A 144,179-nucleotide genomic window follows, 5' to 3' on the forward strand; every position below is an offset into this window, starting at 1 on the left:
GCAGAGGAATTTAACCTCTCTTATTTACTGCCCACCACCCCCGCCCTCGTCTATGTGAGGGGAGTTTTTACAATTGGCCTTTTTTCCCCACAGTGCGCAGACTGGCCCGAGACTGGAGTTCTCAGTTGGCAGGGGAACAGCCCCGCACACAAGAAAAGCCCTGCATTAACTCATTTAGAGGTGGGGCAGTGCCAGCCAGGGAGGGCACCGAGCTTCTAGAGGGGAGGCGGGCTGAGGATCTCCCAGGACTACCACGGGCCAAGATGGCATTCGGGAGCCCTGTGTGTCCCAGAGCAGTAACTGTAGGCTGGCTTCAGAGCTTCAGGACAGAAAGGGACCCTGGAGGTGACTATTTTGTCCCTTGTTTTACAGATGCGGAAGATAAAGCCCAAGGTGGGAGCACTGAGTCATAGAGGAATTGTCCCAGAGTGAGGTTGGGGGAACCAGGATAACTCAGCCTGGAAGGAAGGAAGGAAGGAAGGAAGGAAGGAAGGAAGGAAGGAAGAAGGAAGGGAGGGAGGAAGAAAGGAGGGAGGGAGGAAGGGAGGGAGGGAGGGAGGAAAGAAGGAGGGAAGGGAGGGAGGAAGTGAGGGAGGAAGGGAGGAAGGAAGAAAGGAGGGAGGGAGGAAGGAGGGAAGGAAGAAAGGAGGGAGGGAGGAAGGAGGGAGGGAGGGAAGGAGGGAGGAAAGAAGGAGGGAAGGGAGGAAGGGAGAAAGATAAGAAGGAGGGAAGGAAGGAGGGAGGGAGGAAGGAAGGAAGGAACAAAGGGAGGAAAGAAGGAAGGAAGGAAGTGAGGGAGGAAGGGAGGGAAGAAGGAAGGAAGACAGAAAATCAAAGTGCCCTGCCCATGAGGCCCGACCTTGGCTGTGAGCCCCTGGAGAGGCAGAGGGCAGGCTTCTCTCCCGCTAAATGCAGCCAGTGAAAGGGGTGAGTATCCTCTCCTCCTGTCACCTAAAGACGCCGGTCACTTCTGGTGGCAGAGGTCCACAGCCTGTCTGCTGCCGCCAGCCATTGTCAAATAGTCCGGGGGCTGGGGCAGGAAGCAAAACTGTGTGCATCCCTCCATCCCAAAGCTTGGCAGCTCAGGGACCCCCGAGCGGGGGGCCGGGTGGGCTCTGTGCCCTGGGAGGGGCCTCCTCCCGCACCCTCCGGGGCAGTACGGCCCCCATTTCCCAAATTAACTCTCCTTGTAGAGCCATGGCATTAAGCGCCCTAGTAAACATGCCCATATGTTACCAGAGAGAGAAAGCAATTAAGCCCAGATCAGCCACAAACTAGGTCAATTTATATTACAGAAACAAGCCCCGGGGTGGGTGGGGGGCACAAGGGGGCCGTGGGGCCAGGCAGGCCCACGTGTGAGCTCGGGGGCAGGTGGGGGCACACAGCAAGGGAATGAGGAAAGGCACTGACAGATGTACGAAAGGCACCTTCTTCATTTTGCCCGGAGGCGGCCCCGGGGACCCCCAACCAAGCTCAGGTTCAGGGATAAACTCCCTCCAGGACCGGATCGCACCCCCCCCCCCCCCCCCCGCCACTGAGGCTCACCCATGGCCGCCGGAGTCCCTGGGACCTAATAATACACGCAAATCAGAAGGCAGGCTGCAGGCCCTGGCCATGCAAGGAGAGGAAGAAAGCTGACACCTGGCCCAGCCTGTCCCCACTGGCCTTGCCCTAAAGCAGCAGGGTGTCCGGCCCCAGAGCCAGAGGCCCCCTGCCTGGGTGTGCCAGAAGCACCCTATATTGAGAGGATGAGCGCGCCAGGGGGAATGGCAGGCATGTGGCCCGTGGCAGGCATGTGGGGTGAGCTGTCACAGCGAGCCCAGCCCAGGAAGGCTGCCCGCTCCCCACACCCTCCTTCCTGGCCCCAGGCTCCGGAGCCAGCTCCCAAGCTCCCAGAGGATAACAAACCCTGCGACATGGAAAATCAGGCTGCGGAGGGAGCGGAGGCCACCAGGAAGACTGAAAAATTAAAACCCCGCCTAAGGAAGGTGGGCTGAACACTGACTCTGATTGAAGGGATCTAAAAGAGAATGTGTCCTCTTGTCTCTTTCACCAGGAAGCGGCCTGACAGCTCCCCGTTTCCAGGGTTACCCTGGACTCCTCCACAATCTCCACCACGACGTTCTCGGGGGGGGGGGGGGGCAGTCCCGTGGCTCAGGGGAAGTGACGGGCCAGTGATGGAGGAAGAACAGCCTGGGACTGTGTGATCGACTCTCGGCCTTGTCTTTCAAACCGGCAGAACGGGACTACGGCTAGCTTTCCTCCTGGGCAGGGTGCTCCTTGGCCACAAGAGAAGGTCCCCTCCCTCTAGTCCACGATGGGCGAGACTCTGTAAGGCCTGCCGCTCGCCCGGCAGCCCCTCACTGAGCCAGCCCTGGAGGGAGGAACCACAGGGGCCCTGGGGCCCCTTTCTGAGGGGGGAGAGTGTCTCGAACATTCCAGCCAGGCTGCGATGCCCCCTGGGGCCGCGAACTACACAGGAAAGGGAAAACGACCAGACACAGGATGGGAAAGGGGGGGGGGGGTTCTTGCGGTGGGGTGAGCATGTGGGAGCCAGGCACCTGAGGCTGTGTCTGGGAGAATGGGGCCCTGGGCTCCTCTCACAGTGCTCAGATAGGTAGGGGAAGGGGGAGGGGAGGGCAGGGCAGGAGAGGACAGCGTGTGCATGGAGCCTGACTGGCAGCATCTGGAGGCTCTAGACTGTTCCCCAGGGCCTACCAGGGCCACTCATGGCCTTAAGGTTTGAGTTCAGGGCTGCCCGCATGGCTCAGTCGACTTCGGCTCAGGTCGTGATCTCACAGTTTGTGGGTTCGAGCCCCGCATCAGGCTCTGCACTGACCGTTAGCTCAGAGCCTGGAGCCTGCTTCGGATTCTGTGTCTCCTTCGCTCTCTGCCCCTCCCCCGCTCACGCTTTGTCTCACTCTGTTTCTCAAAATTAAATAAATGTAAAAAAAAAAAAAATTTAAATAAAATAAAGTTTGAGTTTAAATCTGTGCCTAGTTGGACGAGAAGAAAGGGGGAGAAAACAGGCCCCTTGTCAGTGTCCCTGGGCTTCCTTCTAGGGTCAGACAGTGTATGAAGGAGAGGGCAGCTGCCTGTTCTGGGGGTCCCCAGAAAGGAGAAGACTGTGCCAGCGGCCAGGCACCTGCTCCTACAGGCATGACTCTCGGGGCACCTGATGCTGCACTGGGTCCGGGGCTCAGCCTACCTGGCCCGCAGCCTCAGGGCACAGGCAGGTCCTGGGCCCCTGGGTCACCAGGATCTTGCTCTGAACGTGGGGATCCTTGCCATGGAGAGACCAGAAATGCTCACGCCTCTTCTCCACCAGGCCCAGGAGCCGGGAAAGAACCCTGGGACCGGCGTCGATCCTGGGGACACAAGGACACACGGACACACGTGAGTTCTAGCTGTGCATTCGGTGCAAAGCATGGCAAAAAGGACGCACGGGTCCCAGCTCCCCCAGCTCTTCCTGGCAAGAGCGAGCTCTAACTCCCCTCTGCCCAGCACCTCTAAAGCACCAGGATTGACGTCACCAAGATTCACCCCACGATCTGACGCAAGCAGGTGAACTTCAGAAGGCAGGGCTCAAACAGACGTCTCTGATCAGGACGCGTCACATAACCGGACGTCAGAGGAGGAATGTCATCCCGGAGAGTCTCCAAATGGAAGAAAATCCAGAGAGGCTCAAAGACACATTGGCAGAGCGCCTCTTGCCCTTGACCCCTGCTCAGAAAGGCTGGTATAACCATCACAGATCCCAGAGAAAGCAGCACTCATTCTCTAGCAGGCGCGGGGGAGCAGAGCTCTTCTGCGGACACCGCCAGAGGAAGCCCCGGGCCCAGCAGCCCCCTGGGCGCACCCGACTCGGACACGGGGTGTCCCTGCAATCCTCCAACCCCACGAGGCTGAGCGCACTACCCACCCCCCCCCCCCCGCCGCCATTTCACAGCTGAGGGAACTGAGGCTCGGGGCCCGTTGAATTACTTGCACAAGGTGACCTGGCTTGCGGGCCGGTGGCCCCCTCCCCCATGTGACCGCCAGCCCCAGTCTCTCGCATTTGTCTGTGACCATCTGCGGTGCGCTCCCGCTGGCTTGCTGGGTGGAAGGGCACAGCCTTCCCGCTGGCTGCGGACGGGGCCTATTGTGCTGGGTGTCACCGGCAGGTGCGATGGGCGCACCTTCCCCAGCCCCTCCCGCAGCTGCCACCACCCTCTGGGGCCAGAACCCCGGCTGCTGGGATCCTGGGATCATTCGTGTGGCCGCTGCCCAAGGCCTCGCAGGTCTCCCCTCCCCTGTGCGGCAGCAGCTTAAAGCGCCTGGTTGTTAAAAAGGCGAAGATCTCCTAATAAGAGAGAGGGATCGCTTTATGATTCCTATTTAGACTTCTACATTATTCCCTCGGTCCTCATTCTCTGCCATCAGATTCCCCTCCTCCAGTTGGGAGGCTTATTTAACGAGTCAGATATGAGCAGGCGCTGATATAAAAATAGAGGCAGGCGGTGGGAGCTGGCACCGTGACTCACCGGGTGGCAGGCGGTGGCGCTGGGCAGACAGCTGCGGCCCTCCTCCCCTCCCCTCCTCCTCCTCCTCCTCCCCCTCGGCCCCATCCCTTTTCCCCCTTTCCCTTCTCCCCTTCCTCCCTTTCCTCCTTCCCCCCCACCTCGCCTTTCCCTATCTTGCTCCGCCCCCTCCCTCCCCCTCTCCCCTCTCCCCTCCCCAGTGCACAAAGCACCGTCCTCAGAGCAGACACTGGATAGAGCGGTGCTATTTGAGGCAGGTTCCCCCCAAGGCTCATTTACCATTTAAGATTCCTCTGCATTAGTGCCTGAGGAGGAAACGCCAAAATAGCACGAACTCTCGTTCTCCTGTGCTCTTTCCGGATTTTCTACGGAGAACATTCCAGTTCTAATGACCCTCTGTGCCAGCTCCAAGGTGGGGATAGACTGGGAGGAAGTGAAAAGGCTGCAGCCCAGGGGCACCCCACCTCAGGACCCAGGCCCCGCCCCCACCTCAGGACCCGGGCCCCGCCCCCACCTCAGGAGCCAGGCCCCACCCCCACCGCAGGACCCAGGCCCCGCCCCCACCTCAGGACCCAGGCCCCGCCCCCACCTCAGGACCCAGGCCCCGCCCCCACCCCAGGACCCAGGCCCCGCCCCCACCTCAGCACCCAGGCCCCGCCCCCACCTCAGGACCCAGGCGGCCCAGCCCTCACCTCAGCACCCAGGCCCCGCCCCCACCCCAGGACCCAGGCCCCGCCCCCACCTCAGGACCCGGGCCCCGCCCCCACCTCAGGAGCCGGGCCCCGCCCCCACCGCAGGACCCGGGCCCCGCCCCCACCTCGGGCCCCAGGCCCCGCCCCCACCTCAGGACCCAGGCCCCGCCCCCACCTCAGGACCCAGGCCCCGCCCCCACCTCAGGAGCCGGGCCCCGCCCCCACCTCAGGAGCCGGGCCCCGCCCCCACCTCAGGACCCAGGCCCCACCCCCACCTCAGGACCCAGGCCCCACCCCCACCTCAGGACCCAGGCCCCGCCCCACCTCAGGACCCGGGCCCCGCCCCCACCTCAGGACCCGGGCCCCGCCCCCACCCCAGGACCCAGGCCCCGCCCCCACCTCAGCACCCAGGATGTACCCCCATCTCAGGACCCAGGCCCCATCCCCAACTCAGGCCCCAGGATGTACCCGCATCTCAGGCCCCAGTCCCCGCCCCCACCTCAGGCCCCAGGCCCGCCCTGCCCTCCCCACCTGCCGCTCCTGCTCCGGGACCGCCAACTGCCTGGCTGCCGCACCAGCCACAGCGCACACTGGCTCCCGTGTTCCCATGACTGTGGGTGAATGTGGGTCAGGGGCCGGAGAGCCGTCACGGCGTCTGTCCCGCTGCCTCCGGTGATGCCCGGTTTTCTCTCTGTCTCTGCCTAAAACACGTCAGTGGCTTTCCACACTTAGATCAAGGAAAAACTGCATCCTCCGCAAGGGAGGGTCTGCTCAAGCTGGGGGCGCCTCCCGCTGCACCCTCACCCCGCACCGCCCTACACCCCAGCCTCGCCCGGCCCTCCTGGGGGCTGGGGGCTCCACCCTCCACCCCACCCTGGTCTTGAATGAGCTGCTCCTTTGCCCTTCGCCTGCTAACTTCTCTCGACCCTTCAGACGTACCTCCACCTGCACTTGCTCATTGAACCCTTCTGTGTGGCCCTTGGCTCGCTCTGTATTGTCACACGCCACACCTCTGTTTTGTCGCATGTGCCAGATTTACGGACTTACGTTGATTTGTGTTATGTAACTGACATGTCTCCCTTCACCCTGATACTCTAAGGCCCCTGAGGACTGAGCCCCTGAGTCCTTTGGCTCACCCTTTTATCCCCTAGCACCGTGCCTGGCACACAGGAAGTGCTCAATAAGTGTTTGTTGAATGAATCAGCACATTAATTGCTGACTGGTGGGTAGGCCCCTAAGCAGGCAATAGTCGAGGGACAGCGCTCTAGATCCTTTTGGAAAAGGAGCTAAGGAATGAGCAGGGGGCGCCTCGGTGGCTCAGTCAGTTAAGCGTCCGACTTCAGCTCAGGTCACCATCTCACAATTTGTGAGTTTGGGCCCCTCATGGGGCACCGTGGTTTCAGCTCGGAGCCTGCTTTAGATCCTCTGTCCCGCGCCGCACCCCCCCTCCCCTCTGCCCCTCCCCTGCTCACACTCTCTGTCTCAAAAATAAATAAAACCTTTTGTAAAAAGGCAAGATGCAATTATAAACAACAACAACAACAAAAGAATCAGGACTAGGTTGGGGATGTCTTGATTTCTCAGACTTATGAGGACAGCCCCCACGCCTGTGTCCTTGGACAACCAGGAAGTTGGGTGGAGGAAAAGGATACTTCCCTGGCAGTGGACCATGACCCTGTGTTCTCCCGTGGCCTGGGACAAATCTGTTTGCCTCACAGTGGCCACATTGCCCTTTGGAAAAAATAGAGACATTCGGCTCAGGGCTGGGATGAGGGTGTGGCAAACACAATGCCCCGGGGCTCAGGGACTTGAGGAAGAGCCCGCTCTGAGGACAGTGCTCCCCCTCATCCTGGCCCAGACCAGAGTGTCTTCCTCTGTGAAGTCCCTTGAATTCGAGAGGCCCTGAGACCCTGGCTTTCAGATTCCTGGCCTCCAGTGCCCGTGCGGTGCGGGAAGAAACACGGGGCTCCCCTGAGGTGGCAGACGCAGGCCGGCGGATTCAAGCCTCAGTGTCCCTGGTGGTCTGAGCGCACCTGACTCTACACCCACGCCCCCGCACCCCCACCCCGCCATCCCGCTCTCCACCCGTGTGCTCGGCACTACACTCTAGAGTCTAAAAAATTAGAGGCAAATCCAGGTTCCAGAGAAGCTTCCAGAGATAGATGTGAAGCATGTAAGGCATCCCTTTTAAGCATTTGGAACCCGGACTAGAATTCAGTGTCTGGGACCCCAGGGACTCTTTCCTCACTGCTGTCTGCCAAGTTCACCCAGGACTGCTCTGGAGCTCAGCAAGTTTAGCTCCTTTCAGCAGGTGCCGCCTTGGGCTCTTGCATGACACGGTGGCCCTGTGATCCACTGCCCAGCCCAAACCCCAAGGTTCCTCCATCTGTCTCAGGAGCCCAGCCTCTGGTCACCAGCCGGGTTGTGAATGGATCTGCCCAAACTTGTCCCTGCTGCCGAAAATACTATCCAGGGCTACTGGGCAATGGGGGCCTTTTCTCTTCTGTTTGTTTGTTTTGTTTTGTTTCTCATTTTCTTCCTGACTATATTTAATATTGACATAATATGCATTTCCTGAAGAAAAATAAAGTTGGAAGAAATATTGAGGCATAAAAAAGGCAGGGGAAAAAATCGCCCACCAACATCAACCTTGCAGAACCTGCTGCGATGACTTACCACTTTGACCTAGTTCCTTTGTCCCTGTCGCCCTTCATTCATTTTTGTTTTGTTTTGTTTCTCGTGGTTCAGCTGATCCCTGGTGACACATGGCACGTTCTCATAGGGGCTGCAAGGGCTCCAGGCACCTCTGCCTCCCAGCTGGTACCCTGTCATCCTGGGGAATAGTTCAGAGCCAGAGCACTTTTAGGTCCAAGGAAAAAATAACAGCCTTGAAATAAGGCAGCAGAACTTGAGGCAAAATTCCTGAAGCTTGTATATGAGGTTTGTGCTGTTTTTCAGAGGTGGCTAAAGCCAAGCCTGAGAAGTAAGAGACGTTGAGTTCTATTTTTAGAGAACATGGCAGGCTAAATTCTCAGAATCAACACTCCTGTTGAAAACAGCTTTAAAAAAAAAAAAAAAAGCCAGATAAAGTATTTAAAAAATCTTACAGGCCCTGAAGAGTTGACAAGATAGTAAAGAATTACTAGGGCCAAAATCCAAGGAAAGCCAGAAACGCAGCAATTCTAGGAACAGCTCTTTCCTGGAGAGGGTTTATCTTGATTACCTTGCACTTGGGGTTTAACAGCTTTGTAAAGCTTGGGGCCCCTAAGGGCTACACCACAGGGTGGGAGTGAAGGAGTCACCCAGAAGTAAACCCTACCCCGCGCTGACACTCAAGTCCCCGGAAGGTAAGTGGCCTTGACACTGAGCATGTGGTGGTAGTGGTGTGGGGTGCGGATTTCGGAGAAATTGTGAACACAGCTGAGCCCTCACGTGTGTCTGTAGTCCCAATCCGTATCGCCTGGGAGGACCAAAAGACCTCAGGCTGTGAATTTTACCATCATTGCAGATTACTAGTAGCCTAGGAGCTCTCTGGCAGAAGCAAATACAAATCGTTTCTGGAGAGAGTCACTTTTATTCTGTTTCCAAGTATTCTACAAGTAATTCTTTCAGGACGGTGAACATGGCGTTGTTAACAAGAAAACACATGGAAACAAGGTAGTATGGACAAGAATCAAAACAACGGATAACAGAAACAAACTCCAAGACTCCAGCTACTGGGATTATTAGGTACACGTTGTGAAAAACCAAAACCAAAAACAAAACGAAACAAAATTATGCGTGCTCCATCAAGGAAGTAGGAGAAAAGCTAACAAATATCCCCTGGGAACAGAAAATATAAAAACATGACCTCGTTGATTTGGAAAAGAACAAAGCAATTTCTAAAAATTTCTATCAGTGAGAAAGTTAATAACAGAGACTTGAAAGTGAACGAAGGAACTTCATGATAGATTAAGTAAGAGGAAGAATTAGTGGGTTGGAAGATCAGTTGGAGGAATTACCCAAAATGCCCTTTGGAAAAAATACAGACACTCAGCACAGGGCTGGGATGAGGGTATGGCAAACACAGTGCCCAGGGGGCAGGGACTTGAGGAAGAGCCCGCTCTGAGGACAGTGCTCACCCTCAATAATTAGAGCAAAATATATATAACATAAAATGTTTTATTTGAACCATCTGTCAGTGTACAGTTTGTGGCATGAAGTTCATTCACCTTATTGTGCAACCCCCACCACCATCCATCTCCAGAACTTTTTCATCTTCCCCAACTGAAACTTGGTGCCCATTAAACACTGACCCTCCCTTCCCTTGTCCCCCCAGTCTCTGGAAACCACCCTTTCACTTTCTTCCTCTGTGCATTTGACTACACTAGGTACATCATATAAGTGGAACCATACGGTATTTGTCTTCACGGGACTGTTTGATTTCACTTAGTGTAATGCTCTCAGAGTTCCTCCATGTTGTAGTATGTGTGAGAATTTCCTTCCCCTTTAAGGGTGAATAATATTCCATTGTCCGCATATACCATATTTTGTGTATCCAATCATCCATCAATGGACACTTGGGCTGCTTCTATCTCGCGACTCTTGTGAACCACGGCGCTATGAACGCGGTTGTGCAAATATGTCTTTGAGTCCCTGCTTGTATTGCTTTGGGGATGTGCCCAGAAATAGAAATCGCTGGATTCTATCTTTAATTTTTTTTTTTTAGGAATTGCCATAACGTTTTCCACAGAGGCTCCACCATTTTGCAGTACTACCAGCAATGATCAAGAGTTCCAGTTTCTCCACATTCTTACCAACACTCGTTATTCTGTTGTAGTTGGTTTTCTGTGTGTTTTTACTATAGCCATCCTAACAAGTATGATCATGCGCTTATCTTATTAGCCATTTACAGATCTTCTTTTGTGAAGTGTCTATTCAAACTATTTTGCCCATTTTATTGCATTTTTATCTGTTTGTTATTGAAGTGTAGGGGTTCTTTCTATAGCCTGGATATCACACCTTTGTCAAATATGTTTTGCAGACGTTTCCTCCCCGTATTAGGTTTGGCTATTCATTTTTTAAATGGTGTCCTTTGATGAACAGGCATTTAAATTTTGGGGAAGCCCAATTGATCAACTCTTCAGAACGAAAGGAGAGAAAAAATGGGACCGGAGCCAGTATTTGAAAAAAATAATGGTTGGTGGGGCGCCTGGGTGGCGCAGTCGGTTAAGCGTCCGACTTCAGCCAGGTCACGATCTCGCGGTCCGTGAGTTCGAGCCCCACATCAGGCTCTGGGCTGATGGCTCAGAGCCTGGAGCCTGTTTCCGATTCTGTGTCTCCCTCTCTCTCTGCCCCCTCCCCCATTCATGCTCTGTCTCTCTCTGTCCCAAAAATAAATAAACGTTGAAAAAAAAATTTAAAAAAAAATAAAAAAATAAAAAATAATGGTTGGTGACTTCCCACACCTGTTGAAAAGACACCAATCCACATATTCAAAAAGCTCATAAATTCTAAGGAAGTAAAAAAATAAATCCACAATTAGGTACATCATAGAGAAACTGCAGAATACCAAAGACAAGGAGAAATCTTAAAAAAAAACGAAGCAAAACAAAATAAAAATACTGAGAGGCAGGGAGAGGGAAATGCAAATTGCCTCAAAGAAACCCCAGGATGACTGTTGACTTCTCGACAGCAAAAATGGCACTCAGAAGATAGAGAAATGTCATTTTCAATATGCTGAAAGAAGTAACTGTCAACCAGGAATTCTGTATTCAGAAAAAAAAAAATCTTTCAAGAATGAGGGAGAAACAAACAAAAAGTGAGATATATTGCAACCAACAGAGTCTCATGAAAGACATTGTAAAGACTTTGTGCTTCGGGTAGAAAAAAACGATCCCACTTGGAAAGGATCCATAAAGAGGAAGAAATGGGCAAAGAAAATTATTAATATACAAGTAAATCTAAACTGACAATTATAATACTTTGAGGAAGTTAAAGCCATGACTGATGTATAACAAATGATAATGTCTGGGGGGTTATAGTTTTTTTTAATCTTTATTTATTTTTGAGAGAGACAGAGTGCAAGCAGGGGAGGAACAGAGAGAGAGGGAGACACAGATTCTGAAGCAGGCTCCAGGCTCCGAGCTGTCAGCACAGGGCTGGGTGTGGGGCTCGAACTCACAAAACACCGGGAGATCATGACCTGAGCGAAACTCTGACGCTTAATGGACTGAGCCACCCAGGCACGCCTGGGGGTTTAAAAAGATAGAATGAAAATACATGACAAGTCAGGAGGAAGGTAAATTGTTGGAATGACAGTCCTCAGAGGGTCTCATATTGTACCAGGAGGGAGAAGTGATTAATTTTAGACTTTGAACAGCCGAATCTAATGGAACAGAATAAAATGGTAGACTTAACCCAAATATGTCAGCAATTACATCAGATACCACATGGGTCAAGTGTTTCAATTAAAAGACAAATTTGTCAAGCTGGAAAAACTACGTAACCATATGCTGTTTATAAGAAATACCTATAAAACACCAGGTTTTATATATTGAAAATAAAAGAATAGAGTCGAGAGTTCCACGTTCAAGTCTTTGCTCTACCACATTTCCTAATTAATTTATTTATTTATTAATCTATTTATTTATTTATTGAGAGAACGAGAGAGCAGGGGAGAGGGGCAGAGGGAAAGAGAGAGAGAGAGAAAGAGAGAATCCCAAGAAGGCTCCATACTCACTGCAGAGCCCAACTTGGGGCTGGATCCCATGACCCTGGGATCAGGACCTGAGCTGAAATCAAGAGTCGGACACTCAATCAACTAAGCCACCCAGGCGCCCCTCCCTTTTCCTAATTTATAAACTTAGGCAAGTCACTCAATCTTGAAACCTCACCTTTATCATTTATGAAAGTGGAACCGTACTCTCTACTCTAGCTACCTTACAAACTCAAATGAGTTCATGCATTTGAAGGTGCTTCATATAGCATAAGACACAATATTAGCGTAAGAGCTGTAGGACCTATTATAATGAATTACTAATGTAGGGGCACCTGGTTGGCTCCCTCCATTAAGTGTCCGACTTCGACTCATGTAAGAATCTCCAGTTCATGAGTTCGGGCCCCGCGTCGGGCTCTGTGCCGACAGCTAGGAGCCTGGAGCCTGCTTCGGATTCTGTGTCTCCTTCTCTCCCTCCCCTTCCAATGGCTCTCACTCTGTTTTGCCCTCAAAAATAAACATTAGAAAATTTAAAAAAATTAATTATTGATGTTAATATAAATTAATTGTTATAGGGCCTCTTAGGTACCATAGTGGGTCAAATTGTTCCTCCCTATTTTGGGCTGAATTGTGTATCCTCACTCATTCATATGTTGAAGTCCTAACACATCCAGTACCTCTGAATGTGACTATATTTGGAGATGGTGTCTTTATTTTTATTTTTTTTTAATGTTTATTTTTGAGACAGAGAGAGAGAGAGAGAGAGAGAGAGAGAATGTGAGCGGAGGAGGGGCAGCAAGCGAGGGAAACACAGAATCCGAAGCAGCCTCCAGGCTCCGAGCGGTCAGCACAGAGCCCGAGGCGGGGCTCGAACCCATGAACCGTGAGATCATGACCTGAGCTGAAGTCAGACACTTAACGGACTGAGCCACCCAGGGGCCCCTGAAGATGGGGGTCTTTAAAGAGATAATTAAATTAAAACGAAGTCATTAGGGTGGACACTAAATCCAACATAACTGGTGTTCTCTAAGGAGGAAAGTTGGACCCAGACGTGGAAAGAGGGAAGATGAAATGAAGACACAGGGAGAAGACGGCCATCTACAAGCCAAGGAGAGAGAAACCAGTCCCCACCGCCACCTTGACCTCGAACTTGTAGCTTCCAGAACTGTGAAGAAGGCAATTCCTGTTGTTCCAAGTCACCTACTTCGTGGTAATTTGTTACAGCAGCCACAAGAGCCCAACATAGGTACCGTGAAGGAACTAAGTGAGGACACGGTGGGATGAGGATCTAAGGGTGTCACGGCTGTCCCTTGACCCATGCTATAATCTGCCGTTCCTGAGGCCAGCTGTGGTGACCAGCAACTCCGCACAACGATGAGGCTTAAGAAACTCCAATCGTTACCACATAAAAGGCAATCCTGATTCTATTGACACATATGAGAACCACCAATGTCCTCTTTGCACCTTCCTCGATCTTTTACTCGCTCACTAATCAGCCCCAGGACCTGTTGAACGTCAGGATAAGCCATTAAGAAACTGCTAATGGGGGAAGGGTCACTTGGAGGTCTCAGGGCTTATCATCGGCTTACGGTAATTACACAAAAGAACTATGACATCTCCATGGTGCTAAAATGGGTGCCTTCCAAAGGACGGTGCAGGGCAGGAAGGAAATGAGAGTGACAGAAGCGAGACGAAGAGGAGAAGGAGGCAGTCAGGTAGGCAGGCTGACCACACAAATGCCCACATGGCCGTGCCGGTCTGGTGACGTGAGCCCCTCCCCACCTCCCGCCCTCGGGGCTGAGGCACCCCCAGGTAAGGGGCCGTGCTACTCTGTGTCCCCAACACCACAGGCAGGACAACCTGCTTGAGCACCATGAGGGACGTGTATCCCCATAAGCACCATATTTGGAACCCATCGAGCCTTGTCGGAAAACAATGGGAGGGAAGCCGGCCTCATGGTGGCAAGTGACTGAACAGGCAACAAAACAGCCACTGTGTCCACAGCATCTGATGGCTCCCAGTGCGGCGTGTGCCGGCCTCCCTCACTGCCCGCAGAGCGGCTCCAACAGCCTTCGTGGTGATCAGAGTCAAGGCATAAGGTGCCTGGCGATCCTGGGGATCAGGGCCCCAAACGCGTAAGGATGGGACCATATCTTAGCCCTCTCTGTACCCCTTGCACATGGTACGTGGGCAATAAAATATTTTATTAACCTTTGGTGGGTTCTACCACATCTGGGGTGATGGGTCACGGGACAGATGCAGCTGGGAGGGACCCTGATATCCCCCGGTCTAATTCGAGCTTCCAAAGGTTTAAGTGATAGAGCCTAGCATGTGCCGTGGTACTGACTACTTTCAATTCTCCCTCTCAGCCTTAATCTTTTTTTTTTTTTAAGTTTATTTATTTATTTTGAGAGAGAGAGAGACAGAGACAGCGTGAATGGGGGAGGGGCAGGAAGAGAGGGAGACAGAGAATCCCAAGCAGGCTCCACACTGTGGACACTGATGGGGGGGCTCGAACCCACAAAACTGTGCCATCGTGACCTGAGCCGAAATCCAGGGTCAGACGCTTAACTGACCAAGCCTCCCAGGCGCCCTCATCCTTCATTTCAATCCTGACACACTCTCTCTGCCCATTTTCTTCCCTATTCCTTCCTTCTTCGACAGAACACTGGTAACATAGATTCAGCGAAAACAAATTGGTGGCAACTTACCAAGGTTTGTGAGAAGGAAATAAGATCCCCGATAAGCCTACTGCCAAGTCTAGGGAAACACACCAAAAGCAACGGGGGGTGGGGTGGGGGGTGGATTCTTTGCTGCTTTCAATTCTCTCACTGCTCCAGCAACGGATTCCCCGAGATGGCTTTTCGGTGGGGAATCAGATGTAACATTATTCACTCTAGCGCTAAGGGTACTGCCACCACACAGGGACTTCTCGACTGTTACTACTACAGACACTCATAGAGCTGCCGGAAATAGTTCTTTCTCCCCTCGCCCGGCACAGACATTTGTATACGCTCTAGATATATATTCTCAACAGACTCATTCTTTATTACACCACACCCACCACTCTCTTTCAGGACAAACATAGGTAATAGACCTGATAGGAAAGTACAGAACGCCAATAAAATGCCTGTTTTTTGTTTGTTTGTTTGTTTGTTTGTTAGAAGTGTCAGTAAAGGAAAGGTAATTTTTAGATTTGGCACATTCCCAGTGAAACCACGCAATTGATAGTTTTTGCACGTTTTGTCCATAGAAATGTCAGAGGCAATGCATGAGGAAACGTTACCAGATTATATCGAAAACTTCTGTGGATCCTAAATGATCATGAGCTATGTAATGATTATGATCACCGGGAAAATGTGTTGTTACCCCCTTACACACCTTACTGAAGTCTTAATTAAGTGATGTTGGGTTTTGGTTAAAAAACACTTAACATGAGCATCGGGATCTCTGCTGTCAGCACAGAGCCCACTTTGGACCCTCTGTCTCCCTCTCTCTCTGCCTGTCTCACTCGTGCTTGCTCTCTCTCTCTCTCAGAAACAAATCTTTTTTAAATTAAAAAAACAACAACATGAAAATTAGCTAACTCGTGTAATTCTGACATTTTTTTTTCCAGGCTGCTGGCTACATGATTATTCGGGCTGTGTGTGTGTTTTGTTTGATCATATATGCCTATGTATATTTACTGTTATCAGTAAAACCTAGATTCCTCTGAGAGACTAGGATGTAGCTCATTTTAAACATTTATCCACCCTTGGTGGGCAATAACACATAGCATCATATGCTTGTTTTATTAACGTTTTAAATTCTACCGAATTATTGGTTTTCTTGATCTCTGCGTTTGGCAGTCATTCCCACCTTAGAGGCCTCAAGGATTTCAGAACCTTTTCAAAAAGGAAAGGAGAGAATGAATAAACACATGGCTACGTGGCATATAACACTGCATATTGTTAATTCTACTTATAAGCCTATCTCCAAAAGAGTTTGTTACCTGCCTTGAGTCAAAATCGATTTTACTTAGGTACCACTGTCCTTGGTAATCTTGACTAGAAGACATTAAGGTAGTTCTGTTTTTGTTTTAAAGAAGACGGCTGTGCTGTCCCATAGAAATTCCTAGTCTGTTAGTATATTTCGTGCCTTCTGGAACATTGCGAGTGCTGGGAGGGAGGACGGTCGTCTTCCTTCTTCCCTGTTCATTCCTCTTCATACTCCTGCTCCACTGGCACCAGCGCCAGTGCCAGTCTCAGCTCCACTCCCCGCAGACCCCTCCTTGCTGGGCCGCCCTCCGTGCCCGGCCCAGCCCTGCACGCGCCGCCCTTTCTGGAAAGCGCATGTGTCCCTTACCCTCCTCCCACCTCTGGGCGGCGCTCCTCCCCAGCCCCCAGCCTGGAAGAGGCACTTCCGTCGCCTTGGCACGAAGCAAAGGACTTCCCAGTCGGGAAGAGAAGTGACCGCCTTCCCTTGCAGATGAAAGCTGGTTCATTAAATGCAGCGCACCACTTTTTCAGTTAGGTCTCCAGATGCAGTAGGGAAGGCCGATCCCTTAAGGTGGGACGGAAATGCGCTCTGAGGGGCGGCTCCCGGCGCCAGCACCGTGGACAGCGCCCGCCGCCGGCCGCTGGCCAGAGCCACCCCCGCCCGCCGGCGGCCACCCCAGAGCCTGCGGTGGGAGAGATGGCCTCACCACCGACCAGAGGGGCGGGCCTGCCAGTGTTTGGGAATGGATCTGATCCAGAGGGGGAGACCGCGAGCAAGGGAAGACTTAACTAAGGCGTCGCAAGGAGCGCGCTCATTCCGAGTATCGTGAAAAGTCACGCAGGAAGGTGGGGCCCCTCTTCCTCCCCTGCCCCCTGCGACTCCCCCCCGCCCCGGCAAATAAACACAACGAACAACTTTACGCAACAGACAGAATGGCTGAGTTTAATGCTTCAAGTTTTCCATTTCCTTCCACAGGGCTTTGTTTTAAAAATAACAAAATGAGGTAAATAAGTTAATGTATGTACACGTTATAAACATTGTGTCGGATTGCGGCCGCGGCAACTCAAGTTGTTAGAGACGAAGTTGCTGCGCGGTGACTCGAGGTCAGCCACCTGCAACCTGAGCAGATTTGTCGTCCTGAGGAGAATTCGCACGCTGTTGGTGGAATGGGGTCTAGAAGCATTTGCGGTGGACGATGGAGGGGCCAGCCTCGTCGTACTCCTGCTTGGTGATCCACATCTGCTGGAAGGTGGACAGCGAGGCCAGGATGGAGCCGCCGATCCACACCGAGTACTTGCGCTCAGGCGGGGCGATGATCTGTAAGACAGGGAGCGCGTCAGGCCGGCGAGGGCCGCACCCCGGGGCCCACCCGCGGGCAGGGGGCGCGGGCCGCCGCCAACCTTGATCTTCATGGTGCTGGGGGCCAGCGCCGTGATCTCCTTCTGCATGCGGTCAGCGATACCCGGGTACATGGTGGTGCCCCCCGACATGACGTTGTTGGCGTACAGGTCCTTCCTGATGTCGATGTCGCACTTCATGATGCTGTTGTAGGTGGTCTCGTGGATGCCCGCCGACTCCATGCCTGGGGGCCGCAGGGAGGAGCGTGAGCCGGCGGGTGCGAGCCGGGGTCCGGGCGGGGCCCCGGGGCTCCCGGGGAGGCCGGCGAGCGGGACTCACCGATGAAGGAGGGCTGGAAGAGCGTCTCCGGGCAACGGAAGCGCTCGTTACCGATGGTGATGACCTGTCCGTCGGGCAGCTCGTAGCTCTTCTCCAGGGAGGAGGAGGAGGCGGCCGTCGCCATCTCGTTCTCGAAGTCCAGGGCCACGTAGCACAGCTTCTCCTTGATGTCGCGCACGATCTCGCGCTCAGCTGTGGGGGGGCAGGGGCAGGAGAGGCGCCCTCAGCGCAGGGCCCCGCGGCCCGCGCGCCACCCCGCCCGCCCGGGGAGCCCGGAGCGCCGCGCACCTGTGGTCACGAAGGAGTAGCCGCGCTCAGTGAGGATCTTCATCAGGTAGTCGGTGAGGTCGCGGCCGGCCAAGTCCAGGCGCATGATGGCGTGCGGCAGGGCGTAGCCCTCATAGATGGGCACGTTGTGGGTGACGCCGTCGCCGGAGTCGAGCACGATGCCTGCGCGGGGGGCGGGGCGGGGCACACGGCGGCGGTGAGCGCGCGCCCCCGAGGCCGGGCGCGGGCGCGCGCGGCGGGCGGGAGCGGGGGAGCGGGGGAGCGGGGCGGCCCCGCGCGCACTCACCGGTGGTACGGCCGGAGGCGTAGAGGGACAGCACGGCCTGGATGGCCACGTACATGGCGGGCACGTTGAAGGTCTCAAACATGATCTGGGTCATCTTCTCGCGGTTGGCCTTGGGGTTGAGGGGGGCCTCGGTGAGCAGGGTGGGGTGCTCCTCGGGGGCCACGCGGAGCTCGTTGTAGAAGGTGTGGTGCCAGATCTTCTCCATGTCGTCCCAGTTGGTGATGATGCCGTGCTCAATGGGGTACTTCAGGGTCAGGATGCCTCTCTTGCTCTGCGCCTCGTCGCCCACGTAGGAATCTTTCTGACCCATACCCACCATGACGCCCTGCGGAGCGGAGACACCACGCCCACGTTACCGCGGCTCCCGCGACGGCGGCTGGCCTACGCGGGGGTGGGGGGTGGGGGTGGGGACCCCCTCCCGGCTCCCTCCGCGGACGGGCAGCCTGACCTGGTGGCGAGGGCGGCCCACGATGGAAGGGAACACGGCCCTAGGGGCGTCGTCGCCGGCGAAGCCGGCTTTCACCAGGCCGGAGCCATTGTCGCACACGAGGGCGGTGGTCTCGTCTTCGTCACACATGGTGTCTGGTTTCTGTAAAGGACAGGAAGGCCGTGGAGACGCACGACGCGACAGCGCAGGAGTCCCCGACGGCCCGAGCGCCCTCCCTTCCCGGGGACCGACGGACGTCCCCAGCCCCGAGCCGCGCGTCGCCGGCCAGGGGAGCGGCGGAGGGCACCCTGGCGGGCTTCGCTCCCCGGGCTCAGGGCCGCGCTGCGGAGAATCTCGGAGAAATTTCTCCACCCCGGGAACCCCGGCACAGTGTCCGCCGGGACACCTCTGCCTTCGCTGCAGGCTACCTGACGCAGGAGCCGGGCGCTGGCGCCCCAGGCCTCGGCGCCTCGGCGGCCTAGTCTGGGCGGTTGAGGCGGGCGATACCTGCTCGCCGGGCAAGCGCGGGGGCCGAAGGAGATGCCCGTGGGAAGGGCTTTGGTGCGCCGTGCCGAGAGGAGTGGCCCATTCCGGACCCCCACGACATTCCAACCTCAGAACAGAGGCACCGTTTCGCCTGATGGCGACCCCAGAGAATTGCGGCCTTTGCTGCTCCTGGGCTCCGGCCTTCCTCGGGAAGGCATTGCCCTTGGAACGACTAAAGCAAAACCTCTAATCCACCCGGCACATACGAAACGCCAGGTAAAGGAGCCCAAAGAGGCTGGGGATAAATTTGGAGATGTTTCCCAAAGCTGATGGCCTCGGGCCTCCTCTATAAAGCGCGTGTGGCTCTGAGGACCAAGCCACGGGGTGGGCGGGCAGAAAGCAGGCCTGGGGGCTGATCAGGTGAGTCGGTTGGGTTCTACCCCGGAGTTCTCCAGGCTCCCCTCGGTGGTGCCCTGTCACCTTGTCCCCCTGTCCTATTGTTCTCCTGTCCCCGGCCCCCTGCCCCACTCCCGCCCTACCTGGGCGGGTGGCTACACCTGCTGCTCTCCGACTCGGGCCCTGGTCGCCGCGGGAGGGAAGCGAGGCTTCTCTCGGCGCTGTCCGCTGCGGTGGCCGCTGGTCCTCGCGCTCAGGTTTTATATAGCCCGCGGGCGCTCCCCCCCGCGCCGCCCCGCAGGAATGTCGCTCCCCTTCTCGAGCCATATTTGGGTGTTGGGCACTGGAGCCCCGTCCCCCAGCCGGCTCGCGGCCTGGGTCCCCGCCCGGGTCCCCTGCGCTGACCAAAGAAGGAGCGGCCTGGCCCGAGCCCAGGTAACGCGGGCCGGGCCGTATATGGAGTGTCTCCCCGGCCGGTCGGCCCCTCCCGACCCGGCCCAGTTGCCCGCCCGAGGGGATGGGGTGGGGCGAGGGTCACCGCGAGCGCCAGTGGGTGCGCGTGTGCGCCTGCGCTCCCGGAGCTGCACCTGTCCGCAAGGCCTCCCCACCCTGTCCGCTCTGCTCGCACAGGGCGCTCCGGAGGGTGCCTCCCACATTTCATCCCTTCTTTGGGTTTACTCAGACCCTCAGAGCCCCACGTGCGGCTACAGGGAGGAGGGAGCCGTGTCCCAGTGGTGGGACAAGAGAGGATGGGAGAAGCGGTCCCAGGAAGGGAAGGAAGGCGACCCCCGCTCCCCGGTGAACTTCGCCTCTCCCTTCCCACCCCTGAGCTCCCCGATTCGGAGGGCTGACCCGCCCCCACCGCGGAGAGGGCCACCGGCGGCGGGAGGGCGCGCAGCTGTCGCGGGCCAGACAGCTGGCGGCGGGAGGAGAGGGCGGAGAGGCGGGGAGGAGGAGGAGGAGGGCTCCCGGGGACAGGCCGGGGCGGCGGCCCCGGCCGCGCCAGGCACGACGCCAGGGCAGCCGGAGCTGTTCCTCTCAGTGACACGCAGCGCACTCGGGTGTTCGTGAGGGGAGTGAATTTGGCGGTGCTGGTGGTGGGTGTTCTCTTCCTCCCGGACTGAACCCGCCCCAGGTTGGGTGGGCTGGGCTGAGGCCCCAAACCGCCACCTCCCTGGTGGGACTAAGAGTGTCCCTGTCCTGGGGCTGAAAGGCAGGGGTCACAACTCCCGACCCGGTGGTGGAACGGGCGAAGCGCCCTTACTAAATGAGACCTTGCTCGACCTTCCTCCCGGTAAAGAGGACAAGGACATTGCACTCTAGGATGGGTAGCGATTTTTCCTTCTGCAAAGGCTGAACAAACTCATCTTTCTATTTAGAGGGTGCAGCCTTGCCAAGGCCAGGCTGCTTCCCAGTCCACCTTGGAGCAACTCACCCTCTACCAGAGCCTGCTGAAGCGGTTCTATTTATACCACTGATACATGGGGATACGCCTTTCAGATTTTCTAGAAGGATTTGGATCTACTTATGGTAAGGTGGAGCGAGGGTCAGAAGAGGTTATCCAGTCGGTGCCGGACTCGCATTTTCGGCAGGGGTGGGGGTGGGGGAACAAGCGCAGTCCTAACCCTGCCATCGAAGGCAGAAGGAGAGACCGTTTTCTGTGATGAACTCAGTGCCATGCTTGGAGCGGGTACATCGGTGCTGTGGTGCCAGCGCGGATGGAATCATTCATTTTTCTGATGTGCTTAAGTGTTCCCAAAATAGTTGCAATTCGCATTTGGTCGTGGAGCTGGGCAAGGGGGACAGGTGTGGGTTCTCCGGAGGACGGATATAAAGGCACATGTAACCCTCCCCGGTAGCCCACATCATGGCAGCTCTTCCTAAACCATCAAAGTCCGTTAGAAAATGAAGTTTGTTTAGCAGGGGGCCTATGTCGTGAGTATAAAGAGTCAGCTGAAAGCTGCTGTAGTTTCTCTCACATGTAGCTTTTTCAGTTGTTGCAGAGAACGAGTGAGTAACAGACAGAGCTACGTGTCCTTTTTAATACCTTCTGTTCTGCTGTCCATGGGTAGTGAAGATGCTAGGAAGGAAACAAACAAAAAGACGCCCCCCCCAAAAAAAAATCCAAAAAAACCCTGCAAATGCACTGTATGCACAATTTTGAGGGGTAAAGCTTAAATTCTGGCCTGAAAATAGGAAGGATACCTAAGAATTTGTTGCTTTTTTAAAAAGGGGAACTGGGCTGCCACTATCTTCCAAACCTCTTGCTCAGTGTGGTTCCTCTCTCTCCCATAGCAAGCTTTTCTGAGCCCGGAGTCTATCGGTTTCAAAGACACGTGAAAAGCTATGAAGAAAACCCAAGGGAAGGAAACCTCGGGAGCTGGGGCCCGAAAACACAGGGCCGGACATCTGCTCTCCGCCCACGGTTGGGGCTGTTTATTTTTTTTTTTTTTTTTTTTTTTTCAACGTTTATTTATTTTTGGGACAGAGAGAGACAGAGCATGAACGGGGGAGGGGCAGAGAGAGAGGGAGACACAGAATTGGAAACAGGCTCCAGGCTCCAAGCCATCAGCCCAGAGCCTGACGCGGGGCTCGAACTCCCGGACCGCGAGATCGTGACCTGGCTGAAGTCGGACGCTTAACCGACTGCGCCACCCAGGCGCCCCGGTTGGGGCTGTTTAAATGGTCTCTTGACGGGTCACCACGGGGCCACCCAATCCCATCCTGGTCTTGTTGAGTTCTCATTGGCCTAGGGAATAGACCTAACCGGTGAGTGCAAAGGCCACCTCCATACATGTACGGTTTTGGGGAACACAGCAGTGCTCTGCTCGCGCCTAGTAAGCGGGTGGCTGCCCGCAGAGCCTTTTGAGAACTATCGCCAAGTAAAGCTCAGCCACGGAGGGAATGCTTGACAGAGAGCGTCGGCTTCTAAGTTTTCCCTGGCTCTTGACACTCTGACGGGGCCTTGGGCTGCCGCTCAGCTGTCTTCTCCACAGCCCTGTCCCCTCGGTTCCTCACTCATCTGTGAGCCACCTTGCTGGGTCTCAGCCTCCCACTGTTATTTCCTACTGATTCAAATACGAATTCATAGAATGCCTTATGTGCTTTCACGTGGCTCCCTCGGATGCTTGTAACTATTCTGAGGGAAATAAGACCCGTACTAGTCATGCCATTCAATGTTAAAACTCAGAATAAGGCTCGGTGAGTCAGACCACAGGGCCCCCGGGATCCCACCGCTGGGGCTTGGGCGACTCCCCCTCCCACCAGGAGCAGTTGGGGGTGGGACCCCTTTCTCCCTTCCTTCAATCCTCCCCAACACTTGGTTTCGTTCCGGAAATATAAAAGATCCTCAAGGGATCTTTTCCAACAGGAGCCAAGGACATCCAGAAATGAAGTCACGGCTTCCGCCCTGGCCACCTCTGAGGGCCGTCACCTCTCGTTCTGCCCCCACTACCTCCTAATATCTGGCATAAGAACCTGGTGAAAAATCTGCACTTGGCATTTCTGGGTATGCCCCTCACCCCTTCTGAATGGCTGTGTGGCCTTGGGCAGGTCATTTCAAGAAAGACTGTATTCTCAACTGAGGGTACTACCTACTCCTTAAGACCGACTTGGACAGAAGTGCCTGGGACAGAAGTGCTCAATAAATAGTACAATATCTTTCTTCTGAGTGTCTGGAGGAGGTGGGGTGGGGGGTGGTGAGGTGGGTAGGTGAGCAAAGGACATTCAAAATGATTACAACTGTTCACTAAACGTGTATAAGCATCATCACAAACTGAACAGGAAAAGTCATGCAATTTTAAAGGAACTTGGAGCACACAAAGATTTTTGTAGAAAGATTTATTCTATTATTTAAAATGGCAAAAACAAACAAACAAACAAACAAACAAGAAAAAGCCAACCCAAACCCAAACCATGAACTCAAATGTTAAGATCATTAAGAAGGGAGAACTGTTAAATAAACCATGGCATAGCCATGTGGTAAAGTGTCAGGCACTCATTAGAAAATTGTATCTTGAAAAATCATGCATTCTTAAAGGGGGGAAACTGTTTCTTGGGGGGTGTGAAAAAAACTTAGATATTACAATGATTTGTGGCCTCCAAAGGCATAGTACATTATGTGTGTGTGTGTGTGTGTGTGTGTGTGTGTGTGTGTGTGTGTCTATCTATCTATCTATCTATCTATCTGCAGTATTAAATTTTCATGGAGGGATGGGGGTGGAGTGATTAGGGCAAAAGTGTCTAAAAAGATCCCTTAGGGATGCCAATGGGAAAAAGGCTGGGAAACATTGGATTAAGGATATATGGAGATGCTCATAATATACATTGGGTTATAAAATATGGACAGTCCCAAATAGTCTAAGATACATTTCTTTTTTTTTTTTTTTTTACGTTTATTTAAGTCATCTCTACACCCAACATGGAGCGCGAACTCATGACGCCGAGATCCAGAGATGCACGCTCTTCCAACAGAGCCAGCCAGGTGCCTCTAAAATGCATTCTAAGCTGGTAACTGAAATGATTTCTGGCTGGTGGTATTACAGGGGTTTATGTTCTTCCACATACTTTAAAAAAAAAATAGGTTTTACATTTTCTACAGCTTTTCATAATTTTAGAATTACACAAAATTATTTTTTAAAGTTGCATTTTTGTATTTAATGAGTGGATTTTACATAGGAGTACGTAAAACTACTTTCTCTTCAGGCATTCTCCAATAAAAGGTCCAGGAATGAAAAGGTGGGACTACCTTTTTTTGTAGTTATCAGCCTCAAGATGTACAAGTGTGATGGATCACAAGAGATCAAGAAGGAGCCTGACGACATTATGACGTGGCTTTCCGTCTGTTCCCGCTACTAGAGAGAGCGATCCACCTGGAAGGGGAAATGTGCCGTGTGCCCTTCGCGCGGGCCTCGTGTGCTTGGTGGGTGACAGACTTCAGCATTTTGATTCAGACCCCGAAGTCAAAGAAAGAATCCAATTTCGAGGGCTTCTTCAAAAACAAAATCCCTGTGACAGAGGGTGTCCGTAGCCTTTTACTTCGCTAAGCGTTTCAGCAAGTCCCTTACGTGTATCTCAAGTTCTACCTTCATCCTTGACACATTCACAAAGTCTTAAAACAAAACATACCAGAGCACGAAGCTGGCTGCTATCAAAAACTGCGTTGCTTCATTTAATTGAGGCTGCAAACTGTGACTTTCAGAACAGCAAAGACAGGGGTGAAAAAAACCCCTTCCCAAGGCAGTAATGTTCTCTTTCCTTAGAAAACACGCTCACCTTTATAATGTGCCTTTATTACTCAATTTATACAAAAATCAGTAATTCTTTGATAAAGACTACACTGTGAAACAACTTTTTAAAATTTAGAAAAGTTACTTAAAACCTTAGACCTTAATTTTATTAATTTTAAAAAACCCAACCATTTTGGTGCCACGCTAAGAGATAGAGCTAGAAGAGTGAGGCTTCTCCTCCCTCAACATAAGACAACTATGCATTACACCGTGAGAGCGGCAATTTGACATCAGGCAATCAACGGGGCCAGGGTCACCGTCAGACTGGCTTTCCTGTCACATTAGGGATACTTAGATTTGTGGTAGCATGTGAAGGGGGCACAGTCTTATGTTCCCAGAGCACACGAGTATCTAAAAAGGATCATACAGGCAAGAACTGTTAATGTCTATGTAAAAGCAAAGCCTCGGCTTAGAACACAAGAGTTCAACCATTTCTTCCCTGCCGCCTGACAAGTTCTTCCTACCTTCCCTTAGCACCGCACCCTTCCATATACTCCTAACCGGGACCCTCATGCTGTCCCAGCACACAAGCTGCAAACAGAAAAAGACAAGACTGCTAGTGTCTTTCCTCTGGTTATTAACGTAACGAGCTCCATTAACCTGTTCCTGCCAACATGTTCAAAGGCTGGATTTGAAGCCTAGAGGGGAAGAGGGCAGGGGAAGAGAGGCACGATGGCCGCACTTTGTGAAACCAGGCACCGGACTCTTTACCATATTTAACTTCTGACCTTTTCAGCTGTTGGAGCAAGTTGTTTAGTGAGCATTCAACTGGGCCAGAATCTGAATATGCCAGCAACACCCTGTCCAACCTCTAGTCTTTATTTAAAGCTGAGAAAAACTGAGTAATGACACTAGTCAGAACAATGAAGCTCTGAGAGCCACTACTTTTCAGTAAATCAGATGCCGTGTTAAGAAAACCTATAACGGCTTCTAGCGTAACACATGCTCTATGTTAGCCAGACTGTGGCAAAGCAGGAATTCAGTGTAAATCACCTTGAAAATACAGCTTGAATCCCCATACTGAAAGGCCATAACTAACTTTAATACTACAAATTTACCATATGGTACTTGCAGGTAGGTTACCACTTAAGTGTTTTTACTCACCACTCTAATACTCTATTTACATGGAAATGTATAGTATTTTCCCAGTGAATTAAGCAGTTCTCAAACTCACAGGAATTATGCCCACTTGTTTTGTCTTTCGGTCCTACAGCAAGTCACCAAATCTGACATCTGTCTTACTGGACATTTCGCAGCAGCCCTAACCCAAACGGATACCAGACTCCCAATTCTCCTCAGTGCACAATCTCCAGAGCGACAGCAATCTCAGAGACAATCAGTGCAATCCTGTCACGTTCAGAGTTATAGGGACTGAGGCCTAGAAGTGCTTTGTGCAAACAAATAGCCACAACTAGAACGAGAACTCCAGAGCCCTTGATGGAATGAGAAGGGTAGCCAGCAGGGAAATAACAAGTGATGAATCGATGGCAAAAGGAGAAAAGATCTTGTAACTAAAAAACAAAAAACTACAGTCACACGGCTGTTTCCAAATAAAGTACCAAAAATTCAGTAATTCATGTTATAAAGCTGTACAAACTTTTCGATATTTAAGGTCTAAGATTTTTCTAAGGACGAGCCTGTACAAATTTTTAGCAGCAGCGACCATTTTCAGAAGAAGTTACACTTGTCCGCGGACATAGTATTCATAGTTTGCTTTCAAAACAAACGCAAAGTAGGGATTAGACTTGAGGCTCCCAAGCTGGTCTGCCTGTAGGAGGTCTTTCGCCTCTGGCAGGTATTCACTGAGCTGAACGCCTACAAACACAAACACAAACACAGAAAGTCCTTTTTTACTTTGATAAAACTCTCAAATGAATTAAGATGATTGATGATAACAGCATCTGTGCTTCTATTTAAAATATAATGTCACTCCACTATTGGGAAATACTCTGTTCCAAATTCCTTCCACGGTCAAACATACTTGCAGGTCTAACAACACGACACGCTTTACTCAGAAGAGGTTGCTTGAGTGTTTTTTTCCCCCTAGTGGTCAAAACAGCCAATCTAATTAAAGTCTTTAATAAGACCTGAAATATTTTCATTTTTCTCTACAGTTTAAGTCATTTATTTCTTCAACGTGGGAGTTTTTAACTAACAATCACCTGAGAACAAATATTTCAAACAATTATATATTCCAAAAATTATGTATTCAGGTATTTCAAATATCTTATAGTTACATATTCAAATATTTCGACAGTTATATATATTAAATATGTATCCAATTATATGTATAGGGAAATAATTCAGTAAATGCCATGTCATGAAAGCTAGCTACAGTCTCTCAAAATATATATTATAGTTAAAAGTGAGATAGGTAGAGAACCATTTCATTAGTCCTCTAAAAGCCAGAAAGCCAATGAGCACTGATGAGACAGAACTGCTGAAATCAAGATCTGTGTAGTTACAAAAAGGCATGTACAGTTTTCTCGCTTGATAAAGAAAACTGGAAAAAAAAAATTTTCATATAAGACAGTATTTTATAATCTGTTACATTAGCATAAGGGTCTCAAAAATCAAAGGCCCTCAAAGTGCCTAGCACCGTTTTTTGTACTTAATTGTAATATAATAAAAATCTGGTTAATGAATGTTACGAGGCTAAATTCAAAATATTTATACATCATTTATTATAATTAAAATACTTCCAGTAAAGACTTTTTATCTGTAAAACAGTATTAAACTTGTGAAAATACATTAGTTTCTAAAAGATCAATTCTCTAAAAAAATGTAACATCTTATTTGGCTTCTATTTTTATGAGGCACGCCCTCTGTTTAGAACTAACATTTGGTGGATTTCTTTTCGTTACAGCTGGGGCCAAAAACTCCGGCAGGTGGTATGAGGAAGGTGGCCTCGGGGACGTTGGTAAACTTAGAGCCAATGCCTCATCCAAAGGGGGCAGTGCTCATCAGATCCAGTTTACTGTTGCCAGATAAATATATCAGTTCAGTTTAGGCAAACAGTTTGATTCTTAAGAGAATTAAGAAAATAAGAATTTTGTGGGGCGCTTGGGTGGCTCAGTCGGTTGAGTGTCTGACTTCGGCTCAGGTCATGATCTCACAGCTCGTGAGTTCAAGCCCCACGTGAGGCTCTGTGCTGACAGCTCAGAGCCTGGAGGCGGCTTCGGATTCTGTGTCTCCCTCTCTCTCTCTGCCCCTCCCCCGCTCATGCTCTGTCTCTCTGTCAAAAAAAACAAACATTAAAAAAAATTTAAAAAAGAAAAGAAGACTTTTGTAAGAACTCTTCTCAACTATTAAATACTGGTGACTAATTAGAAAAAAATTTAAACTCCATATATAATGATACGTGCATTTTATTTTGTGTGGATAACGTACTTCAATAATATATAAAAACAAACTGAAAAGCTCTGTATGGGTAAGTTAAATATATCTGGAGGATGAATACATTTCCACAAGCTGAAGTAATTGTTGGCTGTCAGAGCTTACGAAATATGAGGCTATCTATAACTCTCTATCTTCAGGATCTGTCTTTAAAAATATTTACCATTGTATATAGTAACTATATTATTAAAAAGGTTCCAAAAATAAATGTCTTTGGCTTCTTGTTATATATAATACATATACCTTTAATTTGTACATGTATGTATGTAAATGTGTCTGAATGTACTATATATATATGTATTATATATATTTATATATACTTATATATATTTCTATAATATAATATTTCTACTTGTTTTTGTCCTTTGGTCACAGTGTAATAATTCTTCACAACTTTACGTTCCTGTTGTCCTTATGAGTAAGATCTAAGAATAACAAAAACAGCAAAGTCACCTTTAAAGAGCACCACTTGGGGTACCTGGGTGGCTCAGTCGGTTAAGCGTCCGACTTCGGCTCAAGTCATGATCTCGTGGTTTGTGGTTTCAAGCCCTGCGTCAAGCTCTGTGCTGTCAGCTCAGAGCCAGGAGCCTGCTTCGGATTCAGTGTCTCCCTCTCTCTCTGTCCCTCCCCTGCTCACGCTCTGTCTCTCTCAAAAATAAATAAACATTAAAAAAGAATTAAAACACAGGACTGCAGAATACAATCTATTGCAGAGGAGCTGGGGCTATGAGTCCTATGAATCTGCAAAATACTTCTAGGCATTCAAAGGACAAACGTCTATTGAGTGACTACAATGTATCAGAGACTGGATTTGGCATGTTTTCGTAGATTAAATAATGTACCTTGCATATGTATATATAGAAACCTTTCAAATGTGTGTAAATGTCAGTATGATGGATAGAAGTCCCGTCCACTTAGAAGGACTGCTGAATTTACAACTTTTTATCACTGTGTATTTTTTCCATTTGATATAAAAGAGAGTGTCCTTATATTTGAAAAGATTGGTGAACACTAAGTTAGCCTATTTTGCACATTGCCTGAATTTAGTAGCATACGTTTTGATATAATTCTATAATACGAGTCACATAGGTATAAAATGTGCAAAATTGCTCATCTCTACCTAACATTCTCCATATATTAAGCTCCCAGTAATATAAAAAATGGTAAAAGTAAAAATACAGCTGATCCCTGAACAACACGGGTTTGAACTGCAAGGGTCCACTTACATGCGATTTTTTTTTTTTTTTTTAAATACAGTACAGTACTATGCAAGTATTTTATCTTTATGATTTTCTTAAGAACATTTTCATTTCTCTATGCTTACTTTATGGTAAGAATACAGTATATAACACACATATAATATATGTGTTAACTGTGTTACTGGTAAGGCTTCTGGTCAATAGCAGACCATCAGCAGTTAGGTTTTTAGGGAGTCAAATGTTGTATGTAGATTTTCAACTGTGCTGGGGATCAGTGCCCATCATCGACACACTGTTCAAGGGTCAACTGCATCCTCTAATTCATATACCTCCCTAAGAACAGCATTTTGTCCATAAAAGCTTCTTTACTTAATTTGTGTCTCAATCAGCAAATGAATTTTGCTCACTGCTTTAGTATGGGAGTATGTGCAGAACACATTCCCTTCTTGTTTCTTTTTATTTTGTTCCTAAAATGAATTTTAGAGTATTAACATCCAAAATGGATTTGAAAAAGCATTTGTAATTTATTCTTAAGCATAGTATGGTCAGTTATATAACAAAAAGCTACATCTCATTTATCACATACATTTCTGGTGTCACAACCAACACTTGAATCTATTCCTTGTCCAATCAGCACGGAGACTTTGCCCACTAGAGTCCCCCAGGATCCATGTGGATGGAGACTTCACCTTGACACGTGCTCCCCCAATTGGAGAGGAAAGAAAAAAACCCTTCATTTTAATATTTGTGTATTTTTGAGAGAGAGCGCGTGAGCAGGGGAGGGGCAGGGAGAGAGGGAGACACAGAATCCAAAGCAGGCTCCAGGCTCCGAGCCGTCAGCACAGAGTCTGATGCGGGGCTTGAACTCATGAACTGTGAGATCATGACCTGAGGAGAGGTCGGACGCTTAACCGACTGAGCCACTCAGGCACCCGAACCCTTCCTTCATTTTAAACAAATCGAATTCTGAGTATGGTAGTGTTTAATCTTAAACTGCCCTCGCATTGACACCTTGGCAAATCCTATTCTCAGATTTCTAAAACTGAGGAGCGATACCAGAATTTCTAGTGTTAACAAACTACTTACCATCTTTTAAAAGTTTCTGTAAGATTTTCACAAATATACTGCCTTTAGATACTTCAATTGGATCATCCTTACCATCTGAACTGGACCAGCTAGAAAACAAAATTGCAATGGGAAGAAAATGAAATCGTGAACATATCTGAAATAAAGGACTTCTGTTTGCTACCACAGTCTTGTTCTAATGGTTGTGCTGGGGAGGGGTTGGGGGGTCAGGTGGAGAATCTTAAGTTTTTGTGATACTGTTTCAAGTTATTAAAATAAGGGAGCTTTAAATGTTGAACACACTTAGAGTCTTTATAGTAGATACAAGATGTTACACTCAAGTAGCTATCTACCTATGTGATGTCAAAACCAAGTAGTGAGGTATCTGTTCCCAAAAAACGCTATAAATATATAACAAATCTAGTAAGGACTCCAAAGTATGATCTTCGGAGCACAATAGTTACGGTATATTGTAACAGATTCTGCTTTTCATAAAAGTAAAAGGGTAACTGGTGTCTAATACAATGTAAGTTTTATCTAGATGAGATTATCTACTGCTGAAATACACACACAGAACCACTACTCTGTATCATCAATGGATATATCTCACGATACCTTAAAGTTTTTAAACATAAAGCCATGAAAAGAATTCCAGCCAAATGATGGCATACTTTTTTTTAGATTAGGAAGGAGAATCAAGTGGCAGAGCTAGATGCTTCAGAGAGTGACCTCCAAGACCAAGCAGAACAATGTGAACCATTTGGGAGTGATCAGAGGAAGAAATGCTTTAGTAAAAATAGTTCTACTGTAATTTCTCAGCACGATATAAAAAGGAAAGTTGTGGGTAGGGAAGGACGTTAACACTCAAGTCACGTTCTCTTTAAAATTCTTTTTCCCCGAAGCAATTTGATTCTCAGTCTTTCACAGCCACCACCTTTCTTTGCCACCATTTCCAGCAGAAATCTCCCCCCTTAAGAAGGAGATAATGTGAGAGGTCTCAATAACTTACAAGACAGTACTGATACTCTAATAAACTTTTTATTTAAAACAACAGCAGCTTGTTTGGCAGAATTGGCCTAACTTGTGTGAAAATCAGGAACACAGGCATTTCTGTGCAAACTGACAGTCTAAATTTTAAAATCAAAAGTAGAGACGTATTATACCAGTGGTCCTAAGTCCTTAAACTCTCCCTTAATTATTGAATGAAAAATTTAGATTACTAACGCAACCATTACAATTTTCATAGTATATGTTATAAAACAATTAGGCTACAAGACCATTTGATGTATGGTATCATAATCTTCCTAAAGAATCCTTTCCCAAAACCGTACCTTAGATTCATGCTATCAGAACTTACTTATCTCTCTGAAGAGCTTTGCAAAGGATTTCCAGTTTTAGATCATTTATATTTACATCTTCCTCCTTTATGGTGAAACAAAAAAATTCTCATTAAGTCCTGATTTTAAGAAATACATGCTTACATTTGAGTTGTATCAGTTTCTAATTCTACATAAATATTGCTTTACTTTTGATTCATAATTTTAAAAAATTTCCTTTTAAGACATTAATACGCAGAAGAGTAAGCCAATTAATAACTCTGTGTGAATCAGTTTCTGATTATTCTGTGATAATCTGATGTTATCAGGAACCCTGAAAAGGTTAAGATTTTAAACAAGGTAACATAAAAGCCAATCCATTACATTTTTTAAATCTACCAAACTACTTTCAATTGCAAGGCCAATTCTTATCCTACAGAATTATCATCATAATCTTTTTTTTCCCCCCAAAGAAGGCTGAGAAACAGCTCCTCTTAGGGTGAATACTATGAAAAATAAATTGATAAAGCAACGTATCAGAATGAAGAACTAATAATGACTTAATAAATGAAAGAAAAAAATTACCTCAGGACTCTGAAAAGCCGTGTTTTTTTATTCGTGCACAGAAAAAGACACCAGGGAACATGTGAGAATTATCAGGAAAGCGACTCTCCTGACAACTTTTCTAAAGAGCTACACATTCCAAGAGTTAGGAATAGCTGAACCAGAGAGTCTTTTTTAAAATTTAAAAAAAAAAAAACATTTATTTATTTTTGAGAGAGAGAGAGACTGAGAGAGAGAGAACACGTGGGGGAGGGGCAGAGAGAGAGGGAAACAGAATCTGAAGCCGGCTCCAGGCTCTGAGCTGTGAGCACAGAGCCTGATGTGGGGCTCGAACTCATGAACTGTGAGATCACGACCTGAGCCAGAGTCGGACGCTTTAACTGACTGAGCCACCCAGGCACCCGAGAGTCTTTTTTATATTTTTTAATTAAAAAAAAAAAAAAAAAAAAAAAAATTTTAACGTTTATTCATTTTTTGATAGAGAGAGACAGAGTGTGAGGGGGGAGAGGCAAAGAGAGAGGGAGACACAGAATCCGAAGCAAGCTCCAGGCTCTGAACTGACAGCACAGAGCCTGACGCGGGGCTCGAACTCACAGACTGCGAGATCGTGACCTGAGCCGAAGTCGGACGCTTAACAGACTGAGCCACCCAAGCGCCCCACCGGGAGTCTTTTTTAATTAACACATTGTCATGATTGGCTAAAAGAAGTTATCTTTTCTTTTTTAATACGTTTTCAACTCTACAGCAAACCAAATATATAATTGTGATACTTGCCTTTGATCGTCTCCAGGGATTTTACTCACCTCATCGATATATTCCAGCAAGTCCAAAGCTTTCTTGAAATCATATTCATTAGCTCTTCTGTTTTCTTCACAGATATATAGCTATGGGAAATTCAAATAAGGCTGAGGATTATTTTAAGTAATCATACAACTAAGACTAGAGAAATTTAGGGAGAAAATGAGTCATTATGTCTTCCAAGTAAGTCACAGGTATTTGTATTTTATACTAAGAAGACTGTCACATTTGGAAATCACATTCCATCTATCCTCACGATCAACTTTCTTTTAAAACATGCCTACACTCAACAGTACTTAATTTGTGTAATTTGGTATATATACTTTAAAAACGTCAGTAAATTCATATTCTTAGGTTCAATATAATGTAACATACTTCAGTATTCTTTTGGGCATATTCTTTGCGATATGCTATATAAAGAGAGGCTGTTGTGGGCTCAATTACAGGAAATCTGTTACCAATAATGACTAAAATACTGAAGTTTTGGAATTGTCTTCTGTTACTACAATTAGAGCGATTCCAAAGTGATCCTACATCACTCTTGTATTGGGATGCTCTGCTGAAGGGCAGAGAGCGAAGCAGAGTTAAGGCTACAAGTACAGTACATAACACTGAGACCGTCTCATGGAGGCTGCAGCCCATAATCTAGGGAATTGTTGTGTTCCTGCCCTCAGGAATGTGTTGTGTTCCAGACAAAAGCGGGAGGACAGTACTCACAGGCTATGTAAATCTAGTTCCTTAAACTATTTTTCTTATGGAAGAGCCGGAACTGTACCTCCTGGTATGTATATGTCCTATGCTAGAAAAGAAAATCCAAGTACTTCCTTCTGGTCACCTGGGTAAGCATCTCTAGGAACAGCTGGAGATCTACGGGAGGCAGAGGCTGATCCGCTTCCTGCCAACTGGCATCCTGTTCCCAAGCAGCTTCTAACAACTTATTTTAGAGGAAGGGGAAAGTTACCGGAAAAATAGAAACGGAAAGAGACTACTCTTAGGAACTGTCCATCTGACTCAAGAGACACTGGCGCTGTTTTGAGACTGAGGAGTGGCGCGAGGATTCGCGAAGACGTACGCTGATGAGCTGTGGTGCAGTCAGCACTGGCATCGCACTGAGACTCAGCTCTTTCTCTGCCAGCAGTTGCTCCGGCAGGGTCTCCTGGTGCAGCAGAAAGCGCTCCTGCTCAGCCATTTCTAGAATTCAAAATGAGAGGCAGGGAGGGGAGTAAACTTCTGCTCTGTCATAAAACAAATCTGAATTAAAAAAAAAAAAAAAAAGGAACACCTCTAATGGTAATCTCATCGTTATTTGAGGATCTTAACATGTTATTAATTCTGCTTGCCTTTGATTCCTGATTATGTTAAAACATATTCATGATTTGATCCAAGTCATATAAACAGTCACAGTAACCAGAGTTAGGAGAGAAGAGAAGAGCTATGAAAATACACCTACTGCCTGGAGAACAGATGGCTATTTCACAAGACACAAGTCCCCCAAATCTGGGGCCACCCGGTCCCATTTTACGTTAACTCAAGAAAGTGCTTCTTCCCACCAGTTTCCAGTAGAATCTTGCACTAAGGGAAATGATCTATTTAAAAGCCGCCATGAGTTATTACAAGAAAAAAAGGCTGGAAGATTATGCACCAAACCTATTAATTAGCAATGGTGAGCTCTACTGGATGAGGTGATATCAGCCATCCAGGCTGCAGCCCAATTCCCTGGTTTTGCCCAGGAAGATGTGGACTGCAGGAGACAAGGACTGAGAACTGCTATGTATTCTCATAAATACAGTTGTCACCGCCAGGTACAATGACCAAAGCATAAATATGCTCATTCAAATACTGACATCCCTCCTCGTGATCCTAATTTTGTAAAAATTAAATAATTTTTGTGCGATTTCCATACATAGAGAAGCAGACTGGGAGGGTACACAAAACAGTGACTATAGTTCTCTCTGGGGCAGTGAGATTATATGGACTATTTGTTTGTTATGTTTTTTCCTGGTAATTTACAAATTTCAGTAAGGAATTATTCATATAACCAGAAAATTAAAAAAAAATCTACTCCCTAGGATTAGATACACTGTGATGATAGTCTGCAGGTAATTACTGACACCCAAAAACATTCCCACTGTGTTAAGAAAGCAAAAGTTAAGAAGTGATCAAATGTAAAATGGTGACCACAGTTCCAATGATTTCTGGTGAGCGGGTTGTGGGGGGAGCAAGAAATAAAACCTTGATTTGAGGGACACTTGGGTGGCTCAGTCAGTTAAGTGTCCGACTCTTGATTTCAGCTCAGGTCATCTCACGGTTTGTGGGATTGAGCCCCGTGTCAGGCTCTGAGCTGAGCACAAAGCCTGCTTAAGATTCTTTTGCTCTTTCCCTCTGCCCCTCTCCCCAGCTCGTACAAGCACGCTCTCTCTCTCTCTCTCTCTCTCTCTCTCTCTCTCTCTCAAATATAAATAAATAGATAAAACAACCATCTGGATTTGAATAACATGGTCTATCTCTGGTGACTAGGCTAAAATATGGCTTCCCATGTCAGACTATCAGCCAATCTTGCAGAATATATACACACTTCTCTAGAACAATAAACACTACTAGTGCTTAAAAATAAGATTGAAAATCTCCTTTATAAACAGTGAAAAATAGTTTTAATAATAAAAGTTAAATGCTAACCCTACACTTTATTGGGGACTTAATACGTATAACACATTTTTTTCAAGGAACACAGTGTCTCCACTCCTTACAACTACCCATTTTATAGCTGAGGAAACTGAGGCTCAGAGTGTATCCAAGGTCACAAAGCTAGTAAGCCAGAGAAAACATATGAAACCAGATCTGTCCAATTTCTGTCAAGATTCTTTCCATTGTTCCCATTCCTTGAAGAAAAAAAGACGGTAGTATAAATAGAACCCATACCTCAAAGGCTGGCCTCTGTGGATAAGCCCTGCAACCAAATACAAGTATCTATGTGTGTATACCCTTCACCCCTGATCACAGAGCTAAGATCCCCTTCCAATTTTTACTTTGAGAAATTCCAAACTTGGGGCACCTGGGTGCTCAGTTGGTTAAGTGTACGACTCTTGATCTATGGGTCGTGAGTTCAAGTCCACAATGGGCTCCATGCTGGGCATGCAGCCTATTTAGAAAAGAATTCTAGGGGGGCCTGGGTGGCTCAGTTAGTTAAGTAGCCTACTTCAGCTCAGGTCATGATCTTGTGGTTTGTGAGTCTGAGCCCTGAGTCAGGCTCTGCTTTGGATTCTGTGTCTCCCTCTCTCTCTGCCCCTCCCCTGCTTGCACTCTGTCTCTCTGTCAAAAATAAACAAACAGGGGCACCTGGGTGGCTCAGTCGGTTAAGCATCCGACTTCAGTTCAGGTCATGATCTCTCAGTTCATGAGTTCGAGCCTGGCGTCAGGCTCTGTGCTGACAGCTCGGAGCCTGGAGCCTGCTTCAAATTCTGTGTCTCCCCCTCCCCTGCTTGTACTCTGTCTCTCTCTCTCAAAAATAAAGCATTAAAAAAATTTTTTTTAATAAATAAACATTAGAAAAATAAAAATAAATTCTAACACCACAGAAAATTAAAACAATTTTTCTTAACATTTTTTTATTTTTGAGAGAAAGAGAGAGTGCGAGCAGGGGAGGGACAGAGAGACAGGGAGACAGAATCCAAAGCAGGCTCCAGGCTCTGAGCTGTCAGCACAGAGCCTGACGCAGGGCTCGAACTCACGAACCATGAGATCATGACCTGAGCCGAAGTCAGACGCTCAACCGACTGAGCCACCCAGGCGCCCCTAGAGAAAATATTAAAGAACAATACAGTGCACCCCTGTATACCTACGGTTACCTGTTATCATTCTGCCATCTTGGCTTTATCTACCTATTTACCAATCTACCTATTTGCTTTTCCTCCTAAATCAAATGAAAGCTGCAAACCTCAGGACATTTCTAAATACTTTAGGATGTACCTCCTAAGGGCATTCAATCACAATATCATTATCAGGTCTGAAAAATTTAACATAAATACAGAAATATCATCTAATGTTAATTATGTTCACATCCCCTCAGCTGTCCCCAAAACGTGCGTCATGGTTGGTTATTTGGGGGATGATCGAGGAGCTGAGCCAGCCTCTCTCCCTACATTTGGTTGTCATGGCTCTCAGGTTACTTTAATCTAAAACAGCTTCCTGTTTTGTTGTTTTTTTAAATTTTTTGTCTTTCATGCTGCTGAATTAGGGAGTCGGAGCCAATTATATTGCAAAATGCCCCAAAACAGGATCTATCTAATCACTTCCCTGTGGTTAGATTCAGGTTGAACATTTCTGACACGACAATAGCACAAGGTGGTATTCCACACTGCTACATGACATCACCCTGGGAAGTATTTACGGTGAGCCTGTCTCAGTGCTGATGATGGTACCTGTCAGGTCTATGTCATGATACTCTGAAAACATGAGGCCATCCTTTTCCCCTAACCCCTAAACTCAATGGCTTTAGTGTCCTTGGATGACACATTAGTCACCATGGTTGCAGGTGGTGATCTGCCAAGTCCCATTCTACACTTATTAGTTGGTATTCTTTTTTTTTCTAAAGGAAACTCTCACTGACCCCTCCCCTTATGGGTCTCACTGTAGATTTATGGATTTTTTTGTTTTTAAACTGTGAAATAAAATGTTTTACTATCATTCTTTTTGGTGTTTAGATTATCCCCAAACTTGGCCAGTGGTGGCTGTCGTATTGTTTGACATCTCTACATTAAGCTTGCTTTCTGGCCCAACAAGACTCCCCAGGATCATTTCCTCAATAACCCTCATCTCCTTTTACTGAGAAATAGTAGTTAGAAGCCATGATACAGGACTAGGTACGCTCCTGCCACTGGGGTGTCACTGCTTTTAGGCCTTTTCAGTGGACAGAGCCCAAGAAATACTTTAATTTTGAACGATCGTGATTCCATCTGAAATCTCCAATTCAAGTACAGTCCAGGGCCCTTCCTCATCCTCCTCCTAGATTTCCATCTCCCTCTTCCCCTTGGTTCTCAAAAATAAGAATATATCCAAACATTTTCTTAACTGACAACATAACAAAAGTCTCACAATTATGACACCAAAAAGCTTTGAATTCTGAAACCAGTAGCTTTAACAAACTACTACCTACAACAAACCCACTGAATAAAGATTTCTTTGCAGCTCTTCCTGTTCTTAGAATGTGAGTCACTAAGGGTGTAATCAAAGCACAGGTCAAATCATTTACTTTCATTCTTTAGGAATTCTTATTTAACATACAAACTTTCTCTAAAAAATAGAATCCCAAATATGTACTTATGTAGTTGTCTAAAGCCACTGAACAGAAAGCATTCCTCTTAAAGAAGAGATGGGTCCTATGTCTAATGAATACCATTTGAACAATACTAGGAATGCATTATAAAAGTTCACTGATAGCATGCTTGATGCTCAAATTCTTTCTTTTACCTTCAATTTTTTCTTGCAGTACATCCTCTGAAAAGTCTGAAGCCAATGCAGCCAATTTACTCAAGCCAAGAAGGGTTTTTTTCTTTGCAAAGTAATGTGTTTCCATGTTTGCCAGACCCAGAAGTGTTGCATGAGCCTACAACAAAACATGAAAAGTGATAAGACCCTGCGTACTAATTCAAGTTGAAATACAGGCTAATGCACGACCTAAACTTGTTTTCCCCCCTAATTTATATCAATGAAAGATCAAGTCAGTACTAGCAAACCTAAAAACTAATTGGTTCTATACACCAAGAGTAATTACACAATAAAATACCAACCAGCGACACTAATTATTGGGAAAAGAACATGTATAAGACATTTGCTCTGTAACAATTACAGAGTCACTTCAACGACCTGTCAAGGACAAATTTTAAAATTAATTCGTGTATTGTTTTTACTCATAATTTGAACATTTTAATACTCATTGCAAATAAAGGTCAACGGTTATTTACATGTTAATACAATTTTTGTGCTTTATTTTACTCTAATAGTAGTCAAAACACAACGGGCTACATTTTTTTGAGACATTAAAAATACGAGCAATGCCATCATAAATAAACAAGAATACTTTATTCAAATTATGTCAGAGAAAGGAGACATATGCTTAAAATAATTTCTAAATAGCATTTTAATCACTATAAACTAAACTAATTAGAACTAAAGGGGCACCTGAGTGGCTCAGTCATTTGAGCATCTGACTCCTGACTTCAACTCAGGTCATGATCCCAGGGTCATGGGATGGAGCCCCACATTGGGCTTTGTGCTGAGCATGGAGCCTGTTTGGGATTCTCTCTCTCTCTCTCTCTCTCTCTCTCTCTCTCTCTCTGAACTTCTGCCCCTCTCCCCTGCTTGTGCTCTTTCCCTATAAAATAAAAACTAGTTAAAAAAAAAAAAACTAAGTAAAAAACTGCCTAAACCTGCTCCATGTAACTCAATTCTTACCTTTTCTAATTCTTGGCTGTTAATTTCATGTAACCAGCTGAGATGTTCATGAGCTTGCAAAAAATTTGCCAACTCTCCATGCTGAGAAATGGGTTGAGATAATAATTTGCCTCGCTTTCCTTTCTCCAGATACCAACGGAAGAGAAAGTCTGAAAAATTCTACAAATAAAAGAGCAAAGAATCCAATAATATTTATTAATACAGCTTTAAAAAGTATATTTCTGATAATAAAACGTTAATATTTTTTTCAAAGGTCTTAGATTCCAGAACAGAGATCCTGTTTAAACATTTATTTTCTATATACGAGGATCCTCAAAAAAAAACCCTTAACTTAGTTTAACAAAAGAGGAATGCAGATTCAGAAAGGGGATCTTGCTTAAGATCATGTAAACTCTAGATGTGCGTGGTATGGTTTGACAGCCATTAGCTATGTACAGCTGTTTAAACCTAGTTAAAATGTTAAAATTCAGTTCCTCAGTCACACTAATCACATCAGGTGCTCAACGTGCCCCATGTCCTATCTTAGAAAACACACAGGGAAGTTCTATGCAACAGTGCAGAATGGAAGATTCCCAGGGGTCAAATTCTTTTTTTAATGTTTATTCATTTTTTTTGAGAGAGAGAAAAAGACACAGAGCATGAGCAGGGGAGGGGCAGAAAGAGAGGGAAACACAGAATCCGAAGCAGGCTCCAGGCTCTGAGCTGTCAGCATAGAACCCGACGCAGGGCTCAAACCCACGAACTTGTGAGATCATGACCTGAGCCCAAGTTGGACATTTAACTGACTGAGCCACCCAGGCGCTGCCTCCACACCTCCAGGGGTTCAATTCTGTGCCAGAAGGCCATGTGCACTGGAATGATAAACAGGATTCTAGAGAGGGTCTAAATGCCTAGCCAGTTTTCCCCACCTGATGTTTGCCGGATGCTGGGGTAGCACGGAAGGCTAGGCTGGAAGGGAAGATTAAAATGTCCTACAGTCACACAGTATTTAAGAGGTATTTCCACTAAAGGAAATTCTGCCATGAACACACCAGTCCCACAAGACTTTGAAACCAGAAATGAAATGAATGTAACAAAAGCCTCAACCAAATCTTGGCCCACCTCTGTTCTTGATGAACTGAGTGACCTACCTCTCACTTTATCTGCCTCTCAGGAGAAAAAAAAAACAAACATTATTTTCATCTTTAAGGTTCCTTTACACACAATATCCAAAATACAACAAGAAATTCGTAAGACATACTAAGCAGAAAAACATGACCAAGAAGTAGGCAAGAGAAACAAATCTGAGGATGATCAGATTTTAGAGGTAGTACAGAAGGATTTTTTAAAGAACCACTGAACATATTAAAGAAAATAAAAGAAAGAAAATGTCAACAAAGAACTAGAATCCACAAAAGAATAGAAATCATGATGGACGCAGAAATATTTACTTTAGTGCTATCGTGAAATACTAAATAAGCCATGTCAAACAATCAGGCCCTGATCAAATAAGGCAAGTTACATCCAGGCCATGAAATACCACGATACCATCAAAACATTGTGAAATATTTAATGATATCAGGACAAATGTTTGTGATTAGCAACTGGCAAAACATATTTGTCCACAATAATATGGCGTGAAAAGATTAGAACAACATAAACCAGATGTTACAAAGGGTTCTTCCTCTCTGGGTAGTGAAATTTTGAATGATTCTTAAAATCTTTCTGGTTTATAGGGGCTTTCTGAATTTTATACTATGTTCACTTTTATAGTAAGAAAAAAGTCAGTGCTTACTTGACAATCAACTAGCTTAAATTCACCTAGAGAGTGTCATAATGAAAAGTTTTTTGAAAAATTAAAAGCATGTGGTCCACCTGGGTGGCTCAGTCGGTTAAGCATCCGACTTCGGCTCAGGTCATGATCTCATGGTTCATGAGTTCAAGCCCCGCATCAGGCTGTGTGCTGACAGCTCAGAGCCTGAAGCCTGCTTCAGATTCTGTGTCTCCTTCTCTCTCTCTGCCCCTTCTCTGCTCATGCTCTTTCTCTCTCTCTCCCTCAAAAATAAACATTTAAAAAAAAAATTAGAAAAAAAATAAGAAGCATGATGTCAAAGAAGCAGAGCACAAATCTTTGGTGTATGGAAAGCTGAGCTCTCTAAAAGCTGCAGCATCCTGTGCTCCTAAGATCTTCTTTTCAAATTTTAAAAATTCTCTCAATTTTCATATACCTAAGTACTTTCAATTATGACTGAAATATATGAATAGAAATGAAAATTTTAACTTATTCGTCAAAGGTCACAGAACCTTTCAACAATATTTGGAATCATCTGCCAATTTACAAAGAAACCTAATGCACAAATTAGTATATAAGGTAACTACAAAACGACTATATATCATCTTCCAACAAAACACCCAAGTAAGATTTGAAACGAGGGCGCCTGGGTGGCTCAGTCAGTTAAGTGTCTGACTCTTGATTTCTGCTCATGTCATGATCTCGCGGTTCATGAATTCAAGCCCTGCCTGCATCAGGCTCTGCACTGACAGTTCCGAGCCTGCTTGGACTTCTCTCTCTCCTTCTCTCTCTACCCCTCTCCCCACACGTGCTCTCTCTCTCTCTCTCTCTTGAATAAACATAACAAAAAAAAAAAAAAAAGATTTGAAATGGTAAAACCTTACAACAGCATCAATTTCCTACGTCCCCAACACTCGTTACCTGATCAGCAAACTGGGTCATGTAGCGCTGGAGTCTGGTCTGGTTGTCAGTCTGCTCACACATTTGCACTAAGATATCAAAGTCACAGTACTTTTCTGCTAATGAAGCAGCCCACGGGTATTGGCCTAGTGTGACTGTAGAAATGAGAACAGATGGAAAAATTTCTGTTAGTGAAAACTTATTATGTGATAAAAAGTATTACTTGAAACTTTACCTTTAATTCATATTATATTCTAAAAAATAACGGAATAGAAACCTTTCCACTTACTGGCATTTAGTTTCATAATCCTTATAAACTCATTAGAGAGGCAAATTTAATCCCCTGCTTCATCACTGCCTACCCATGATGCTAGTCCCTTCCTTGGTATACTAGCAAAACGAGCTACTTCTCCTAACTCTAGCTATGAAAATAATGTGTCCTTTGCCGAACAGCCACACTGTTCCATCTGTACCCTCTAACCGCCCTCATCGTGCTCTCCTGTGCAGTCGACTTATTCATGTAAAAGTCTGAGATAAGCTCTTTGAGCACAGTCTCCAGTTGTTTTTAATTTATTCATTTTCAAATCATCTTCAGCACCATCTATGGTACTCGTACCTGGAAAGGTGTGAAGACAAGGTCGAACAAATGAATGAATGCAGAAAGCTGTACATACATGCTTTGCTTTACGTTCTTGGTTACAGCTGGATTAATGATATTACACTGAATATGCTACATTAATGATTGGACTCCGTCACCCGTTCCGCAATGTCAAAGACCCATAGCCATTGCTAAATATCATGCACTTACGAAGTGGAGATAGGAGATCTGATCTTTTCTGTAGGTATTCCATTTCCAGACTGCTGTATCTTTCTTGATCACCAGATTTGTCCAGAGACTTAAGCTGGGAAACGTAACCATCCAGGAAGCAATCAATCAGTGCTACCAGCTGCTCTGTCAGAATGTTTCGGAGGTTGCTGTCTGCCTGAGGATATACCACTTTCAGGACAATCCCATGCTGGCGCACGATTACTGTTCGGATGCCCCCAGGACCACTCGTTGCTATGAAATCACATAAAGTAATATGGTAAGTAAGGGTTCTACAATGGCTAGGGGAAAGACCAACTGCCTAAGAACTATCATGTCACCGCTGCTGGAAAAATAAACCAAATAGGGGTTCAGCTGACCCCTCTCTATGTCCTGCTTAAATCCCATCTTCTCTATGGAGACTTCAACACAGCCAGGTGAACATGATCCTCTCCCTTCTAAATTCCTTCAGTGCGAACTCCACTTACTTTCTTGTATTAAATCAACATTAACTATTGTCAATACCTCTAGGGCCAGGACCTCCTTCTTTGAATAACCATATGCACTAAAATCTAGTAGACAAAGGGCGCCTGGCTGGCTTAGTAGAGCATGTGACTCTTGATCTCAGGATCGTGAATTCAAGCACCACGTCGGGGGTAGAGATTAAATTTTTTTTTTTTTTTTTAAATCTAGTGGACGCATAATAAGTATCAGTTACATAAATTACAGAGAAATCTACAAATTATTCTAAGAGAATAAGGCAATTTTCACAAGAATTACTCATTCTGGAGGTGGCACTTATTTTTCATTTCACTCACAAACCCACACTAATGGAATAATACAGCTTCCAGAAACGATAGGCCATTAGAAATATATTTTGAACGACTGCTAATAATAAACCAGTACATTTGCGCTCAGAGCTTGCAATCTCACCTGTCCAAGGAACATACTCAGGTTCTTGTTCTACTGGCTCTTTTCTATACAAGGAGTTTCTATTCTGTCGATAATGACAGGCAGCTTGTAGCATGTCCTAGAAAAAAATGCATCAGCATATGCAGAAAGTGATGAGTCCCAGTATTTTTAAAGATAATCTGAAACATCAAAGTCTATTAATACTAAAAAAATACTCAGCTCAAGTCTGTAAGAATTACTCTTTTGGTTCTTTCTGCATTTGAAATTTGTTTTACTCCATAACTTAACTTTAATTTTGGAAAACTATACTAACCAAAGTAGGAAAACCATTGCTGTAAAGAACATTAGCTAAGATTAAATGGAACATTTTAACAATAATGTAACTATTAAGTTCTTGAGTAATTAAGACACTTAGTTACTATAACATTAATACATTTGCCATGATACATGTATCTTTCTCCAGATAAAAGGTTATTATTTTATTATAATCCAGAACCCAGCATTATAGAAACTTTTAATATGCATAAGGCATTCAAAATGCTTGATAAATAAAACGACTGTACTTTTCTAAATCTTTTGAATTAAATGCTAAACACTTTTAAATTACTGGCAATACAGAGTTGGAATATGGAAACCACTTTCTCTTCCAGCCACACTCCGGTCTTTGATTTGCTGAAATCTTCACCGTGGTTTTGTACCTTGAGAATACTGTTGACATTGATCACCACTTCAGCCCATTCAACAGATTCCAAAGATGTTTCCTTTAAGACCTGCTCCTCATGCTCCAGTAAACACTCGCAAATGGTGTCTACCTGCGACACCTGAGGGAGTACAGAGAAGGCAACTACTTTTAACAAAAACCATGGCGATGGGTAATAATCACAACTGCCCAGAATCTACTCAACGGGCTTTTCTCATAAAGTCATATTCTTAGCTCATTACTCAGAATGAAACAGTTGATGGCAAAAAATACATTTAAAAAGAAGTAGGGAGAGAAAATACTGTGCAAGGGATCCTTGAGCAACACAGGTTTGAAATGCGTGGGTCTGCTTACATATAGATGTTTTTCGATACCTTACAGTACTGTAAATTTATTTTGTCTTCTTCAGGATTTTTTTTAAAACATTTTGACTGCATGGGGGGTCGGGCACCCTTAACCCTCACATTGTTCAAGGGTCAATTATATAATTTCTAACTGTTCTTTTCTAATTTTTGTCATTACTAACACACGGAGGTAACGGTGCAAAACTGTTCTTAAAGCACTGAAACCCTTGTTTCCAGTTTCAGCCCACAGTTAAACTTTCCCTACCTTACTACTTAATACACCTAGAGTTTGCATAGCATTGGGCACTCAGAGATAAGGAAAAACAGAAATCAGGTTTGCTGCCCTTAAGTATACAAACTAGTTGAAGGAGCAAGACCTATATACAAACCGTGGCCCAAACAGAATCATTGTCTTTTAAACCCTGTTCTGCCTTCTCAAGATGTTACTCAAAGGCACATTAACAGCCCTAGCAAGAGACTTTTGGCTCATTTCATTTAAAAGATTAAGTGTAAGAATTTTTTTTTTAGGGTGCAATATTTACTTATTTATTTAATTCATGTTTGTTTGCTTATTTATTTTGAGAGAGAGAGATAGAGCAAGCAGGACAGAGAGAGAATCCCAAGTAAGCTCTGCACTGCCAGGGCAGAGCCCGAAGAGGAGCTTGAACTCACGAACTATGAGATCATGACCTGAGCTGAAATCAAGAGTCAGATGCTTAACTGACTAAGCCACCCAGGTGCCCCAAACTTCAGAATTTTTTTTAATACTGTTAACGTGAAAACGATAGGGAAAGCATATATGATATGACATATGATATGATATATGATATGATATGATAGCAGAAAATTATTGTCAAAACATTTGCTCAACACCTTTATGATAGAAGTTACATACTCAGCGGTCTCAAATTCTGTTCATATGCTAACCTGAAAGTCTGACCCTTAAACAGTTACCTCTGCTTTAATGGAACCCTGGGATTCAGAACTACACCCAAAGGAAGCTTAAGGCCAGTAAACGTCATAGTCTTAAACATTACCATTTCCCATATGGAGTGTTCTTTTGAAAAAACCTATCACATTTTTGGTTTTGTCCTATGCTATTCCTAACGTACTAATTCCTGAATTATGTATCCAACTGGTAATCCTTTCTGATTTCCAAATCATTCCTTTTTTTTCCAGTTATCTGGAAAATATATACTGAATTAACTAGTATGCTTTCCACTTTGATCCGAATGCAGAAAAAAAAAAAAACGACTCTTAATTCTTTCAAATAATTTGTGAATTTTTTAAAATAAACTTTGTTTTGCTGTATAAAATTAAGTATGAACAAAGACAAAAAAAAAAAGACACAAAAGTTACAGCAAACACTTTGATTGTGAAAGCAACCTATATGCCTTAAGAGTCCTATCTTTTTCCCTTCAAAACCCCAACATCCTCTCAAAGCTGAGGCCTTGCGAGGCTTACGACCCATTTCCGAATTTCCTTCCTCAAATGTATTAAAACCTACTAACTCTCCTTACAATACTCCAGTCCCTCCATTCCAAAAGCCGGATGGTTCTTACAGACTAGTTCAGGATCTCAGAATTACCTGAGGCCGCTGGCCCCAATCCATATACCCTCCTCTCCACCACGCCACCCTCCACCATGTACTTCACGGACTTGGATCTTAAGAACACATTCTTCACTATTCCCCTCTCCTCAGAATTCCAAGACCTTTTCACCTCCACCTAGACTGACCCCAACACCCAACACTCCCAACAGTTAACTTGGACAGCTCTCCAGCAGGGTTTTAGGGATAGACCCCAACTCTTTGGACAAGCTCTGGCATCAGATCTAACCTCTCCCTCCCAAAAAGTACTCTTTTTCACAATGGCCAGCTGACCAGCATCTCCCTCTTTTCTCCCGCCAAAGTTTACAGCAGGTTTTTCTTTTCCTTTGAAAATAAATTGATTTTAACAGCAAGGTAGATAGTAGGATCCTAGCAGGCGCCTGAGAAGAGTTTAGTGAAGGGACGGTTGGCAGAGGAAGGGGATCTGCAGAGGAAGGGGCGGCACCCAGGGCTAGCGACAGGGAAGCCACCACTAAGCCCAGGTGTGAAGGGGCACTGGGAAGCAGCAGTAACTGGGAACGCGGAGAGCAGCCAGAGGGAAGCCGCAGTCTCTGACAGAAGGCACAGCAAACTGCAGCGGAAGCAGGGAGGGAATGAGGCTGGGGGGAGGGGGGCATGACAGAACAGAGAACACCTGTGCCTCACCTCTGTTAAAGGCAACAAGAAGCCACAGGGCAAAGGAACCCACTGGCGAAGGTGCCCTCTGAGGCAGAGTCAAGAGTGGATTTGGAGAGACAAAAGGAAAACACCCAGCAGACAGTAGGGAAGACTTCTTAGTCAAGTTTGCAAGCTCTGATTTGTAGGGAAAGTGACGAATAAATATGGAGTCCTATTTAAAATTTCAATGAGATTTTTTTTGGCCTCAAGCTTTTTCTCTGTTGGGGGCATGATCGGCCAACGGCCCAGCTCTACAAAGCCACATTAACGGCAAAATAACAACTCTTACTTCTCTAAAAAAGACGTCTGCGGGGGTCAGGTTGGATGGGATTTCGCAGTCCCTCTTATTTAAAGCAATCATTATTGCTGTGTTCACGAGCTCAGAGAGCCTCGAGTGGTAGTTCTTGAGAACGATGGCGGCTGATAACTTTTCGGCATGCTCACAGAGCAACAGGCGAGTTGCCATGGGCATCCCTCGAACTGCAAAAGTGCCAAGACGTCCAAATAAGCCAACCTGGTGAAAACACAAACACGTTCTTAGAAAGCATTTACAGTAACGTACAAAGTAATGCAGTCTTATCTCCCCCAGAAGCACACTGGGTACAGAGCCACTGGCCTCATCTGCCCCCAAAAAAGTACCTCAGCTACCTCTCCTTTTTGCTGTTTTGAACACGAACACACACACACACACACACACACACACACACACACACACACCCTTCAGCCAGAGCTGTGAGCACCTATAAGAAAGGGCAGATGGTTCCTCTTCTGAGATTAGGGCCATTCCATCACTCCATCTTATTTCTTACTTATGGTTATGAAAATCGTAAAATTGTTCTTTTCTACCTAACTTCCCTACATTCAAGATCCTCAGGAACTAGACACTCAGCAGTTTCCATCTTCAGCACCTGATTCCCAGAACCTTAAAGCCATGGGGAGGGTGGGAGAGTCTTTAATCCTTTGCACTATCTACCTCTGGTCTGCCTGATGCCTGGTTCAGGCGTTGCTAGGTTCCAGGACTTCTAAGCTTTCTCATTTGACGAAGCGTTACATCCCAACTAGGAAGCCAAGAGACATCTAAATACTGAATACTCTTCCACATTTTAAGTGTGATCTATTTCATTAACAAAGTGACTTGGTTTTTATATGCTGAGGTTTATTTTTTTATTTAAAAAAAAATTTTTTTAACGTTAATATTTATTTTTGAGACAGAGACAGAGCATGAAGGGGGGAGGGGCAGAGAGAGAAGGAGACACAGAATCGGAAGCAGGCTCCAGGCTCTGAGCCATCAGCCCAGAGCCCGACGCGGGGCTCGAACTCATGGACCGCAAGATCGTGACCTGAGCTGAAGTCGGACGCTTAACCGACTGCGCCACCCAGGCGCCCCAAGGTTTATTTTAAATAAAGTACAGAGAGAACAAAAATAAACAGTAACCCAAATCCCCAGGGAATTCCTATGGACAGAAGCGATGCATGCACATGGTTAAGAAAAAAAAAATTTTGGGGGGTGCCTGGGTGGCTCAGTCGGTTAAGCGTCCGACTTCGGTTCAGGTCATGATCTCACGGCTTGTGAGTTCGAGCCCCGTGTCGGGCTCTGTGCTGACAGCTCAGAGCCTGGAGCCTCTTCAGATTCTGTGTCTTTCTCTCTCTCTCTCTCTGCCCCTCCCCCGCTCACACTCTGCCTCTCAAAAATAAACATTAAAAAAAATTTTTGTTTTAAGAAAAAAAAATTAAGAAAAAGAAAAAAAATTTTTTTTCTGAATTAGATTTATTACAACGAGCTCAAAAAAACAATGAGGAATCTACCTTTTGCTAAATGGTTTTCTGCAAATACCCCATGAGGTTAGTCTTCTTCTTTTTTTTTTTTTTTTTTTTAAAGTATAAAGACAGCCCCGCAGTGTGTAAAAGGAAACCCAGGGCGGAAGGCTGCTTCCCACAAAATAGAATCATTTAGGAACATCAGCAGTCAAGACAAAAAGAACAAGAGGTAATTACAGCGAAAAGCCAAAACAACTTGTGTCTTGGCAAGACTTGGTTTTGTAAACAAACTTGGTTTACAAGTGCATGTCAAGGGGTGCCTGGGTGGCTCAGTCAGTTAAGCATCGGACTTCAGTTCAGGTCATGATCTCGCCGATCCGGAGTTTGAGCCCCGCATCAGGCTCTGTGCTGACAGCTCAGAGCCTGGAACCTGTTTCAGATTCTATGCCTCTCTCTGTCTGCCCCTCCCGTGCTTGCACTCTGTCTCTGTCTCTCTCTCTCTCAAAAATAAACATTAAAAAATTTTTTTAAAAACACAAAAAACAAGCACACGTCAAGAACAAACACTCCAACATCAGCCAACTGGAAACAAAAGATAAAAGATGACATTCACGTGTCTTTTTCCTTTTTCTCTGTGTAAAAATGCTCTTTCCCTTTTTCTAAATGAGAGAAGATGGTTTCTACACTGGGAATGACCATGGAAATGCTGTGTGTCCAGGGTGCTGCCGGCACCTCTCACTGCCTGCCTCTGCGAGCAGAGAACCTGGGCAACAAGAGGATGAACATGACCTCTCTTGGCTGGAGAACCATTTCTTGCCACTTTGCTGCCAAATTCACTCATTAAACTGCTTAAAGAAAAGCCACACCCTGACTTCTGAGAACGTACAGCAATCATACATAAAGACACATCGACTAAGAGGACAGCACACAAGAACCCTTCCTTCAGAGAATACAACCAAAAGAGAGTGGGTGTGATAAACCAGGGCCATAAGGAAGGATAATACTGTAGGTTGGACCTCAAGGCTCTCAGGAACATTCTCTACCATCCCAAATGAATAGCAAAGTCAGGAAAGAGGGCGTGAAGCTCTAACCCCTGGAAGAGAACAATACAAAATATTTAACAAAGGGTTCTCTTCCCAACACGCTCCTCCCCTTGAGGCTCAGCTAACAGCGCAGGTGTGGGTCACCACTCCGGAAATCTCTCCACCACACTGTCCATGGTGAAAGCAGAGAGCCTGACTTGCACATGGTTAGGAAACTTAATAGCGTGGAGAGGTACAAGTCCCCCGCCCGTTCCCTACTGGACCTGCAGTTGTTTCCTTCAAATCTTTATATGCTTTTGTGGCATTTCTACACTGGAAGACATTTTGGTTTCTGTAACACAAAGGAGTCACATTATATATGTTGTTCAGCACCTTGTTTTGCTTTTTAGTTTTTTTTAAATGTTTATTTTTGAGAGACACACACAAGAGTACAAGTGGGGGAGGGGCAGACAGACAGGGAGACACAGAATCTGAAGCAGGCTCCCGGCTCTGAGCTGTCGGTACAGAGCCCGATGTGGGGCTCGAACCCGCGAATGGGGAGATCGTGACGTGAGCTGAAGTCGGACGCTTAACCAACCGAGCCACCCAGGGGCCCCTGTACCTTGTTTTGATGGCATCTTATTTTTCACAACACACTTAGATATTCATTTTTTTTCTTTTTACCCATTATTTTTAGTGACCGTGGAACAGGTCACTGAATCGATCTGTCTTAATTTATTCAACCTGCTCACCTGGCTATTTTAAAATAAGAGTTCCATTGTCCTTTCTGATTTGAATTCCCTTCTTGGCTCCCTCACAAATACCGCAAATGTAGTTTTTACATGAGGGCGTTCTGCTCGTCTGCTTCTATTTGCCTCAGTGCGGCAGCACGGCCAGTGAAGTGGTAACGACACAGTAACGTCACTCAAGCCACACAGCAAAGAGGAGCACATTAACTCCCCGCTTCTAAGGTTCTCTGCACTATGTGTGAGGATATATGCTTCCCTCAACACCGGAAACCCAGAGGCAAAGATACTGTCCTGAGGCCCGGATACTAATTCTCCTCCCCTTTGGAATGAGATATGGCCTCGTTGGTGTTGAATCTGGCCCGAGGAGGAGAGCCTTATGTTCAGAATTATTTCCTTAGATACAAGTATCTGGTTACACGTTTTTCCTAATTATTAATATAAATTAATAATAAGCGTTAATAAGGTAACACAAGTATAAACACATAGCCGGAATGGGATTTTTAGATCCAGCTAGACACTACCTTGCAATGCACACTGCTTCCAAGAGCGCAGCGACTCCAGCAGGAGTCTGAAGCCCAGGGAGGCTGCGCCAAAAGAGGCGGTAACTGCTCCTGCCCCCTGGCTCCCTCCCCCTCTGATCAGTCAGTGTGTCCTCGGTGTGCCATGTTAAGGCATGAACTCCTTCCATCCCAGTATGACACCTTCCTGCCACGTGACTGCCACTCCTCCCGTCAAGAGGTACAATCCACTTCTCAATCCTTTTCATCTGGGCTGGCCTGGTGACTTGCTTTGACCAATGTCACTTTGGTGGAAGTAACACGATGTGACATCTAAGGTAAGACCTGAGCAAGACCACAGCTTCTAAGTTCATCCCCGGTGAGTGCTGCCCCGAGACCACAGGAAGCCAGTCCAGACGAAAGGAGGACTGGAGACTAAGTGGAGAAGAACCAAGTGGCCCAACTGACGGCCAATTGTCCGTCAGGCAAGAGAAGCCTGGGGACCTTCCAGCCCAGCCTACCCTAAGTGCAGTTCAAGGAGCGGTACCGGCCAGAATCAACAGAAATGTCGCCCAGGTACCCTAAAGAACTGTTTTAATCCACCACATGTTGAGGATTTGGGGGTGGTTTGTTAGGTACTAACAGTTAACTCATAGTTAATTAGTACACTTGACTAAACAATTATATCAGGAGAAAATGTTGTATTTTCCCCATTAATCTGCAGTCCACCTAAACCCCTAAAAAAAAAAAAAGAGAGAGAGAGACAGAGAGAGAGAGCGACTTAAATGGAGTTCTCTTGCCAAGACAATAAAAGTAGTCAGGAGCCAAACCATGCATTATAATGAAGCAGAATGTGGAATTAAGAACAATCAAGCTATTTCTGGAATCATAAGAGAGCCACTCTCCACCAAATGGTGATTTAAATTTAAGTTAATTAAAATTAAATTAAAAACAAATGTAGTTCCTCAGTTGTATCAGTCATATTTCAAGTGCTCGGCAGCTGCCTGTGACTAGTGACTACAGAAGACCACAGATACAGAACATTCCCGTCACCACAGGAAGTTCTACTGAGACGGCATCAGAATCTCTTTAATGTCAAGGCATTACTGATTTTGGAAAAAGTAAGCAAAAGTGGGATTGAATTTCTTCATGTGGATATGTAATATGCGTGGAAGCCACTACTGATCAACAAAGCAGAGGTGGATGATTCTGCCTAACAATTCTGTCTAGCAGCAAATTTTAATATTCTAATTTTAGACCCAATATAAACAGGAATACTCCTGAAAGAAAACACTTTAAACAGGGAATTGATTCTAATGGCACTTCAAAATTAAAAGCCCATGTATCAAAATCTGTCATCACCTTAATATGGTTCACTCTTTTTAACAACACAAAGTCAATTCACGAAAACCTAAGTTTACATAAAAGCACACAACAGATCGGAATGAAAAGCGGGACATCACAGAAAGTGATAAGAAAAACTGAAACATTTCTGCTGAAAGACACTATTTTTCTTCTTTTCACCCTGTTTTCAACGCACTATTTATACTTGAATACCTTGCCCCCGTCACCCCCACCAGCCCTGGAATTACTTACTTTTAAGTCAGCAAAGAAAATGAGAACACTGGTCATGTCCCCACCCAATGAAACATCTCACAATAAGCAAGGATCTCCCATTGCCTTAAAGCTGACAAAAGACACAGGGTCCTGGCCATCCCTGTTCACAGTGACCAGATGCTTACTTGGTGAATGAAGTCCATAAGGAAAGAATGGGCTTTCATTTTGTCTTCTAGCTGGTGAAGAATAATCAGCGATGTATTGCTAAACCCAGGTGCTTCTGTTGAAACACAATAACAAAATTTAAACACATAATATACTGGGTTTACAATAACTACTGCTGTTAAAATAAAATCTATACAAAATAAACTTATACAAAATCTATACAAAAAAATCTATACAAAATAAAACCAAAAAAAAAATCTATACAAAAGGAAACCACCAACCTTTCAATGCAATCATTTGTAACATTACCCAAGAATTTAAAAAATTTAGAGGGAAATTTTGGGAGTTTGATACATTTCATAGTGTATTTATTCAAAACACAAAAACATTAAGCTAACAATAGCTTAATCATTTATATCATTCTAAGCTTGACAGATCAAAATAAAGTCAAAGAAAAAAGGTAAGCACTGACGTTTCCTTCCTCAACCTCTAATAAGGCTTAGCAAACTTGCTAAGTAAGAAATAAGGGAGAGAAATGGAGGTTTGGACAGTTTGCTGGGACGCTGCAGTAGAAGTCTAAGAGGGACAGTCCCCCAGGGCAGGGAGGAAAACCCTGGACCGAATGTCAAGACACGCCCACTCCTATACACTGAGATTCGCTCAATGCAGCTCTTAGGAAAATGTATACCTTCTATTAGGCAAATACAGTGATTATGCCAGAATTATCATTTAATTTGGGGGCTAACAAGCAGGTGTCAAAGGGGCACCTGCGTGGCTCAGTCGGTTAAGTGTCCAACTTCAGGTCAGGTCACGATCTGGCAGTTCGTGAGTCTGAGCTCCGCATCAGGCTCTGCACTGACAGAGTGAAGCCTGCTCGGAATTCTCTCTCTCTCTGCCCCGTCCTGCTTGCGCACACTCTTTCAAAATAAATGAATAAACTTTAAAAAATATATACGTATATAAAAAATATATATATGTATACAAAATATACATATACATGTATATATATATACACATATATACATATATATACACATATATACATATATATATACACATACACACACACACACACAGATGCCAAATGCTTACCTATGCTACCAATTTTTTAGCAATAAAATGTGAGAGGAAGCTAAGTAGGGCTAATCTGCTTCAGGTAGAACAAGCAAGATTTGCTCCAATATTCCTTCAGTTTTTATTAGGCAGATCTGTTCTGAGCCCTTTCCAAAATCTACTATAAGGTAAATTACAACCTTTTAAAACATAATAAATAACTGATTTAAAAACTAAAAAAGACATGCTTCAAGAGATGCTTAAAAAAGGAACCAGAGTATTCTCAAAACAGATCACTCATAATATGAAAAGCAGAAGTTGTCACCCTCAGGGACAGACTCAGCCCATCGTGGGTCTGAGGCCGGGTAGTCATCCACCAGGTCCACACTGATCTGGGTAACAGCTCTGTCTAGTTCACAGTCGGAATCCAAGTCAGAGTGGGAGGAAAAGAGCTCATCAACCATCATTTGAGCATGACTTAGATCTTTTCTGAAATAAAATGGGAACATAGAAGTATTAAAGGAGGCAAACATTTTCAAAATTCACCACATAAACATTAATTGGGAAACTCCCGTATTTTAGCCCAAAGTTAATAACGTTATTAAAACGTTAAAACAACATTATTAAAAGTTAGCAACATTTCTTTAAAAGGGACACGAGGGGCGCCTGGCTGGCTCTGTCGGTTATATGTCTGGCTCTTGATTTTGGATCAGGTCATGGCCTCATGGGTCGTGAGTTTGAGCCCCACGTCTGGCTCTGCCCTGGCAGTGCAGAGCCTGCTTGAGATTCTCTGTCTCCCTCTCTCTCTCCTCCTCTCCGCTTGCTATCTCTTTCTCTCTCTAAACAAACATTAAAAACATAAATAAAAGAGAGACACCTGTTATGCATTTATTAGTTCAACAAATATATGTCGAGTACTTACAACACACCAGGGACTGGAGGCAGAAGGACAGGACACTGAGAACACACTCCAAGGCTTCACAAAGGATACGGTGTCATAAGGAGCCAGAGAGTTAAACAAGCAGTCACACGTACCCCGTGACAAGGAAAGGGGAGCGCTACAGAACACACCAAAGGGAAACCAAAACCGTCCAAGGGGCAGGGAAAACCTCCCGGAGGAAGACACGGATAAGCAGAGGCCTGTAGTCAAGGAAGAAGAGCAGCGAGGCCGAGGGACTATGAGGAAGGGCACACGGTGGCAGAGAGAGCACACCTCACCCCCATGAGCAGGAATGTCTGCATCTTAGGAAAGAACTGAGGCCACGGGGAGGAGGAGAACACCCAGGGGGGAGAGCCTGCTAGATGATGAGAGGGCACACGAGCAGAGACATGACCAGCCAGAGACCCTAAATGTGGGCAAGTCTAGCCTGGGTGGCTGGCAGCTGATCACAGACAGCGAGTCCACATGAGCCCAACCCCTGAACAGCCAGACTGCAGAATCATGAGCTGTGTTAAATAAGCTGCTAAGTTCTTGGGTGATTTTGTACAGAACAAAACCCAATGAATAGGCCAAGTCTCACTTCTTTATAACATCGCTAAACCTCTGTATGCAACTTATTTGCCTTCACAGTATACATAAAACATGTTTGCAAGAGGTCTTCCATGATCACCATTTTTTTAAAAATTTTTTTCTAAATATTTATTTAGTTTTGAGAGTGAGAGAGACAGAGCATGAGCAGGGGAGGGGCAGAGAGAGAGGGAGACACAGAACCCGAAGCACGCTCCAGGCTCTGAGCTGTCAGAACAGAGCCCGACGTGGGGCTCCAACTCACAAACCGCGAGATCGTCACCTGAGCTGAAGTCACTCAGCCGACTGAGCCACCCAGGCACCCCCCACGATCACCATTTTTAATAGCACGTTGTTATCCATTAAGCGGAGAGGCTTTGTCACACCATGTTTTTTCCTAGACCAGCTGGAAGCCTCTTGTGCCTACCAAGTGCAGAGTAAGTTTGGTAAAGCACCGAAGCTCAGAAAAACATCTGCTCCTTGGTGGCAGCATTCTTCCAACTTGCTCACCAGTCAACAAATAAGGAACGCACGTCAGTAAAATGTGTGCTCAGACATCAACTAAGCCATAATTTAAAAAACTTTTCATACCTGCAGTATTGCAGAAAAGCAGCTTTTAACACTTTAGTTTTATCTTCCTGGGCTATGGTTTCATTCTTTGTAGAAGCCTCAAAAACCATACTCTGTCAAGTAAAAAACTGTAATTTAGAGGTGAAGGTATCAGAATATTCTAAATTACTGGAATTTAGAATAGAAACTGGACCCACCTATGACAGCAACAACACAGACGCACAAACTGTTTACCATACACTTTATACAAGTGGTTTATATACTTAAGACATTGAAACAAGATAAAATGGACCAAATGGTATATATAACCAAAGCAGTCTTGGAAAAGAAAAAATTGGAACTATCACAATCCTAGTTATCAAGTTATGCTACAAAGCTGTAGTAATCAGGGGCGCCTGGGTGGCTCAGTCGGTTGAGTGTCCAACTTTAGCTCAGGCCATGATCTCACAGTTCGTGGCTTTGAGCCCTGCATCGGGCTCAGTGCTGACAGCTAGAAGCCTGGAGCCTGGAGCCTGCTTCAGATTCTGTGTCCCCCCCCACCCCTCTCTCTCTCTGCCCCTCCCCTGCTCACACTCTGTCTCTCTCTCAAAAATAAACATTAAAAAAAAAATTACAAAGCTGTAGTAATCAAAACAGTATGGTACTGGCACAAAAACAGGCACACAGATCAATGGAACCGAACAGACAGCCCAGAAGTAAACGCACAATTATATGATCAATTTATCTTTGACAAAGGAGGCAAGAATATGCATGGGAAAAAGTCTCTTTAACAAATGGTGATGGGAAAACTGGACAGCTACATGCAAAAGAATGAAACTGGACTACTTTCTTACACTAAACACAAAAATAAACTCAAAATTTGATTAAGGACCTAAACGTGAGACCTGAAACCATAAAAATCCTAGAAGAGAGCACAGGCAGTAATTTCTCTGACATCCACATTTCTCTAGATATGTACGCTGAGGCCAAGGTAACAAAAGCAAAAATAAACTATTGGGACTAACTCAAAAAGCTTCTGCACAACAAATGAAACAACAAAACTAAAAGACAACCTACTAAATGGAAGACATTTGCAAATGACGTATCTGACAAAGGGTTACTAGTCACAATACATAAAGAACTGATATAACACCCAAAAACCAAACAACTCAATTAAAAAATGAGCAGAAGACATGAACAGACATTTCTTCAAAGACACACAGATGGCCAACAGACGCATGAAAAGATGCTCAACATCACTCATCATCAGAGAAATACTAATCAAAACCATACTGAGATATAACCTCACACCTGTCAGAATGGCTAAAATCAAAAACAAGAAACGACAAGTGTTGGCAAGGATATGGACAAAAAAGGGACCCCCGTGCCCTGTTGGTAGGGATGCAAACTGGTGCAGCCACTGTGGAAAATAGTATGGAGATTCCTCAAAAAGTTAAAAGTACAACTACCCTGGAGTGCCTGGGTGGCTCAGTTAAGTGTCTGACTCTCAATTTCGGCTCAGGTCGTGATCTCACGGTTCGTGGGATGGAGCCCTGAGTCTGGCTCTGCACTGGGTGTGGAGCCTGCTGAAGATCTGCCTCTCCTTCTGCCCCTCTCCCACTCACACGCACACTTGGAGATCTACCCTTCAATCCAGCAATCACACTACTGGACATTTACCAAAAGAATACGAAACACTAATTCAAAAACGTATATGAACTCCTATGTTTAGTTCAGCATTACTTAAAAGAGCCAAATTATGGGAGCAGCCCAAGTGTCTATCAATAGATGAATGGATAAAGAAGACGTATACACACACACACACACACACACACACACACACAATGGGATATTACTCAGCCATAAAAATGAATGAATATTTGCAATTTACAACAACATGGATGGATCTAGGAAGTATAATGCTAAATGAATTCAGTCAGAAAAACAAATACCATATGATTTCACTCACGTGGAGGAAACAAAACAAACGAACAAAGAAAAAAAGGAGACAAAGTGAAAAATAGACTCGACAACTACAGAAAACAAACTGGTGGTAACCAGAGGAGAGGTGAGTGGGGGGACGGGTAAAACAGGTGAAGGGGATTAAGAGCACATTTATCATAAGGAGCACTGAGTAATGTATAGAATTACTGAATCACTACATTGTATACCTGGAACTAACGTAACACTTTATGTTAACTATCCTGGAATAAAAATAAAAATAGAGAATATGAATCGACTCATACAATTTTTTTTTTTAAAAAAGATATATATAACTCAGGGATTATATTGTGAGTAAAACTATCTGGGGTTTCATCATAAGCCACACAACCTTTTTCATAGGTTTGCTCTTACACAGTTCACCACAATGTATATTACTAACAATAATGGTTGATTTCAGGCTTAAACAGGGATTTAGAAAAATTTTAAAGAAGTAGAATGCTCTAAGATAGCTTCAGAACATAAGGCAGTATTACAAAACCACAAGGCTACAAAAGAATAAAAGTAAAAAAATTGTTACTTTCCGTTGAAACTACCAAGTCATTCCAATTTCGAATTACAGAAATAGTCTATATATTTCACATTCTATTCAAATGGAAATTGCCCCACGATATTAATTTAGTCTTCTGTAGAAGAATGATACAAATCTACAGATCAGGGTATTCCATGTTTCAAGACAGAAAAAAAACTGATGGTTTGTATCCCACTCTCCCTTTCAAAATAATCCCACAATAGCAGGAAGCACAACCACCCAAACATCCGTGATTCCGACTACAACGCATGGCGATGGAAAAACCAGAAGAAGGAAAGGCAGATGAAAGAGCAGAGAGGACACAAAGCAAATCGGTGTGGGTGGTGCAGGGACAGATCCTGGTGGGGATTTGTGGACAATGAAAAGAAAAATTCCAAGATGATCATAGACGTAGAATTTCTAGAGATTTGACTATGGGGAAAACCATATGGAAAGGCACTTAAACCGCTGCTGGAGGCTGTTAGAAGATGGGCCAGATACTAAAGAATGAAAGCAAATACAAAATTAGTCCATTAAAAACTCCAAGAATCACATAAAATTGAATAACGAAGGAAACGTAATCAGTACATTACTTGACTCAGTGAGCCATAAATATTCACATTGTCATTAAAGGAAAAAAATTTATACTGGGACAATATAGGCAGAGGAAGGAGTGTAAGTTACCCTAAATCCTTAACTTCTATAATAGGAAATCAAGAGGTGTCTAAAACTGGTAAATTAAGAGATAGCAACATACGATGTTACTTAGAAATATGGAAAAAAAACACCAGAAGACACGGCTCAAAGACCTAAAAGGAGTTGCTTCTGGAAAGGAGGACAGAGGAGATGAGGGAGATAAAAGAATTATGTTTCATCACAACTCTTTTAAACTGTTCAACTAAAACATTTGTGGGAAATATCTAGGGGCACCTGGGTGGCTCAGTCGGTTGAGCGTCTGACTTCGGCTCAGGTCATGATCTCGTGGTTCATGAGTTTGAGCCCCGCGTCTGGCTCTGTGCTGACAGCTCAGAGCCTGGAGCCTGCTTCGCATTCTGTCTCTCCCTCTCTCTCTGCCCCTTCCCTGCTCACACTCTGTCTGTCTCTCAAAAATAAACATTAAAACAATTTTTTTAAAGGAATACTCTAATAAAAACTAAAAAGTCTTATGGAACTGCATTACCTCATTGCTGGGTCCAGCAACTGAAGATGCTAGGGATTCTTCAAGGTCTTCTGCTAATATGGATGCATTTTCCCTTGATGTAATAGACACCAGCCCACTGTTTCTAGAAAAAAGAATAGGAAGACCACCACAGGAACCAGCTCCTAAAATACTATCTCCTAAAAGAAAGAAAAATATACAAAAATACGTAACAAAACAAAACAAAAAATGTTTTCTAAAATCTACCACTCTAGGGGCACCTGGATGGCTCAGTTGAGTATCTGACTCTTGTTTTCAGCTCAGGTCATGATCCCAGGGGTGTGGGATTGAGCCCTGACAGAGCAGAGCCTGCTTGAGATTCACTCTCTCTCTGCCCCTCCCCTGCACACACACTCTCTCTCTAAAAAAATAAAATATAAATATAATCTACCACCTTAAGCAAAAAATCATTTTGCTATAATAAAAACAATTTTTTCCTTTACAATATTCCTACTTACAACTCAGCTTTTTAAAAACTTTATTTGAAAGAGCGAGCGAGTGAGCAGGGGGAAAGGGCAGAGGGAGAGAGAGAATCCCAGGCGGGCTCCACACCAAGTGTGGAGCCTGATCTAGGGCTCGATGCCACGACTGAGAGATCATGACCTGAGCCAATATCAAGAGTCAGATGCTCAACTGACTGAGCCACCTAGGTGCCCTGTATTTTTACTTACTAAGTAAGCCAAAGGGGAAGGAAAAAAAGTCTACGCTTGCTCAATGCCTTAATAACAATCTCCCTACCCAAAGTCAAGGCTCTTGTGTTTAAACTAGAAAATCTATGTTCCATCTTACTGCCCAACTTGGATTTTGCACTATGCCCAATCTCTTTAGATTAAAATTCCTAATGAGACTACCTGCTTGGCTGTTTTTTTTTTTTTCCTCCACTCTTGGCTGGCTCCCCTCGCCCCCATTCCAGTCCCCCTGCATGAGTCCAGCACCTGGGATTCTTCTTATCCAGAGATCTGGACAAACTTCCTTAAAGAACAGCAACTCAGGATAAGTTATTATAACTAGGAATAAGCAATTACTTCTCTTACCATTGGTTCTTTCCTTCCTGGCTTCTTCTGGAGAAAATGTTACTATTTTTTGCCCAAAACACTTTGGGAATTTACTACCCTTTTGGTTTTTCAGTAGGGTTAGGACGTCAGCTACCACTGGTATCGTACAGAATGAATGTCTCAATAACACTTGGAGGTATCATGCTTAAAATAACACTCATGGAAAGACAATAAAAACTGCTAGGAATGACTAATGAGTCGTTAATCATCCTTTCTAAAGCGGATACTATACCTTGTGTATTAAAGACAATTTTCTCCCGAGGAAGAGAAAACTTCCCAGTTCCAGTGGAGCACACGTAGACGGCACTCTCAGTATACAGATAAGCAGTCTGGTTTGAAAAGTTTGGGACCATCAGCCGACACATAATCAAGTCTTCAGACTGAAAATGAAAGATTATATTTAATGAGAATTAGAACAGAAATACTTGTTTGTATAATTTTGTTCTTTACATTTTTGTTTACTATCTCATAAAAATGATAAAATAATTCAGATTGTCCTTATGAAAACCTAAACACTACCCTTCGGATGATTTATAAAATAAGTTTACAAACATCAATTGGAGAAATCATTTGTAGAGCTGTAAATAATTAGCTAATTTTGAAAATAATTCCACGGTGATTTTAACTAAAAGCCTATAACGAATGTGAGAAAAGAAATAAAATATTTAAGAAACAAAACAGATGAACATAGGGGAAGAGAAGCAAAAATAAGATAACAGAGAGGGAACTAAACCGTAAGAGACTCTTAAATACAGAAAATAAACTGAGGGTTGCTGGGGGGGGGGGTGGGGGATGGGCTAAATGGATGTTGGCCATTAAGGAGGGTACTCATTGGGATGAGCACTGGCTGTAGTATGGAAATGATGGGTCACTAAAATCTACTGAAGCCATTATTACACTATATGTTAACTAACTTGGATTTAAAATAATTAATTAAAAAATGAAAAAAAAAAACCCAAAACAAAAATAAACATTAAAAAAAAAGACATAAAAAAATTAATTATATTATTGATTTAGAATTGGCAAATACTTTATAAATGATCCCCGGTAAACATTTAGGTTCTTACTTCACTGTGAAGATATCAAGCACAAGAAAATAGAGTTCATTTGTTCATACATAAAGTCAGAAGCAAAAATAGAAATACGACCTAATTAAATGAAATCAGCAAATATATAGTGTTATTAAGGAAGTAATTTTATAAATAAAACATTAAAAGGGGTATCCTGTGATTTCATTCTGAAATTGTTTGCTTTATACCTCTTTTGCACTGCCTAAAAACTCTTAACAATGAGCATGTTTTTCCTGCATAATCAGAACTATGAGGTTTATTTGGAATAAAAGAACAAATTAAATGATTTCCTTACAGTATTTAGTTACAGTCATATTAAGAATAAGAATTTAACAAAATTTGATACTATACCACGTAAGGTCAAATGAAATGAATTTACAGTGAAGACATCATTGTTTTTTTAAATTTTTTAAATCTTTATTTTTGAGAGAGAGAGACAGCATGAGCGGGGGAGGGGCAGAGAGAGAGAGGGAGACACAGAATCTGAAGCAGGCTCCAGGCCCTGAGCTGTCAGCACAGAGTCTGACGCGGGGCTCAAACCCATGAACCTGAGCCGAAGTCGGATGCTCAACCACCTGAGCCACCCCTGTTAAGGTATCATTATTAAACAATACTTACAATATTAAACAACTGCTTCCTGTCAGCTGCTTCCACTCTCATTTAGCTAAGGTAGCGCAAAGGAACGAATCTAAGATGGCAAACAAAATGCAATGCCTAAACACTGGCTATTTAAAAATATTTCCAAGCCCCGCAGATCAATCTCCTAAAAAGATTTGACCCTGCAATGGTTAAGACAAACAACTCGAATGAGTTGAGTTACTCTGATGTTACTGTCATCTGTAATTTAATTTATGATAGAAATCTTACCTGAAAAGGTGGATTATACTGAGTGACTTCTACAGTTACTACATCAGACATTTGGTGGCCATTATCTTCTACTGTTATCAGAGAGTAATAGATGAGACATGGACTGTCCGCTGGGTGCCATGCAGCTGCCAAAATCAGGAGCCCATCACTAATCAATGAGAAAGAAAGATCTATAGCTCTTTGGAAAACAGCTTGTCTTCTCATATAGTTAAATATACATTGACCATATGACCTAGGAATCCCACTCCTAGATATTTACCCAAGACAAACAGAAACTTAAGTTCACACAAAAACCTGTGTGCCAATAGGCAGAGTAGCTTTATTCGTAACTGCCTAAAACTGGAAGCTCAAGATCCTTCAGCTGCTGAACTGATGAGCCCTGGTAATTCTACACAGTGTGCCAATACTCAGCAGTAAAAAGGAAGAAACTACTGAATGAATGTCAAATGCATTATGCCAGTCTCAAAAGGCTCTATACTATATAATCCCACTTATATGGCATTCTGAAAAAGGTAAAACTCCAGGGATTGAAAACACATCAATAGTTGCCAGGGGCTGAAAGAAGAGGAGGGGTTGATTACAAAGGGGCACAAAGGAATTTTTGGGGTGACGGAACTACTCCTCTTCTTGACTCTATCCCAAATGAGTGTGCATTTGTCAAAACTCATTGAATTATACACTAAAATGGGTGAATTTTACTGTATATAAAATAAGCTCAATAAATCTGACTTAAGAAAACATCAAATTGGGGCATCTGGGTGGGTCAGTCGGTTAAGCGTCCGACTTCCAGCTCAGGTCATGATCTCACGGTCTTTGAGTTCGAGCCCTGTGTCAGGCTTTGTGCTGACAGCTCAGAGCCTGGAGCCTGCTTCGGATTCTGTGTCTCCCTCTCTTTCTGCCCCTCCCCCGCTTACGCTGTCTCTCTCTCTCAAAAATAAACATTACAAAAAAATTTAAAAAAATATCAAATCATCAAATTCAGGGGTTGGCAAAGCATAACCCTCAAGCCTCACTGTGCCCAAGTGAGTTTTTATAAATGAAGTTTTACTGGAATACAGCCAGGTCCACCTATTTCTATACTGTCCATGGATGCTTTTGTGCTATCACTGATTGAGTACAGTAATTGCAGTGAAGGCCACAATGGCCCCCAAAGCCTAAAATAGCCAGTCTGGGGCCCTTCACAGAAAAGGTTGCCAAACCCTGGCCTAATCTGTTCTTTGAAGTTTACTTTGGTCCAGAAGAACATTTGGTTTTTAATAGTCAGTTACAGAAATCTCCATGTGAAGACAAACCTTTTCCTCTCTTAAAGCTTCTATGTTCCTCTCAAGTCTATCAAAATTGTTGCCCTCAAAAAGAATTAAATGGTCTCTACCCTTAACCCCTCTGGAACTTTGAGTAGTGTTAATTATTAGCCACTTCCATTCAAGTCTCAGAAATATTAACAGGGTGGTAAGCGCCCTCTACTGACAACTAAAAACAAGAAACGGAGGGTGGGGAGGGGGGTGGGGAACCAAACGTAAAAACCAAGAAAGTGGGAGCCAGGGACTCAGTGACACACCACTCCAAACCAAGCAGTCCTAACGTGGCTCTTACTCCTTTTCCACTGTTTTCTTCACCCAATTCCTGAACCTTTATCACTTCTACTTGGACTCTTGAAAGAAATCTAAAAATATTGGTCCAAATTTGTAACATACGGGCAATGACCTGGAGAGCTAATACAGGTCACAGAAGAATGTTACGCATAAAAAGGAACTAATGGATTAACGACCCAAATGTGAGACCTGAAATCATAAAACTCCTAAAAGAAAACAGGCAGTAATCTCTCGGGCAGCAGCTTTAGCAACATATTTATGAGTATGCCTCTTCAGGGAAGGGAAACAAAAGCAAAATAAAGTTATTGAGGCTACAACAAAATAAAAAGCTTTTGCATGATAAAAGAAATGATCAACAAAACAAAAAGGCAACTCACTGAATGGAATTTTGCAAATAATATATCGGATAAAGGGTCAATACCTAAAATATGTGGAGACATACAACTCAACACCAAAAACCCAAAAACCCAATTTAAAAATGGGTAGAGGGCCTGAATAGACATTTTTAAAAATGTTTATTATTTATTTTTGAGGAAGACACAGTGTGGGAGGGAGAGAGGCAGAGAGAGAGGGAGACACAGAATCCGAAGCAGGCTCTAGGCTCCAAGCTTTCAGCACAGAGCCCAACACAGGGCTCGAACCCATGAACCATGAGATCATGACGTGAGCCAAAGTTGGATGCTTAACCAACTGAGCCACCCAAGTGCCCCTGAATAGACATTTTTCTAAAGAAGACATACAGATGGCCAACAGCCATATAAAAAGATGCTCAACATTAGTAATCATCAGGGAAATGCATATCAAAACCACAATGAGATAACACCTTACACCTATCAGAATGGCTAAAATCAAAAAGACAAGCATTAACAAGTGTTGGTGAGGATGTGGAGAAAAAGGAGCCCTCAAACTCTGTTGGTGGGAATGCAAACCTGGTGCAGCCACTATGGAAAATAGTATAGAAGTTTCCTGAAAAATTAAAAATTGAAATACTATATGATCCAATAATTCCACTATTGCGTATTTATCCAAACAAAACGAAACCCTAATTCAAAAAATATATGCACCGCTATGTTTATTTTACTTTGAGACAGAGAGAGAGAGAGAGAGCAAGCAGGGGAGGGGCAGAGAGAAAGGAGGACAAAGGATCTGAAGCGGGCTCTGTGCTGACAGCAGCGAGCCCGATGTGGGGCTCGAACCCACGAACCGTGAGATCATGACCTAAGCCAAAGTCGGATGCTTAACTGACTGAGCCACCTAGGCGCCCCACCCCTATGTTTAATTCAGCATTGTTTACAACAGCTGAGATATGGAATCAACCCCAGTGCCCATTAACAAATGAATGGATAAAGAAGACGGAATATTACCCAGCCATAAAAAAGAATGAGATCCTGCCATCTGTGACAACATGAATGGAACTAGAGGGTATCATGCTAAGTGAAATAAGTCAGACACAGAAAGACAAATACCATACAATTTCACTTACATGTGGAATCTTAAAAACAAAACAAATGAACAAAAACAAAAGAAGACTCCCCAGAAGGGAGGTGGGTGAGGGAATGGGTGAAATAAAGTGGGCTAAGAAGTACAAACTTTCAGTTATACGATAAACAAGTCACAGAGATGAAAAGTATTGCCAAAACACAACACGAAAAAGGAACCGAGTGAGCTCCTGGAGAATGCAGTCTTAAAAATACCAAGGACGGAGGTACAGTTGGTTACACCGATGATAAGACTCTACGTTGAAGTTACTTTAAAGACTGCATCAGGGCACCTCAGTGGTTCAGTCAGTTAAGTGTCGAACTCTTGGTTTCTGCTCATGTCATGATCTCACAGTTTGTGAGTTCGAGCCCCGTGTTGGGCTCTGCACTGACAGTGTGGAACCTGCTTGGGATTCTCTCTTTCCCTCTCTCACCACCTCTCCTTCTCTCTAAAAATTAACATTAAAAAATAAATAAATAAAAATAAAATAAAGACTACATCGAGTGATAAGGAGCGCCCACCGAGTCATGGAGACACATCTAACAGAATTCCTTAGAGAGTGGTGCTAGGCTAGGTTTGACATCTTTAGAAAAACACTGTCACATTCTAAAAAACATGAAGCTGTTTTAGGTAGTAGAGACGACAGAACAATAGATAATGAAAATTTTGCAAACCAGCAAAAATTTAACAAATTTTTATGTGAGTATATACATAATACATTTATGATTTAAAAAATCCAACTTCATATCTAGAATGAAGCTATCTGAGGGGCACCTAGGTGGCTCAGTCAGTTAAGCGTCCGACTTTGGCTGAAATCATGATCTTGTGGTTCGGTTCATGAGTTTGAGCCCCACGCTGGGCTCTGGGCTGACAGCTCAGGGCCTGGAGCCTGCTTTGATTCTGTGTCTCCCTCTCTCTGCTACTCTCCCACTCGCATTCTGTGTCTCTCTCTCTCAAAGATAAACATTAAAAAAAAAAATTAAAATGAATGGAATGGAATGGAATGGAATGAAATGAAATGAAGCTATCTGAGGGGAGCCTAGGTGGCTCAATCAGTTAAGGGTCCGACTTCGGCTCAGGTCATGATCTCATGGTTTGTGAGTTCGAGCGCCGCACTGGGCTCTGTGCTGACAGCTCAGAGCCTGGAGCCTGTTACAGATTCTGTGTCTCCCTCTCTCTCTGCCCCTCCCCAACTTGTGCCTCTCTCTCAAAAATAAATTAGCTTAAAAAATATAAAATAAATAAAATAAAATAAAATAAAATAAAATAAATAAAATAAAATGAATCTGAGTTGTGTCAGTAATAATCTAGTAAAAGAACTTATAAGCCTGCTCACTGAAAATATAAGCCTTGGTTGCAAACCTGGCCAAAATGAGCAACAGATCAAGGAGCATCCATAAGCATTGGGAAGGCAAACACTATTCTTTTTTTTTTTTTTTTTTAAGTTTTTTTGATGTTTTTATTTATTTTTGAGAGAGAAAAAGAGAGCGTGAGCGGGGGAGGGGCAGAGAGAGGGACACAGAATCCGAAGCAGGCTCCAGGCTCTGAGCTGTCAGCACAGAGCCCGACAGGGGGCTCGAACTCACAAACCGTGAGATCATGACCTGAGCCGAAGTCAGACACTTAACCGACTGAGCCACCCAGGTGCCTCAACAAACACTATTCTTAAGTGAAGAAACATATGCAGACACGGACACTCCATATGGATCACTAGAGGGTCCAGAAGGAGAACAAGAGCCGTGTCTTGCAAACCCCACAAGCATCTTGTTAGCATGACAAAAATGGGGGAAAGGAGCTTGGGGTTTGGCCCAGTACAGCAATTCCTAAGTATGTTTCTCTTTTCTGTTTTCAGCCCACGTCTCCATTCTGAAAAGTGTATGTGGAAAAATGTCTGCATCGTATGCCCACGTGGGTTGCGTCCTACCAGCAGTTCTAAATCTCTGAAAGTCTGGTAAAGATAAAGGAAAACAGATAAACTATATTTAATTAAACCATACATGAGAATTCAGTATATACTATTGTTTATACCTCTTTAATAGTTTATATAAGGTTTTCAGAAACTATAAAGAAGGATCTTACTGACATTCTCAAGAGCCTGAGAGAGAAAAATGATACAGCAAAACTATAATGTCCTTCCAAGAAATAAGAATTTGTTCTACTAAATTAAATTACCCTAAAACACATAAAAACTGCCTTTAACTTCTGGTAAATTGTGTTTTGAAGGATTCCAAGTCATACACTGGCACTGATTACGAACTTTCTCATGGAAGCCATGTTACGAATGATTTTTAAGTTCCATATGACCTTTGGTATTAAAACTAAGTAAGACAGGATATATTAACTTTATCAGACTAACCTGGGATCTTAAGCACCACTTAGAGCCTTGTTTCTAAGAGGAAATTCACTGGGACTATAAACTCTGAGTTCTAACGTGTATTGCCAAGACAAAACCTCACCCCACCTTCCTTTCTCCAATACAGCCACAAACACAGGCTTACTAAAGCAAAAGATGTGGACAAGTATGCCTGGTATCTCCACTGAGAAGAGAAGGAGGACAGCACGGAGCACCCACAGCAGCAGGGAGGGCATTTCTTAGCACGAAGAAAGAGAAGCTCCAGCCATGAGAGCAGGAAAGATGAGTCTTGAACTAGGGCAGGCAAGTAATATAAGAACACACAGCTGAAGGCTGAGAACTGCCTACATTTGTCAAATGAACCAGCATCTCTAGATAAAGAACATAAAATCATTGAGTGAGGTATAACAGTATGAAAGGATTAGCATTAGAAGAACAAATAGCAAGACTGCTCATCATTTTATAATAAACATTATTTTCCCAAACAACAATCTATATTCTTTATGAGACAAACTAACTGCTTACCAGTTCTGCTTCAAATCCAAGTACCGAATGTTGACCCCTTCTTTAATAGCTTCGTAGTTACTCTCAGATCCCTATGTGAAAACATCAATAACGTAAGTTCCTGGAGTGTAAGGATTTCTTTTCAACTTTGTATTCCCAGCACCTACTAAAATAATTTGAACTACGGTTCAAATAGTTATTAAATAAAAATAATGGATGCATTTTAAAAATTATTAGGTAAATCATTGAGTTCCACCATTTCTAGAGATTGAATGCGCCCTCTCTGTTTATCTGATGGCTAAAAACAGTGCATTGCAATGTCATCTAAATAATGAGAGAAACTAGCATTCTCATATAACCATAAATGTGAATTACAGAAATGAATATTATTGTTCCTTACCCAAATAGCATCAGTAATGTTTTCCTTCAGAGCTCTGTTTATATCCCAACTATGTGCTTGTTTTTCTGAAGAATCATCTAATTCCCATTTACCGATGTTTGAACTTGTCAGGCTATAAAAACTTGCTCTGTCTCTATCCCAAAGGACACTTGAAAGCTGTATGGGGAGAAGAAAAAGGTTAAGTTTATAGATTTTTTTTAGTTCTAATGTTAATGAACTATTTTTCTGAAATCTGAATTTTATATATTTTGTGAGTATTCTATTAGTAATCTTAGCAGAATTCCTCATTTAGGATTCAAAGAAAGGAGTGATCCTAAAATGGACCTTGAAAGCCAGGTCAGATTTTCATAGGCAGAAATATAAAAGCAGACAGCCCACAAAGAGCACAGTTGGGAGTTAGGAAAGTTATAAGGTCTTTCAAAGAGCAACCAGTAGTCCTGTTACATTGGAAATAATGCTCAATGTTACAAGTAGAAATAATGCTCAAATGAAACATGAGGGACACATGGCAGAGAGTCGGGAATATGAGTTTGTAAACCTAGTAAGCAAGGGAGATATTCTCAATGGCTTTTGAACTCAAGAGCTGTGTTACAGGAAAGTGAATGTGGCAGGGATGTGTATAGTTAGTTACATGTAGGCAGATTATTTTGCCTTTTCAAGTATACACTTGGTTATGAAGTACGTGTTTTTTTGTTTTTTTTTTAAGGTGGGCACACGACTGTTTTGAGCTGAAGCCCTAATTTTCTCCGTTTCTCTTGTCACCATGATTCTGGCCACTAATGGGTAAGGAGGCTGATGGTGAGTGAACGGAACTGGCACCAAGAGCTTAGGGGAAATTTAGCAAGAGTATAGATTAGGGCATAACAATGGAAGCAGAAGACAGGGATGAAAATGAGACATGACAGAAATCAAATCTACAGTACCTGGTAAGTAAGAAGGAGACAGAGACACACACACACACACACACACACACACACACACACACACACACACACAATCAAGGTTTATACCTGAGTCACTGAAAAAACAGGGTCATGGACAGAAATAAACAGGTCAAAAGAGAAGTAAGTTTTATATACACTTTTGGTGTAGAAAATGGGAGAGAAAAAGGAATATGGGCCATTTGTTTTCAGACAGGTCAGGTTTTAGGTTCAAAGAGCATCAAGAAAGCAGATGATGAGAGCAACCTGGAATTAGAAGGAAAGAGCACAGTAGAAAGAAAATGTGCTTTCCATTCTAACGTGCCCGGGCACGGAGTCATTCCATAACCTCAGGCAGTTTACATGACATCCCTGAGGCCGTATTCTCACTGGCAAACTGGGGAGAAAGCTCTCTACCTCATAGGTGATTGTAACTGTTACTTGAGATAACGAATACAGAGCACCCAGCAGAGGGTACATGCTCCATAAGTGTGAGCTCCCATCCGCCTCCCTTCACTAGTCCAGAGCCTGAGGCACAAGCCCAACCAACAGACCCAGATTTGAGGCATCCACACAAACAGCTGCAGTAATGGGAGTGAACACACTTTTGGTTAAGTCTAAAAAGCAAAACTGGTCCTTAAGCACATTTATAATTTTACAAAACAGTTTTAATTCGAAGATTCAAAAGAATCCATATGATTTATTTAAGAATATTACAGTTACACAGTGTGAGAGGGTTAGTATGGCATCTCATTTGATCACAATAAATATGCATCATTGAAAAGATCAAAGGTTTTATTTCATATACACTAGTGTTCATACGGAGGCAATATCAACTTCGTAGGAAACTTCCAACTTAATGATTTCATGAAGAAACAGGCTCATAAAACGTCATTTCGTCAACTTACGATGAGATCAGTACTTGGAGATAAAATTCCCAAAAGAGAAGAAACCTTCCGACCAATTCCTGAAAGCATGCCTTGTCCTTGAGGCAGGATATGTTGATGAATCTTTCCTAAACTTTCAGGTATCAGTCGAATCAGCTGGCTTCCCGATGAGGACAAAATAAAACTTTCTCCCTATGAACAAATATTGTGAAATTCGTTAAGTAAGCTTCTATAACTAAGATGAAGAACATTAACAAAAAATGCTTTGATGCAGAGATAAATGATCTAGCATCTCCCTTAAAACAGATTTAAAAGAATAAAAAAAGAAAACTTTATTAAAATGATTTACTTATGAATCCATTCACATAATACTACTAATTCTACATAGGAAACCTTCAGTTGCAATTCTGTTTTTTTCATTGAGTGTCTGAATTCTGATTTAAAAAAATTTTTTTTTTCAACGTTTATTTATTTTTGGGACAGAGAGAGACAGAGCATGAACGGGCGAGGGGCAGAGAGAGAGGGAGACACAGAATCGGAAACAGGCTCCAGGCTCTGAGCCATCAGCCCAGAGCCCGACGCGGGGCTCGAACTCACGGACCGCGAGATCGTGACCTGGCTGAAGTCGGACGCTTAACCGACTGCGCCACCCAGGCGCCCCCTGATTTTTAAATTACAGGTTCATCACATTATAGGTTCAACAAATCAAGTACCACATTTTATTCTTTGGTCGACCTACAGAGTGTATTTTAGCAAACCAGACTTCATAACGTCTAAGGGCTTCAAAGTCACCATCAGAAAATATTTCTGAAAGAAATGAATACCACTGGCTACTATCCGATACTGGTATTTCAGAGTCCTAGGAGAAGGGCCTTCCTTTGTCCAACTGTTCAAATCCTAGACCCTTACATTCTTCTCTTGGCTCCTGAATTCCTCTCTGGCCTGAATGGTCTATTCAAAACCCTGTATTTTTAGTTGTTCACATCTCACTTCCAAGTCAAATTACAGCTTTCCAATACATATAAAAGAATATCTATTGTATACCTGCACTGCTGTTAGGAAACTGTAAGTCTTATCACCTCCTAAATCCACGAAGGTCTCTGTGTAGATGTCTTCACTGGCAAGGCTTGGCCAATAGCGGATGGATCCTTCTCTGGTGGCAACCATGACAGCCACAGCCTTGAAACAAGATCATAACACTCAGCAATCACAGTAAAAAGAAGGACCCTAAAGCTAGCAATTTGGTGACACTGATAAAAAGAAAACAGGGCAATTTATTATTTAATAGAAATTAGGGGGAAAAAAACCACCTCTTTTTTTGTATTTTAAAAATTATCACACTATAAAATTGACTTTCTTTTCCTTTTGTTGTGCAGTTCTATAAATTTTAACACACGCAAAGATCCACGTAACTACCACCACAATAAGAATACAGCACAGTTCCATTAACACCCAAAACTCCCTAGTGCTATCTATCCCTTTATGATCAGACCTTTCCCCTATCCTAACCCTGGCAACCACTATTTCCATCATCACAGTTTCATCTTTCTGAGAATGTCCAGCAAATGAAACCATACAGAATGTAACCTTTAAGCACTAGTTGATCTCACTCAGCATGTCTCTGAGATACATCCAGGTTGTCACTTGTATCAAGAGTTCATTCCTTTTTACTGCTGAGTACTATTCCATTCTATGGATGAAACCATTCGTTTATTCATTCACTCGCTAAAGGACATTTGGGTTGTTTCCACCTTTGGCTACCATAAATAATGTGATATGAATACTGTAACATTCATGTACTGTTTTTCGTGTAAACGTAAGTTTTAATTTCTCTGAGGTAAACAGCCAAGAATGGAATTGTTGGGTCAAAACAGCAAGTGTATTTTAACTACTAGAAAGTGAAAGTCAAGTAGCTGTACCATTTTGCATTCCCACCAGCAATGTACAATTTCCAGTTGCTCTACATCCTTGTCAGCACTTGCCAGTTCAAGTACTTTGTATTTCAGCCACTGTAATAGGCAGTACTGTGATACCTCACTCTAGTTTTGATTTGCATTTCTCTAATGACTAATGACGTGAACATCTCTGTGACATCCTTACATCCTCTTTGATAAAGTGTCTGTTCAAGTCCTGTGCCCTGTTTTTTAATTGGGTTGTTTGTTTTCTTATTAAGCTTTCAGAATTTGTTTTACATTCTAGATATAAGTCCTCTGTTGGATATATAACTTGGAAAGATTCTCTCCCAGTCTGTAGCTTGTCTCTTCATTTTCTTGTCAGTGTCTCTGACACCAAGTTTCTAATTTTGATGAAGTCCGACTTATCTATTTTTTTCTTTTATGAATCATGCTTTCGGTGATTTCCCAAAACTCTTTGTCTAACGCCACGTCATGATGATTTTCTCCTGTTTTCTTCTAAACATTTTACATCTAGACCTATGATCCATTTTGAGTTAACCTTTGTATATGGTATGAGGTGTTTTTTTGTTTTGTTTTTTGCATAAGGATGCCCAATGGTCCCAGCACCATTTACTGCAAAGACTACCCTGACTTCACTGAATTGCTACTGCAGCTCTGTTAAAGACCAAAGGGGCACCTCTTTGTTGATCTGTATCTGCGCTCCCTATTCCGTTCAGTTGCCCTTAGGTGTCTACCTCTTTGCCAATACTAGTATCTTGATTCCTGTAGCTTTACAGTTATGTCACTGAATCAACTTGGATAATGTTGATTGGATAATTCCTCCAATGTTACAACTTCCCTTATTTAAATTAAAAAAAAAAAATACACACACACACACACACACACACACACATCAAGCATTTAAGTCACCTACCTGAGTAGAATGTGCTTCACCTGAGGTAGCAGAATAAGAGAGAGCCACCAAGTCAGCACTCCAGTGGAAGTCACTTGGTGGCAGCTGAAGCTCTTTGCAAACAGATAACTAAAGAACAAACCCAAACAAAAAAAAAATCTTTCACATCAAATCCGATTCTTTGCATATGCACCCCGACTTCACGATTTCCCTTCCCTGTACATTTCAGAATCTGAGTCATTGCTGGAAATACCATTCTACAAACGTACTTTTTTCTCACATCTTTTTGATCAGGTTTTCATCAGGCCCTTCAGTCATTTTACAACAAAATATTTTAAGAGATATAGAATCAGAAAAACTTAAGAGCTAGACCAGACTCTGAACATCAACTAGCCCAGTATCTTTCTAGACTAAAAAAAGTCTGCAAGACTTAAGAGAAGTCATACTTCCCTTAAAGAAGTATGTAGGCTTCCTATGGAATTTTCCCAGTCTAGTCTTGATTTATTTGACATCTAAAATCAGCATGACTACAGAGCAATTAATTATACCAAGGTGTCTAGAAAATATTTCTTAGCCTCAGCCAAATTATCAGGCTCCTTCTGCTAACTCTTCATGGCCCCCAGAACTTTCCCTCACCTATGCTCTTAACTACCAATACTATCTTCTAGGCAGAAGTACAGAGGCCAGCAGACATGAAGAGTTTAAGTAAGCAAGAATCCCCAGGTCCAACAGAACAATGGCCCAGTAACAGTGACCAGTGAGTGGTTGCAAGAGAGTATGCCTCATCTGGAACAGACAGGAAAATAGGTTGCTGAGGATAAGTTCCTAGAAACGCAAATGATAACCCCATGTGAGAAACCGACAACTGAAAGTTAAACTAGCAATTGCTAAAATTGGCATCATTTTTTTCCCATTAAACACCATTCAGTAGATTCAGTGAATCATAGTCCTATCTTAGAAATATATAACCTCAGGGGCGCCTGGGTGGCTCAGTCAGTTAGGCATCCGACTCTTGATATCAGCGCAGATCATGACACCAGGGTCATGGGACTGAGCCCAGCATCAATCACGTGGGATTGAGCTCAGCACTCAGCATGGAGCCTGCTTAAGATTCTCCCTCACTCTCTCTCTCAAAAGAAAAAAATTAAAAAAAGAAATAAGCTCAGTTCATTAGCTAATGTGGGCAGCATTTATTCTTAAACTTCATTAGGCAGACCGGTATGGCATTCATAACACTCACTAAAAATTTTAATAACACGGATCCTATTTAAAATTATGAAAGGGGAGCAACTTTTTTTCCCAACATAAAAATGTGAATGTATGCTCTGTAATTCATACCACTACGAAAATGCAAATCTAATGAGTAAATTCAGATCGTGTCCTCCAACAACTCTAAAAATTTACAGTAAAAATTAAGAGCCAACTGGTAATCCTTTCCTCTTCTTCTAGCTCTCTCAAGAGCCATTACCTTAGTAATAGGTGACAGAGCAATCTTCCAAATAATGAGTTTCTCTTTGCAGACCAGACAAGCCCATCCACCTTCATCTATGTGAACAGTCAGCTGATCATCAACTAAAAAAAAAAAAGTACATAACTTACATATTTAACCTCAAAGAACGAGTAAGAAAAACCATAACAAAAAAAAAAGACACAGAAAAGAAAAACTGTTAAAATTCCTTATACCAAGATCTTCTTTATGGATACATTCTTTATTAAAAAAAAAAAGTAATTACCACAGATAAAAAAGATTCATTCATATCAAAAAAATGCCCTTGAGTAATTCAAGAGTTAGAGTTATTAATATCCAAAACAAGAGAGCCATTTAACTTTGATAACCACTTTAAGAAATGTATCTGAAGGCAAAGGTATATTTTGGCCTTAGGTTTACTATCTTTTAATATTGGCCATAAACAAGTATCTTACTTTCTACAATATTTAGTAACATTCATAATTTTATTTTGATACAGCAATGCAAATAATAATCTCTCTCATTAAATATATAAAGAATTTCAAGAAAAAATTATTCCTTCAAAAGAACATGAGTTTCAAATACCTTCTTTAAAAGTTTGATAAATCACTTCATTATACGTAGACATCAAGGGTTGCATTCCATAGTAAGTGACAAAACTAAATTAGTATATTGCTGTCATACTGGTGGTGGTAAACCTCAGTTAAGTGTGTTAGCCCTGGAAACTTAATTAATTTGAGCTCTGCTCTTTGCCTAAAGCAGGGTAGAAGGGCAAAATAAAAGGCATCAATAATCTACAAGCTAAAATACTAAATCATGCCTAGGCTAAGTGTGGGCTTTTGCTGAATGAGAATATCTGTTCAATATTTTCATTTCCTGAAAGCAATATAGCAGCTCCAAATACTCTACTGGTAAACCTGTGAGGTCCCTGACTTAACACACAGCACTTGGTAGGTTTCCATATTCGGAAAAGTTCTTCAAGTTTACACACCCTTAAGTTTACACATCCTGATTTTGAGGGACTCTCTCCTCTGAGGCTGTGTACTATTTGTTATAAACAGTCTGGTGGCATGAACCAGGAGTATGTTAAAAGGCTTAAATACTATTTGAGCTGAAATTTTTAGAGGACTAAAGAAAAATATAATACATGCTATATATAATTAAAACAAGAAAAGTACATGATGGAGGTTACAGTGGAAGTTTAGTTGTCTGAAAACCTCTGTACCTGGGTTCCCAAGGACTCACAGGCAAGATACGTAGTTCAAGTTGATGAGAAATATTGCTTCTAGAATGGAGTACTTTAAACTTATTTGACCATCATTCACAATATGAAATATATTTTATATCATGATGCGTTCACACGTAATTTAAGTAAAACACACAAAACTTATGTAACATTATGACATAAAATGCACTCTGATGTTTTGCTTTCAATTTTTTTAAGTGCTGGCCATGAACCACTAAACTGATTTCAGTCACTACCTACAGTTTGAAAAACAACGTTCCAAAAAAATCACAGAAATCTAGAATTGAATCATAAATAAAAATGACTTGGGCAGATCATGGAGGATGCTGTGAACTTTGTTCTGCCAGTCACCCAACCCCTTATCCTTACTGTTGCCTTTCTGACGCTTGCGTGACTGCATCTTCCAAACTCCCACTCTAATTCTCTGCCAACAGAATCTTCTGAAGGTACTTTACACTGATAACATAAATGTGTACATATAGCCTCTGGGATACTACAAAGGATCCAGAAATGGAGGTAAGACTTGATCTTATAATAACGTTATTATACCCATACTCATAACATGACGGAGTGGTCTTTTAAGCTAAGCTTCACACTCGCAATCAAATTTTGAAATTGGACTGAGTTTTGCATATGCAGTGTTTACAGCCATTGAAGAAGTAATCTGTGCTAAAAATGAACTCATTCTGCTTCTCAAATTATTATATTTTGCAATTCACGGAAAACCAAATGTTACCTGTTTCTACCCCATTTAAGTGAAGGTATACCAGAAAAAGCACAAATTTCAATCTCGGACCCGGGGACAGGCTTCATTTTGAATTGCTAATATAGGCAAATGGAAATGACACTCACCTTCAGCCAATGTTAGGGCTTCCATTACTTTAACAGGGAGAGAAGATCCAAATGTTTTCACATCATAGTTCATAGACTCAGTTACACAGTGGTGTGGCAGTATTCGTGTAGGTGTTCCTCTAAAGAAAAGAGACCATACAACTTGCATCATATTTAAAATTTTCCGTTATGCTTACTTTTATGTACTATTTTCATATAAAGAAAAGATCTTTGATAAACAAGAAAAAAAATGAGCTGTAGCAGTAAAAGGAAACTCTGGCTCATGTGTACTGTGTAAATATATTTTACATTAAAAAAAGACTGACAGGATATAGGAAAATTTGGCTTCTGACTCTTATGCTCTAGTAATCAGATGTGTGCTCCGTTCACTTAAACTCTTTATATAACTGTATCCTTCGCTATGTAATACAAAGGTTGGACTAGATCAGCATTTTCCAAATTGTGGGTCATTGTGAGGGTCTCAATTAACATTTCTGAAAAATAAAATAGAATATAAACTAGAATTTATCCTACACCGTGGCCAAAAAGTTTTACAAACATTGGATTAGATTATCTTTTAGCTCTCATCAGCTCTGGAATTTTTTTTTTTAATGTTTATTTATTTTTGAGAGAGAGAGAGAGAGAGAGAGAGAGAGAGAGAGAGAGGCAGAGCACAAGTGGGGGAGGGCAGGGAGAGAGGGAGACACAGAATCCAAAGCAGGCTCCAAGCTCCGAGCTGTCAGCACAGAGCCTGACGCAGGGCTTGAACTCACAGACCATGACATCCTGACCTGAGCCGAAGTCGGATGCTTAACCACCTGAGCCACCCAGGTGCCCCTAGAATTTTTTTAATTGAAGTATAACTGACACACAACGTTACTTTAGTTTCAGATGTACAACATGGTGATTCGAAACTATGCTATGCTCACAAGGACAGTTACCATCTGTCACCACGCAACCCTATTACAGTACTGTTGACTATATTCCCTAGGCTGTACTTTTCATCACCATTATTTACCCATTTCCTAACTGGAAGCCTGTACCTCTCACTCCCCTTCACCCATTTGGCCCTCATCAGCTCTAGGATTACATGAAATCTACCAGATTTCTATAACTAAGAAATTAAATAGGGTCATGAGTATCTGCTGTTACCTGTTCTTTAAGAGCAGATACAGTGTAGAAATTAGATCTTTTCACCTTGTCAACATTCAAAAAATAATGTAAAGTTACCAGTATAAAATTTATTCCATCTCTTAACATGAGGATTAAGTGATCTTTGTTTCTTGAGAGTATTACAACAAAGATTTTTCTTTAAATGATCACTGGAAAGTAAAAAGAGATTTGAAACAAAACGCATTAAATAAAGTACAGCTTTACTTTTCTCAAAGGTAGTAAAAAAAAAACACTGACAAGATCACCACTTTGAATTTTTTTTTTTTCAACGTTTATTTATTTTTGGGACAGAGAGAGACAGAGCATGAACGGGGGAGGGGCAGAGAGAGAGGGAGACACAGAATCGGAATCGGAAACAGGCTCCAGGCTCTGAGCCATCAGCCCAGAGCCCGACGCGGGGCTCGAACTCACGGACCGCGAGATCGTGACCTGGCTGAAGTCGGACGCTTAACCGACTGCGCCACCCAGGCGCCCCAAGATCACCACTTTGAAGAGCACTTTCGAGATGTAAAAGTCAAAGATGCAGTGAATTCTTTAAAAATCATGTCTCCGGGCGCCTGGGTGGCTCAGTCGGTTAAGCGTCCGATTTCGGCTCAGGTCATGATCTCACGGTCCGTGAGTTCAAGCCCAGCATCGGGCTCTGTGCTGACCGCTCAGAGCCTGGAACCTGTTTCAGATTCTGTGTCTCCCTCTCTCTCTCTCTCTCTGACCCTAACCCGTTCATGTTCTGTCTCTCTCTGTCTCAAAAATGAATAAACGTTAAAAAAAATTTTTTTTTTTTTTTAAATCACGTCTCCTTGGAGCACCAGGGTGGCTCAGTGGGTTAAACAACCGAATCCTCTTTTCTGCTCAGGTCATGATCTCATGGTTGGTGAGTTTGAGCCCCACATCGGGCTCCGAGATGACAGTGTGGAGCCTTGGGATTCTCTCTCTCTCTCTGTCCCTCCTGTGCACACTCTCTCTCAAAGTAAGTAAAATAAACTTAAAAAAATTAAAAACCATTTCTCCTTTAAAGTATTGCAAGTATCTATAGATAAATTTTAACTATAAGCTCAAGACCCAATATTACACTTTTCTTGCAAAGGAAAATTCTTTTTTCGTAGATGAATTCGGAGGAAACTACTCAGAAACATGTTACCTTCTAAAGTTCTAGATTAATTATGAAAGGGGGATGCAGAGTATGGTTTAAGGAATGATGTGGACTGATGTGCCACACTTTTATTTGGGAGCAAAACTACTATTCTTATCTCACTGCTACGAAAGACTTTCCCCTATTAATTTAGCTGCAAAGATAACTTCTCTTGCTAAAAATCATGTAATTATCAGTCAGCAGATATTAATAGCAGTAACTATGTTAGGCATAACATGACTTTCCAGAATTGGAGATCCTCATTCCCACCGTCATCGATTCATTTGGCCTTAAGAGAAGCAGGCTCAGGTCGCCTATTATTGCCATTTCACCAAATGAATCATGACTCACTTACAATGGAAGACGGGGGTAGTAAGGAGGCAGGTCACCACCGACTGAAATCCAATTTGTTCACTTCTACACAGAGGTAATTCCATGAAAAGTGCAAAGTGAAGGCTTAAGATGAATTAAACTGAGGCTGAAGTAACTACTCGCAAAGATGGCGATGGTCTAGTTCCCCCAGCCTTGGCATTACCTCCCCGCCCCCTCCTCCGCGTTCCGAAGGCGTCTGGAGACACTACCCCATCAGGTCCACTGAAGCCCGTAAGCCTATTGTTCACCAGACCCAACCGGGGACGATCACCTACCGCGAGCTCAGCGAGCTACGCCGGCCGACCGGCGAAAAGAGCGCCGGGGAGCTGACTGCAGACCCCAGGGATAGACCTTTCCTGCTTGTCGCCCGGGGCGTGGAGCCCGGCCCGACTCCGGCCAGCGGACCCCTTCGAGTCCCGGGCCCCGGTGTCCGCGGAGAGGAGACGGCCGGGAACATGACGGAAAGGAGAGGCGACAGATACTCCGCCTGTGGGGCTGAAACTCGGCTCGCGCGCGGAGCTTGAACACCCGGGAGCGGGAGGGCGCGCGCTGATGACGTAAAAGCACGGCGCCGAGCCGCGGGGCGTGGTCGAGGTGGCGGGGGAGAGCGCGCGGTCAGACGTCAAAGGGTCGCGCCGAGGCGCGGGGCGTGGTGGGGGCGGTTTGGAAGGGGGCGCGCCGTAATGACGACAGAGGGTAGTGTCCCGCCGCGAGGCGTGATCACAGAGGTCACTAGTGTGGAGGGTTCTAGGCAGCTGGCGGGTGTCTCTAGCCTCCGGAGAAGTGAAACTGGAAAGCCAGGTGCCCTTCTCGACTCCGGTGGGTGGGGCTGGCCGGCTAGCAGCCTGAAGGCAAAGCCTCTCTGCACGCTGGTCTTTTCTGAGCCTCTTGGGGAACTGGAAAGTGTCCGTCGCTGAGAAGGGAGAAAAACCGAAAAGCTGTCACTGGTTTCACTCTTAGCGTTGTATTTGTTGGTCTCTAGGTTTGTCATTCCCCATTCAGCCCCGCACTGTCTCATCCACGCTAGTAACACCCCAAGTCCACCTCTATCCCGGATCTCGGTCAAAAACTGCGGGCTCCTGGGGCGCCTGGGTGGCGCAGTCGGTTAAGCGTCCGACTTCAGCCAGGTCACGATCTCGCGGTCCGTGAGTTCGAGCCCCGCGTCGGGCTCTGGGCTGATGGCTCGGAGCCTGGAGCCTGTTTCCGATTCTGTGTCTCCCTCTCTCTCTGCCCCTCCCCCGTTCATGCTCTGTCTCTCTCTGTCCCAAAAATAAATAAACGTTGAAAAAAAAAATTAAAAAAAAACAAAAACAAAAAAAAAAAAACTGCGGGCTCCTAACACTTTGCCCTGCATGTCCTGCAGACTCCTCACAATACACCTGCTAAATTCTTGTTTTCCTTTTGGACCCCTCTCCTACCACCTCTGCCCTACTTGGTGAAATTGGCCGATCACCCAAGTCAAAAATAAGAGCGCTACCCTAGAGTCATTCTTCACACTTCCCGCCACTGCAACAGGCTGGTACACTGTGGCTCCTGAGTACAGTCCATGGATGTCAGCCTCCCGCAGTGTATGGTGGGGACCGCGAGTGAAACAGTAGATACTCGGGACTATGCCTTGGGGCAGCGGAGTGCTTCTTTATCACCACCGAGGATGTAACATTTTCCTAGTGGCTGCCATTTCCTAACGAAAAAAAAATTCATTTCCTTACTTTGGGCCTCATTTTAAATAGTATAGTCTCTCATACGGGGAAATCAAAAAGAAGGGGATAGCGTAGTGCGGTGGCTCTCACACTCAAGGGTGCTTCATCACCTGGAGGGCTTGTTAAGCCGCATTGCTGCCCACCCACAGCGTCTGAGTCCTAGGTCTGGGCTAAGGCTTGCGTGTTTACATTTCTAACAAGTTTCCAGGTGTTGGTGATGCTGCTGTCTGGGGACATTTTGATAACGACTGGTGTAGTAATTGAGTGCATAGACTCGAATCAAATGGGACTTGCTTCAAATCTCACCTCTGCTATTTGCTATCTGTGTCACCTTTTTGAGCCTTTATTAGATTACGAATAGTACTCACTTGTGAGAATTAGATACTATAGATATGACTATATTTATGGATGTCAAAAAACACAAACATAGTGAGGGCAAACAAGCTGAAAACCAGCATTTCCAATAAATAATACTCCTTAGAGAAAATCAGTAAGAGAAAGCAAGCTACCCCAATAGGAAAAGATGGAAATGTACTAAGGGCATGAGCTAGCATTAACTCAAAGACTACAAATGACCAAAAACAATGAAAAGGTCTTCAACTTCACTAGTAATTATTAAGAAATGTAAATCAAACCACCCACCAGTATTATTTGTCAGTTGAATTAGCTGGAAGGTTTTAAAAAATGGAAAGAGCTCATGTTGAAAGGCTGCGGGGGGCAGAGGCGCCGATGTATACACTTCTGGTGAGATTTTTATAAGTTCGTACAGTCTTTTAAGCAGACAGTCTATCAAAAAGCCTTATAACTTGTATGTGCTCCTTAAACTTGGCAATTAGAAATTTATCTGAAGTTTTAGAAGTTTATCTGAACAAAACAAATCATAACAAAGATAGTATTGTTTATAATAGCAAGGAATATAGAAGGATACCCGATGATAGATTTATAGTATATTCGCATTATAGAATTCTATATGGTTAAAAAGACTACATGTAGATATGTGTAATGAATACTTAAAGGATATAGGAAAATATCAAATTTTAAAAAGCAGATTGGTCAAAAAATAGTATGTCCAATATGAGCCCATTTTTTTTAACTGAAATAAAGTACCTCCTAAGTATAGACATGTAAGTACAAGTGTGAGATGCTCAACCTCAACACGTGCCTCCCTTCTGTACGCCCTTCCTAAAGTACTGCCCTTTCAGTTAAGACCAAACTTTGATTTATGTGGTAGTAATCACAATGAACAATAGGATAGTTGCAATGAACAAGAGGATAGTAGCCAGAACTACATCCTGTGACTGTGGCGGAATTGTTAGACTTCCATTATCACCAACATAATGGTGATAATATTAAAATGGGAAGGCAGGGAAACAATGGAGAACTCATCATGGAAATCATCCGTGCCCCAGCCAGTGTCCAAGGTATTCATTCAATTGCCCTCTAATGCCAGTGGAACTTTTTGAGATAATGCTAAATTTCGTTGCAGCTTTCAAAGTCCTTCGAGCGGGGAAGCACGCATATTGTTTCCATTAGTTCTGCAGTCAGCAAGCTGTCAAGGGCCAGAGAGCACCTGCTTGCAGGCCGTACGGTCTGTTGCAACTGCTCACGAGTTGGCTGTGGTCCAATAAAACTCTGTTTATGGACACCGAAGTTTGAACTTCAGAGAACTTTGATGTGTTATGAGATATTTTTCTTTTGATTTTTTAAAAACCATTTAAAACTGTAAAAACCATCCTTAGCTTGCAGGCCTTACAAATCAGGCAGCAGGCTGCACTTTGGTGACCCACAGGTTAGTTTCAGGAGGGAGGCACTGGTCCTTTATTAGCATAGGACCTAACAAAATAGAGGATGACCAATGTTTCTCGAATGAGTTGAATGAATAGATTACCATGATGCCTCAGATGTATAAATCACGGAGAACACCCCCAAAGGAACATTTACAAGGTAGTTGTCCTATACTCCTTTCATTAATATACTTAATGTTTTATAACATTTACGTTTGTTTTATTTTCTAGCCACTTTGGCATTTTTATGGAATAAAATGGATTTCCCAAAATAGAGCCCTAATTTATAAAACTGTATTTGCAAGGGTTTAGCCTATAATGGTTTGTTTAGCTTGTGATTATTCCCTGAGAAGCAGTCAGGTCCGCGGTCAGAGAAGGCCTTGCACATAGAGATGAGCCTGGGAGGGCGGACAACAAAATGTTAAGCTCACTAACGTGAAATTTTATCTTCACGTGTAAAATTTCAGGTGATTAAAATGTCCTTTTTTTGCTTATTTTCTAAATTGCCCCTATGAATATACACATCCTTCAATGGCTCTCCATACATGTAGGATGAAAACTAAGATTTTCAGCATGATATTGAAGGTTCCCCCCCCCCCCCGCCATGATCCGGCTATTTCTCTAATTTTTTCTTGTATACGGCATCAACGCTGAATGAATTACAGCTTGCCTATTCTTATTTCCTCTTCTGTGAAAAGGGGATGATAGGTATTTATTTAAATTATAGGACCGTCAAAGTACCAAATGTGGTAACTCGTGCAAACACTCAGGAAACAAAGTGGTAGGAACCACGGTAAGGGCAGCGACACCTCTGTGATATTTAGCTATCTTCTTGTAATTAATTTTTATCTGCCTCATCCCTCCTTCTGAACAGAAGCCCCTTGAGGGCAGGTGCTAATCTGTCCACTCCATAGCACAGTTCCTTGTCCGTGGTAGGGGCAGGGGATACTTATTTCTTGCACGGAAGCAACTAATTACAATGTTTCTGTGGGACTACGGACAATACTGATTCCACCTTTAGCCCTCCATCTTGTCCACGTTTGCTCCATGACCTCCCTTGTGTCCCGGGCCCCTTGAAGATTAACATACATACCTTAGAAATGACCGCCAAGGCTGGGAGGGACGGAGGCTTGCTTTGGCCTCCCATAAATCTTGTAGAGATAACATAGTCTTTCCCCTGCGCCATGCCTGGATGGTGCCACGAGATCTAATTACAGGTTCGCGGTCAGGTGCATGCAAGCCCTTTGATCTCCCTATAGTGCCCTATAAAATCTCTAGACTAAGGTCTCAACTCTGCGGAGAATATTTGTGCAGCTGCCTGGATGATCGTCCGCCCGAACTCCCATCAGTAAGTTACCTTGAATAAAACCGTGTGTAAACTGAATGGAGTCACCTGCTTCGTTTTCCAGTCTTTCAATGCTGTCTCAGTTTGGGGGATACTTTACTATCCCTCCCTCACCTTCTAACAGTTTATAAATAGAAAATCAAAAAGACAGTAACAATCTTAGGTAAGGAGGAAATGAAGGGAACTTGTAATTACTACTTACTTTATTTGTAATGTCAGTTTTTTCCTTATTTCTGAATCTCCAAAGCCAAATTCTAGTGAGAAACTGAATGTAATAAAGTTCTATAAGAAGTGACAGACGCAGATAAAGTTCACTATAAATTTTAATCCAGGATATAAAATGTTCCCTAAAGACACAATTGAACATTTTTGTGTTAGAGAATAAAATGTAATGATGAAATTCAATTTTGTCAATACTTCTATGGCACAAAGAGATCCACCCTTGTCGTTGTGTTTTGTCTGCTTTCTGAGAACCACACCATAACAGCAAATTGTATAAAGAATGCAAGTAAAGGTGGTGAAAATGATTGTCACAGATGTACTGCTTCCTAATTCAAAGAACATGGAGTTCGTTCATTCACTGAGTTCACTTTATTTAATAATAAACTCCTTTATGTAGAATGAAATCTAACACTCTGCTTATCATGAAATAGTGATCTCTCCTTCCAGTATAATCAGTGAACTAATAAATATGTAGAACAAGGGAAAACCTCTATCTTCATGACATCAACATAGTTATTTCTTAGATTCTGGCATCGTCAATGTAAAAAAAAAACACTTTTTCTTGAGGCAACAGCAAATTAACAGCACTGGTTTGAAATATGGCAAATCTAACGGCTCTCAGCATTGCTTTATGAGTTCCAAGGCATTTGGGTGCATAAAACTATAACCATAAATAAAAATGACTATTGTCCTCTTTTTAGAAGAGTGACAAGTTCTTAACGTTTCATGACGTTGTACAGAATAGAAAGAACTAAGCTTTTTTCAAATGTTTTAAGGTTGAAAATTATTTAGGTTTTTGCCTCATTGAGTGAAATTTCAAATGTATTTAACTGATGAAAAGTAACATTTGGTTAGGAATTATACATTTTTTAAAGATAATCGTCAAAATACATGCCTTTGGGTAACTTCAACGTAGAATTCATTTTTACCTCTTAATAATACCTGGAAGTTCATGCCTCACTTCCCACAGTAACAAATGCGTGAATAATGAAAATAGAAGTTTTCTTATTCAAAGGATGGGCTTCTTAACCCTTTCTAAAACTCATCAGGCTTTCGCGTGCTAAGGATTTTGAAAGCCACACACATTCAAACAGTCTCATCCCAGAGGGACACATATTCCTAAACTCTCATACCTCTGAAAATACAGGAAGTATGGAATGTAAACGTTCCCATCTTGTCATGTGATGTTTATGATTTCTGTAGGTCTGTATGTGAGGTTCACTTCATGAGATTACCAGAATTAAAAAAAAAAGGGAAGATTTTCATCTTCTAGTAAAATTAGACACAAAGGAGGTAGAATACTACCGAGAGGATTACACAGTGATTGGAAAACTCACCTAAAATAATTAAGCCTTTTGTTTAAAATCCCCTTTTAAAAATTGTCATGTGACAATAGTTTCAATCTGTAATGGCAGGTAAGAAAAAACAAATGAGGTGCCACGTTATATTAACTAAAGTATTCCAAGATAAAAGAAAGTAAAACACCTGAAAATAATCTCAGTGCTAGAGACATTTAGAAAGTTACCGTGATTAAAACTCTGAATAAAAAGGTCTTGAGAACAGGTGCATCTCAAAACAATATTTTACCCACCCTGGGAAAAAACAGGCATACTTAAGATAACTTGCAGTGTGACTCCCAGATTTCACATCCTCTCTAAGTTCGTTTATTCCTGTGACCATGTTCCGCCCTAAAGTCTCTCGCGTTCACTTCATCGGTAACTACTTCTTTATGCGGACTCAACTTTGCTTGTTCATTAATCTTCTGTATATCCCGTTGGGTTTTGAAAGAAGTTCTTCATGTCTCCCACGTTCTGTGATCTTTCCTTGGTCAAGAACAGCCACCGTATTCGCATTCTTAATGGTGGACAGACGGTGGGCAATAATCAACACCGTCCTACCTTCCATGAGTCGGTCTAGAGCTTCTTGCACAAGGTACTCGTTTTCAGCATCCAGGGCACTTAAACAGGAAACCCACATGAGAAAGCAAAGCTGTCAGTGCCACCCATACTGCGTATTTACGTGCTTCCTGTTGCACACACAGCTGTCCTGAACCGGCAGTGAATTTTCACTGTGATCAAAATGACAACCTCTTGGGTTTACTATCTACCTCTTATAGCGTAAAGATACTACAAAGGAAGCTCGGAACCCTTGATTTCCACACAACTTGCGGGACCGCTGCTGAGTAGAGTGACTCGGGGCTCATCACAAACTTGTCTAGGTTGAGACTAGAACGCTCAACTTACGACTCAGCCTGTCCACTGGCCTCGTTAAGTCACACTCGGGCACTTTAAAGTGGAAGGGGGGAAAACGGCATTTTTCAGCTGTATCGCTTTGAAGTAAGGAGTCATATTTGGGAAAGGAAGGATGTGGCTTATACAATCATACATACGATTAAGATATCCTCACCTGGTTGCTTCGTCTAGGAGAAGGATTTTGGGATTCTGAAGAAAGAAAAATGTTAAAAAGAAAAGGAACACAATTTTATTAGGAAAACACAAACTCTCAGGAATAAAAAAAAAAAAAAGTATTGATACGTGACACAATGGGGATGAACCTTGAAAACATTCTGCCAAGTGAAAGAAGCCAAACCCAAAATTCTACAAACTGTAGGACTCCATTGATCTCAAATGTCCAGAAAGGCAAATCCAGACAGATAGAAATTACAGTGGTGATGGCCTGGGACTAGAGGTGGGGAGGAGAAAAGCTACAAGCGTGTATAAGGGAATCTGGGGTGATAGAAATGTTCTAAAATTGGACCATGTGACAGTTGAACAATTGTAAATTTCCTAAAGGTCGCTGAAAAGTACATTTAAAACTGGTGAATTTTATGGTATGCTTCAATATAGCTGTTTTTTTAAAACCTTACCTAAGAGGGCGCCGGGGTGGCTCAGTCAGTTAAGTGTCTGACTCGATTTTGGCTCAGGTCATGACCTCACGACTCGTGGGATCGAGCCCCACATCAGGTTCTGAGCTCACAGCTGGAGCCCGCTTGTGATTCTCTCTCTCTGCCCCTCCCTCACTCTCTCTCTCTCTGTCTCCACCCCTCCCTCACTCACACACACACTCTCTCCTCTCAAAATAAGTAACCATTTAAAAAAAAGTTTTAGGGGCACCTGGGTGGCTCAGTTGGTTAGATGTTGGACTCTTGATTTTGGCTCAGGTCATCTCATGGTTTGTGAGTTCAAGCCCTGCATCGAGCTCACTGCTGTCAGCACAGAGCCCTCTTACAAATCTCTCTCTTTCCCTCAGTCTTTGCCCCCTCCCTCATTCATGCACTCTCACTCTCTCTCAAAAAATAAATGATAAATAAACTTAAACAAAATTTTTTTTCATAAAAAAGTTTTAAAGTAAAACCTCACCTATAACCCTGAGGAGAACAGTTATACAACAAAGGGGAAGGCTATCATTTGCTAAGAAATACAATGTCTGGGGCCTTAAGCTAAAATGGCTTTCCCTCTCTTCTTAGGAGTCCTGTATAAGTATTTCCAGTCTGTACTACTATTAAGTTGAGCAGGTGACTAAAGACGATACAAGGAATCATACTCGTATTGTTTGATATTTTGAATTAATCACTGTTTAACTCATTAGACTGTATACTTCAGGATGGAAGGTTCATGTGCCAAACTTCTCTCCCTCCAACAACTCTAGCATACTCCTGGGCTCCTCATACCCAAGAAATACTTGTTAAATTGGGATGAGACGTACCGGGTGGAACACTCCCCACCCATCTTTCACCAGAACTCTCAACCACGTACCTCGCCTCCCCCTCCAAAAAAACAAAAGGAAGAAGAGTAGTAAATTACAAATGATAAGCTCCCTAATTAAAAATGATAACAAGAACAACAAAAAATCCCGGCCAAGTGGCTTGAAGCTTACCTTAAGCAGAGCACGGGCAATTGCAATCCGCTGTTTCTGGCCACCTGACAATGACAATGTTTTTTTTAAAAAAACTTGAAAGCCTTAACAAAAATTCTTGGTAATAGGATTTTCTGATCAGCTACGCGGCAGTTTGAAGACAGCTTCTTCCAGTTAGTCACAGCTGAGGTGGGTCGGGGGACAGAGACCTCTGTTTAAAATATACTGTCGCCTCACCAACCTCAAAATTAGTAACAAACATTATTATCGTAGCTAACATTTACTGAGGAGTTCCGCTGTGCCGGGCATTGTCTGAATGTGTTACGATGTTATCTAGCTCAATCTTGACAAAATCCTATGAAGTAGATTCTGTAATCATTCCCTTTCCACGGATGAAAAACCAAGGCAGAAAATAATCAGTCTGAGGTCTATAAGTTGGTAGGTGGCAGAGCGGAGGTCTGAACCAACAGCGAAGGCCTATGCTCTTAACCGCTACACGCACCGCCTCCCTTGCGGAACATCCCATGTGGCAAGGAAACCAGAAACTCAAGACATCAAGGGGTCTCTGCACAGTATGTGAAGGGGATGGGAGCCGATGCGGGAGCAGAGGGCATCCGTGGTGCTGGGGCCTGTCATTCTGCTGCTCTACCTCAGGGCGCTACTCCCGACACTTTCCGTCCTCATTCTGTCCTCTTGTCTTTCCTTTCCTGGGGGACAACAGGGCACAGGGAGCAGTCTGTGTGTGTGTGCACAGAACAGGAGAAAACCAAGAGAATAAACCACCGGGGCGCCTGGGTGGCTCAGTCGGTTAAGTGTCCAGCTTCAGCTCAGGTCATGATTTCACAGTTTGTGAGTTCGAGCCCCCTGCAGCTGCTGTGGCTATTACTCAGTGGGACACTGCGTGGGAATCTGGGAACACCTTTCGGGTGGAAAGTGAAGGACACTGGGGAGCAGTCCACATACAGAAGAAATTTTAGAAAATGGAAAGGCAAATTGCATAAACTCTAAGGACAAGAGCCTAATTAGAAATTAATACTGCCATACGAAATGCTGGAGAGTTCTCTGGAACAGCAAGTTTTCGCTACAAAGCAGTAACAAAAAGGTACCTGAGAGGAGAACGCCCTTTTCTCCGACCACAGTGTTGAATCCTTGGGGGAAATTCCGGATGAAAGCACCTGCATTGGCTACATCAGCCACTTTTTCTATCTGCTCGGCAGTCACCGAGGAGGGGTCGTCCGCACCATAAGCAATGTTCTCAGCAATTGAGCAAGAAAACAAAACTGGTTCCTGCACATTGGAAATACAACATATTTATTGCAAATTTCAACACAGACTTCAAACATATCTAGTAAATGTAGTGAAGCTTAATACAGTACTTATATCTAAGAAACTATTAAATTGCTCCCCAAGAACACACAGTCGGCCGCTGAGTAACATGAGGGTTAGACAGGTGCCGATCCCCGTGCTGTCAAAAATCTGAGTATAACTTTCGACTCCCCAAAAACCTAGCCACTAATAGTCTACTGCTGACTGGAAGCCTTACTGATAACATAAAGCAGGTGATTACTGTGTATCTTGTATGTTCTATGTATTCCATACCGTATTCTTCCAATAAAGCAAGCTAAAGAAAATGTTATTAGGAGATCATAAGGAGGAGAAAGCACATTCACAGTACTGCACTATAAAAATCCACATATGAGTGGCCCCATGCAGTTCAAACCCATGTTGTTCAAGGGTCAGCTGTATACTGTTTTCTCAATTCTACTCCCTCATTCTCCATCAATTCGCCCAGCCGACTTCTAAAAAATCCACGTTGTTCCATGAACAGGATTGATTTCATCATTATACTGCAGGAAATGAGATTCCACAGCAGGTGCCTGGCACACGGTAGATACTTCATAAATGCAAGCTCCTCCCCTTAGGAATTGTCAGGTATGGAAGATGCCGAGTCCACCTGAATTTTCCAGCTGTGGGCTTCCCACTGAGGATCAAGGGGGGAGTCCATCTCTATTCATTACTTTTAGAAATATACACAAACCAGGGTGGGGACATGACATTTTCACAGAACCCTGTGGAACAGTCCTGAGAAGCAAATAAACCTCCAGCTTCTTTTCTTCATCCCTAAACAATATGCACTACTGGTATACTTATACAACCAAGCAACCCCCCGCCCCTGCTCCTCGCCTAGGGGAGTGGGGGCAGGGGTAAGGTCTGAGGGGAGGCTCAGATATGTCTGCTGTGCACATAGCCTGGTAATAAAAATATAAACAACCGCGTCAAAAATTCCCTGCACCAAAGGGTCTCGTGAAAACAGCCCCATCAAAGTCGCCATATTACACTAACATTTTGCTTCGAAATCCGCGACCTCTTTGCAAGGAGACGCTGGCTCTTGCCCCAATCTTGGCTTGCTTACTATCCCTGAAGCCCATTGTGGAAAACCATAGAGTGTGCTGGTGACCAAGATGGGAACTGTGGAGGAGTCAGTAAAATGTAGAAAAGTTCTATTGTTTTCTCCTCACCCTCTAGACTATCTGCTCTACAAAGTAACATGAGTCCCCAGCTTTTGATAAAAATCGGTTTCGATTGGATCAAGTGTTTAAGGTCTGCAGGATACAGCTCTGTTTCCAAATCTACAAAACCTGTGGGTGAGATCAGTTCGGTACATCTGGAAAACTTCCTTCTCTTTTGGGAGGGTCAGTCTAAGGCAAAAATAAATAATAAAAGCAAAGTGAAAGGACAAGTACAATAAAAATAGAAACCTCTCTTCCTACCTGACTCACTGTCCCAATCTTGGATCTCAGCCAGACTGGATTTAGCTGACGGATATCATGGCCATCGAGACTGATAGTTCCTTGTAGAGAGGAGAGGAAAGTCACGGAGTGTCACGGGGCCAATGACTCATGAAAACAGAGAAAGGATCTGGTGGAAAAATTCCACACTTGGTTCTTTTAAAGATTACAAGTCCATTCAAAATCTCCAAACGGAATCTAAAATCAACATGTTTCATGGAACTTCCGTGTCTCCCGTCTCCCTGCAGCGGGTAGCTGACCAGCCCGTCTCCTCGCTCATCCATGCAGCTCACTTTGCTGCAATGGCTTCCTTTCTGGAATGACTCAGGGCCCCACAAGAAGATGCACCTGTGCAAAACTGACTCAGGAGAGAGTTACACGGAAGGGGGCAAGCAGCGAGGTGTCCATTGGCTGTCACAGACGCTGGCGGTGGTGGCACAGCTCTGAAGCTGGCACCTGTGACAGTGGCTGCCTCATCCTGGAGCTTGCGGGCCACGTCAGCATCAGCAACCACCTCGAAAGCCTGGTTCTGCAGTGAAGTTACGAGACGTGTCCTGGGAGTTTAACCCCGCCAGTGATTTTTTTTTTTTAGCTCTTTTATTCTTCCTTAAAAAATCTCTTCCTGCATAAATGCAGTTGGAAGAGAATCATTATCCGCCACCGAGAATCTGATACCAGAGCAGAACATCTAAATAATCAGATGTAACCCTGCGACCCTCGCTAACAGAATTAATTCTACGATGCTCAGTAATGCTTGGTGATGACGATGATGGTGACTCAGAAATGCCATTCCTTCTCAGTGGTGTGGGATTCTACAAGCCAGCTGTAAACGTTCGCCAACTGGCAAACATCTGAGGTCTTTGGCTTAAAAAGTACAAGTGTATATATATTTATATATAGTCTACCCAAGGCTGGAATTTATGATAAGGCAGTTTATGATAAAGAAACCGCTTCACTAGGATTTTTCTCAATTCAGAATTTTATAGCAAGTAGAGTGAATCAAAACAGGGATTCCAGAGGCAAACAGTGGAGCTAACACCCATTTTAATGCAGTTGGCTATTCTGCGGGTCAGGATCCACAAGTCAAATACTTATCTGGCACACAGCCAGCTCTCTCGTTGTTTTAACCAAAAAGCACAGCTACAAAAGCCACGAGACGTATTCCTTTTAAATTAATGATGTGGTTCTTTACTAACAAGCAGTTGTTTTCTTGTTGAGAAACATCCTTGTTGTCTCAATCCAGAATGAAAGCCATACATAAGGACTATCTACTTCAGGCTCTGATATAAAGAAGGATATAGACTTTATAATTATGTGTGGTGATGGATGTTAACTAGACCTTCCATAAGATATACATACAGCAAATCAGGTTGTACACCCGGAACTAATATAATACTATATGTCAATTACATCTTAATTGACAAAGGACATAAGGAAGTAAAATAACATGTTCTCTGCTCTAAAAGATGCTATGATCCAGTTAAAAACAAAATAAAAACCAGAGCGAGAAAAATCCATTAAAAAAATTCCTACTACCTCAAAATGACTTCAAGAAAGCAGTCACAAACTAGAAGTGAACCACGGACTGCCAAATCACCGGTCTGCACGCTGGCCACGGGGCAGTTCACGGGCGGATGCAGCCCGAAGGCTTCCAGAGAAGCTTTACAAGCTGAGCGGCTGGCACAGAGAGGCACTTACTCCGCGGCTGCTGGGCAGTGATGCTCTGCCACACGTGGGGCACCTTCCCGTAGCTGCGGGGCAGCCCTGCCTGTCCTCTCCCAGGATGGGGGCGTCAGAAGGAGACACCGGCACGGGAGAGGAGGCAGAATTCAGGAAGTCGCTCGGGACTTGAAGAGGCCAGACAGGAACGCTACAAACTGCCTGACGGGGCTTCTGTGTACTCTTAAGAGGGACCCCTTTGTATAGCGGCTTCCTTTCCTCGGAACAAACTCTCTGGCATCCAGAAGTCTCACACTACAAGTTGTTGCATAATTTGGTCCTTTCCCAGAATACAGGGGTTGGGGGGCTCTGGAGAGGCCTCCCACCCTACCAGGCGATGACCCACTCACCAGAAATGGGGTCATACAACCTCAGCAGGAGGGACAGCACCGTTGATTTGCCAGAACCACTTGGGCCAACCAGCGCCGTGACCGACGCTGACGGGATAGAAAGGCTGAAATCCTGGAATATAGGCACCTCCGGGCGAGCGGGGTAGGCGAAATGCACGTTCCGAAACTCCAGGGTGCCCTGGAAACTTTCCTGGTTTAAAACGACCCCTTCTGAAACAAGACAGAATACGAGTTACTTAACGCAAAGATCCAACGGACAGCGGAACTCCATTCTCCCACTCGTCTGACTCCAGGCGGTGCCGGGCCACGGCCACCACACTCCCCCGGACTGTGAGTCCTTCCCGGGCAAGCCAGGAAGAGGCCTCCGTCTAACGCTCACCCGGAGCCTGCTCTGCATGCACTCTGTGCGAGGCACGATACCTCTGCGTTCGTCTGAGCCTCATGGCCTTGATGGGCAGAGGTGACTGTCCCAGTTTTACTGACGGGACACGGAGTCTCAGAGACAACCGCCTGCCCAAGCCAACGGGCAGCGGCGCGACCGTCCACCCGTAGGGCAGTCTGGTTTTGAAGCCGATTGCCTCCCCGCTCTGTGCCGCCACCTCGAGTTCCTCGGGTGCAGGGTTTATCTTCTCTTCTCTAAATGTCTTGAGAGAAGGATGACAGAGGGCTGAGCATTGTACACCAGCCGCAGAGCCAGAGGGATCCGAGGGCTGCTCTGTCCTCGTACTCCTCACCCTGCCGATGACTCGGGAGAAGCCACTCCATCTCCCTCAGCCGGGCTTACTTCCTCCAGCCTGTCACACTGGAGAATACTGGGGCTGAGCAGCAATCAGTGTCCTGGGAGTCAGCGAGTGACGGAGTGGCCACTGCTTCTAGGTCACGTAGCTCCCCGGAGCGCTAGCTTCTAGGGAAGGAGTTGACGAAGGAGATGGCTCTAGCCAATTAACACCAGCATCCGCTAGCCCACCCCCCTCCCCAAGCCAAGAAATTTGGAGGCTTTTAATGTGTGACCTGCCTTCCTTTCCCCCCGCCCCGCCCTCGCCCCAACACAAACATCAAAAGCACCACAGAAGACAAATCTGGCCGACTGGCCAGGGCCCTTCCCATCTGTACCCCCGGGTGGTACTCGCTTCCTTCCTGCTGCTCTTGGTAACAAATCACCGGCAGGACTGACACACTGCATGGTCAGCCCCCACGCTTCCTTTGTCCTTCCCCTCCCACCACCTGCCCCTCTGATCACCCTTTCCGTAACGTGGCAAGGACAACACCCTTGTCATGCTCAGCCTTCACAGGTAGAGCTGGTCTAACTGTCCCAAGCCACATTTTTTTTTAACTGTTTAGTTATTTATTTTGAGAGAGAGAAAGAGAGAGAACGCAAGCGAGCAAGGGAGAAGCAGAGAATCCCAAGCGGGCTCTGAGCCGCCAGCACAGAGGGGAAGGGAGGGGGTTCAAACTCATGAACTGCGAGATCATGACCTGAGCTGAAATCAGAAGTTGGATGCTCAGCCAACTGAGCCGCCCAGGCACCCCCAAAGCAACATTTGTCTAATCCCAGCAAAGAACAAACCCGTGGGATACCCACCGTCAAAAGGCAGCTCAGGCTTTCTCTCGAGGAGCTCCCAAAGGCGTCCCCCGGCACCCAGCCCTTTCATCAGCTCCGAGTAGAAAGAGCTCAGCCCTAAGGACAAGAAGCAAACATACTCATCACCAATGCCAGGAAACAACCATCTGCTACAGCCCTCTGCAAACAGTAACGGTAACTTGCTTTTAATATAACATCTGTTCACTTTCAAACAGGATTTGAGGCAACTGCCTGGGAATCTGTACTCAAAATTCCCTCTGTCTCATACCCTTGTTTGCCTTCAGCTTCTCCTCCTCCGATTTCACTGATTTCTAATACATATTTCATGTTTGATTGGGAATTTACAAATGCATATAGCCACAGTAATCAACCACTGAATTAAAATCACAACGTTACAGAGAAAAGCTACCTAGTGAAAAAACAGAGCAATACAAATAGAATATAATGCTTACTTACAAGGAATATAAAGCATCCCAATATTCATTTTAAATTCATATCTGCAAAATCAAACCCCATTTCAAGCACTCGACAAATACAACTTTTACTAGGCTAAAAACTGAAAAGGAATTTAGAAATGTTAAATTTTCCAACAATCTCTTTTTAAAGTCACCTTTGTTTTTGTTTGTTTGTTTTAATGTTCATTTATTTTTGAGAGAGAGAGAGAGACAGAGCATGAATGGGGGAGGGTCAGAGAGAGAGGGAGACACAGAATCTGAAGCAGGCTCCAGGCTCTGAGCTGTCAGCCCAGAGCCCGATGCGGGGCTCGAATTCACGGACCGTGAGATCATGACCTGAGCCAAGGTCGGACGCTTAACCGACTGAGCCACCCAGGCGCCCCATGTTTGTTTGTTTTTTAAATAAGCTCCCCACGCAGCGCGGAACCCAACACGGGGCCTGAACTCAGACCCCGAGATCAATACCTGAGCTGAGATCAAGAACCGGATGCTTTACCGACTGAGACACCTAGGTACCCCAAAGTCACCTTTGAACTGTGAATGAATGAATGACTTAAAGCAAACAAACTCCAAGTACGCTAGGCCATGCCAACCGCAAGAACATATACTTGTAACATGCGGTAACGATGCCACAAAAATGCAATTCAGCTATTCTTTCTAAGGTATTTTTGTGCATTTTTTGTGGAAATCTGTGCAAGGTACAGTGGATTAAACTCTTCGTGTGGAATTAAAAGTGCACCGGGCAGAAATAGGTCCAGATAAATATCGTCCACTGATCTTTGACAAATGAGCAAAGGCAATTCAATAAAGAAAGGATGGTCTTCTCAACAAGTGGTGCTGGAAATACTGGACATCCACATGCAAAAAAAAAAAAAAGAAAAGAATCTAGACACAGACCTCATGCCCTTCACAAAAATTACTCAAAGTGGATCACAGACTTCAACGTAAAAAACAAAACTGTAAAACTCTTAGAAGTTAACATAGGACAAATCCTAGATGACTCTGGGCTTGGTGATGACTTTGTAGATACAACACCAAACACATGATCCATGAAAGAAAGAACTGACAAATTAGACTTCATTAAAATTAAAAACTTGTGCTCTCCAGAGAGAATGAGAAGACAAGCCACAGACTGGGAGAAAATATTTGTAAAAGACCCAGCTGACAAAGGTATCCACGATGTATAAAGAACTCTTCATACTCGACAGTAAGAAAACAACCCGATCAAAAAATGGGCAGAAGACCTGAACCCAAAGACCTCACTAAAGATCTACAGGTGACATCACATGTCATCGGGGAAATGCAAATAGAACGAGATACTTCTGCACACCTAACGGAAGGATGAAAACCCAAGATTCTGACAACACCTAAAGCTGGTGAGGACGAAGAGCATTGGGAACTCTCATTCACTGCTGGTGGGAATGCAAGATGGTACAGCCACTTTGGAAGGCAGTTCCTTACGCCGAACATACTCTTGCCTACGACCCAGCAATCTCACTCCTTTGGGTTTACCCACAGAGGGGGAAAACTCACGTCGGCACAAAAACCTGCCTGTGGATCTTTAGAGCATCTTTATTCATAATTGCCAAAACCTGGAAGCAATCGAGATGTCGTTCAGAATGTGGGTGGGTAAAGAAACCGTGGTACGTCGGACGATGCAATATTAGTCCGTGCTAAAACCAAACGAGCGATCGAGTCCTGAAAGGACACAGAGGAACACTAAATGCCACCTACGAAATGAAAGATGCCTATCTGAACTAGATGACGCTCTGGAAGAGGTGAAAGTGTGGAGACAATAAAAAGATCAGTGGTCACCAGGGGTTAAGGGAAGGGGGGAATAGGCAGAGCACAGAGGACTTTTAGGGCGGTGAAAGTATTCTGTATGATACTGTAATGATAGATGCATGTTCCAACCCATGGGATATACAACACCAGTGAACGTAATGTAAACGATGGACTTTGGACTTTGGGTGATAATCACCTGTCAGTGTTGCTTTGTCAATGATAACAAATGTGCCACTCTGGTGGGGGATGCTGATGGGGAGGCTGTGCTCGCGTAGAGGCAGGGAACATGTGGGAACTCCCTATACTCTCTGCTTAATCTTGTTGTGAACCTAAAATTCCTCTAACAAATTTTCTATTAATAAAAAAGAAAAAAAAAGAAAAAAGGAGGGAAGGAGTCGGAGGTAGTTCAACATAGTGAAAATCAAAACAAAGCAAAATGGCCCCGGATACACAACATGCGGTCCACCCATACAACAGAGTATTATTCAGCCGTGAAGAGGAAGGAAGGACCAAAGCACGCTACAATGTGAGCGAATTGTGAAAACGTGCTGAGTGAAACAAGCCAAACATACAAGGCCGCATATTGTGTGATTCCTTTTATGCGAACTCCAGTAAAGACGGGAAGACACAAAGCAAACTGTGGGTGCCAGGGGCTGGGGGAGGGAGGGATATGGAAACCGACTGCTTAACGAGTATGGGATTTTCTTTTTGGGCTGGGGGTGTGGGGGGTGACGAAGATATTTCGGAACCAAGGGGAGGCGGTGGTTGCACAACACTGTGAATGTACAAAATACCACCGGACTGTAGACTTTAAAACGGTTCACGTTACGTTAGGTGAATTTCACCTCGATAGAAATAAATAAGAAACGAGATATTGGGGTTCGCTAGGTAGATGTAAGGGCATTCTCTGGCACAAAACGAACAAGCATGCTTTTCTTCAAACAGCCCTTCTGATCCTCTCTCGAATATACGTAGAATTTGCTGTATTTGTTTTTCAGTATGCTATTCTAAGCAGAAAACATCTAAACATTCTTTAACATTTAATTATTAAATACATTCTAACAAACAAAATAGGATTTCTTGCTTACAGATTCATCATGCGATTATTTTCAACAGTGAGCTTCACAAAAACCTTTAAAATCTGTTTCAGCTTCTTGAATCAAGTTCCTACAGCCTTAAGTACCTATCTAGGTTGTAAATGTGGGGACACCGTGTGGTCACAGATCCCCACCCATCTACCCGCACCTTTTCTCCCCCCTCCAGCCCCACATGGCACGTATCGTACCAGGCAGTGACCAGAGTCATGGGACAGCCTGTGGTTCAGAAAGCAAAGCTACCCTCAAACCTCGAGCACAGACAAAGCCTCAGCAGCAGCTTCCGTAACTGGGGGAGGGAATTAACTCCCGTCAGTCACCCAGTACACCTTGTTTCCCACCTACTCCTGTACAAGACACAGCTGCGAACTTGTCCGGACAAAAAGGAAGGCAGTGAACACCCCAAAACAGAGGTAGCTTCTGTCGGGTCAAGAATTTTGGAGAAAAGCAGGTGTGAGGAGCGGAGGGACTAAGAAAGATCAAAGCAGCTTGTGGCAGAAAACAGAAGATTGGGGGAGGCTTGGGAGGACAGCAGACTGCGGTCAAGCGTGGGATGTGAAAGAAAGGCCGCAGAGAGGGTAAGTGGTAGAAGGTAAATCCACTGTCGGGCAGGACAGAAGACTGAAGGAACACGACCACCCAGGTGTGAGACCCTGTGGCCCAGCAGGCTCATCCCAGGGGTGGAGAGGAGAGCGACCCCACCTCACCGGGTCCTCGAGAACTGACCCTCTCACTTCCCAAGTCACTTAGCACCCTGACCGGTCTGAATCAGGGTTTTCTTCCAGAGCAGCCCGCAGAACTAACATGCTCTTTTCAGGGATCTCTCAAAATCTCAGTCCAGAAAATATCCTCACTTGCCTGCCAACGTCTAAGGAAAAGCCTCTAGCTTTAACCCTGAAAATAAAGGTCTTGGGTTGAGATGCCACGGTGGGATACCAGAGTTCCGCTGGCCAGACCTCAAGCTATTTATCTAACCTTTCTATCTCAGTTTTCAGGGAAGGAGGAAAACAAAAGGCAGGAAATCATTTGTCCCCTGTTGGCTGGGCATGCAGGCGAGGTACAGGAAAGAAAACTTTCATAGACTTCACACAGCTCTGTCTCCAAGAACTTGCTTCCCCTTGGCCAGGATTCAACAACAGAAGCTGAACTTCGAGAGATTCTTGACCAAGGCAAGCGACTCTGCTTTACGCACTTTCTGATTTATACTTAACGACTGTTCATCGGTTTTGAATGTGGTTGACTTGGTACAAAAGGAATTTTATTTCACGGTGATTTGTCGGTCGGGTAACTACCAGAGCCACAGGAACCGTGGGTTTTGTGTGCACACCTGTTCAGCACTGTCCTTCCTTCCACCTCCTAGGTCCCAGAGCCCCCACCTGCTGGTCCCACCTCCTAGGACCAGAGCCAGCAAGCTGTGTTAACATGCAAGTTGGAAAATACGGCTCCAGCATGACCCTGAGCTCAATGAGCCACGAGAGGCCTATGAAAATCCTCACCTTCCCAGCCAAGGAACTGCTCACCTACATGGCAAGATCGCATTCGTATCTTTACATCTTTCAGAGGCAATTTGGACTAACATTCTAGGAAATGTTTTTTTCAGCTGAAGTTAACTGACGAGAGGTGGTGCAATGGCAAAGTTAAATTGTTACCGCAGAGACAATAAGCTGAGTTTTAATTTGTAACTCCCAAGCCTATTTAAATTATATACCTCCAATGCTTAATCCAACCCAGAAAGCATACATTAGGAAGGAAGAGAGTTCACCCACGGTCATGTGGGCACTGCCCATCAGCAGCCCTCCTTTGTACAGGACAGAAAGCACAATCAGGTTCCCGGAGAGCCCCGTCTGTCAAATGAAGAAAATGAAGACACCTCAGGTAGGAGCCAGAAACCTAAATGCAAAAAGCGTAAATATCGCCTATAGTTTCTTTTTTGCATTTAACTATCACAACAAGGTTTTCCCAGAACACTAAGTTTTAATCTGAATTTCAAATAAAAAACTACTTTGGAAAGATCACAATATTGAAGGAAATGATCTCATCAACGTGAAAACCTAGAAGCTAAGTCACCCATCAGATTCCTATTTTACTCAATGGACTCGGTTTGCAAAGGAAAACACAATATTAAGGACTCCCTCCCTAACAACAAGACGAATGCACAGCAAGCATATGCATTTATGTATCTTAATGTGATGCCCTGAGCAAAGGCTAGACAAGAAGTTGGAGTCCTGTCTCTGATCTGCCTTGAGCTTTGTTAGGTACATGGTCTTTGGTAATGCTGCCTCATCTGGGCCTGTTTCCTCTGTGTCCCTAAATCATGACCATTATTGAATCGCCTCTGAAGTTCTTTCCCATTTGAACATGGTATAGATTTCCCGCTCACGGTGATTTTCTAGTTCAGTGTTGTATTTGAGTTCATTGTGATCAATGCGATCATTTCTGTCATACTTTTTTCTTGAAACACACTGAAGTTATTTTGGTTAATCCCCAGCGGGTCTCAAACTGCCTGCATCAGAAGCGACCTGGAGGCCTGTTAAAACAGATCGTTGCTGGGCGCAGCCCCAGAGCATTGGATTTGTAGGCCTGGGGTGCAGCTGAGGGTCTACACTTCTAGACAGTTCCCCGGTGAGGCGGACGTGGCTGGGCTGGGCCATGTTGGGGATCTGCCTGCCCCCACGCGTGTTGGTCTCATCACCCACCGCCGCTTAGTCACATGCAGTGGTTTCCTCTTCTTTCACAAAAATGAACTCTCAGACCTAATCTTGAAGTGGAATAGAATTATTTTCTATTTACGGCAAAGTCAAGGGAATACAAATCTGTTTCAGTCGTAACATCTGTCCTTTGCACTCTTTTCAAAATGATCTACTTACTGCTCCAAAGAAGCCAGCCCGAGCAAACGCCTCTTTCCTTGCTAACTGCATCACGTGGTCCACTTTGCTGGTGTATTTCTCTATTTCTGTTATTTCTTTCCCAAAAGCTCGAACAGTTCTTATATTTCCAATACTTTCCTCAGCTAGCTGGGAGAATAATAAATACATTTCAGGGGAGGAAAGTCACATTTCAAGATTTCTAGAGCAAAGTTAAAATGGGGCTCTCATTCTTAAGACATTAAAAACAGATTACAAAGCAGAGTATATGAACAATTTTATTTTTGGAAACAAATATATTTTTGTTATATTTACACATTTACACACCATATATATGTAGATAGAAAGGCAAACGGGGGCTAATGGATACTGAAATATATATATATTTTTAAAGTTGACTTATTTTGAGAGAGACAGAGAGAGTACGAGCAGGGTAGGGGCAGAGAGAGAGAGAAAGAGAGAGAGAGAGGGAGACAGAGAGAGATTAGATACAGAAAGAATCCCAAGTAGGCTGTGTGTGGTCAGTGCAGAGACCAGCGCGGGGCTCGAACTCACGAAACTGTGAGATTGTGAGTCGAAATCGAGAGTTGGATGCTTAACCGACTGAGCCACCCAGGTGCCCTGTGAAATATATTTTTATACAGAGAAAAAGATAGGTAAAAAGGATAGACTCCAAAAATGTTAATACCATTCATTCTGAGAGGTAGGGTTATATGTGTTATTTTTTTCTCTTGATATTTTCAAGTTCTCAATTACAAACACCCATGTTTTTTGTAACATGAAAATGTACCAGCTATGTTTAGTTTTTAAAAAATGCAATACTGGATAGCACTGCAAAGATTCACTTCTCAATTAACGAAGGACAAAGCATCACCCAGACACTATTTTCAAAATACAATGAGCTTTGCGATCCTATGAGAAACAGTGATGGTAAAGAACTAAAGAGTTCACACAATGTTTAGTCAAGTGGGATCTACTTCAAGGTGTGGGTAGTAATCTAGTCTAGAAGGCAGAGTATTTTAGGTTTCTAGGATTCTAGCCTATTCTAGAAGGATAGAATCTATAGGATTCTAGCCCATAGAAACCCATTCTAGGTTTCTAGCCTTCTTGAGAGCTCCCTTAAGGAAAAGTGAAGTACTTTTTTGAAAAGCAGAAGCACATCTCCTCCAAGCGGAGACCATGTAAGGGAGGGGCTTTTACCTGAGTGGTCTGTGCCAGGGAATCCTGCATAACTTTGGTTAGCTTCTGTAGGTAACGTCCATAAATCACAGCAAGGATGGATATTGGAGGCACCACACTCAAAACAAAAGTGGCCAGTTGAGGTGAGACATAAAACTGTCAAAAACAAAAGCCAAAAGGTGTTAGGTGTTTGTTACATAGAGCAGCAAGACACTTTCATTACCTACTACAGGTGTGTGTGTGTGTGTGTGTGTGTGTGTGTGTGTGTGTGTTTGTGTGTGTGTTATTCAGACACCTTCAAGCTTCATAAAACCCCCTGAGTACTGAGCACACCACACGGGGGTAATACGGACAAAGCTGCTGAAGAAAGGATGGAAATATTTTACCGTCCAGTGCTGGACCACAGCCGGTACAGTGCTGTGTGCACATTAGACCATGCTGTCCCACGAGAGAGGCGGGGGGGAAGGCAGGACAGGAGTGAGGGAAGGAGGCCCGGGCTGCTCCACGCTGGCCAGACCACACCAGGAATTCTGTATTCAAGTCTGGGTCCCCTCTAAGGCACTGAATGACCAGAGCAACGTCGCGCTGAAATGGCCAAGACGGCAAAGACACCACAAAACCCCGTATCAATCGACGATCAGGTGAAAGCAGGACTAACAAGTGGAAGAAGAGTTGGAGCTGTTTCCAGGGCTCAGAGGACCGAAGTCTCGGCAGGAGGGATGTGGACTCAACATAAGAAGTTTCTAGCAACTGGAGCTGCTCAAGGAGGAAATAATCAACTTCTAGAGACATAATATAATGGGGCTCCTGCCAACCCTGCAGTTCGGTGATTGGATTTTCAATGGTACCAGCGTCTCTTCAACAAATGGTTAAAATCCGCCAAATCTCATCTGCACGGGAAATAGTATAGTCGGCATGAGGCTTTCTTAAAACGCTGAGGAAAAGTCGCAGACCGAAACGTAACAGTGATAAACGGATCAGCCAATCGTTCATTCAACAGCCCGTTACTGAACGCCTACAGACAGCTCACACTATTCCAGGCGCCTGGGAGACAGCTGATCCGTGTGGAGTTTTATCAGAGTGACAGCTAGATAGCAGATGGGTAAAAGAGAGAGACACACAGAGGATAACTGCAGGTGTAATAGGGTCTTACGAGGGCAAGTGCCCAAAGGCCCTGAGGCAGGAAGGTGGTTGGCACCTTTGACCACTTATGGACCGATCCACCCTGAGCACACAGGCCGTGCAGTCCAGCAGGTCACCTGCAGGCCATGTGCAGGGGCAGGGATGCAATCAAGGCAGGCCTCACAGTTCCGGGGCCTGAATCCGACAGAGCTCAAGCAAACCAACTGCATGGGGCGTCCTCTGCGGTGGGGCCGGAATAGCCATCAGAATGTCTCGGCACCACCCACCTCTCTCTGCTCGGGTTCCGTGCTTGGTAATAAGTCTTTGAAGCCTAATGCAGGGTCCTGTCACCAAAAAGGAGCATTTGGAAGAGCAGGAACACACATTTTTTTTTTTTTAACGTTTACTCATTTTTGAGAGACAGAGAGAGACAGAGCACGAGTGGGGAAGGGGCAGAGACAGGGAGACACAGACTCTGAAGCAGGCTCCAGGCTCTCAGCTGTCGGCACAGAGCCCGACACGGGGCTCGAACTCACAAACTGCAAGGCCCTGACCTGAGCCGAAGTCGGACACTCAACCGACTGAGCCACCCAGGCGCCCCAGGAACACACATCTTACTGTAGGAAGGAAGATCCCGTAATGTAAACTACTAAACTTGCAGTCTGGTATAGACATTACTAGGTTCTTGTCAGCAGACTTATCAGAGGTCAGGTCCAGGGAGCTTGTGAGAAACTAAGGCTACTTTTGTTCCTCCAGGGCTAAAAACCAGGTCCCAGGTGATGCCAACTCATGAGGCTGAATGTTGGTGCCCCCCCCAAAATTTATATGCTGAAGCCTTAACCCTAGTGTGGCTATATTTGGAGATGGGGCTTCTAAGGAAGTAATTAAAGTGAAATGAGGTCATAAGGGTGGGGCCCTGATGAGATCAGGGTCCTTAAGAAAAGAGACCCCTTGGGGCGCCTGGGTGGCGCAGTCGGTTAAGCGTCCGACATCAGCCAGGTCACGATCTCGCGGTCCGTGAGTTCGAGCCCCGCGTCAGGCTCTGGGCTGATGGCTCGGAGCCTGGAGCCTGTTTCCGATTCTGTGTCTCCCTCTCTCTCTGCCCCTCCCCTGTTCATGCTCTGTCTCTCTCTGTCCCAAAAATAAATAAAAATGTTGAAAAAAAAATTAAAAAAAAAAATAAAATAAAAAAAAAAAAAAAAAGAAAAGAGACCCCTAAGAACCTGCACGCAAGCACTGAGGAAAGGCCATGTGAGCACATGTCAAGATGGCGGCCACCTACAAGCCAAGCCAATAGAAGAGACTCACAACGAACCAACTTGGCCAGCACCTTGACCTTGGACTCCAACCTCTAGAACTGTAAGAAGTAAATCTCTGTCGGTTATGTCACCCGCTCTGTGGTACTTTGTTAAGACAGCCTGAGCAGACTAAGGCCCCTTCTGATTAGCCATCGGACTTATTCTGAACTGTCTGAAACTGTTACAGGAAGAGGTTCCCAACTTTTCCTGAGCCCCAGAACTATCGATATTTAGGAATGATGCGTTAGTGCAGGATGGGTCTTCTTGAGAAAACACGGGATTTCACAGCGGCTTTTCATTTCATAAACCAGATCTTACCGGCTCAGGTTGGCAGTACGTCCTTCTGCTCTGGATTGAGCGCTGCGTGGACGCAAAGAGGACAAAAACCCAAGCTGCTCCACTTGGGAGATGGGATCAATTAGAATCCTCACTCTGGGGATCTAGGACTGCACTGCTCACAATGATAGGGCCACATGGCCACTGATCACTGCAAATGCAGCCAGTGTGACTGAGAAACTGAATCCCTAAATTTTCACTAAAATTTAAACTTAAAAACCAATATTTCATTTCTATTCAGTTATTGGTCAAGTTTAGGTCAAGTTCTGGCATGTCAATCTACCTTTTCAGTGGCAAACGTTATGAAATCTAAATACAGCTGAAATATTTCCAATGAAAATTTAGCATCCGGATTGAGATGCTCCATGAGTATAAAATACACATTGGATTTTGAAATCTTAACACGAAAAAATAATATTAAATATCAGATTAATGATTGTTACAAAAATTACATGTGGAACTGATGCTTTGTTATACTGGATTAAGTAAAATACGTTATTAAAATTAATCTCATCTTGGGGGCATCTGGGTGGCCCAGTCAGTTAAGCATCTGACTTCGGCGCACAGTTTGTGAGCTCGAACCCCACGTCGGGTTCTGCGCGGACAGTGGAAAGTCTGCTTCCGATTCTCTGTCTCCCTCTCTCTCTGCCCCTCACCTGCTTGCTCTCACCCTCGCCCTCTCTTAAGAATAACAAATAAACATTTAAAAAATCATTTCTTTCTGCTTTTTAAAATGTGTCTACTAGAGGGGCGCCTGGGTGGCTCGATCAGTTAAGTGTCAGAGTCTTGACTTCAGCTCGGGTCAGGATCTCACGGTGCGTGAGATCGAGCCCTGTTTTGGGGTCTGCGCTGACAGCACAGAGCCTGCTTGGGATTCTCTCTCCCTCTCTCTCTGCCTCTCCCCTGCTCGCACTCTCTCTCTCTCTCTCTCAAAATAAATAAATAACATTTAAAAATAATAATAAAATGTGGCTACTAGAAAGTTTAAAATGACCTATGTAGTTTGCTTTACATTCTGGTGGCCAGCAGCACAGGTCTGAACAGAAACAGGGTTTGAAGAAATGAGGCAAACAGACGACGGTGCTCAAGCCACCCGGTTAAGGCAGGAAAAGGGGCTGCGGGAGTAGAGAGAGCTCACTTCAGTGGAGTACAGACCCACTCGTGTACAGGATAGAATTTATCGTCTTCCTTACGAAGAGGAAAGGAAACCATCCCTTGGTCTTACCAAGACAGCAATAGCAGCTCTACTGCATTTTTTGGTGTGGGCCGGGGGGAGGCGGGTGGAATGTAACTTACTTACCTTTCCTCTAACACACAGCTTGGCACTCAAAGCGCTCCTTCCACCTGTTGCTTTTTTCAGCAACATTCTTTCACATATTCTTAGAAAACCCAGGCAATAATGCAATCTTTCCTAAATGTTAATGGTGCACGCTCCAGATAAGAAGTCATCCTGGAGAAATGAAGGGTGCAGGAGGCCGCACAGGAGGAAGCAAGCCCCACATCCCCCGTGCCTCTGTGGCAGCACTCCTGGCTAAGTGGCTTACAGGGTGATGAGAACAGCTCAGCTAGAGCTCATCCCCTGACTGAGAGGCCCGGCACAGGCCAAAGCCCTGACCAGAAGGCGCCGGTGCCAGCCAGGCCGACGTACCATCATGCCAATGCCAATGGAAGCCTGGGCCCCGGCCCTGAGCCCATCCGACAGGTTTTCGGTAATTGAGCGCCCCAGGAGTGCGGTGTCCGAGGAGAGGCGGTTAATCAATTCTCCAGTGCGAGTCTTGTCGAAGAAAGCAACCTCCTGCCTCAGAAGAGAGGAGAATAACGAAGCCCTCAACCTATTCACAATGCGCTGACCTGCAAAAGCAAACAAGAACGGCATCAGCTTGGGTCGAGCCAGCTAACAGGCAGCGGCTCGGGCGGCTGTCGTCAACCTCCTCGCAGCACGTCTGGGGCCCTGCGTCCACCTGCCGGCAACAGGCCCCCCTGAGCCCCGGCACGCTGACACGCACACACAGGTAACGAGCACTCTTTCTGCCTCAGGAACCGTGCGGAGACCGTGGATGCGCAGGAGGGGATCCGGGGATAAAACAGAGGATCGCTGATCGCTGAGAGACATTTTAAACAGTACCATTTACAAATGAGGCTTCCTACGCTAACTTCCCCAAAGCTGATTCTGTTCCCCCTTGGCGATCCTTTTCTGTACCGAGCTCGGCAACGGCAAGGGTCGGTTAATCATCCGCAGAGCGTTTTATGAGCTAAGTGGCGGGCAGCCGGCGGAAGAGTCGGGCACCCCGGGCTCTGTGATTTCTGGGGTTGTCACCGGCCTGTTAACAGCCAGGCCTCGTCACGGAAAGGCTGTAAAACACCATCGCCCCAGTGCCCACTGGAGGGGAAACACAAACACGGAGCATGCAGGATTTCCACAGCTCCCTGGAGAAGGCTCAGAACTCCAGCCCCCTGCCCACGGGCCGTGCCTCCCGTAAGACAGGAGGCTTCCCTCCCTTCCACCCACGTACCAGGGGAGCTGAGAAGTGAGCGCCGGATCGAAAAATATTTGTAGCTCCCACGTCTGGCCAGACGTGGGGCTTTGTCCCCGCTGGATGGGACTGTGGGAAAAGAGGAACAGGGGGCCCGGAGCGCACGAAACCCCACGTGAGCCCCAGTGCGAATCCTCTGGAACGCCTCGCTCGGCAAGGTGAGGGCCCTTTTACCTGAAGTCTGCATGAGGTAGACGCGAACAGTGTTTGCAGCAGCACCGCACAGGAACACGCCGCTGAGCGCCAGGCAGAGGCGGGTCAGGGTATAGCTGTAGTCCACGGTGGGGTTTGTGTAAATGACATCGATGATCCTCCCCAGGAAGAAGGGAGCGGACATGGTGATGACACTGGACATGGCCAGAAACCCAACTGCGGCTAGAAAACACAGGAAGTTCTCAGGCCCGGGGGTGCTTCGGCGAGGGGCGGGGCGCCGAATTCACCAAGCGTCTTGCCCGCAGCAGCTGTTCAGAGCGTGCGCTGCTCAGAGCTTGCGCAGAGCAGGTGCTGCGGGTTTCCTTCTTTCAGCTCCCGGACCCTTGACTAAAGGCAAGAACCGAGGAGCTTCCAGGGACAGAGTGAGGAGGGTGACCGAGCATACCCAAGTAGCCAGAGAAGATGACTTTTGCTTTTACCCAGGTTTGATCGTGTCTTCCTTGCCAGGAATATCCAAGAGCTGACTGTGGAAAATCTGAAAATCCGTTCTGGCCTCCCTCCCTGCCGCTTGATCTTGGTGTTTATCTCAGGTGAGATTTTTTCCTACATTCATGCTACACGTGGTTATTCCCTGGCATCTGAACTGTATCTTCGCTTGAAGATCAAGCAACGCAAGTAGATCTCTGAATTATGTATAGAATTTCAAAACTTTAAATAACCTTTTGAAAGCAGTTGCTGTCATCCATGACACATGTGGTACGTTTCCTCTTAATCTTACTGCTTTGGGGAATAAAGCACCAGAGTACTGGCATGATAGGACAATAGATAATAACACAATTGTTCATCCGTCTAAAAAACAGTGGGATAGAGTCTTAACAGAAAGGAAGATACTGAGAAAACCCAACCAGGAACAACACATAAAACAGGTGAGTGCATTCATAATAAGGGAGTGCAAATCTACACTACAAAGGTATTCCAGTTTTCATCTACTGGATTGGCAAAAATCAGAGATCGATAACACACCGTGCTGGAAGAAGCTGTAGGAAAAGGGGCATTTGCACTGTTAGTGGGTGTGCAAAGTGGTACAAATGCAACGGAGAGTGATGCGATCCTATCGGTTAAAATGTGAATGTACATTCCCTTTGATCCAGCAATTCTGCCTCTAAGATTCTAACTTCTGTGTATACTCCCCTAAGTGTATGCAAAACATGTACCCTCACGGATGTTCGTTACAGCATCACTTATACCAGCGGAACATCCACAAATGGGGAACAAGTGAGATCAATAAAGGAGCATTTATTTTCTGAGTGTTACACAGTTATTAAAAAGAATGGGGCAACTCTCTAGGTATTGACGTCACCAAGCTACAATGTTAGTGAAAACAGCCCAGGACCTGGATGTTAACGTTTTCTCGTTGGTTTCGAAGTTTACGTACACACAGGACAACTCCAGGAGAGTAATCAGATGCAGGCAACAAAAGTTCCTTCTTAAGACCAGGGTGACTGGGGGGCAGGGTATGTGCTACTGCGTACTTTTGAGCTTGGTCCTATTAGGAACCCACCTAGTACCACCACCATAAAGTCAATGGCGAGGCTCCTAGATGAACACGGCATGGACGGAACCCCAGGAGATGGGAGCTCTCACACCCTGCAAGTAGCAATTGCTTCTCTTGGTGTTTTGTCTAATGCTAACCACTGCAGTTAAAGGTATTACTTTCACGTAACCTCAATAAAAAGAATATAGATTGTATTATTTACAATACCAAGTGTCCATCCACAGATGAATGGATAGTGTGGTATACGCACGTGCGCGCGCGCATGCGCGCGCGCACACACACACACACACACAGTGGAATATTACTCAGCCATAAAAAAGCATGAGGGCTTGCCATTTCCTCTAATATGGATGGACCGAGTGGGTATTAGGCTGAGTAAGGTAAGTCAGACAAAGAAAGACAAACAGCACGTGACTTCACTTACATTTGGAGCATACAAAAACAAAACAAATGGACAAACAAAATATTTTAGACTCTTAAATACAGAGAACTGGAGATTACCAGAGGAAAGGTGGGAGAGAGTACTAAGAGACAGATACAGGGGTGCCTGGGTGGCTCAGTCGGTTGAGCGTCCGCCTTCGGCTCAGGTCATGATCTCACGGTTCGTGAGTTCGAGCCCCGTGTCGGGCTCTGTGCTGACCGCTCAGAGCCTGGAGCCGGCTTCAGATTCTGTGTCCTCTCTCTCTGCCCCTTCCCCGCTCATACTCTGTCTCTGTCTCTCAAAAATGAATAAATGTTAAACAAAAAATTTAAAAAAAAGAGAGATAGATATAGGAGATGAACTGGAACAAGCTTCCAGGTATAAAATAAATGAGCCAGAGATGCAGAGTACAGTCTGGGGAATACAGTCAATAATACAGTACTAAATGCTGTTTGGTGACAGATGGCGACTACATTTATCGTGGTGGGCACGGAGCAAAGGGCAGAATTGATGATTCAATATATTACACCTGGAACGAATATAACTTTGCACATCAACTAGACTTCAATCAAAAATATTTGTTTAGATTTAAAAAAGAGCAAAGAGCAGACTCAGTGCCAACGGTTAGTTGGCTGGCAGAGCGCTAGGAGAAAGGGGAGGCATTTAGGGAGGGAACATTTCCCACGATGGCTCTCTTCCTTCCTCGAGGCCTCCTGACATCCTGTTCTGGAGAAGACCTTAGCGGACAACCTTCTGACAACCTTTGTTAAAATACAAATACCCAAACACTGCCTGCATCACTCCCTCTTCCTTCTTCTCCTAGCACTTGCCACCTTCTGGCATTCTAAACCAAAAGTGTCACTTGTTTACTGTCTACTCTCCACTAGGACCTGAAAGATTTTTGTCTGTTTCGTTCACTGCTATACTCCCACCGCCTACAGGGACAGAGACACAGGAGAAGTTCAATAAACATCTGCTGGATGAATAAAAAAACTGAACTGGGGCAAAGAAGGCATAAAAGTCTATCACATCAAAGTGCCTCAGCGAGCCTAACTAGGAACGGAATATCTGGTGCCTCCGAAAGTCCACATGGAAATGATTCTTTGCACAGAGCCAGAAAGTTCCTGTGTCTGGCTTCATACCGCACAACCACAGTTTAACTGAATAATGTGAACCTGGTCAAGGGCCGTTTCATTTTGATGCAAGACCTGGGGTCTTGTTTCAAAATGCCACGCTCCTGACGACAAGAGCCCAGAGGGACTGAAAGCCCACCAGGCACAGAGAATGTTTACTCGGGATTCTGCCCAGCACAACCTCAGGGAGCTGGTGTGCTCCGGAGAGAGGCGTCCTGAGGAACGAGGGATTAACCCGAGAGGCCTGTCTGTTTCATCTGTCATCAGTAGCTAGCTAGTCTCTCCAGTCTGCTCTTTCGCTCTGGCAAACGCCTCCACTTTAATTCAAATTGATGATTCCAAATCAGAATCTGGAGTTCGTGAATGAAATGCCCCACGATTTAGATTCTGAACCCTAGTTCTGACACAGTCATAATAACGATTACAAAGAGGAAAGAATTTAGTTGAATCGAAACTCATTCCAGGATATCCCCTTTTTCCTTTTAATTAAAAAAAAAAAAAGATTATCAGCCTGTTTTATTGCCATTTGTGTCCTTCTCCTACAATGCAGGACACAAAAGTAAAATAAAATAGACAAAAGTAAATGAACGTAGACAAAAGTAAAATAAAAGATTTTTTCAGCTTTCAGTTAGATGGATTCTTTTTAATGGACATCTTCCCTACATACCACTGTCTTTGACATTAATGAATAATTTAGATTTGAACCAGAACTATCGTTCCAGATTCCTCCCTAAACCCAACATGCCAAGGACACTGCAACCCTTCTGAAATTCTTCACCTGTTTTCCATGGTTAAGCCTCTTGCCTGATGGGACCCAGCAACTGTTATGTATCTCTTGACAGATTTCTTCAGGTATCTTCCTGAAGGTTATCCTCGTTCTACTGAACCACGGCATCCAAAAAGTGAAATATTCTTCAAAGGGAGGAGGGAAGAAATCCTAAAATGCAGAGTTTACTCATGAAAGCACAGAGGTTTTGGGGTGGGTGGAAGAACCTGTACAGCATGACCCCCAGCTGCTGGACATAGAACCAATCTTTTAGCGACGCATCTGACCATCAGGCCGGTACAGCTATCCCCAGTGTCGTTCCAGGACTAAAGACGAAGCACAAAAATGAGCCCCCACCACGATCTGAAGCCTCTGATAGGCATTATCTCCTTGAATCTTCCCAGCACCCCTCTTATCCTCATTATTTTAGGGGCAACTCCAGCAAAGAGGTGAGCGCGCTTGCCCAAGGTCACCCGGTTCATATAGTACAGAACCCTGTTCTGACACAAAGCCTTCCTCTTCTTCCTACATTCCAAGCAGAGAAATCGGCATGAGCCTGGGGTCGGGGCAGGCCAGGAAGCAGCAGAATGGCTGCAGGACAGAGCTGGAATAGGGACCTCGTGACACAAAGGCAGCCCTGAGAAATAAAGTGGAGAGGCGGGGGGCTCCAGATTGTGAAGCGGAACAGGGAATTTGCAGTGTGGCAGGCTGTCAGAGGGCTTTAGGCGGGCGAGTGCTACAGGCAGCTTTGCATTTTAAATGTCCCGCTCTGGCTGCAGAGTGAAAGGAGACAACTGGAGGCCAGCATGACCGCAGACGGAGACCGCTTACGGTGTGGTGTTCCAGGGTTTCAGGCAAGGGGGCCTGGGGGAACTAGGGTGGGGACAGAGGGGACAAGGAAGGTGACAAGGACTGCAGATGTTTTTAGGAACGAGGCTCCAGAGGACCCGAGAATTGACCGGATTTGGGAAGCGTGTTAGGAGGGTAGGTTCTAAACTGAGACCTAGCTCTGCCGTCTAGCTGTTGGACCTTCAGTGAGTCACTCAACCTCTCTGTGCCTCAGTTTCTTCATCTGTAAAACGGCAATAAAAATAATACCTCTTTCATAGAGATACCACAAGGAGAAAATTCAGTGCATACATGTAAAGCATCTGGTACGGTGCCCGATATCTAGCAAACAATACATAGTAGATAGCACTTCCGTTGTCCCCATCACAAGGAGTCAAGAATGTCTCTGGCTTTGGCAAAGGGGTTCACACAGCAGCCCACTCTCTGAGAGAAGTGGCAGCAGAAAAGGCAGTTTGGGGGAGGAAGGCAACTTTGGGTTTTGGACATGTTGAGTTTTCAGGCATCTGGGAGACATTTCCGTGGATGCAAGGTGGGTACCATGGGGAACAAAGGAGTAGAAGATACTCCAGGTTCGAGGGTGAGGTGAAGACGCCTGGCATCTAAACTGGACAGGGAAGGAAGTGAAGACGCGAGGGGCTGGCGGACCAGCAGGAAGCAGAGCATTTAGGAAACTTCTTAGGTTCACGCAGAACAAAGACCTTCCAGACTGTCAGCACGTGCTGAAGACTGAGGCATCTGGGTCATATTTGCAATTGGGGGGCGGGGGGGCTGCCTTTGCCTCCAGTACTCTCTGCTCAGGGGACATGACGGCCACCCATGTAATTTTATTATTTTTTTAATGTTTATTTATTTTTGAGAGTGAGAGACAGAGAGACAGAGACAGAGCACGAGTGGGGGAGGGGCAGAGAGAGAGGGAGACCCAGAATCCGAAGCAGGTGCTCCAGGCTCCGAGCTGTCGGCACAAAGCCCGACGTGGGGCTCGAACTCACGAACCGCGAGATCACGACCTGAGCTGAAGTCGGACGCTTAACCGACTGAGCCGCCTATGTAATTTTAAATCTTCTAATCGCCACATTAAAAGAGTAAAAGGGAGTGGGTAAGATTAATTTTAACAACACACTTGATCCAATATATCCAAGTTATTAAGCAACATGTAATCTACATAAAAATAATAGCGAACCCTACAATGATACTTCACTTTTTTTTTTCTTCATACCAAGTTCTTTTAAAATCTGGTATGCACTTTCCACTTAAATCAATGCTAACGCGTTTCATAGCACAGCTACAGAACGTTAAGGCGTTCTCTGATATATGGTGTCTCCAGAGCAAACAAACATCCCCCGCTTTCTGGAGCAGTCCCCATTTCAAAGGTGCAGCCTCATGTGCCAGTTAGTACTGTCCTTGTCAGAGCCTCTGTCCTGACTGGGGACTTCAGGGAATAGTCGCTCTCAGCACGGCTCATCCGCTCCTTGTTTACCGTATTCACTGGCTTTATCACTTCATTGTTTTTGGTCACTTCATAAAATATAACTTACACATTCAGCAAAAGCTCCCGGTGGGCATGGGGTTCTCAGAATGGCCCTAATCTCAAAGCACACAGCCCTTATCAGTATTTTAAGCGAGGGGCACCCTCCCAGGTCCTCCACAGAGGCCTCAACTGAACAGTGTGGGTGGAGGGGTGTGGTGTATCTTGCACAGTGTAACCGGGAACCTGCCTGGCAAGGCGTCTCTGTGTGCACCTCCAGGTTGGCACTGTGGTCACGACCCCACAGGACCCCAACGGCCCACACACCTCACTGCTGAGATCAGCTCACGCAGTGCTCCCTGCCCCTAACTCAATGGGACGGTCAGAGCCCTCCACCGCCCCCCTCTATCTGCCAGGCGCAGCAAGGGGCTCTGACAAATGACTTCTTATCCCAGCAGTCCACTAGGGGCTCCTCGGTGAGCTCCTGTATCTTTGAAGACTCCTTCTGGCCGAGGGGATAAGAGGAAGAGTTATCAGTGAGACCGGAGAGCACCGCTGTGGGCCACAGCTGTAGGAAGATGGGCTGCGGATTCCTCTAGCAAGTGGGTAGCAGGGGAGGGGGCACAGGGGCGGGTGAGGGGCTGCAGTGCCTCTAGAAGACCCGGGGGGGAGGGGGGGGGTGTGGGTGACGCTACGACCGCTCTCTGCACACACACATCTGGAAACAGTTCAAATGGCAGACCCTGATTTTACAGTTTCTGACACAAATTACTTAAGATCCAACTTTCCCGGTCACGCACTTCAGGTGGCATACTCAGCAAATTGCTGAAGACAGAGGAAAATGTCGTTAATCAGATGTATGGCTGAATTGTTAAAAAAGGACGTTTGCGTTTGTTTTCCTAAAAACCAGCACGTTAACATTGGAATTCCTTCTCTGCAACTCGGGTTTTTTTTTTTTTTTTTTTTTTTTTGGGGTCTCTTGATTATAACACACACATGCGCGCGCACACACGCACACAGCTCTTTATCTGTAGCATTTCGAAGAGCTGTGCCAACATCTGAGGCTGCCCTTATGATGATAAGTTACAAATTAATGACGACATGACACCCCACTTCCTTTTGATCCCACAAATGCCAACATCCAGATTGGCTTCAATATATCATACACAATGACTTTTAAGGAAACCGTATGTCCTAGTAAGGGTTTTTCATCAGATTTCCTTATAAGGTACAACACGTGCTGATTGTCTGTTTAGAAGAATTAGTGAACCAACCTCAGCCTTTCTCGGATTAAATGTTCACAATTATTCAGCGAGGCAGATCAAAACAGCTCTTCTTTTTTTTTTTTTTTAAATTTTTTAAATGTTTTATTTATTTTTGAGACAGAGAGAGACAGAGCATGAGCAGGAGAGGGTCAGAGAGAGAGGGAGACACAGAATCTGAAGCAGGGTCCAGGCTCTGAGCTGTCAGCACAGAGCCCGACGTGGGGCTTGAACTCACGAACTGTGAGATCATGACCCGAGCTGAAGTCGGACGCTCAACCGACTGAGCCACCCAGGCGCCCCAAACCAGCTCTTCTTATAATAAAAGGCGGTGCAGCTCTTGCTTTACTGCTCCACATACCAGCGTGGTGGGACATGTGGGAACAGAGTAAGAAGGTACAGGGATGATGGGCACGCGAGATGTGGAGCTAGGCTACCCATGGTGCCGAGCCCATGTGGGCACCAGCAAAGCCTGACACCTAAAAAACCTTCTCAGCGCCTAATATCTCAGAAATAAAACAAAACTGGGCACCCGGGTGACTCAGCCGGTTACGTGTCCAACTCTTGGTTCCGGCGCAGGTCGTCTCATGGTTTGTGAGATCCAGCCCCACGTGGGGCTCTGTGCTGACAGCGTGGAGCCTGCTGGGGCTTCTCTCTCTCCCTCGCTCTCTGCCCTTCCCCCACTCCCTCGCACGCTCTCTCTCTCTCTCTCTCTTAATAAATAAATAAACTTTAAAAACCCCTGGTTTTCCTGGCACTCACTCTGAGTTGCATATGGGAATGGCAGACACACCCTGTAGGGTTCAGGGTCTCTACGTTTGGGCCTCAATCTGGGGCTGGTTGTACCATTATTTATTCTTCCACCTCAGGCACTCGGAGCCCCTGCTCTAGGCAGCACACATGCTAAGAACTAGACAGAATTAGACCCAGCGCCATTCTCAAGCAGCTCACAGTCCAGTGGGGTCTTCCGGTCTCAAAATGTTCTTTTAATAGAGTAAAAGATCTTTATTTCCATCAAAATCTACATACAATCAAGTGAGCCATGACATAAATTCTTTCTACCTCAGCGATACCAAGAATTCCCCTAAGCTTCAACAGTAAGAAGAGAAACATTCTCTCCCTATCTGCCCTCCTCCGTAGCACCAACCTGCCCTACATTGCAAATGACTCTCTTGGAAAATCTTTTCTAAAGCAGGGGATTTGCGGCAAAGCGTGTGGGATTCTCACTGTTTCAAGGGCTGCATCTGACAACCTCACAGGCCTCGATCCCAAGCCCTCATCACGGTTGCAGTTTTCTCTCCAGTCATATGATTATTTCATTTATGTTTCTTCCCCACTAAGCTGAAAGCCCTAGGAGGAACAGGAACTGTGTTTCTTTCTGCTCACCCATGCAACCCATGGCCCACCAGACACTGAGGGGGCTCAATAAATATTTATTAAAGAAATGAAGATTTAGGGGAATCTCAGAAACTTTTAAATCTTAAAAGGCCAACATTTCCCGAATTATGGTTAAAAACGAGGAGCTATAGAAAACTGTTCTGAAACATTCATTTTGGGGCGCCTGGATGGCTCAGTCGGCTGAGTGTCTGACTTTGGCTCAGGTCGTGATCCCTCGGTTAGGGGGTTCAGCCCCAAGTCAGGCTCTGTGCAGACAGCAAGAAGCCTGCTTCAGATCTTCTGTCCCCCTCTCTGTCCCTCCCCCGGCTCACGCTCTCTCTCTCAAAAAAAAATACACATTTAAAAACATTCACTTTTATTTCTTTAAAAAATTACTCAATTATGATTTAGTTGGGGTTTGGTCTATAGTTTGCTCAAAGTTTCTGGAGTTTACAGATCACTGATGGTAGGCAGTGTTTGATTTTTTTTGAAGAGCTAGTAACTTCCTGCTTACCATTGAGGGAGGCAAAAAGCACATGAGACAAATCTGAAAGGTTTAGATTGTTTTACTTCACATAGCAAAAAAAAAAAAAATGCTGTTTAATAAACTTGTCTAAGGCAAAAAATGTTTTTAAGTAGTATCAGTGTATAATACAAAATAGGTGTATTTTTGGCTAGAATAAATTTTACAATGAAGGGGGGGGGGGAGGGACGCGGCCCGTTCTGAGAATACTGGCAATGCCAAAGCAGAACAGACCCAAAGGTTCCAATAATGAAATACTGCTCCACTCGTATCATGTGTCAAGCTGGGAAACATAAAACACAACTCGGCCAACCTGAACGCTCGACAGTGCTACCGGGAGGTGAGCGCTCCACCCAGCCCTTCTTGGTGGAGATCCCCAGGTAAGAAGCCAGCCCGTCCCTACACCCAGTGTTACAAGTGGCCCCGGGTCTCTCTGCGGCCCCCGCGGTGTCCCCTCTCGGCGGTCGCGGGACCACGCGCTTTGTAAGGGGTGCTGACCAGCGTTGGGAAGAGAACGGACGGAGAAAAAGCCCTACCTGCCAGCCTCCCGCGCTCCGGATACGCCAGCCCCAGAAGTTTCCGGGCATCCGAACGCCTGGCCGCCGGGGAGCGCATTCGCGAGTCGTCTCCGGGAGTCGCCGCGGCCGCAGGCAAAGCCGGCCCGCGCTGCCTGGCCTCGTCCCCGACCCGGGCGGCCACTGCTGGGCCGCCCGGGAGCCCGGCGCGCGGGAGCCGCGCAGCGCCGGGCCCGGCGAGCCCCCAGCACCTGCAGGCGCCGGGGGGCCGCGCCCACAGCCCCAGGAGCCGCGCGAGGCCTGCTCCGCCCCCGGGGCCGCGGGGACCCCCGCCCGGGTAGCCGCTAGTCCAGCGGCGCGGGCCTCGCGCGGCTCCGGCATCCCCGAGGAGCCGCGGCCCCGCGCCCCAAGGCCGCGCCGGCCAAAGGCCCGTCACCTGCGGCCGGGGCCCCGGGACACGGGCGCCCGGGGCCCACGTTCTGGCGGCCGGGCTTCGCCACACGAGCAGCCGCAGCGGCCAAGCAGGGGGGCCGTGCATGGCGCCGCGTCCGCCCCGTGCGCCTCAGCCTGCCCGGCCCGGCGCGCACAGAGGCCGAGGACCCTCCCGGCCCGGCCGAGCAGAGGGCGTGAACGCGGCGCCGCCCGCAGCCCCGCCCGTTGTCACCCGCCGTCACCCTTCTCCTCGGGCCCCCGGCCCCCGCGCACGCCCCGGGTCGCGCCCGCCCCATGCCCGTCCTAGCCGCGGCCCTCCGCCCGCACGGGTCCCCGCCCCCGAGGGCGGCGACCCGGGCGCCGCACCACACCCCCTCCAAGGAGCCCCCTCCCGCCTCGGGGGTCCTTCCCCGCAGCGCCCCCCACCGGGCTGCCGAGCGCGGGGCGCGGAGCCGGCGGCGCCAAAGACGGGGCTGAAGAAAGCGTCGGGCGCTGCTGCGCCTGCGCACTATCGTGCGGGGAGCTTTTTCGCGCTTCTCAGTCCCTTCCCGTAAAAACCTGCGAGCCCTTTCTCACGCCGGACGACTCGGCGGAGCGCGCAGACCGGATCACACGATGACCGGTGAAGGGATGCGGCGGCCCGACAGCGAGCTGGTCTGGGCTCGGGGAGGGTCCGCGGCCCCGGCGACCCTGGCTGGGGCCGGTCCTGTCACCCTACGTCCCAGGGCCGAGCACGGACTGAGACGCAGAACGTTGCTGGAGAGGACACCGCCGCGGGTCAGCGCGGTTATGGAAGGCGTGGTGGTTGGAGGAGGTGGTTGGCGAGCCGTGAAATTGGATAACTTTGAGGAAAGGAAGAGATCATTTCCTAACCTGAGCCGAAGTGCAAAAACACATGGTCGAGACACCCCGGCTGCTGAGAGTGCAGAAGACCGATCTAAATGCAATGTAGTATTTTAATGCACGTGCAAGGAAAGCCAGAGGAGAGGATCTTAAAACCCACCGGGACGCAAGGAGACTTCAAGGTGCAGGCATCTGGACGCTGGGGGATTAGGGATGGGACCAGCCTGATTCTCTAACATGTATGAGGCGTGGCTGAAGAAGGTGGATTGAGTTTTTGTTGACTCGTAATTTTACAAAGCCGATACGAGGGGTAAGGCTAGTGAGAGACACGTGCTTCAATCGCAAAATGTATGGATTCGAGAAAAAAAAACACCCTAAACCCCCATAATCAAGATAAATATTTTAAAGCAATATTTTTTAAAATCAAAACTAATGCAAAAAAATCCATCATGAGCAACGTATCAAAATTTCAAATGCATTTCTGCATTTGCACAATCCTGCCTCTCTCCTCCCACCTTAATCCCATTCCTAAAAACCTTATTTACAAAATTAGGCAGTTAGCAGCTGGCCTACTTTGCCAATTATTCTTTCTATTTTTTTTTTAAATTTTTTTTTTCAACGTTTATTTATTTTTGGGACAGAGAGAGACAGAGCATGAACGGGGGAGGGGCAGAGAGAGAGGGAGACACAGAATCGGAAACAGGCTCCAGGCTCCGAGCCATCAGCCCAGAGCCTGAAGCGGGGCTCGAACTCCCGGACCGCGAGATCGTGACCTGGCTGAAGTCGGACGCTTAACCGACTGCGCCACCCAGGCGCCCCTATTCTTTCTATTTTTGCATGAAAGTGTTATTTATCTTGATTACGGACACTTTTTAGGCCCCTTTAAGTTTCACCCCCAGGAGAGTGCCTCACTTACCTCACCCTACTTGGGGCCCTGGTAGGTAAGGAGTGTAGGACTTTTGAGAGGAAGTACTGATCATAGAAAGGTGGTGTGGAATTAAATAGTGCTTCAAATGCCCTGATGAGCAGGAAGTGAGCAGGAAGCATGCCTTCCTCTAAATTCCAACCTCTTAGACCGAGGGGAGCATGGAATCCCCACCCAAGTTAACCATGACTTAGGTTAGCCTCTCATCGGTGTCTAAATTCTAGGATGCAGGGTATAGTATAAAACAGAAAAGCAAGAAAAGCCTGTGCATTAATCCTGAGACAACAAACAAAAGTCCAAATCCTGACCAATGACAGAAAGGGCTCTTGGTAGAGGTGTGGTTGAACCAAGCAGTAAAATCTGGCCTTCCGTGAATAGACTCTTAATAGGTTTAGTGGGCAACAGGTGTTGAATTCAAAAAGGATGTGTCTTTTGACGGAAACTTGAGAGCAGTGGAATTACTTCGAGAACAGTTCCACCTGTGGGTTCCTGTACCTCTCAAAGGGTGAACAGGGAGCTCATGTGGACAGCAGGACCCCTGCCCTGCCCCGCCCCCATGGGCAGTACAAGAAGCAAACAAAAATCTTCCTGGTGTGAGGTCTCTGATCTGATAAGGATGGAGGTGGGGCTGTCATTTGACCTTTCTTTGTACATTTCTTTTTCTCTTAATTCAAGCCTGCAGGTTATCCAGTCAAGGACCGGAGTGGCGAGGCAATGGCTGAAAGATGAGCCTACATACAGTTCCCTCAAGCATGAACCAGGAAGGGGTGCAATCTACATGGGGCAGAAGTGTTTTGTAAATTCCTCTGAAGTCCAGATTGAAGTTTTTGGTAACTCATCTGCATTGTGTGCTTAGAGTGAAGGCTGAGGCTGTAACTATCTCAGCAATATGACTCAGGCAGGCTGAATGCAGTGTAAGCAGAAGGTTTCGGCATCTTTCGCTTTTACGTTCTCTCTCACCCCCTCCCCAAAGACTCTAGAGGAAGGTTGTTATGGGTTGAATTGTGTTCCTCCAAAAAAGATATGTTGAAATCCTAACTCCTGGTATCTCAGAATGTGACCTTATTTGGAAACAGAGTGGTCGCAGATATAGTAAATTAAAGTAAGATGAAGCCATATTGGAGGAGTAGGGTATCAATTTTTAAAAAATATTTATTTTTGAGAGAGAGAGAGAGAGCGCACGAGCAGGGGAGGGGCAGAGAGAGAGGGAGACACAGAATCCGAAGCAGGCTCCAGACTCTGAGCTGTCAGCCCAGAGCCGACACGGGGCTCGAACTCATCAACCCTAAGATCGTGACCTGAGCTGAAACCCAAGAGTTGGACGCTTAACCAACTCAGCCACCCAGGTGTCCCTATCTGATTTATAATAGAAGACATGAAAACTAAAATGACAAGCAGATACCATGATTCTCCTCAATCATTTGAATAAAGATCAAAAAGTTTTACTGCATTGCCTTGATGAGGGTGAGGTGTCCACATGTTGGTGAAAAATGTCAATTGCTCCACGAAAGCACTTGCTATATCTATTAACAATGTAAATACATATATCCTTTGATCACACAATGTCACTTCCAGGATTTTTAACAATAGACTATTTTTCAGAGCAGTTTTAGGTTCACAACAAAATTGAAAGGAAGATACAGAATTTCCCACCTGCCCCGTGCCTTGACACAAGCACAGCCTCCCCCCCCCCCCACTAACAGCACCCCCACCAGAGTCCACTGATGGATGTCCATAGTTAACATTAGGGTTCACTCTTGGTGTTGTACATTTGAATGAATGTATAATGACATGTATCCACCGTTACAACATCATACAGAATTGTTTCACTGCCTAAAAATCCTCTGCTTTGCCTATCCATCCCTCCTTCCCCCTCGCCCCAGGAACCACTGATCTTTTTACTGTCTTCATAGTTTTGCCTTTTTCCAGAATGTCCTATGTACAGTATGTAGCCTTTCAGATTGGCTCCTTTCAGTTAGTAATGGCCTTTGAGTTTCTTCCATGTCATTCCATGGCTTGATAGCTTATTTCTTTCCAGCCCTGAATAATAATCCCTCGTCTGTACTGAAGTTTATCCAGTTACCTACAGAAGGAAGTCTTGGTTCCTTCCGAGTTTTGGCAATTATGAAGAAAGATGCTATAAACATCCACATGCAGGTTTTTATACAAACAAAAGTTTTTACCTCTTCTTGGTAAACACAAAGGAGAGAGAGATCGCTGGATTGTACGTTCAGTGTTGTAAGAAACTGCCAAACTGTCTTCCAAAGTGGCTGCATTGTTTCACATCCCCACCAGCAATGAATGAGAGCTTCTGTTCCTCCACATCCTTGCCAGAATTTGGTGTTATCACTGTTTGGAATTTTAGCCATTCCAATGGGTGTGTCACTTCTAGGAATTTAAATTCTATATACACTCTCACATGTATGGAATGATAAATTTATACAAAGATTCATTGCAGTATTGTTTATAATATCAAAAGACTGGAAAAGTAATTTAAAGAAGGGGGGGGCGCCTGGGTGGCTCAATGGGTTAAGCTTCCGACTTCAACTCAGGTCGTGATCTTATAGCTCATGGGTTCAAGCCCCACATCGGGCTCTGTGTTGACAGCTCAGAGCCTGGAGCCTGCTTCAGATTCTGTGTCTCCCTCTCTCTCTCTCCCTCTCCCCTATCTTCTCCCTCTCTCTCTCTCAAAAAAATAAACATTAAAAAAATTTTTTTTAAAAAGCCTGGAAACTATAGTCTAGTATTAGGCATCAGTTAAATAAATTGGGGTATATCCAGGCAGTGGAAGGCCATGCAATCTTTAGAAAGGATGAGGCAACTCTACATACGCCAGTTTGGAACCATACCGTAAGACATACAATGAAAAAAACAAGGTGCAGAGCTGCATGTATAGTATGCTCTATTTAAGTAAAAAATAAAAATATATATACTCACACACACACTCATGTATTAACAGAGTATCTTTGCAAGGATACACAAGGAACAGTGGTTTTCTCTATGGAGAAGTGAATGGCCAGGGTATTAGGGTATGTGTCTTTTTGGATTTTCCAACATCTATTAAAAAATATGCGGGGGCACCTGGGTGGCTCAGTCGCATAAGCATCCAACTTTGGCTCAGGTCATGATCTCACGGTCTGTGGCTTCGAGTCCTGAATCAGGCTCTGTGCTGACAGGTCAGAGCCTGGAGCCTGCTTTGGATTCTGTGTCTCCTCTCTTTCTGCCCCTCCCCTGCTCACGCTCTCTCTCTCTCAAAAAAACAAAAAAACATTCAAAGCTTTTTTAAAAATATGCTGAAAGTATTTATTAAAAAATTAAGAAAACAATAAAAGATAGCCTCCTATGTAGAAAAAAGAGGAAACATTTAAAATTTATTTTTCTTATCTTTACAAACTCTTGTGTTGAGGGCTATTTATTTTTATTTTTTATTTTTGCTTAGTTTTACAAATACTTGTGTCAAGGGCTTCTTTCAAATTTTTCAAGAATAAATGTTTCCCCTGGTATATAAACTATTCCGAAGCATAAGAAAAAGATAGACTTCTTAATCCATTTTATGAAATTCATTAGCCTTAATATTTACATCTAACAAAGATCACCACCAAAAGCAAAACACAGGAAAATATCAACATGTAAATCCTTAATAAAACCACAGCAAATCATATCCGACAGAATATTAAAAGACTTAGAAAAAACACATTATTACTAAACTAACATGATAAGAATAGAACTGCCACATTGCACAATCAGTGCCCTGAGAAAAAGCATCTCGATCAAGCCATTAGGTAACATCATACCTACTAGTGAACGAACAGAGACCATCTTATCTAAACCAGAAATAAAGCACAGATGCCACTTATCACCGCTATTGTGAAACGTGGTGCTGGAGGTCCTACCCAATGCAAGAGACAAAAATAAGCGCGGTGTAGTTATGGACAAGAGAAAGGTGAAATTGTCATTACAGGCAAATTATATCCTTCTTTACTTAAAAAAACCAAAGAGAGTCAACTGAAAATATAATGAAGCGACAAGAGAATTCTACAAGACAGTTGAACCCAACATTGGCAAAAAATAGGTTTTCCTGGGTGTGAAGGTAGAGAATTCACTGCCGGAAAATGGCATTCATAATTGCAATAAAAAGGTAAAACACCTAAGAAATTAAAAAGAATGTACAAGACAAATGTGAAGGCAATAATAAAGCTGTGCTTAGGTAGAAATAAGACTTAAATAAAATGAAGAAATGCAATATTTTCCTGGATATATAGACTGAATACTACTCGATATGTACCAGGTGCTATGTTAAGCAATTTATACACATAATTGCACTACATTTTTAGGGGGTGGGTCTTTTTTTTTTTTTTTCAATGTTTGCTTATTTAGTTTAAGGGAAAGGGGATGAGAGAGAGGAAGAGAGAATCCCAAGCAGGCTCCCTGCAATGCAGAGCCCAACACGGGGCTCGAGCTCATGATCCATGAGATCCTGACCTGAGCCGAAATCAGGAGTTGGATGCTTAACCGACTGAGCCACCCAGGCATCCCTTGTTTTGTTTTCTTTTGTTTTTAAACAAATGAAGAAGCTGTGGCCCCCAGAGGCGAGGCATTTTGCCCCAAATCACACAAATAGTAGATGGCAGGGTAGGAGTTGAATCCTGGCAATCAGTTTCCAAAGCACATGCCTAGCAGCCAAGTTGGTTTTCTCACGTTAATTTATAGATCTAACATAATTCCAACTAAACCCACGAAAAGCAATTTCTAAACTTGCTGAAGTGAATCTAGGATATAAAAAAAATAAAGCAGCCAGGGGAAACGTCTGGTAATTGAAGCCGATTAAATATGAAGCTTCTCATACCTGCTCCCCAAAACTCTATGGAGTAACAAAAACAACAAATAAAGACACACAAATCTCACACCTATAATGTAATTACAGACCTCATATTGCCATTACATAGAAAAATCAACACCAGTTTCTACCAGAGCTATCTGTCCAGGTCTGTCACAAGGCTTTGAACATACCTGGGGCAGGAAGACTCCTAAAAAACTGTGAAAAGAAGAGAAGAGGGTGATGTAAGGGTCTCAAATTGGCCTAAGGTCATGAGAGCGAAGGAGAATTTAAAGATGAAAATATGGAGCGGGGCAGCGGGGTGGGGAGAAAGTTCTTGTGGGCCAAACCAGTGACCAAAAGAAAAGAACTAAAAAATGAGCCAGATTCTGGGGCACCTGGGTGGTTCAGTTGGTTAAGCGTCTGACTTCAGTTCAGGTCGTTATCTCACATTTCGTGAGTTCAAGCCCTGTGTTGGGCTCTCTACTGTCAGCACAGAGACCACTTTGGATCGTCTTCCCCGTCCTCTGGAGCTGTCTTAAATATTTATTATTTATTTATTTTTAAGTATTTTTAATGTTTATTTATTTTTGAGAGAGCGCGCCAGTGGGGGAAGGACAGAGAGAGAGAGGGAGACACAGAATCTGAAGCAGGCTCTAGGCTCTGAGCTGTCAGCACAGAGCCTGACGCGGGGCTCGAACTCATGAACCACAAGATCATGACCTGAGCTGCAGTCAGACGCTTCACTGACTGAGCCACCCAGGCGGCTCTCAAAAATAAATATTAAAAAAAATAAATTTTATGAAGGGGGCGCCTGGGTGGCTCAGTCGGTTAAGCGTCCAATTCTTGGTTTTGGCTCAGGTCACGAACTCATGGTTCATGAGTTTGAGCCCCACATCAGGCTCCCCACTGACAGCACAGATCCTGCTTGGGATTCTCTCTCTTCCTCTGTCTGCGCCTCCCCTTTTCATCCTGTCTCTTAAAATAAATAAAACTTAAAAAAAATTTTTTTAATTAAAAAAAAAAAAAGAATTGACTAAATGGTTAAGTACCCAAGGAAAAATGTTTTAAATAAAAAATCTAAAGAGCAGCATTGGAAAGAAGCAGCAAAACAATCAAAAGAAAAGGGAACAAATAGCTGAGATGATAGGTGAAGAAGGTCCAAGATCCTTATAATGGAGAAGCAAATCAAAACAATAGACCGGAACTAACATTAAAACCTATAATCTAAGAACACATTCCAAAAATAAAAGTAATCTGAGTCTACTGTTTAAAAAGCCCACAGCCACTGGAGAAAATGGACACCGAACAATCAATTCTCAGACATAGGATAGCAAAACGGTTAAACGTTACAAACAAAAACATGTTTTCAAAGCTTCCAGGCAAAAGGATCCAATGACTTGTAAGGGCAAGAGAATGAGACAGCTTTTCAGCCTCCAGACTCTTCAAAAGTAATACGCTAAGTAGGCAGCTATGGAGCAGCGTTTTTAAAAGAAAGAAAGGAAACTCGACGGAAGAAAGCATGAACTAGAGATTTTATAACCAGCCAAGCTGTCTATGTTCGCTTCGCAGGGCTATCATAATGAATTACCAGGAATTCGGTGGCTTAAAACAAATGGACGTCTATTCTTTCAGAGTTCTGGAGGCCAGAAATCTGAACTCAAGGTGATGGCAGCATTGGGCCTTGGGTGGTGGCTCTGAGGGATCATCTGTCCCATGGCTGGCCTTGAACTGTTGGTGGCTTCTGACCAAACTGGCATCCCTTGCTTTGGGGGCTGTGTAACTCCAGTCTTTACCTTTGTCTTCACGTGGCATTCCCCTAGGTTCCTCTGTGTTTTAAATTTCACCTTCTTTCCTCTATAAGGGAAGGTCATTGGACCTAGGGCCTATGCCAAATCCAGGAGAGTCTCATCCCTAGATCCTTGACTGTATCTGCAAATATACTTGAGTATCAAGAGTATAGGAAAATTGTTTGAACATGGAAAAGCTTGGGAAATATGGAACTTATGAATCTTTCTTGAGGAGTCTATGAGAGGGTGACCTTCAACTGAGAGATGATTGAGAGATTGTTAGCAAACGAGCTGATGATGAGCATGTAATAAAAATTAACTTAAATTTAAGGCCAAAACAGGGGCGCCTGGGTGGCTCGGTCGGTTAAGCGTCCGACTTCAGCTCAGGTCATGATCTCACGGTCCGTGAGTTCGAGCCCCGCGTCGGGCTCTGTGCTGACAGCTCAGAGCCTGGAGCCTGTTTCAGATTCTGTGTCTCCCTCTCTCTCTGCCCCTCCCCTGTTCATGCTCTGTCTCTCTCTGTCTCAAAAATAAATAAACGTTAAAAAAAATTTTTTTAAGGCCAAAACAAAGTTGGGAATGAGAATAAAATAGTAATATATAAATGTGATATGTACTAAGTAAAAACTTAAGCAACTAAAATAGGAGGGGAAGGAAGAGAGAAAGAAAAAGCAAAACAAACTCATTGTCTAGACAACAGATGGGAACGGTGGATATGAATACAAATGGACAAATCAGAAAGTAAAAGGGGACTGGCCTCCGAAAAGAGAGAATTCCATGGATGGAACTGGAGGGTATGATGCTAAGTGAAATTAGTGGGAGAAAGGCAAATATCATATGACTTCACTCATATGTGTAATTTAAGATACAAAATAGATGAACGTAAATGAAGGGAAGCAAAAATCATATAAGAACAGGGAGGGTACAAAACATAAGAAACTCTTAAATACAGAGAACAGACGGAGGGTTGCTGGGGGGCTCTGGGATGGGGGAATGGGCTGATTGGATAAGGGGCATGGAGGAGGGCACTGGTCGGGATGAGCACTGGGTGTTATATGCAGGGGATGAAACACTAGATTCTACTCCTGAAATCATGATTGCATTATACGCCAACTCACTCGCATGTAAATTAAAAAATAATAATAAAATAAAAACAAGAACATAAAGGAGAGAATTCCAAAACTAAGCATTAGTATAAAATTACAAAGTTTCCTAAATATCAAAAGAAAATCTAAGGGCACCTGGGTGGCTCAGTCAGTTAAGCATCTGACTCTTGATTTCGGCTCAGGTCATGATCTCATGTTTCATGAGATCAAGCCTTGTGTCTGACTCTGCACTGACAGCTTGGAGCCTGATTGAGTCTCTCTCTCTCTCTCTCTCTCTCTCTCTCTCTGTCCTTCCCCTGCTCTCTCTCTTTCAAAATAAATAAACAAGCATGAAAACATTTTAAGTAAAAAAAGAAAATTAAAAAATAAAACAGCGGGGGTGCCTGGGTGGCTCAGTCGTCAGTTCAGATCATGTCTCACAGTTTGTGGGTTTGATCCCCGCATCGGGCTCTGTGCTGACAGCTCGGAGTCTGGAGCCTGCTTCAGATTCTGTGTCTCCCTCTCTCTCTCTGCCCCTTAGCCGCTCACACTCTGTCTGTCTTTCTCTCTCTCTCAAAGATGAGTAAACATTAAAAAAAGAATAAAAATAAAACTAAAACAGCAAAGAAAACACATGTAGAGAAGCATTTCAACTAATTATACGTATACAAAGCAATTTTAACGCAAGATGGATAAAAAAATGTGAATGGATAAGGTTGATCTATGAAACAGAAAGGTTTCCAATGTGTCTAATAAAGCAAGATCAACTGTAGTCTGTATATAAAAGAAAGGTGAGAAAAAAGGGGACAGAAAAATGGAAACAAACAAAAAAGCAAGTTCTGTGATCTTGATGGCAGACAAAATAGAATTCAAGCCAAAAAAAGCACTGACTGTGAAGAAGGATACATTTTCTTTCTTTCTTTCTTTCTTTCTTTCTTTCTTTCTTTCTTTCTTTCTTTCTTTCTTTCTTTCTTTCTTTCTTTCTTTCTTTCTCTCTTTTTTTTTAAGTTTGTTTAATTATTTAGAGAGAACCTCGCGTTGCACAAGCAGGGGAGGGGCAGACAAAGAGGGAGAGAGAGAAAGAATCCCAAGCAGGCTGCGTGCTGCCAGCGCAGAGTCTGGGTGTAGGGATCAAACTCACGAACCATGAGATTGTGACCCGATCTCATGACCTGACCTGAAGTCAAGAGTCAGACACCTAAGCGACGGAGCCACCCAGGTACCCCCCAACATCTTTCTTAAAGAGGAATCACGAGGGGCATTTCTGTTAAGATCAGGTATCAGAAAGCATGCCCGCTATCTACATGATTTCACTTCCTGCTAGAGGTTTTAGTCAATGCAAACTCTGAAAAGAAATCTGTTAGACAGGAGAATTGGTAACAGAAGTAAAACGATCTCTATTGCAGAAGATATGACAGTATCCCTAGAAAGTCTCAGAGAATCAATGGTAAAGCTAACTGAAACAACAGTTTCATTATGATAGCAAAATATAATATCCACATACAAAAATTAAAAGCCTTCAGATACACAACAATTATATAATATAGAAAATACATTTAGGAATAAACATAAACATATATGTTCAAAGTTTATAGGAGGATACTTTAAAACACTTCTGAAAGATTAAAACAGATGGAAATATATCCAGTATTCTTAGGTAAAACATCTCAGTATCATAAATTCTCTGGTCAGTTTCTAAATTTAACACAATCTCGATAAAAATACCAAAAATCTTTTCCATAGAACTAAAATTCCTAGGAAAAATAAACACACACCTAGAAAAACAGGGCCAAAAAATATGAACAAGTATTGACCTTACTAATAATTAAGTGCTAATCAAAACCATGAGGTTCTAATCTCTCTATTAAATTAACCAATTATATTAACCAATGTATTAAATGGATCAATATATTTAAAAATGTGGTGCCCACTATTGTGGAGAATGTAAGGGACAGCACACTCATACACCTGTTAGTGGTATTCTTTTTTTTTTTTTTAATGTTTTGTTTATTTTTGAGACAGAGACAGAACATGAGCAGGGGAGGGGCAGAGAGAGAGGGAGACACAGAATCCAAAGCAGGCTCCAGGCTCCGAGCTGTCAGCACAGAGCCCGACGTGGGGCTTGAACTCACGGACGGTGAGATCACGACCTGAGCCAAAGTCGGACTCTTAACCGACTGAGCCACCCAGGCGCCCCAGTGGTATTCTTAATTGTATAATCTTTTGGAGGACTATTTGGCAATAATGTCCCCCCCCCCAAAAAAAAAAGAAAAAGAAAAATACACTTCCTTTTAGTGTTTCACTTTTAGGAAGTTAGCCTGAAGAAAACACTAGGGATGGGCAGCAAGAGATTAGAAAACAACAACAACAAAAACCAGTGGTGTTCCTGCAACTAAGTAACTTTTGGAAACAGTTGTTAAAGTACAATTTCCAATAACTTATGAAGCATGACTACCTCTTACAAATATAGAATCAAAATGTGTCAAAGATCTATTAACTACATTGTTGATGAGGGAATAGCAGGATGGTAAACCTAGTTCCAGAAGTATTGAAGAACAAGGAAAAGAGTTTTTTTTTTTTTTTTTAAATGTAGAATAAGGGGCGCCTGGGTGGCTCAGTCGGTTGAGCGGCCAACTTCGGCTCAGGTCATGATCTCGCGGTCCGTGAGTTTGAGCCCCACGTCGGGCTCTGTGCTGACAGCTCGGAGCCCGGAGCCTGTTTCAGATTCTGTGTCTCCCTCTCTCTGCCCCTCCCCTGTTCATGCTCTGTCTCTGTCTCAAAAATAAATAAACGTTAAAAAAATTAAAAAAAAATGTAGAATGAGATTACTATGTTAACATGGTTGATTTCCCACAAGGCAATACGTGGTATTTTTGGAGGTTATCTTTACTCTAATAAGACAAATATTGTTTGCTGTACCATCAATTGTCTTCAAGTTAATCTCCTTCCGAGTTGCAAATATCCTAATCAAAGGTGAGTAGCAAGTCAAACAAAGGCTCTTCCAGCAAGCTTGCTACCAACTTTGAGTGGGACACTGAAAGGATACCCAGTGATCCCTTTTGCCTGTTTCCAAATTTTGGATCATTTTTCTTAGGAGCAAGTTAAACCAAAGCTAAACAGGTTTCTTTCCCACTGGATGTCTTCAGTTAATATGTTAATGTGCATATAACTGGTATGTCAAACAAGCAGTATTTTAACATGCCAAAAATTCTATCTATCATCTATCTGTCCGTCCATCCATCCATCCATCCATCCATCCAACTGAAATATAGTTGACACACACACCACCTTAGTCTCAGGTGTATAATGTAGTGATGCGACAAGTCTATACATCCTGCTGTGCTCACCACAAGTGTAGCGACCATCTGTCACCATACAATGCTGTCACAGTACTATTGACTGTATTCCCTATGCTGTACCTTTTATCCCTGTGACTTCTACATTCCTTAACTGGAAGCCTGTACATCCCACTCCCCTTCACTCATTTGTGCCCACCCCATTCCCTCCGGCAACCATCCGTTTGTTCTCTGTATCTATGGATCTGTTTCGATTTTGCAATAGTCTCCCACAACACTTGTAAAGTCTGCTGAGAAAAAGTAAATTTCCTTGTTCCTGGAAGAAAAGTCAGCACTTTTCTCAGGTAACAGACAGCTCTAGTTTGGCACCAAATCTCCTTCCTTCTAACCTCTGGGATTATCTTTTCTACCTGACAGAGATATCTATGTAGTAAAATGCTCCAAAGACTCTGGGCTGTAAGGAAATAATAAACAATGAAATCAGACGATGGATTCCTCTAGACGACTAACTTAATCCTCCGTGTAAACTGAATTGGGTGGCCAATTCACCCACCTTTTTACCTTCTGTGTCACTTGGGGCCTCTGAGAAGCAGACGCTGAGTACAGCAGGTTATTGGGAGGTGCATGGGTTGAAATGTGTCCCTCAACCCCCAAAGAGCACAGAGGAGGAGAGATGGGAAGCACAAAGATCCCCCCTGGGTCAAAGAGATGATAAGGGGGCCACTCTCACTTCTGTCCTTTCGTTCTTTGACCCTTGCATTCTTTCTATCGGATACAACGCAGTACAGAGACCTCAGATTCAGCGCACATGACCTGGAAGACAGCATCCTTGTTTCCATACTGACTTAGCAGCAATGCCAGAGCAGGCCTTCTGGTGCCCTGTTGTGCCTGCTCTGGGATGGGTTTGGTGAAGTGGGCCTCCTGGTTGGAATAAGTGTTTACTCCTGTGAGGACAAACTGTGGACCCTTCCGGGATAGAAAAGGCCCAATGCTGGGGTGCCTGGGTGGCTCAGTCGGTTGAGCGTCCGACTGCGGCTCAGGTCATGATCTCATAGCTCGTGGGTTCAAGCCCCGCCTCCGGCTCTGTGCTGACAGCTCAGAGCCTGGAGCCTGCTTTGGATTCTGTGTCTCCCTCTCTCTCTCTGCCCCTCCCCCACTCATGCTCTGTCTCTCTCTCTCCGTCAAAAATAAACATTAAAAAAAAAAAAACTTAAAAAAATAAAAAGAATAGGCCCGATGCTGGAAACTTCCCAAGCGGGTGGTTGATTGCATCAAAAATAGTGCCATATTGGGGGATCAGAGATGGGTTCCATCACAGGTTGGGCGTTTAGAAGCAATGGTAGCTAGAACAGCCTTGGCAAGTGACAATCCATGCAGTTGGGCCCACGTCGGGCATCCATCTCTGGCACTATGCCACTCTGCTCTGGGGTGGCTGATTAGCCTGGTTAACGTCAACAGGCCGAGTCATTTTGTCTGTGTAGTTGAATGGCCCTTCTTCCGAGGTGGATACTTTTGCTGAGCCCAGCATGTACTTCAGAGATCTTCCCACCTTGTGTCCACTCCCTCATGGCCGTCCACATTCCTCCATCCAAGACCTCCTCGTCGTGGGCTTCCAGGTTCCCGACACAATCAGCCAGGTCATTCAACACCACCTATAAGCCCATGTGCATTTTCATCTTGTGCTTTTCTTCCTTCCACACACCACCCGCAAGCAGGTGCACTGCTCGATGTTCTGCCCATAGGGAAGATTTCCCCTGTCTACTTTCAAGGTCACCCCTGAGTGTGGCTACAATGTAGCTGCCATTTTTGGCTTGAACTTACTCACTGAGGCAACCGTCATGAATCACGTTTTGGGGATTTTCTCCCGTTTCACCTGATCATAGGGGACCCTCTACCTCAATGGCTATTCGTGTAAATTGAGGGAGGGGTACAGGTGCGACCCTGGTGAGTGGCAGGGGTCTGGCTACTGCTCATGTGGTTTACTTATACTCCCTTGTCCTGTTTGGGCTCGATTTGGATGTACCATTTCCATCTTACGATGGATTGTCTCTGGGCTCACCTGATCCCGTGAGTTAATGAGTCTGACGGAAGCCAGGTTATGATAGGCAGTTCTGAACGCATGGCCACTTGGTGTCCATGGTCAAACATCTGATCTTTTCCAGAGCCCTGTAGCACATCAGGAACTATTTTTTTTTAATGTTTTACTTATTTATTTTTAGAGAGAGAGAGAGCGTGTGTGTGCGCGCGCGTGCATGGGGGAGGGGCAGAGGGAGGAGAGAGAGAATCCAAAGCACGCTCCACACTGTCAGTGCAGAGCCCGGTTCGAATTCACGAACCATGATACCATGACCTGAAGGTGTCAGACACCCAACTGACTTGAGCCACCCAGGTGCCCCAAGAACGATTTTTTTTTTTAAGTAGCAGATTGGACAGCCTCGTTCCAGACCCTGAGCCTGCATTGTGAGTCTCCCTCTGGAGACTCACTTTCTTACTGTATCTTCTCTACCACTGATGCCTGCAGTAGCTTCAGGCCTGTTGGGATCACGTGGCTTAAGCAGCCTCCAGCACACTAGCAATCTCTTGCTTATCCAGTGCACATTGTAGCAACACTCAGGGACAACCTTGAAAGTAGACAGGGGAAATCTTCCCTATGGGCAGAACATCGAGCAGTGCACCTGCTTAAGCTTATCCGGCACGATGTCAGCATTGCATACGGTTATATACCTAGAAAGGTCGGCTACCTTCCCATGTGTTGGGCCAGACACATAAAGTGGTAGAAAACCATGATCTAGACCTCCAATATAAAAATATGTGGTCTTAAAGCAATAAAAGAATGATTAAGGAAGACATTTTGCCCTGCCAATTTTCTGGCTTTGTTTGAGACCAAATCATCAGATCAGGTAACGTATAACACAGTAAAAATAGCCTTAAGTTTTAGACAAAGTGTTGAAACTTGCCATAAAACTGGATTTTGAGGTTTTTTTTTTTATTAAAAAAAAATATTTTTTTGAGTAGGCTTCATGCCCAGCTCAATGTGGGGCTTGAACTCACAGCGTGAGACCTGAGCTGAGATCAGGAGTTGGATGCTTAACCAAACCACCCTGGATTTTGAGCATTGTTTTATTTAAAAAACTTTTTTTCTTAATATTTATTTTTGAGAGACAGAGACAGAGACAGAGACAGAATGTGAGCGGGAGAGGAGCAGAGAGAGAGGGCGACACAGAATCGGAAACAGGCTCCAGGCTCTGAGCTGTCAGCACAGAGCCCGACGCGGGGCTCAAACCCATGAACTGTGAGATCATGACCTGAGCTGATGTTGGACGCTTAACCGACTGAGCCACCCAGGCACCTCTTGAGCACTGTTTTAATAAGTTGAACTTAAAAAGGAAGGATTTTTCCTTAATAGGCTAGATCTAGGGCATTAATGTGCATAGGAATTTCCTGACATATTGGGCACACTCACCAAGAACAAAACAAAACATTACCAGGCAGGCTCAGCACACATTGTTAGTATTCAACTTAGAGGCAAACATTTCCTGTGTCTGAGCACTTATATGAAGCCTGGCCTCTCTGTTACCTGAAAACTGGAGGTAACCAGTTGAACAAACCCGGAAGTGTAAAATCTTCACCCTACACCCAACAGTCCTGATAACTTCTAGAAGTGGGTCCTACCTACGACTGCTTAGAGAGCACGGTTGAAGTAGGGCTCAGTGTCATGAAATACTGTATATGATCTTAAAATTCCTGGGCCACACTTAACATCACCTTCTTTGAACTTGCAGAATATCGCATCAGTGGGCAGGGCGCCATGCTGCGTCACCCCACCTGACCGGGGAGAAGTAATTTAGGTTATTGTCATTTGCTCATAGGCTAGATCCATGGCATTACTGTTCTCAGGAACTTCTTGAGGGGCTGTGCACACTTACAAGAAGCTAGGCAGATCTTAAGCGGCAATGCTGATGTTCAACCTACAGGCAAACATTTCAGATCAATGATGTCTGAGCACCCACCATGAGCAAGGCCTCCCTGTTAACTGAAAAATGAAGGAGCATCTCTGTCTAGTTTCTCACGGAGTTTCTGGCATCTAGCACCATGCCTGGCACACGGTATATATTCTGTAAGTGACACCTGTGCTTATTATCCTCTATTATTATTCTATTAGGCTTCTAGCCGCCCCCCCTTCCCCTCCCCACCTCCAAATGTCCCAGAGACCAAAAGAAGAACACTGCCCCCCAAAGAGTCTCTGAATCCTGCTGCTACACTGGGGGGGGGGGTCCCCACAGAAAAGAAACAGCTGGCCGAGAGAGGGAGAAGCTACTTCCTGCTCCTCAAGGGATTCACTTTTCACGTTCTTCATTATTCACAAAGAAGGTCAGAGAATGGCGGAGTGAGGGAAGATCGATGGGACCTTCAGAACGAATGTACGAACCACTGGCTGTAAGAACGATGTCATCAGAACAAGAAGCCCTGAGAGACAAGTCCAAAAATAGAGCGAAGGAGAGGGGAAATTAACTCATGGCCTGCCTCTAATTCATGTAAATATCGCCCAGCGCCCAGCAGAGGGAGACGAGGGATGTGGACAGTAAGCTGTCTGCTGCAGTTGATGGGAGACTCCCAGGTGGCCTCGTCGTGGCACGCTTTCGGACCGCAGCTCAGATGGGCACCGTGCACAGATAGAAGGCCATTTCAGGACTCCCCAGCGGCAGTCGGCAGGCCCTCTGTGTGCTCTGACTGTGGCTGGGAGGAAGCCCGAGCAGCTCTGTCCTCACTGTTCAGGACGCACAGGGCACTGTGCTGTGAGGCAGAGTGCTGAGGACGAGATGTCTTCAGAGCCCTGGCTGTGAGCCACATGCCTGATCCTGGCCTTGCTGTGTGCTCAGGTGGTGGGATCTGACTGGTCATACAGTCTCGAGTCAGAGTCAAAGTGACGGTCATAGTTTGGGAACTCTTAGCAAGTCTAGAAAAGAGACAAGGCTTGGAACCCACATGGGAGAAGGGGTGCCTGGGTGGCTCAGTCGGTTAAGCGTCCGACTTCAGCTCATGATCTCACGGTTTGTGAGTTCGAGCCCCGCGTCAGGCTCTGTGCTGACCGCTGGGAGCCTGGAGCCTGCTTTGGATTCTATGTCTCCCTCACTCTCTGCACCCCCCCCCCCCACTCCGTCTCTCTCTCTCTCTCTCTCTCTCAAAAATCAACAAACATTAAAAAAAAAATAAGGGGCGCCTGGATGGCGCAGTAGGTTAAGCGTCCGACTTCAGCCAGGTCACGATCTCGCGGTGCGTGAGTTCGAGCCCCGCGTCAGGCTCTGGGCTGATGGCTCAGAGCCTGGAGCCTGTTTCCCATTCTGTGTCTCCCTCTCTCTCTGCCCCTACCCCGTTCATGCTCTGTCTCTCTCTGTCCCAAAAATAAATAAACGTTGAAAAAAAAAAATAATAATAACCAATGTGGGAAAACTGGCTAACAGAGAAAGATGAGATAAGCTAAGATGGGAGAAGGCTCTCCAAAGAGTGAGCAAAATGTTGGGGGTGACAGATTCTTAGTAGCACTGAAATCTAGGGATCGGATTCTTTTGGGGGGGGATTAAAAAAGAGTTTACAATTAAAGAGAAATGTCTCTAATTATGGAAATACTAGTTTTCTGTCCTTTAAGAGGTGGGTTTGTCAATTTCTCTGTTTTCTAGGACTAGCCCTTAACAAAGACTATGATTAGGAGGTAGATTAAGTGCACAGCAGAGTATGGTGCATTTCTGGACACTGAATTCTAGCTTGATATCACTGCAAATCACTTTATTTTATTCTTCTGAAGTAAAAGTTGCTTTTGGTATACTTACCTGTGGTTTTATTCTCATTGATAAACCTAGGGATATTAGCTGAGCCAAGAAACACATTTCAAATCAATTTTAGAGACACTTTTAGGAAGCATAAATCTCGTGTTTTAGAAATAGCAAAAGAAACTAGAACAATTCAAAGTATAAAACTTGAAACCTTGAGTTGATATTTGTGACTCTGCTCCAGTGAAGACGTGAGCCTAAAAAATCCCGTAGGCAGTTGTGTTGAAATCTTGTCAAGGGCCAAAGGAGCCATGTTTTCTCCCATGATTGTGTAGCTATCATTTGCTATGTATTCACTTACTGATTCATTTAGTAAATGTTTGAGTGCCAATTATAGGCCAGTTACATCATTTGGATATACATCGTATCTTTTGAAAAAAAAATTTTGGTAACAATTGAGATTTAATTCACCCACCATACAATGTACCCATTTAGAGTGCACAGATCAATGGTTTTTAGTGTATTCAGAGTTGTGCAATCATCATGATCGAGTTTCATCAACCCTTGTTACCTTTTGATTTTATCTTTGATTTCTCTAGGCAAAACTGGTTGGCTTTTCCATATTTTTGGTAACAGATATTTTACAAAATTAGATTTTTCGGTTAGTATTACTAAGTTTATATCATGACACCATTTGATTATGAAATTTTAACTATCTTAAATACCAATTGAATTCTTTTTTTCCACATTCAAGGATGGAAACAAGCTCCGAGAAGCCAAGTAACTTACCCATGCCCATGGCATACCTCACTGCAGCTGGGAATCAACAGCACCCTTCACCTCTTCAGGCCACAGTGTTCCACATTCTGCAAATAAACCCTGGGCTCCCTCCTTTGCACCAGCTCAAACTAAGCAAGCCAATTAAAATACCCTCTCCCCTCCCCCCATCCCCCAATAAAAGCCCAGATTGCTTTCTGACAGGTATGTGCATTTTGTAGCATCTGAATTCGGTGTCTACACTACTGGAGGGAGTAAGCTGTACATCCTACTGCCTCTCCAGGAAGCTAGACTGAGCAGCACCGCTGGGCTAGGGGAAGATCAGGTCTAGCTGCCGGGATTGTACCCACACAAAATAGCCAGCATTCACTGAACTCTCCGGGTTTTTTGTTTGTTTGTTTTTCCTTCTTCATGTTTTCAAAATCAATCTTCAAGTTCAAAGAGGCTAAGCAGCTTGCTCTGGTTATCATATCTCTGTCAAAGCTGAGTGTTGTGGACAAAACCTAATGCAAAAATACAAACCCGAGTGAACCAAAAAAATCATATTGGTTCATAAGCCCATTCTTTTATTTATAACCTCCCTCCCCTTCCTCCTTTTCCTTTCTTTCCTCCTGCTTGTAAGCACTGGGGAAGGGCCTGGAGCCAGGACTTCTGATCCCAGCCCTCCTACCTACTCATCTCCATGGGCAACACCCCTTGCCTCCACCACCCCCAATCTGGGCTCCCCTTCCCAGCATTCAGAGGGGCCCTGGGTAGTGCTGTCCGGTTTCTATGCACCGGCCTCGTTAGTGGGCCATGAAATTAACCAGTAGGTTGTGACCAGTACTAACAATTATATATCACAGTACAACACACATAGGAAGTTGTTACGCACTACACTCTGTTGAGTCTAAGATTTACTTAAGACAATTTTTTTTTGAACATTTCTGGAATCAAGAGAGGACGGGACTTACAGCCGGATGACACTATAGCTGCTCTTGGCCAGGTGGCACTTGTGACGCATGAAGTCAGTCCCGGTGTCAGGACGGTCTCGTCTCACCGCGACCGCCCATTATTTCCATCGGCAGACTATTTAAGGACAGTTTGAGGAAGGGATGCAAAGCCTGGGTGTTTTCTGGAAGCCTTCTGTTGACACCTAAGATAAAGAAGGGGCCAACATCAAACCTTGCAGAATAGCTTGGAAGGAAATCCTGGGGGCAACAAGCGTGCCCGCCCTCTTCTAGGATGCCTTATCCAACATTTATTTAGGGGCACAGAAGGGAAAACTTCAATCCTGATGGCTGACTCAAAAAGTTGAACCGAAGCTCAAGTTTCCAGAACACAATCGCAACGTATTTCACTCAAGGGAGAGGAACTATGCAAGTCTCAAAGTTTTTAAATGAACATAACGTTTTAAATAGACAAAACTTCTAAGCGACAAGAAAGCATTGTTCAACATTTGATGGCAGTGAAAATAAATGGTGTATAAAAGAATGCTGCCTCCTATAGTCAATGGAGTCTTAATTTAATAAAACCCAGTATATGTGCATACTAGGTCACAATGTAAAATAAAATATATATTTATTTAATAAATAAATATATATCATATATGTATATGATATATTATTATGTCATTATATAATTATTATATATGTACATATGTATGTATATATATGTACATATATATGTATATATGTCTCTCTATATACATATATATGTACATATATACATTATTATATATGTATATAATATATATTGTGTATCTATTGTATATATGATATTTTATTTTATTTGTTTATTTATTTAGAGAGAGGGGGTACAAGTGAGTGAGGGGCAGAGAAAGAATCCCATGAGGGGCAGAGAGAGAGAGAGAGAGAGGGAGAGAAGGGGGGAAGGAGGGAGGGAGGGAGGAAGGGAGGGGAGGGAGGAGAGAGAGAGAGAGAGAGAGAGAGAGAGAGAGAGAGAGAGAGAGAAGTGGATCTCACCCAGGGCTCATTTTTATCCAAAGAGGGGCACTAGCTCACCCAAAACGGGGTTCGTGTTCACCTGAAGCAGGTTTATTTTTATTTTAGAAAGAGCGCAAGCGGGGAGAGGGGCAGAGGGAGACAGAGAGAGAGAGTCTTAAGCAGCCCCCATGCTCTGCAAGGAGACTGATGAGGGGCTTGATCCCACAACCCTGGGATCATGACCTGAGCCGAAATCCAGAGTTGCATGCTCAACCGACTTGGCCACTCAGGCGCCCCAAAATACATTTTTACTGTCTGTTGAGGCCTCAACATTTGAAAGCCCCTGCTTGAGGAACTTCCATTAGAGACCAAAGCAAACAGGCAAACTAACAGATCTCACTCTCTGCCCCTTCTCAAGTGTCTCACGCTATCTGCACCCCGCACTCCACTTTCTCATCTACTTTTTACTCTTTCAATTTAATTATAATGAAATAAAATTGTACCACATAACGAAGAGTTCTCAAGCGCACGCCGGGGTAACCACCACCTAAGTCAAGAAGTAGGACATTCCTGGCCCTCCAGCGCCTCCTGCTGATCAGGACCCTTCCCCCTTTACAGCTCTGTCATGTTTGAACACATACTAACATCTATACAGATTAGCTTGGTCTGATTTCAGGCCTATGTAAATGCAATCATTCTATAGGAATGATGTGTCTTTCCCTTCAGTCAGCACTGTAAGCTACATCCTCGTTGTTGCTTATAGCTCTAGTGTTTCCTTTAAATTGTTTTTAAACGTTTATTTATTTTTGAGACAGAGAGAGACAGAGCATGAACGGGGGAGGGTTAGAGAAAGGGAGACACAGAATCTGAAGCAGCTCCGGGCTCCGAGCTGTCAGCACAGAGCCCTTCGGCTCGAACTCACAGAGTGTGAGATCATGACCTGAGACGCAGTTGGATGCTTAACCGACTGAGCCATGCAGGCGCCCCCTAGCTCTAGTGTTTTCTTAGAGTCAAGGTTGTCGTTGCACGACTATGCAATAATGTATTTATCCCTTCTATTCATGGGCATTTAGTTTGTTTCCAGCTTTGGGAAATGATAGACAATGTTGCCATGGACATTTTCATATATGTATCCTGGCGGCTGAAAGGAATGCCGGGAATAACAGAGTTCACCTCTCTTCAGCTTAGTTGCACAATACCATATGGCTTCTCAAGTAGGTTACAAATTTACATTCTCACCAGTGTAGGCGGGTCAGATGCACCAACATGTGGCACTGTTAGACTTTTACATTGTTGCTAGTCTTAGTCTGACGAGTGTTTAACAGTATCTCATTGTTTTACATTTGCATTTTCCTGAGTAACACAAGGTTGAGTAATTTTTAAACACGCATTTTAAGTTTATTTACTTATTTTGAGAGAGAGAGAGAGAGAGAGGGAGAGAGAGAAAGAAGGGCAGAGAGAGGGAGAGGCAGAGAATCCCAAGCAGGCTCCAAGCTGTCAGTGTAGAGCCCAACGTGGGGCTCGAACTCACGACCAGTGACATGACCTGAGCCGAAACGAGTTGGACGCTTCACTGACTGTGCCACCCAGAAGCCCCTTGAGTGATTTTGAATTTGTTTATTGGCCATTTGGATTCCTGATGAAGTGCCTCCTTCCCTTGAAGACTTTTGCCTCTCCCTGCCATTGAATATAGGCTTTTTCTCTGATTTGTAGTTCTTCATATATTTTAGAATTCTGTAACCTGATAAATTAGCTACTAGTCTCCTGTGGTCATTTAAATACACATTGATTTTTAAAAAAATCAGTTCCTCGGTTCCACTATCCATATTTCAAATGTTCCAGGCTACCTGTGGCTAGAAGCTACTTTATCGGACAGCTGAGAACTGTAGAGCCTCTTTCCTCAAAGCACTTTCTGCAGGATGGGAGAGACTACGGAAACTTTCCCTCCTCACACAGTATTCTGTAGGACAGGACGGAACTAGAGAGCATTTCGTTGCACAGCCCATTCCACTGTACGATGTTGCTCTAGACTCTCTTCTCTGTCCCTCGTGTGTTACAAGTATCTTCCCACATTCACAACCTGCCCATTAGTTCTCCCGTGGTTCTTTTGATGAACGGATGTTTGGATTTAATCAAACTTTTCCTTTTTTGGTGAGGGCTCTTGGTTTCTTTAGAAATGTCTTCCTACCCCAAAGTCATGAGGGTGTTCTGTAACGCATCTGGAACTGGTTTTGTGTGTAGAGAGGAGGTGTCCAATTTAATTTCCCCCCTAATGGACTGCCAGTTGTCTTTGCCCTTTAGTAACAGCCAAGTTCTTCCTCCATTGCTGTATATGTCACCTGTCACAAATGAGGTATCCATATTTGTGTGTGTCTCTTACCTTTCCACTTTTCAATCCATTTCAACGTCCTTTCCTTTTCCATTATTCAACTAAAACTGCTAGGGCCCAGATTGTGAGCCACCTGCCATCTGCTGAAGCTAACGGATATTCTCTAATCCTTATTCAAGTTCTCAGTAGCATCAGGACAGCTGACAACCCTATCTCTTTTTAAAGATTTCATAAAAAATTTTTGATGTTTATTTATTTTGGAGAGAGACAGCGACAGAGAGACAGAGAGAGAAACAGATCATGAGCAGGGGAGGGGCAGAGAGAGAGGGGGAGACACAGAGTCCGAAGCAGGCTCCAGGCTCTGAGCTGTCAGCACAGAGCCCGACGTGGGGCCCAAACCCATGAACCGTGAAATCATGACCTGAGCTGAAGTGGGACGCTTAGCCGACTGAGCCACCCAGGTGCCCCTAAAGATTTCATTTTTAAGTGATCTCTACACCCAACTTACAACCCCAAGATCAAGAGTGAGTCGTACGCTCCACCCACGGAGCCAGCCAGGCCACCCCTGCTTCCATTGTGAAGTGCTCTCTTCTCTTGGTTCCTGAGGCAGGGCCCTCTCCTATTTTCCTTCCTTTGTTGGCTGCTGCCCCTTTCTGAAACTGTACATGTTGGGCAACGTCAAGACGTAGTTGTAGGCCCTCATCTCTTCTTACTCTATGCTCTTAACCTTGGTAATCACATCTGTTCTGGAGCTTTCAAATTCCAACTACATGCTAATGACTCTTGCCCTCATCAGGGACAGGTTCCATGATCAGCAGGCCTACTGCAAATCGGAGAGGTTTGCTGGAGCTTCCAGATACATTTTCCTTGCTCTTAAAAGCGCGGAATGGAAAGTGAGCTCACCTCCCCACTTGACATGACTGAGGATGAGCCTGGCCTTCGTTGTTGTTGGCGGCCCTCTCACAACCATGGGAAAAGCCAGGCTGTGAACAAGCCAACTGCGGAAGAGAACACAGAGGAGTTGCAGCACACTGGCGGGGCCCTTAGTGAGTTGCACGCGAAACCCACCTGACCTGTACACTTTGTTATGGGAACCAATAAAATGCCTTATTCGCAAACCACTTGGAGTCAGATTTCTGCCCGTGGCAGAAAGTCCTCTAATGAACAGAAGTCCCAAACTAGCACGTCAGGGCCAGACCTCTGCTCTAAGCCCCACGCGTCTCTATCTGAATGCCTATCCGGGATCGTCACTTGGTTTTCTCGTACACACCTCAAACTTTAGAGGTACAAAACCGACCTCTCGACCTTTTGCCCCAAACTTCCTCTTCCTCTAGGATTTTCATCACAATAAATGGCAACTCTACCTACCAAACTGCTCGTGCCAGAAACGTGTGGGTCATCTATTTCTGTCTCTTCCCCCCATACAACCCAATAAAGTCTCGTCAATCCACCTCTGTAACATTCACTTGATTTGCCCACATTTCCCCATTTCCCCCGTAGCTACTCTAGCCCATGCCACCCCCATCTCTCCCCTGGACATCTGCAATGATCTTAACTGGCCTCCTCGCTCACTCTCATACCCTCAATCCATGCTCCTTACACCTGCCAGTGATTTTTTTTTAATCAGTAATGATCTCATTTTCTACAGCGTAGCAGTTAAAAGAACGGACTATGGAGTGGGACTGATAGGTTAGTTATCGACTCTACAGAAGTAATCACCCCAAACCTTAGTGGCTTGATATCTCACGGTTTCTGTGAGTTGGGAAACCAGGCAGACTTACCTGGATGTCTCTGTCGCAAGGTCGATCAGGAGGCTGCAGTCTTATCTGAAGGCTCAAACGGGACAGCATCTGCATTGGAGCTCATTTGTGTGGCAGTTGGCAGGATTCGGGTCCTCACAGGCTGTTGGTTAGAGGCTGCTTTTGGTTCATTGCCCCACAGGTCACGCCACGTAGGGCTGCCTGGCACACGGTTGCTGGCTTCCATCATTCAGCTGCCCTGCAGTGCTCGGTACAGACAGGTCCAGTAAGTGTTGCTTAGTTATCCTGATGCTGAAGTGCAAGTCCACTGCAAATGTGTCTATGTCCTCTTGCTGGCAGTGACATTAAGGTGCAACTTGGACTTCGTCACTTGGCTGAGGTAGTAACCGTTCAATGGTTTCCATCCCACCTGGGATAAAAGCCAAACTCCTGACAGTGCCCCAAAACCCTGCCAATTAT

The 144,179-nt window shown here is 44.8% G+C and overlaps 3 protein-coding genes across 3 annotated transcripts; all 3 read right to left on the reverse strand.

Annotated features, from left to right (window-relative positions):
* Positions 1–16,802: 16,802 nt before the first annotated feature.
* Positions 16,803–19,694, reverse strand: ACTA1 (actin alpha 1, skeletal muscle). Its single transcript, XM_030335246.1, has 7 exons — positions 19,591–19,694; positions 18,587–18,727; positions 18,139–18,463; positions 17,853–18,014; positions 17,565–17,756; positions 17,288–17,469; positions 16,803–17,204 (listed from the first exon to the last, which is right to left on the reverse strand). Exons 2-7 carry the CDS (start codon positions 18,713–18,715, stop codon positions 17,061–17,063), a joined length of 1,134 nt encoding a protein of 377 aa, XP_030191106.1. The 5' UTR covers positions 18,716–18,727; positions 19,591–19,694; the 3' UTR covers positions 16,803–17,060.
* A 4,426-nt stretch (positions 19,695–24,120) lies between these two features.
* NUP133 (nucleoporin 133) lies at positions 24,121–80,501 on the reverse strand. Its single transcript, XM_030334659.2, has 26 exons — positions 80,218–80,501; positions 77,290–77,408; positions 75,192–75,295; positions 73,745–73,852; positions 71,960–72,094; positions 70,937–71,107; positions 69,109–69,264; positions 68,730–68,800; positions 62,781–62,928; positions 61,076–61,223; positions 59,771–59,928; positions 56,121–56,212; positions 54,348–54,511; positions 52,990–53,084; positions 47,511–47,735; positions 44,610–44,732; positions 43,933–44,029; positions 43,003–43,254; positions 42,216–42,349; positions 39,524–39,682; positions 38,540–38,675; positions 34,146–34,264; positions 33,079–33,159; positions 31,753–31,817; positions 30,417–30,505; positions 24,121–26,550 (listed from the first exon to the last, which is right to left on the reverse strand). Exons 1-26 carry the CDS (start codon positions 80,397–80,399, stop codon positions 26,414–26,416), a joined length of 3,468 nt encoding a protein of 1,155 aa, XP_030190519.1. The 5' UTR covers positions 80,400–80,501; the 3' UTR covers positions 24,121–26,413.
* Positions 80,502–85,076: 4,575 nt separating this feature from the next.
* ABCB10 (ATP binding cassette subfamily B member 10) lies at positions 85,077–118,637 on the reverse strand. The gene is made up of 13 exons (XM_030334444.1): positions 117,996–118,637; positions 108,130–108,330; positions 107,070–107,272; positions 102,687–102,821; positions 101,490–101,636; positions 100,331–100,466; positions 95,289–95,384; positions 93,707–93,916; positions 91,620–91,699; positions 89,955–90,135; positions 88,870–88,913; positions 87,400–87,434; positions 85,077–86,950 (listed from the first exon to the last, which is right to left on the reverse strand). The coding sequence occupies exons 1-13, from the start codon at positions 118,510–118,512 to the stop codon at positions 86,731–86,733; spliced, it is 2,205 nt and encodes a 734-aa protein (XP_030190304.1). The 5' UTR covers positions 118,513–118,637; the 3' UTR covers positions 85,077–86,730.
* Positions 118,638–144,179: the final 25,542 nt, after the last annotated feature.

The sequence above is a fragment of the Lynx canadensis genome, chromosome D2 (assembly GCF_007474595.2).
Source record: "Lynx canadensis isolate LIC74 chromosome D2, mLynCan4.pri.v2, whole genome shotgun sequence".
In the NCBI taxonomy this organism is placed as follows: domain Eukaryota; kingdom Metazoa; phylum Chordata; class Mammalia; order Carnivora; family Felidae; genus Lynx; species Lynx canadensis.

Coding starts and splice junctions, on each gene's coding strand:
- NUP133 (XM_030334659.2), bottom strand. CDS start 80,399: ATGTTCCCGGCCGTCTCCTCTCCGCGGACACCGGGGCCCGGGACTCGA. Junction 59,929..61,075: donor AATTGTCTTTAATACACAAG/GTATAGTATCCG, acceptor TCTTTCTTTTAG/GAGATAGTATTTTAGGAGCT. Junction 39,683..42,215: donor TGACCCAGTTTGCTGATCAG/GTAACGAGTGTT, acceptor TTTTATTTGTAG/AATTTTTCAGACTTTCTCTT.
- ACTA1 (XM_030335246.1), bottom strand. CDS start 18,715: ATGTGTGACGAAGACGAGACCACCGCCCTCGTGTGCGACAATGGCTCC. Junction 18,464..18,586: donor TGGGCCGCCCTCGCCACCAG/GTCAGGCTGCCC, acceptor TCCGCTCCGCAG/GGCGTCATGGTGGGTATGGG. Junction 17,470..17,564: donor CTTCCAGCCCTCCTTCATCG/GTGAGTCCCGCT, acceptor TGCGGCCCCCAG/GCATGGAGTCGGCGGGCATC.
- ABCB10 (XM_030334444.1), bottom strand. CDS start 118,512: ATGCACGGCCCCCCTGCTTGGCCGCTGCGGCTGCTCGTGTGGCGAAGC. Junction 93,917..95,288: donor GCCTGAGCTGCCTTTTGACG/GTGGGTATCCCA, acceptor GTCTTGTTTCAG/AAGGGGTCGTTTTAAACCAG. Junction 88,914..89,954: donor AAAGGGCGTTCTCCTCTCAG/GTACCTTTTTGT, acceptor TGTCATTGTCAG/GTGGCCAGAAACAGCGGATT.